Raw genomic sequence first — 144,179 nt, 5'->3', positions numbered from 1 at the left:
CCATCGTAACCTTGAATTCATGAGGTCGGCAAGGTGTCTAAAACCCAGACAGGCTCGGTGGAATCATTTTCTTAATCAGCTTGATTTTATTATTTCCTATAGGCCGGGTTCTCGTAATGGGAAAGCAGATGCATTATCCAGAATTCATTCAGTTGATATAAACCCGGCTGCACCTCCAAGAACCATACTCTCGAAAGACAACTTTATAGGTCTGTTACACAATCAAGATCTATTAACAGCTATCAGGGAGGCGTACGCTGCAGACCCGTTCCTGATTCAACCGTCCAGCCAGGTAAATCTAACCTTGAAAAATAGACTTTGGTTCCAGGGACAACGCCTGTATATTCCGGAAACTGTTACATTAAGGGTGCTAAAATTAATGCATGACTCTAAGATCGCTGGTCATAGAGGAGTTCAGAAGACTCAAGAATTCTTATCTCGCTTCTTCTGGTGGCCAACTTATCGGAAAGACGTTCAGCATTACGTCTCTTCTTGTGAGGTATGTGCAAGATCAAAGGTTCCTCGCTCCTCACCTACCGGACTGTTGCAACCCCTTTCTATTCCAGCCCGTCCCTGGGGGTCTATTTCAATGGATTTTATTGTTGAGTTGCCTATGTCAAAAGGAAAGAACACTATCCTAGTAGTATTTGACCGCTTAACCAAGGCTGCTCATTTCATTCCCTGTACCGGCTTACCAACAGCGAAACAGACAGCGGATCTTATTTTGCAAGAGGTTTTTCGCCTACATGGAGTTCCTGATGAAGTGATATCAGATCGAGGAGTCCAATTTACTTCAAGATTTTGGCGAAGCTTTTGTGCAGCTCTGGACATTAAGGTAAATCTGTCATCTGCTTTTCATCCGCAGTCTAACGGTCAAACGGAACGGACAAACCAGACTTTGGAGCAGTATCTGCGTTGTTACGTGTGTCATCTGCAGGATGATTGGGTAAACTTACTTCCGATGGCCGAATTCACGTATAATAATTCACAGAGTGCGTCCACCAAACAGTCTCCGTTTTTTGCTAACAAGGGGTATCATCCCAGCATTCTTCCACGGTTTCCAACAGATACAGCCGTACCCACAGTAGCCGATCGGATTACTCTTCTTCAGCAAAATCTAGAGGTCTTAAAAGAAACACTGGCTACAGCTCAAGAAAGATATAAGAAGGCAGCAGATAAGTTCCGCAAGTCAGCACCAACATACAAGGTAGGAGACATGGTTTGGCTTTCAACAAAGAACTTAAAACTAAGAACTCCAACGTCTAAATTGGGGCAGAAGTATGTTGGGCCATACAAAATTGGTAAATTGGTAAGCCCTGTAGCCTGTCTACTCAAGTTGCCAAAATCTTTGAAAGTACACCCTGTTTTTCATGTCTCTCTGCTCAAACCGGTAGTACCAAATCCTTTTTCCGGACGCATACCTGTTCCACCCGATCCAGTTGTTATTGACGGACAAGAGGAATTCATCGTGGAGGGGATCATCGATTCTCGCATTCATAGAGGACGGCTCCAGTACCTAGTGAAATGGCAAGGCTATCCATCGGAGGAGAATTCTTGGGAACCTCGGGAGAACATCCACGCTACTCGTTTGATTAAACTGTTCCACAGCAGATATCCCAACAAACCGGCTCCAAGGTTGTCCGGAGGACACCCTTTAAGGGGGGTGTAATGTAAGGATCTGAATCATGTGTCTGTTCTGTCCGGTTTCTGCCCTTGTCCAAGATGGAGCTGTATGTACCTGTTCTGTTTGGTTCTGCCCTTGTCCAAAATGGAATTGACAGCCTCGGGGGCCATCTTGTTTCCTGTCTGATATCTCCTGCTTCCTGTGTGCTATATATATATAAAGAGACTCCGGCCAACTATACTTTGCTTGTGTATCTTGTATCTTACCTGCTGCCAAGCTTGAAGGACTTGCATCTTGCCTGTTGCTTCTCTACACTGGGATTCCCTACCTGTTAGCTGCCTGCCGTTTATCTGGACTTTCATCTGTGTGCAAAGACCCGCTCTGCATCCACCTGCAGTTCAGCCTGCTCCCTGCAAGGAGCCTGGTCCGGGCTCAGGATCCTGTGGACTGTGCACCTGGGACATCTAACGGTTTGTACTGACATCACAACCGTTTTCCATAGACTGGTTACTGATTGCTTATTGCCTATTCCTGCCTGCTATAACATATGCTTGCCTGCTGCAATATACCCTGTTAATACGATATATCGTGTTTGTCTTCATTCCGACCCACGCTATCGATCTCCATAAGTATTAAGTATATAGCTGACAGGCGGTCCTCATGTCAGCCATTTTTTTTGTAGCACTTGATGGTTTTTGCAACTGCACTTGGGGACACATTCAAAGTTTGCCCAATTTTTCGGACTGACTGACCTTCATTTCTTAAAGTAATGATGGCCACTCGTTTTTCTTTACTTATCTGCTTTTTTCTTGCCATAATACAAATTCTAACAGTCTATTCAGTAGGACTATCAGCTCTGTATCCACCTGACTTCTGCACAACACAACTGATGGTCCCAACCCCATTTATAAGGCAAGAAATCCCACTCATTAAACCTGACAGGGCACATCTGTGAAGTGAAAACCATTTCCGGTGACTACCTCTTGAAGCTTATCAAGAGAATGCCAAGAGTCATCAAAGCAAAAGGTGTCTACTTTGAAGAACCTAGAATATAAGACATATTTTCAGTTGTTTCACACTTTTTTGTTAAGTATATAATTCCACATGTGTTAATTCATAGTTTTGATGCCTTCAGTGTGAATGTACAACTTTCAAAGTCATGAAAATACAGAAAAATCTTTAAATGAGGTGTTTCCAAACTTTTGGTCTGTACTGTATATGGAAAATTTTAGAAGAAACTCAAAAGGTTTCACACGTTTGCCAGTTTTGATCAAATTAGGAAGTCGATTGATCAGAGACAACAGCACACAGCTAGTTTCTGTCAGTGTCCCAGGCTTGTCTGCTCTCAGATGCCCAGTCACAGATCTTTATTACAACCACAGAGATAAGGAAAAGGGGAATGGCTTTACCGGCTTTACATTACCTAACATAGAAACTATGCAAGTTGGGAATAACAAGGTCATAAATCATGTAAACTTAAATTCCTTGAAAGCTGGTTCTACCCAGCTTTCCTATGCCTTCTATAATAAAGAAACTTAACACAAAGACACCTCTATATCAGCCCTGTGTTATTGCATATGAATAACGCTTGTAAAGTGAATACTAAAAAACAAAATTATCAAAGATATATGAATTGTCTAAATAATAAAGCAAAATATAAATATTTACCATAACAAATGCAAAATTCTCTGGAATAATTAGCGGACGACATGTCGTGTTTGAGGGGCCCCTGATGTGCCTAAACAGTGGAAATGCCCAACAAGTGACACCATTTTTGAAACTAGACCACTCAATGAACTTATAAGATGTGTGGTGAGCACCTTCAACCCCCAGGTGCTTCACAGAAGTTTATAGCGTAGAGCCATGAAAAAAAAAAATATTTTTCCCACAAAAATGTTTTTTTATCCTCAAATTTAGCATTTTCACCACGGTAACAGGAGAAATTGCACCATAAAATTTGTTATGCAATTTCTCTTGTGTACGTCGATACCCAGAATGTGAAGGAAAATTGTGTTTGAACGCACAGCAGGGCTTGGAAGGGAAGGAGCTCCATTTGACTTTTTGAATGCAAAATTTGCTGGATTAGCGGACGCCATATAGTGTTTGGAGAGCTCCTGATGTGCCTAAACAGTGGAAAAACCCTACAAGTGACACCATTTTGGAAACTAGACCCCTCAGGTAACTTATCTAGATGTGTGGTGAGCACCGTGAACCCCCAGGTGCTTCACAGAAGTTTATAACGTAGAGCCATGAAAATAAAAAGAAATCATATTTTTACCACAAAAATGTTTTTATCCTCACAATTTGCATTTTCACAAGGGTAACAGGAGAAAATGGACCCCAAAATTTGTTATGCAATTTCTCCTTAGCACGCAGATACCACATACGTGGGGGGAAACTATTATTTGGGTGCACGGCAGGACTCAGAAAGGAAGGAGTGACATTTTGGAACGCAGACTTTAATGGAATGGTCTGTGGATGTTATATAGCGATTAGAGAGCCCCTGATGTGCCTAAACAGTGGAAAACCCCTACAAGTGACACCATTTTGGAAACTAGAACCCTCAAGGAATTTATTTAGATGTGTGGTAAGCACCTTGAATCCACAGGTGCTTCACAGAATTCTTCTCATCGTTACAGAAATGCCAAACATGTGGACGCCTGAATGTGGTTTAGACACACTGTGGGGCTCTGAAGGGAGGGGGAATTTGGATTTGTGAGCACAGAATTTGCTGAATTTCTTTTGAGGGACGAGGAGCCATAGTGCTTTTCCAGAGCCTTTGTGCTACCAGTAACGTGAAAGCCCCGATATTTGATTGACAGTTTATGGACCTGAGGGGGGGCTTACTTTTTTTGTGGATTGATTTGAAACTTTTGTTAGGGACATTTTACATAACATTTTGGATCACATTTATCCTGTGCTCTACGCTGAGGACTTATATCGGGGTAGCCATCTAAATCTCCAAGTGATGTAATTCAGATGAAACCCTCGAGGGATCCATTCACTATAATGAGGCAGCAGAGTTACTCTGGACTACGTCTGGCTTCTGATCAGCGTTGTCCTTTTCAGAAGTGCACAAAACTGTGGTCGATGGCACTTCTATGCACACCTACAAAGATGTACACTGCCGGATCACAGGTCAGACGGCATCCACTGTGCCTCCATCTGCCTTATTATTGCGAATCTTCTGCCGGGGGTTCCGCCTGATTCACGTATTTCAGAAATTTACACGGAAACCCCGGTGTAAGCGCTCAGCGCAGAGCGCAGGATAAATGTGAGCTGAGCTTTACTGTGATCTTTGGGAGGCAGAATGAATAAATCAACAGCAGGTCAAGAATTTGGTTTTATTTATTTTTTACATCATTCCTCATGTAGTATAAGTGATTAGACGACTTTATTCTTCGGGCCAGTGTGATTACAGTGATATCTGATTTATAGCAGGTTTTTATGTTTGGCTGCTGTCGCACACTAAAAGACTCTTTTTATTGCAAAAACTAGTTTTTGCATCATTCAAAGAAGGTGTTAACAAGTGGAACAGTTTTATAAGCCAGGTCGTTCCGGACACGGCAATACCAAATATGTGTACTTTTTTTGTGTTTCTTAGTTGTTTTTTTTCAGAAAAATATTTATTTATGGGAACAATATACTGTATATATATATATATATATATATATATATATATATATATATATATATATTATTTTTTTAAAATATATTTCTACAATTTTATTTTGTCCCATTATGGCACTTTCACTTTTTTCTACCTGATCGCTTATAAAGCATAGGCATGCAGCAGCAGTCCTATACCTTATAAACTGTCAGTGCAGCACTGACACACAAAGTTGCTAGATCATGCACTGCTCATGGTCTAGCAACTTTGCTAGCTCTGGTGACCCGGATGTCATTCACCATGGCAATGATCGGAGCCCCGTAATGACGTTGCATGGTCTCCGATCCAAGGGCAGAGGGGCTTTCTTCCCTCTGCCTGCATACTGAATGCTGCGATCGCAGAATTTTGCAGGTTAAAGTGCCGGGAACTATGCGGGCACTGCTCCTGGCACTGAGTCCCGAGTGTTAGCTGTCAGAATCAGATGACACCTGGCGGCGATTGCCTATGCACAGAGGGCTATGCGCGGGTGATCGCCGTAACGTATATATACTGCACTTGACGGGAAGTCCTCCCCAACAATGACGTATATATACTGCAAATGTCAGTAGAGGTTAAGTACAGGATCCTGGTTGGTCTCCATCTTGTAGATGTGTTTGGAGCCTTAGTTAGAGGATCCATTGGTTGCAGTTGATGTCACCTTGTGGATGTGAGCAGAGCCTTAGTTACAGGATCCATCGGTCGTGGTCGGTGACGTCTTGTAGATGTGATCGGAGCCTTAGTTACAGGATCCATCGGTCGTGGTCGGTGACGTCTTGTAGATGTGATTGGAGGCTTAGTTACAGGATCTATCGGTCGTGGTCGGTGACGTCTTGTAGATGTGATCGGAGCCTTAGTTAGAGGATCCATTGGTTGCAGTTGATGTCACCTTGTGGATGTGAGCAGAGCCTTAGTTACAGGATCCATCGGTTGTGGTCGGTGACGTCTTGTAGATGTGATCGGAGCCTTAGTTACAGGATCCATCGCTCGTGGTCGGTGACGTCTTGTAGATGTGATTGGAGGCTTAGTTACAGGATCCATCGCTCGTGGTTGGTGTCGTCTTGTAGATGTGATCGGAGCCAAAGTTACAGGATCCATCGGTCGTGGTTGGTGTTGTCTTGTAGATGTGATCAGAGCCTTAGTTACAGGATCTATCGGTCGTGGTCGGTGACGTCTTGTAGATGTGATCGGAGCCTTAGTTACAGGATCCATCGCTCGTGGTTGGTGTCGTCTTGTAGATGTGATCGGAGCCAAAGTTACAGGATCCATCGGTCGTGGTTGGTGTTGTCTTGTAGATGTGATCAGAGCCTTAGTTACAGGATACATCTATCGTGGTTGGTATCGTCTTGTAGATGTGATCAGAGCCTTACTTTCAGGGTCTATCAGTCGCCGTTGGTGTCAGGACTCGAACCCAGCAGCTCTGGTGCACTAGACGGCAGCTCTTCTCATTGCGCTATTCAGCTTGTTGGATAGTTCGCGGCTAACTTAGATTCTTGTATCTGTATTGATTATGAGAAGCTCTACCCTATGTTGTTTCTGATTGGCTTCATCCTGATTGAACACCGTATTTAAACCTGGCCTGGCACTTCCTTCCCTTGCGAAATTATTGAGCTCCTAGCCTCTAGTCAAACTCTCCCTTACAATAATAATAATCTTTTTATTTATATAGCGCCAACATATTCTGCAGCGCTTTACCTTTCTGCAGCTTCATACAAATTATACTGCTTACCTGTGACTGGCTTCCCTGACAATGCTACTTGCTGAACCCTTCAAGTTATACTGCTTACCTGTGCACCGATTCCTGGCTTCCCTGATGTATCACTACTCCAAACCAGGTCAGTTCCTAACAATAATCTCACACACAATATGGAGTCTGTTGCAGCCACCCTGAGACAACAAATTGCTGAACCTCAGAATTTTGGTGCTACATACCAAGAAAAAATTTCTAAGTTGCAAACACATGTGTTTGGTCAGCAAAAAAGAAATTATTGAGTTGGAGAGGCAACTTCTGGATTTGCGCTACTTAGGCTCAGAATCAAACGCACGCATGCCACTACCCGCAAAGTTTACTAGGACTCGTCATCATTACTGTGGATTTTTTAATCAATGTCGCATCGATTTCCAGATGCAACCCTCTCCGTTTACCAGTGACAGGAAAAAGGTGTTGTTCATTATTAATCTCCTAACTCATTACTCTCTTGCATGAGCCTCACCTTATGTGGAAAAGAATTTTGACCTCCTAAATGACTTAGGTTCCTTTATCACAGCTATGGATCAAGTGTTCGATGACCTGAATCGCTGTGCTACAGTGGAAACTAAGTTACATAATTTATGTCAAGGGCGGTGCTCTGTAGCTGAGTATCCCTCAGAACTCCGCCGCTGGGTGGCAGACACCACATGGAATTTAGCTGCCCAAAGGAGTCAATTTCGACGAGGATTATCAGAATTAATAAAGGATGAACTTGCAAGGGTCGAGACCCAGGACAATTTAGAGTACTTTATTGAATTGTGCTTCTGAATTGATCAGAGACTCACTGAACGAAGAAAGGAAAGACTGAGTATTTGGAAATAACCCTAACTATTCCTTTACTCAATCAACATTAAAAAATCAACAGGACATGGAAAGTGTCCCTGGACCTATGCAAATTGATATAATCCGAAAACCTCTCTCTGCAGTAGAGAAGGAGAGGCGACGTTCTGAAAATGTATGCCTTTATTGTGGGAACTAATAAAAGGACTGTAGCCATCACCAATGCCAGAACTGTAAGCAATTCAGACCTTTCAGAACAGCTAGATCCGGTTATGCAGACCATCTCATCCGTAATGCAGAATAAAGGCAAAAGGCAATCACCATCTTCTCACTTTGTCTTTCCCACACAGGTCATAATTGGGAGCCAAAAAATACAATGTTCTGCTATGTTAGATTCTGAAGCAGGAGGGAATTTCATGGCATTACAATTCACACTTGATAATAACATTGCAAGTTGGACTAAATCCATGCCAATCAATATGGAAACTGTGGATGGATCACCTTTATCTTCTGGACCTGTTACTCATGACACAATTTAACTTGAAATCTGTACCAAATCATCATGAAGCCGTTAGTTTTCATCTTATTTCCTCTCCAAATTTCCAGTTCTAGGAATTCCCTGGTTCTCAACCCATAACCCTTCTATCAACTGGGCATTGAAGACCATTACCTTTCCCTCTAAGTACTGTAAGAACAATTGCCATGCTAATTTACCTGTTCTCAAACAAATTCTAGTATCTGAGATTTCTCATCAGAATTATGATAAAACTACCACCTCAGTACCAGCAGTTCAGTGAGGTCTGCAGTAAGAAGAAAGCCGATCAACTGCCTCTTCATTGTTCTTACTACTGCCCCATTGAATTGCTTCCTGGAGCATCTATTCCGTTTGGGCAAATTTACAATCTCTCTGAACCAGAATTGAAGGTACTAAAAGAGTACATAGATGAAAACTTAGAGAAAGGCTTCATTCAACCTTCTTTTTTGCCACCTTTGTTTTTTGTAGAAAAAAGGACTCAACCTTCAGGCCCTTTATTGATTACAGAGAATTAAATAAGATTACCATCAAAAATCACTGCCCACTCCCCTTAATTCCTGAGTTGCTATAGAGACTACGTTCTGCCAAGATTTTTACCAAACTCGATCTAAGCAGGGCTTATAATCTCATACGAATTGTGAAGACCCGGGGTCTTCCGTGGGCGTAATGCTACTCAGGCAACACAGGGTGAGGGTAAAACAGCGTGGCAATACTTTATTGAACCACAAAGTGACAATAAACACACAGAACAGTCCCGGCAAATACCCAAGATGGTGGAACATGACACAGTCTCACCCTTTGATACATTCTGTTTAATTTTTTGAGAAAGTTCTATCAAGTCTCTTTCAATTAAAGACTGAAAAGTAGAAATGCATTCAGCCTTAGAATCTCTGGATAGAAAGATGGATTCAAAATACGAAAATCCTTAGTATCAACATGTATTAGATCGACTTCACCTGATTCACCTTGTAAATCCTCCAAAGCAAGCCGTGCACATTGTTCATCAAACATCAATTGTGTCAGAGTTTCACAATTATCCTCCACCTTATACAATTCCCCAGGGACATTGAGATCATTGTAAAAATGCTTTTTACTGTCAATAATCTGGTTAGTTTATTTACATCTAGAATCGTTTGGAATAGATCAAAATCCTGATTCGGAACAAAATTAGTTCCTTTACTTAAGATAGTGATCTCATGTTCAGAGAGAATTGTAGGGGTAAGCACGATAACACTAGACCATAGGTTGTCTACTTTCTCTTGCCCCTCGTATTGATCTAATACATGTTGATACTAAGGATTTTCGTATTTTGAATCCATCTTTCTATCCAAAAGATTCTAAGGCTGAATGCATTTCTACTTTTCAGTCTTTAATTGAAAGAGACTTGATAGAACTTTCTCAAAAAATTAAACAGAATGTATCAAATAATAAAAAAAATAATCTAACTATAGAGGAGAAAAAAGCAATCAGCAGCTTATCTAAGAGAGATGACCTGGTGATTAACCCCTTACTTACCGGGGACGTATTAGTACGCATATCTGCGTACCGCCGGTTCAGTGAGGGCTCCGGCGCTGAGCCCTCACTGAACCGAGCACATGTCAGCTGATTCTTACAGCTGACATGTGCCCGCAACAGCCGCGGGTGGAATCGCGATCCACCCGCGGCTGTTAACCAGTTAAATGCTGCTGTCAATCTCCGACAGCAGCATTTAACGCGCGCTTCCGGGTAGCGCGTCATAAGCCCCGCCCACCGGCGACCCCGTCACGTGATCGCGGGTCGCCGATGGGCGTGCATGACAACCCAGGGTCTGCAGCAGACGCCTGTGGTTGTCATGATCTTGTCGCTATGAGCGCCACCTAGTGGTCGGCACTCATAGCACAGGACCATTTCTGCTGCATGCAGGGGATCTGCTGGTCCCCTGTATGTAGCAGAGGCGATCGGACAGTTGCTGCTTCTAGTCTCCTATGGAGACTATAGAAGCATGCAAAAAGTAAAAAAAAAAAGTTTTTAAAAATATAAAAAAAAATAAAAAAATATAAAAGTTTAAATCACCCCCCTTTCGCCCCATTCAAAATAAAATATATAAAAAAAACCCCCACATACACATATTTGGTATCGCCGCGTTCAGAATCGCCCGATCTATCAAAATAAAAAAAGAATTATTCCGATCGGTAAACGGCGTAGCGAGAAAAAAATTCTAAACGCCAGAATTACGTTTTTTGGTCGCCGCAAAATTGCAATAAAATGCAATAACGGGCGATCAAAACATCGGATCTACCCCAAATGTTATCAATAAAAACGTCAGCCCGGCGCGCAAAAAATAAGCCCTCACCCAGCCCCAGATCCCGAAAAATGGAGACGCTACAGGTCTTAGAAAATGGCGCTATTTTTTTATTTTTTTTTTTACCAAATTTTGGAATTTTTTTTCACCACTTAAATATAAAAGAACCTATACATGTTTGGTGTCTATGAACTCGTAATGACCTGTAGAATAAGATGGGCAGGTCAGTTTTAGCATTCAGTGAACATGGTAAAAAAAATAAATAAAAAACAACTGGGGTATTGCACTTTTTTTGCAATTTTACCGCACTTGGAATTTTTTTCCTGTTTTCCCGTACAGGATATGATAAAACTAGTAATGGCGTTGAAAAGTACAACTCGTCCCGCAAAAAATAAGCCCTCACATGGCCATATTGACCAAAAAATAAAAACGCTATGGCTCTGGGAACAAGGGGAGCAAAAACGAAAATGCAAAAACGAAAAATGCTCCGGGGCTTAAGGGGTTAAGAAATCCGACAAAGCAGGCTGTATTGTTGTTATGGATAAAAAACTCTATGAAAAATGTGTTTATGATATCCTGGATGATAATGAGACATATAAAAGGATACAATTTAACCCTACAGAATCATGCAGGAAAATCTTGAGTAAATTGGTTGAAGATGGAAAACAAATGGAGTTTTTTACTGAAAAAATGAGTTATAATATAATACCTGATAGTCCGATGACACCAATTTTTCATGGGCTACCTAAAACCCACAAACTAGAATTTCCTACAGCTTTACGCCCTATTATATCGAGTATTTCTTCTTTGAATGAAAATTTAAGTCGATGGGTAGATTTTTATCTACAGCCATTAATTCCCAGAGCACCGGGTTTTCTAAAAGACACGTCATCCGTGATTATGTGAAAAATGTAAAATGGTCTGAAAAATCGACATTTCTGTCTTGTGATGCGGTAAATCTGTTCTCATCTATTCCACATAATCTGGCATTAACTGCTGTGTCCCACCATTTACAAAAACACAGTGGCTATACGGATGAAACAAAAGAAATGATTATCCGGAGTATATTTATGTATAATTTTTTTTATGTTCAATGAAGAATATTATTTCCAAATCAAAGGTTGCCCAATGGGCTCATGTTTCTCCCCATCCTTAGCCATACTTTTTGTATCATGGTGGGAAGAAAGCATTATTTTTACAGCCAAAAATCCTTTCAAAAATGACATTGAACTATATGTTAGATATTTGGACGATGTTTCATTAATATGGGTAGGAGAAGTGGAAAATATCCCATACTTTTTATCTTATATCAACGCCAATGATGTAAATTTAAAATTCACTTATACTGAACCGCAGGATAAAATTAGTTTTTTGGATTTGTATCTCATGGGGGATGTAAAACAACAAAGGGTTAAATATCGCAACTATAGAAAACCTGCCAGTGGGAACACTACACTTAGAGCAGACAGCTGCCACCCGCCCATACTGTGAACTCAATCCCCTATGGGGAACTAAATAGAATCTACAGAAACAGCTCTGATATCACACTATTCAATGAGCAAGCAAAGGTACCAACATCTAGACTAATGGAAAGGGGGTATACGGAAAAACATTGATTCAGCGATAAAAAAAGTTCTTGTAAGAAATACTCATTTAAATAACAGAGATGATGGTATTAATAACAGCCAGAAATTAATAATAAAAAAATCAAATAATATGGACAAAAAAACCATCTTCAGTACCCCATATAGCTGCCAATTTCAGGAAATAAAAAATATTGTAAACAGATATGTCCCTATATTATTCCAAGACCAAGACTTAAACAAAATCCTGGAAAATGGATTAGTATGTGTGCCGAGAAAAGGGAGATCGATAGGTGCTGCTCTTTCCCCGAGTCTATACAGGCCACAAAAAAGTGATCAAAACATCTGGCTCAGTTGTAAAGGTTTTTTTAAATGTGCAAGTTCCAAATGTACGAAGTGCCAGTATACACTGCAAACTCAGAAACTGATGCAGCCAATGATATAAAAAGATGTATTAATTGCAATACTAATTATGTTGTGTGTTGCATATTTTGCAAAGAATGTAAATTAAAACACATTGGCTGCACGATACGTAAATTAAAGAAAAGGATGGCAGAACATGTCACCAACATCAAAAATAAAAACGCATCCTATCCAGGAGCTTGCAAACATTTTGTAGAGAGACATAAAGGGGAATTAAATAATTTTCCATTTTATGGGCTAGAAAAAGTGGATATTCCTATTAGAGGAGGGGATTGGAGGAGAAAACTCCTCCTAAGAGAGCTATTTTTGATTATCAAACTGGATACAAAATACCCTAATGGCATGAACTATAGGAATGATTCTCTTTATTTATATTAAATCTCAGAGAATTGAATGTCTAGGGGTTTTTTTTTTCTCTCTCTGGCTTTCTTGTGATTTAGCCTTGTGATTATGCTGATTATTCTCAAATGTGATTGATTGCCAACATATGTGTTTATTGATCAGCGGTTGGTCACTATTTGTTTTTATACCATGTATCATAAGGAATCTGTATCTCAGTGAATAAGGGCTTTTGCCAGAAACGCGTTGAGATGTATCCCCAACCTGTATGATCTTTTACTCTTTTTTCAATAAATTGAGGATTTTAATTATTCTTGGGACTCACCATAATTAATTTTCTTAAGGTAGAATAAACTTTTTCCACAAAAACTACTTTTTAGCCCCAATTTTTTTATTTTCATAAGGGTAACAGGAGAAAAAGGACCCCAATAACTGTTGATCAATTTCTCCTGAGTACGCCAATACCACATATGTGGGAAAAATACACTGGGCGCACAGCAGGGTTCAGAAGGGAAAGAACACTGTGTGACTTTTTGAATGGAAAATTGCTCGTGCATGGCAGGCAATCCTCGGAAGGCTTTTTTGGCTGTATAACAGCCGCAAAACATATGGGGTGGAGACTCGAGCATGACACTCGAGCACCCGCAATACGCGGTGCATACCCGAGCACGCGATGCAAACTCAAGAAGCGAGCACTTGCGCTCAACACTAGTCGCCATATCGTCATTATTTTTTTTCTTTACTTTTTAAAATATCCCAACCCCAACACAACCCTAACCCTAGCATAACCCTAACCCTAGCACAACCCTAAACCTAGAGTTTATTTTTTACGCTGTTCCTCGTGCAGTATAAGTGATTAGACGACTTTATTCTTCGGGTCGGTGTGATTACAACGATACTGGATTCATTTCGGGTTTTTATGTTTGGCAGCGGTCACACACTAAAAGATGCTATTTTTTGCAAAGACTAGTTTTTCCAATCATTTTTCCATATTTCGGCCATACATTTTCCATATTTTGGCCAACAGTCATGTGACAGCTTGTTTTTTGAGGGACGAGTTGACGTTTTTATCGCTACCATTTTCGGGCACACATTTTTTGATCGCTTTCTGATTTTTGGGAGGCAGAATAAACAAAAAGCAACAATTCAGGATTTTTTTTAATTTTTTTATGCTATTCCGCATGTGGTAAAATTGATAAGGCGGCTTTATCTTTCAGGTCAGTACTTTTACAGCGGTACAACATTTATATATTTTTTATGTTTTGGCACTTATACAATAAAAACTATTTTATAGAAAAAATAATTTTTTTTGCATCGCTTTATTCTGAGAGCTATAACTTTTTTATTTTTCGGCTGATGGAGCTGTATGGTGGGTTGTTTTTTTGCGGGACAAGATGACGTTTTCAGCGGTACCATTTTTATTTACATTTGTCTTTTTGATCGTGTGTTATTACATTTTCTGTTTGGCGGTATGGTGATAAAGCATCGTTTTTTGCTTCATGTTTTTTTTTTTTTTTTTACAATGTTCACTAAAGGGGTTAACCAATGGGACAGTTTTATAGCTCAGGTCGTTCTGGATGAGGCGATACCAAATATGTGTACTTTTATTTATTTTTCATAATATTTATTAGTACAGTATATATAGTTTTTTTTTGGATTATTTTTTCTTTTTTAATATTTTTTTTCACTTTCCGATACTTTCTTTTACACTTTGTCCCACTATGGGACTTTCACTTTTTGCAGGCCCATCGCTTGCGTAGCATACAGATGCAGCAGTAGCATCTCTATGCTTTTCAGGCTGTCAGCCCTGCAGACACAAGTTAAGTAGAACGTGCACTGAGCACAATCTACCTGGGTCACCATGGCATCGATCAGGACCCTGAGCACACATCACGGAGTCCCCATTCAAGGTAAGAGGGGCGTTGCTTGCTCCCAGAATGCTACGCTTGACTTCAAGTGCAGCATTTCGGGAGTTAATGTGTCGGGAGCGGTACGGGATTGCTCCTGGCATATAGCACAGTGTGTCAGCTGTGAGAATCAGCCGACAAGCGGCGGTGATCACCGCGCACAGCTTCTGTGCGGGCACGATGACATTGTGCGTAATAGTACGTACTTGGTCCATAAGGCCAAGGGCACATTGACGTACTATTACTTACAATGTCAATAAGGGTTAAACCCAGTCCTGAGCATTTTCCTGTCATGGAGAAAGACGCTGATCGGGATACATTTTTGAGAAGGTTTGTGAAATTCTCCAGACAATACGAACTACCTGATTACCAGTGAGCCCGATATGTAACTGCTACGAAGCAAAGCTCTGGATGTGTTCGCCTCTCTCCCTCGAGATCAAGACGGAGACTATGAGGCCACCAAATAGGCCCTGATAGGGAATTAACAGCTGACTCCTAAGGTGCACTGCAAAAAGTTCTGGACCCTCTAACGTGGACCTCAAGACAGCTACAGTGATGTGGTGGACGTTCTCAGAAGCAACTTCAAGAAGTGGGTCCAGGGAATATCTGTTACCCAAAGAAGAGAGGGGAATCCAGCTCAACGGACTGTGAAATGTCTTTATTCACAAAGTGCTCAGTGGAGGATAAAACAAGCCATCAGCGATACAGCTCACATGACAGGCGATATCTACCCTTAATCATGATGATCGACAACGGTGAGCAGCTGCTTATATACAGAGTTCCAGTTAACACACAGGTATCTTAATTAAATAGCAAAGTTACTCATTGAAAACAAGTGAGAACAGACATGGAACAGAAAATCCAGCTGTCACAGGTTTACCGCGACAGAGCGGGGTCAGAAGACAGCAGCATCAGAGTTCAAGTACTCCTGCATCGAAAAGAAGCACTTCTTCATATTAAACAGTTCAGGTTTTCTGTCAGCAGTGCAGGAGTTAAACTGCTCAGCTTTGAGTCTCTGTAGCTTCCTTCTTGGAGGTTCTCAGCTGTGCAGCATCAGCCACTCCCCTCTCCTATATAGTCTTTGCTCTGGCTATCTGCATTGCCAGTGTAAGTTTTGTACTGCCTGGTGAGGAGCGCAGGATTCGGTGTTCGGTAGAGGCATATGGAGTGTTGATCTTTGACTGTTGCTTGGTGTTTCCGTTGTGTGCATTGTCCTATCCTCTCCTATTTGGTTTTTCCTTCCTTTCCTCCCCGGTGTTCCTCTCTGTTGTCTGTCAGTACATATCTGTATGATTGGTATTTTTATTATCCCTGTGTATTTATATACATTATTCTCCCCCACTTCCCTGGTTGGGGGAGGGGACAGAAAAGGGTTTATTCAGGAGTACAGCAAGGTCGGTGGCCCCAGCATCTTCACCATCAGAAGTAACCTGGGGATCAGGGATGGCTAGGGTGCCCCTAGAGTTAAGACAGGGAAGGAGCCCCTGGCCCAGAGTAACCTGACAGCAGCACTAGACTAGTTGTCATTGTAAGATTACAACAGACCATTTGAGGTTAACCCATTGTGGATCATATGTAAATACTGTGACAACTAGGACGTGACAGGTTCCCTTTAAAGTCAGAGATGTCAAATTCAAATACACAGAGGCCAAAGTTCAAAGCTTGGACAAAGTCGCAGATCAACCTGGATATTTATTAAAAAATATATGTCTACAAATGAGGAAATTTTTCTTTATCAAATAAAACGATTAATTTAAAAATTATAGTGGAATATTATATGTTATGTAAAAGCAATAAAAAGCATATGGCCCAATGGCCTAATTTAAATATGTAATTTAATAGAGGATAAAAATCCTTGAATGAAATAGATAATGTAGGATGCAAACAAAAGTGCCCCCAAACACAGTATGATACCCCCACACTCATAGTATGATGACCCTACTGTACCCCTCTCCCTCAATCCCCCCAACAAAGAATGGTGACCCCATCACAGTATGATTCTCCAACTGTAATCCCCACACAGCCCTCCATACAGTATAATGGGCCCCACACAGCCCTCCATACAGTATAACGGGCCCCACAGAGCCCTCCATACAGTATAATGGGCCCCACATAGCCCTCCATACAGTACTGTATACACAGCCCCGCAAGGTGCTCCGTACTGTATACACGGCCCCGCAAGGTGCTCCGCGTATCGTATACACGGCCCCGCATGGTGCTCCGTACCGTATACACGGCCCCGCATGGTGCTCCGTACCGTATACACGGCCCCGCATGGTGTTCCGTACTGTATACACGGCCCCGCATGGTGCTCCTCCCAGTATAATGGCCCCAGATTTAAAAAAAAAATCACCTCTGCCATTCCAACGCTGATCCCTACCTATCTGTGGGCCCACAGGCCATCTCCCTTTCACTAGCGCCGTGGCCACTCTCCTCTGTGCGTGCCCTCCCGTCAGTCCACGCGATCCGATGGGAGGGCGCGTGCAGAGGACAGTCGCCGCGGCAGTATTAAGACGATGGCTGACGCCCAGGCGGCCCAAAACCTCTGCTGGAGGACGGGCCTGGGGGGCATTTGCCCCTCTGCCACCCGACCGAGCCCGTCCCTGTCTGCCCTTATCGGGGGATCTAAGGCTGCACGAAGAGCCTACAACAACCAGCAGAGGGCAGCAACACAGAGACATCGTTTGATCTTGACTATGAGACAGAGAAACACAAAGAGACAGCAGGAGAGACAGACGACGGAGGGGGGAGAGAGAGAGAGAGAGAGAGAGACGACGGAGGGGGGAGAGAGACAGACGACGGAGGGGGGAGAGAGAGAGAGACGACGGAGGGGGGAGAGAGAGAGACGACGGAGGGGGGAGAGAGAGAGACAGATGACGGAGGGGGGAGAGAGACAGACGACGGAGGGGGAGAAAGAGAGAGAGAGACAGACGACGGAGGGTGGGGAGAGAGAGACGACGGAGGGTGGGGAGAGAGAGACGACGGAAGGGGGGAGAGAGAGACGACGGAAGGGGGGAGAGAGAGACGACGGAAGGGGGGAGAGAGAGACGACGGAAGGGGGGAGAGAGAGACGACGGAAGGGGGGAGAGAGAGACGACGGAAGGGGGGAGAGAGAGACGACGGAAGGGGGGAGAGAGACAACGGAAGGGGGGAGAGAGACAACGGAAGGGGGGAGAGAGACAACGGAAGGGGGGAGAGAGACAACGGAAGGGGGGAGAGAGAGACAACGGAAGGGGGGAGAGAGAACGGAAGGGGGGAGAGAGAACGGAAGGGGGAAGAGAGAACGGAAGGGGGGAGAGAGAACGGAAGGGGGGAGAGAGAACGGAAGGGGGGAGAGAGAACGGAAGGGGGAGAGACAACGGAAGGGGGGAGAGAGACAACGGAAGGGGGGAGAGAGACAACGGAAGGGGGGAGAGAGACAACGGAAGGGGGGAGAGAGACAACGGAAGGGGAGAGAGAGACAACGGAAGGGGAGAGAGAGACGACGGAAGGGGAGAGAGAGACGACGGAAGGGGAGAGAGACGACGGAAGGGGAGAGAGACGACGGAAGGGGGAGAGAGAGACGACGGAGGGGGGAGAGAGAGACGACGGAGGGGGGAGAGAGAGACGACGGAGGGGGGAGAGAGAGACGACGGAAGGGGGGGAGAGAGACGACGGAAGGGGGGGAGAGAGACGACGGAAGGGGGGGAGAGAGACGACGGAAGGGGGGGAGAGAGACGACGGAAGGGGGAGAGAGAGACGACGGAGGGGGAGAGAGAGACGACAGAGGGGGAGAGAGAGAGACGACGGAGGGGGGAGAGAGAGAGACGACGGAGGGGGGAGAGAGAGACGACGGAGGGGGGAGAGAGAGACGACGGAGGGGGGAGAGAGAGACGACGGAGGGGGGAGAGAGAGACGACGGAGGGGGGAGAGAGAGACGACGGAGGGGGGAGAGAGAGACGACGGAGGGGAGGAGAGAGAGACGACGGAGGGGAGGAGAGAGAGACGACGGAGGGGGGGAGAGAGAGACGACGGAGGGGGGAGAGAGAGACGACGGAGGGGAGGAGAGAGAGACGACGGAGGGGGAGAGAGAGACGACGGAGGGGGGAGAGAGAGACGACGGAGGGGGGAGAGAGAGACGACGGAGGGGGGAGATAGACGACGGAGGGGGGAGAGAGAGAGACGACGGAGGGGGGAGAGAGAGAGACGACGGAGGGGGGAGAGAGAGAGACGACAGAGGGGGAAGAGAGAGAGACGACGGAGGGGGGAGAGAGAGAGACGACGGAGGGGGGAGAGAGAGAGACGACGGAGGGGGGAGAGAGAGAGACGACGGAGGGGGGAGAGAGAGAGACGACGGAGGGGGGAGAGAGAGAGACGACGGAGGGGGGAGAGAGAGAGACGACGGAGGGGGGAGAGAGAGAGAGACGACGGAGGGGGGAGAGAGAGACGACGGAGGGGGGAGAGAGAGACGACGGAGGGGGGAGAGAGAGACGACGGAGGGGGGAGAGAGAGACGACGGAGGGGGAGAGAGAGACGACGGAGGGGGAAGAGAGAGACGACGGAGGGGGAGAGAGAGACGACGGAGGGGGAAGAGAGAGACGACGGAGGGGGGGAGAGAGATGACGGAGGGGGGGAGAGAGACGACGGAGGGGGGAGAGAGGCGACGGAGGGGGGGAGAGAGACGACGGAGGGGGGAGAGAGAGACGACGGAGGGGGGAGAGAGAGACGACGGAGGGGGGAGAGAGAGACGACGGAGGGGGGAGAGAGAGACGACGGAGGGGGGAGAGAGAGACGACGGAGGGGAGGAGAGAGAGACGACGGAGGGGGGAGAGAGAGACGACGGAGGGGGGAGAGAGAGACGGCGGAGGGGGAAGAGAGAGACGACGGAGGGGGGGGAGACAACGGAGGGGGAGAGAGACGACAGAGGGGGGGGGAGACAACGGAGGGGGAGAGAGACGGCGGAGGGGGGAGAGAGAGACGACGGAGAGGGGGGGAGAGAGAGACGACAGAGGGGGGGGGACGACGGAGGGGGGAGAGACGACAGAGCATCACAACAACACAGGAAGAGGCTGCTGCACTGAGAGCGGAGGACCTGTGGTGACATCACCGTCATGTGATCAGGGGGCGGAGCTCAGGAAAGGTAGAGACTAAATCCATGTGGGCTAGAGAGACGACGGAGGGGGGAGAGAGAGACGACGGAGGGGGGAGAGAGAGACGACGGAGGGGGGAGAGAGAGACGACGGAAGGGGGGGAGAGAGACGACGGAAGGGGGGGAGAGAGACGACGGAAGGGGGGGAGAGAGACGACGGAAGGGGGGGAGAGAGACGACGGAAGGGGGAGAGAGAGACGACGGAGGGGGAGAGAGAGACGACAGAGGGGGAGAGAGAGAGACGACGGAGGGGGGAGAGAGAGAGACGACGGAGGGGGGAGAGAGAGACGACGGAGGGGGGAGAGAGAGACGACGGAGGGGGGAGAGAGAGACGACGGAGGGGGGAGAGAGAGACGACGGAGGGGGGAGAGAGAGACGACGGAGGGGAGGAGAGAGAGACGACGGAGGGGGGGAGAGAGAGACGACGGAGGGGGGAGAGAGAGACGACGGAGGGGAGGAGAGAGAGACGACGGAGGGGGGGAGAGAGACGACGGAGGGGGGAGAGAGAGACGACGGAGGGGGGAGAGAGAGACGACGGAGGGGGGAGAGAGACGACGGAGGGGGGAGAGAGAGAGACGACGGAGGGGGGAGAGAGAGAGACGACGGAGGGGGGAGAGAGAGAGACGACGGAGGGGGAAGAGAGAGAGACGACGGAGGGGGGAGAGAGAGAGACGACGGAGGGGGGAGAGAGAGAGACGACGGAGGGGGGAGAGAGAGAGACGACGGAGGGGGGAGAGAGAGAGACGACGGAGGGGGGAGAGAGAGAGACGACGGAGGGGGGAGAGAGAGAGACGACGGAGGGGGGAGAGAGAGAGAGACGACGGAGGGGGGAGAGAGAGACGACGGAGGGGGGAGAGAGAGACGACGGAGGGGGGAGAGAGAGACGACGGAGGGGGGAGAGAGAGACGACGGAGGGGGAGAGAGAGACGACGGAGGGGGAAGAGAGAGACGACGGAGGGGGAGAGAGAGACGACGGAGGGGGAAGAGAGAGACGACGGAGGGGGGGAGAGAGATGACGGAGGGGGGGAGAGAGACGACGGAGGGGGGAGAGAGGCGACGGAGGGGGGGAGAGAGACGACGGAGGGGGGAGAGAGAGACGACGGAGGGGGGAGAGAGAGACGACGGAGGGGGGAGAGAGAGACGACGGAGGGGGGAGATAGAGACGACGGAGGGGGGAGATAGAGACGACGGAGGGGGGAGAGAGAGACGACGGAGGGGAGGAGAGAGAGACGACGGAGGGGGGAGAGAGAGACGACGGAGGGGGGAGAGAGAGACGGCGGAGGGGGAAGAGAGAGACGACGGAGGGGGGGGAGACAACGGAGGGGGAGAGAGACGACAGAGGGGGGGGGAGACAACGGAGGGGGAGAGAGACGGCGGAGGGGGGAGAGAGAGACGACGGAGAGGGGGGGAGAGAGAGACGACAGAGGGGGGGGGACGACGGAGGGGGGAGAGACGACAGAGCATCACAACAACACAGGAAGAGGCTGCTGCACTGAGAGCGGAGGACCTGTGGTGACATCACCGTCATGTGATCAGGGGGCGGAGCTCAGGAAAGGTAGAGACTAAATCCATGTGGGCTAAAGGACCTGACGTCATACCCATGTGACTTGATGATGTCATTGGAAAGGGGCGGGGCCTCGCGCTCCATTGCTCTCTGCTGCTGAGGCTGTGGTGATTACTCTGAGGAGCTGAGGTGATTTGCGGGGGCAGATAAGTGGATGTTCCTGTATGGGGGCTGCACAGGGAGCAGGGGGATTCTGTAGGTGAGGAGGGGGTCCTGTTACTTGCGTGGAGTCACCCCCGTGACCGTCCCCCGCTGGCGCTGTAGTTACCACGGTGACTGTCCCCCGCTGGAGGTGTAGTTACCACGGTGACCGTCCTCCGCTGGAGGTGTAGTTACCATGGTGACTGCCCCCGCTGAAGGTGTAGTTACCACGGTGACCGTCCTCCTACGAGGCTGATAATGAGCGGTCAGGTCGGCGGAGGAGGCCGCGGTGGAGTTTGTGGCTTTTCCTCCAGATTCTTCCTGATAAATGTCGGATATTTGGGGCAGAATTCAGTGATTGTCGTTATATCGTCCCCTGTGATCTCCAGCCGCCGGCTTTCAGTCATGCAGGCGCCAACGCAGATACAGTCACCGTACGCAGCAGTGAGCGGCGTCTGTAACTGCGCCTGGGACTGAGACTGACAGCCGGCTCAGCAGTGCATCAGTACAGAGCGACCATCACTCAGTGTCGGGGCGCAGTTACAGCTGTCCCTCACAGTGCTGCCAGTGGTGACTGTAGCTACACCTTGATTCCTTGGGATTACAGTCTGGCCTATGCATTTTTTGTGAGGGTGGTAGTAGTGGCGAGGGACTGTTGTGTTCCTACACCCTGGCTCCCTGACAAAGACAAATGTCCCCATTCTCCTGTGCTGTGCGTGTGGTGCAGAACACTCACGTTTTGGTCGCAGATCTCTGCTGTCTTCAGTTTTTCCACTTTAGTAACCGCCGCACACACGATAGGGGACTTCCACTCCGTTTTATAAAAAAGAACTTTACTTAACAGTCCAACTTCAACATGAGGGAACATACAGTATTGGACACATCCTTTTCCAGGTTCACAGTTCATTGCACAGCATATGTTAATATTCACCGTCTGTTTGTCCTGAGATGTCCCTTCCATAGTCGACCTCTTTGGCCTCTGAGACGCTCGCAGTTTTAAGAGTCCCGTTCCATTTATTCTTACTCCCATGACATCACCACGAGAGAGAGGATCCACCCATCAAGGACAGGAAACCTACAGGTTAAAAAGGGCGGCACCTCTCTCCCGCTTCAGTTTAGGTTTCCTGTCCTTGATGGGAGACCTATCAGGTACATGCAGGATTAAGATCGGTCTCTTGCCCAGATGGATAGACAGGGTACCCAGAGCGGTTAAGTTCCTGCCCTAGTCGGTCCTGTTCTTTCTGGAGACGCCATGGCAGGGCTCATTGGGGCGTCTCCGTGTGCATTGCGGTCAGCGTGATATCCCCTGGGTGAAGCTGGATGGTCTGTGATGTGTGGGACCGCATGCAGGCAACCCACCCCCCGCTACACTATTCAAGAGATCTGCACGTTCCCCGCCGGCGAGGCCCTGTGACGGCTGCTCTGTGACGTATTTCCGGTGCGCTGACCTCCACCGGAAGTGGGCGCAGCTCGCACGCGGCCAGGAAGTATGGGCCGCATGCGAGCAGAGTGTGGACGCCGGAATATTGTTCACCGCAACAGGATGGGCGTCCCACCGGTACTGCTGGGAGTAGTGTTCTGCCCACCCCGGGTGGGGGGGGGGAGGCCCCCCCTTTCTACACAGGTACCTGTATGGCCAGTATTGAAATAGACTTGGTTACATACGGAGGTGCTTCCCAGCCCCTTGTTTTTTCGTTGGCAATTGGAGATACACAGGAGCTATCACCTCAGCAAGAACAACTGCAGCAGGAGCAGCCCTCTGGGGAGCCCTCACAACAGGCGGTGCAACGTCGTTCCCGATCCGGGTCCAGTCGTTCAACTACGAAATTCACCACAAAAAGCAGGAAGGAAGGTCCTGTCGTTCAGAGAGATCCTCCGCCGGTTAAGAAGGATTCCTCTGCTTCTACGGTACTGCATATGCCAGGGTGTAAGTGGAATCTTCGTGAAAGTTCTACTAATTTTTTCTTCTACTTCTCTGTCTATAAAATGTTTTCAGAGCCAGAAATGTCCATTTAAATCAAAGCATAAGGAATGTGCCCTATGCAGCAGCCCGCTCCCTGATGCATATATTACGAAGTTGTGCCAGCCTTGTAATGACAAGGTGATGACGGAAGAAACCCTAGGGTTTTCTTTGGGTCTAAAAACTCTAATTAAAAAAGAAGTAGGCAAGGCTTTGCGAGGGAATTCTGAGGCCAGACATTCTCCTCAGGACCCTCGACCAGGCTCAAACTCCTATATCTCAGATATTTCTTCCTCTTCCCTCTATTCCTCAGATAACGAATCTGAGAGACAATGTTTTCCTCTAAATGAGGTGGATGCCTTGGTGAAAGCTGTCCGTTCTACCATGGGCATTGTGGACACTAGACCAGAGAAGTCTTTAGAGGATGTAATGTTTGGAGGATTAGGTCAAAAAAAGAAAAGATGCTTCCCCATCAATACAAAAATTAAGGATCTCATTGATAGAGAGTGGCAAAAGCCAGACAGGAAGGGCAGCATCCCTCCCTCTTTCAAAAGGAGGTATCCATTTGATGATACCGCATGCTCCTCCTGGTCAAAGGCACCAAGGCTTGATTTTGCCATTGCTAAGGCATCAAAAAAGCCTTCTCTCCCCTTCGACGACATGGGAGCTTTAAGAGACCACCTGGACAGACGAGCAGATACCTTTTTTAAAGGTGCTTGGGAGACAGCTACAGGAGCCCTGAAACCAGTAGTACTGCCACCTGCACTTCCAGAGCCCTGATGGTCTGGCTGGAACAGCTAGACAACCAACTAAAGGAGGGTGTCTCCAGGAAGGAGATTATTTCTTCTCTCCCCCTAGTCCAGGGTGCAGCGGCCTTTCTTGCTGATGCATCTGCGGACTCAGTTAGACTAGCAGTGAAATCGTCAGCTCTTTCAAATGCTGCTCGGCGAGCCCTTTGGCTTAAGTGCTGGCCTGGAGATGTACAAACGAAATCTAGACTTTGTACAATTCCTTGTGAGGGTGAATATCTTTTCGGCCAAACCATGGATGATCTGTTGGAGAAAGCTGGAGATCCTAAGAGGGCTTTCCGTCTGTACCTCTACCCTCTTTTAAGAAATCTTTTCGGAAAAAGAAGTTTGTCCGAAGAAGATTCTTTAGAGAACAAGAGAAATTCGAGGAAAGAAGTCGCAAAGGTAGAGGCCTACTCTTTGGTTCTTCCTCCAGAGATGAGCAGAAACCAGGGGAATCACAATCGGCCCAGGTGGGAGTGAGATTGTTGTTCTTTTTTCCGGCTTGGGAACGTATTTCACATAGCAATTGGATTTTGAGCCTGATTAGATTTGGTCTTAAATTCCAATTTCAAGCCATTCCTTACAGAAGATTCGTAATTATTCCCTCTAGTTCCTCCCCAGAGCGGCAAACTGCCCTCATATCGGAAATTCAAGACCTAATCAAGAAAAACGTCCTGATTGAGGTTCCGAAAACAGAAGAGGGACACGGATTCTACTCCACGCTCTTCTTGGTCCCCAAACCAAATGGGTGTTTCAGGACCATTATAAATTCAAAATGCTTAAATAGGTTTCTTAAAATAGACACCTTTAAGATGGAATCATTAAAAACAATAATAAAATTGCTTTTTCCCCACTGCTATATGGTAGTCCTAGACCTTAAAGACGCTTATTACTATGTTCCCATTTATAAGGATTATCAAAAGTATTTAAGATTGGCCATCAAAATAAAAGGGGTAGTAAAACACTTCCAGTATACCGCTCTTCCCTTTGGGTTGGCTATAGCCCCGAGAGTTTTTACCAAACTGGTGGCAGAAGTTATGGCCCATATAAGAGAAAAGGATATTTTAATAATCCCTTACCTCGATGATTTCCTGATAGTGGGGAATTCCTTTGTACAATGCGAGGCCCATCTTCAGGTAACAATTTCTGTCCTACAAGGCCTAGGTTGGTTTCTAAATCTGGAAAAATCTAGGTTGACCCCTCAAAAAGCCCAACAGTTCCTGGGGGTCATTTTAGATTCAGAAAGACAGTTATGCCATTTATCAGATGAGAAGATTGCAAAAATCCAGGGACTAGTGAGACATTGTATGGATAGACCCTCTATGACACTTCGTAAAGCCATGTCATTATTAAGTACCCTGGCCTCAAGTTTTACTATGGTGCTTTGGTCCCAATTTCACTCAAGGGCTCTTCAATGGGATGTATTATATAATGACTCAATTCTAGATGGATATCTAGACCAGGAGTTTACTTTGGCCCCTCATTCCTTACAATCCCTTCGTTGGTGGTTGGTATACACTAATCTTTCTAGGGGAGTCCCTTGGGAAAGTAAACCTACTGCAGTTTTGACTACAGATGCAAGTGCTACAGGTTGGGGAGCTCATTTTGGAAATAACTTAATTCAGGGAACCTGGTCAGAAAATGAGGTACAGTTTTCCTCGAATGTTAAGGAACTTTTGGCGGTTGATTATGCGCTCAATGGGTTCCTTGTATATTTACAGGGCCAGGATGTCCGTATACTCTCGGACAATCAAGTCTCAGTAGCATATATAAATCATCAAGGGGGAACCCGTTCAAAAGACTTAATGAGAGTAGCAGACAGACTTCTTCAGAAGGCAGAAGATCATTTTCTCTCCCTTTCTGTGGTTCATCTAAAAGGAAAAGAAAACATCAGAGCAGATTTTCTCAGCCGCAATTCCCTAAAAGAAGGAGAATGGTCCTTGAACCCTCAAATATTCTCCAAGATTGTGGCAATGTGGGGTCTTCCAGCAGTGGACTTTTTCGCGACGAAATCCAATCGGAAGTTGGCAACGTTTTGTTCTCTAAACCCCAGAGAAAAGCCCCTGGCAGTGGATGCCTTTATGATTCCCTGGGCGTTTCCTTTGGCGTGCATATTCCATCCTATGGTCCTGCTTCCGTCAGTCCTAAGGAAGATCAGAGCAGACAGAGCCAGAATGATCCTCTTTTGGCCCAAGAAGCCATGGTTCTCTTGTCTCCGCAGAATGTCAGTATCAGACCCCTGGGTCCTTCCGGAATTTCCGGACCTTCTTACTCAGGGTCCGGTTTCCTATCCTCCAGCCTCAAATCTCCATTTAACGGCATGGAATTTGAAAGGGCACTGTTAACCAGCAAAGGGTTTTCCACGAATTTAGTAAACACTCTCCTATCTAGCAGAAAGCCCGCATCTATGCTAGAACTTCTTGAAAGTTCCTGTCCTTTGCAGAATTCAAACTAGAGGATGGGATCCCTATTGGGAAGATAATAGAGTTTCTACAGCGGGGTTTAGAACAGAGCCTAACCACTAGTACTTTGAAGGTACAAGTTTCGGCTTTAGGAGCCTTATTTGCTTTTGATATAGCAGCTAATTATTGGGTAGCACGGTTTATAAAAGCCTCTTTCAGATGTAGACCTATTATTAAATCCAGACCCTCTCCCTGGGATTTAAACCTGGTCTTAAATGCCTTGACTAAACCCCCCTTCAAACCTCTAGATTCAGCCACCCATAAGATTATTCTTCTTAAAACAGCCCTGTTAGTGGCCCTAACTTCGGCCAGAAGAGTAAGTGACATACAGGCCTTTTCTATATCCTCACCATTTACTCAAATTATGGATGATAGAATTGTACTAAAGCCTGACCCAGATTTTCTTCCAAAAGTAGTCTCACGTTTTCATAGAACTCAAGAGGTAAATCTTCCAACTTTTTGTTTTCCCCTTAAAAGTCAGAAAGAGGAGAAACTACATACATTAGATGTTAGAAGGTACGTGCTTAAATATCTGGAGGTTTCACAGAGTTTTAGGAAAGATAGTTCCCTATTTATATGCCATCAGGGGGCTAGGAAGGGTTGTAAAGCTTCAAAATCTACAATTGTGAGGTGGATTAGAGAGGCCATCACCCTCGCCTACTCCTCGGGGGATAAGGAAGTACCGGAAGGGTTGAGGGCACATTCCACCAGAGCAGTAGCAACTTCCTGGGCCGAGAAGACGGGGGTTTCCATTGAAGACATATGTAAGGCTGCCACCTGGTCTTCTCCCTCCACCTTCTATAGGCATTATAGATTGGATTTAGGTGACTCTTCTGATCTCACCTTCGGGAGAAGGGTGCTTCAAGCCGTGGTCCCTCCCTAATCTCCTTTCGTCTCTGTAATTCTCTCGTGGTGCTGTTATGGAAGTACGAATAAAGCCTTAGTTACTTACCGTTAACAGGATTTTTCGGAGCCCATGACAGCACCCTTATATTCCCTCCCTACACTGGTGTTTTTTTTGCACTCCCATAGAGTTATTTTCCTTTTTTGCACCTTCAGGGGAAGTTAGTTAAAGTAATTGGCTTAAAATGAATTTGTTTTGTTGTAATTAACCTTGGCGGTCCTCTCATGCTCTGTTAACTAAACTGAAGCGGGAGAGAGGTGCTGCCCTTTTTAACCTGTAGGTTTCCTGTCCTTGATGGGCGGATCCTCTCTCTCGTGGTGCTGTCGTGGGCTCCGAAAATTCCCGGTACCGGTAAGTAACTAAGGCTTTCCTCTGTACTATTCCCCGTCCGACTTCCCCTTCTGGGAAGATTTTAAGACAAGCTACTCTGCTGACTCCTGTGGACCGTAGGCCCCGAACATTAAGGGAAAGTGGTTTTAGAGTTCCTGACTAACGTTCCTCTGCTGCTGGTCGGACCGGGTTTCTGTGCCCCCTGGACCTCCAGCTACTGCTCTCTCACATCCCTCCCTCAGAACTAACTGACAGGAAAAACCAATGCTCTGCCCTGGCCTAATCTCCTCCCCTTTTGACTGGGCCAATCACCAATCCTCCTTCGGTTGCTGGGCAGACTTCCCCGTTACTCCCCTGCTGCAGTCACTAAACCTCCTGGTAACTACCCCGGCTCCTCCTGCTCTGCAGCTATTGCTGAACACAGTAACTGTTTCTATCCTAAACTATTGCGTTCACCACTACACTGTACCCAATTCCTAATAATAATATTTTTTATTTATATAGCGCCAACATATTCCGCAGCACTTTACAATTAAGCGGGGACATGTACAGACAATAAATTCAATACAAGGTAAGGTTGTTTAAACAGTTACATTAGGAGCGAGGGTCCGGCCGCTCGCATGCTTACAATCTACAAGGGAATGGGGGGACACAGTAGGTGAAAAGTGCTTGTTATTTCAGGTCTGACAATTATAATAAATAGGGATTTTCATATAAAGCTGCATGATCCGGTCATCAGCCCGTATGTATAAGTGCAATAATCAAGTATCGAGTGCAGTTATCTTGTGCATGGAGGGTGTGGAGACAAATGAAGAGTAGGGAACAGATTCTGAATAATATTTAGGAGGGGACAGGGGAAAGTTAGTTTACTGAGTAGTTGAGGTGGTCGGCTTGTTTAAAGAGATGGGTTTTTAAAGCGCGCTTGAAGACATGGGGGCTAGGCATCAGTCAGATCGCCTGGGGTAAAGCATTCCAGAGAACTGGCGCAGCATGAGAGAAGTCTTGGAGACGGAGGTGCGAGGTTCGGATTATGAGGGATGTTAGGCTTAGGTCATTTGTAGAACGGAGGGCACGTGTAGGGCGATGGGCAGAGATGAGAGAGGAGATATAAGGCGGTGCAGAACTGTGGAGAGCTTTGTGGGTGAGAGCAATGAGTTTATATTGGACCCTGTAGCGAATGGGTAACCAGTGTAATGACTGGCACAAGATGGAGGCATCGGTGAAGCGGCTGGACAGAAATACATCCCTGGCTGCCGTATTCAGGATGGATTGGAGAGGAGAAAGTTTGGTAAGAGGGACACTGATCAGAAGAGAGTTGCAGTAGTCCAGACGAGAGTGAATAAGAGCAACAGTAAGAGTTTTAGCAGTTTCAAAGGTGAGAAAAGGTCGGATTCTGGAGATGGTTTTTAAGATGCAGGTGACAAGAGCGGGTGAGTGATCGGATATAGGGAGTAAAAGAAAGGTTAGTGTCGAATATGACCCCAACGCAGCGGCCGTGCTGCTTGAGAGTTATGGTTGAACCCTCCAAGGTAATTTCGATGTTAGGTAGAGTTAGGTTAGTAGAGGGGAGAAACACAAGAAGTTCAGTTTTGGAGAGATTCAGTTTAAGATAGAGGGAGGACATGATGTTAGAGACAGCAGACAGACAATCCTTGGTATTTTCTATTAGGGTAGGGGTGATGTCAGGTGAAGAGGTGTATTATTTGTCGTCAACATAGAGATGATACTGAAACCCAAATCTGCTGATTGTTTGTCCAATAGGGGCAGTGTATAGAGAGAAGAGGAGGGGGCCTAGAACTGAACCCTGCGGGACCCCGATAGTAAGGGAACGAGGAGAGGAAGAGGAGCCGGCAAAAGATACAGTGAAGGAGCAGTCAGAGATGTAGGAGAACCAGGAGAGAACGGTTTCCTTGAGGCCTATAGAGCGGAGCATAGTAAGGATTTGCTGGTGATCCACAGTGTCAAATGCAGCAGAGAGATCCAGGAGAATCAGCAGGGAGCAGTGACCTTTGGATTTAGCTGTTCGTAGATCATTAGAGACTTTAGTGAGGGCAGTTTCAGTGGAGTGTAAGGAGTGGAAACCAGATTGTAGAGGGTTGAGAGATAGCGGATTAGACGGGCGTGGACCAAGCGTTCCAGGAGTTTAGAGATGTAAGGAAGGTTAGAGACAGGTCTGTAGTTAGCAGTGCAGTTCTGGACCAGGGATGGCTTTTTAAGTAAAGGGGTTATGATGGCATGTTTAAATGACGGAAAGATACCCGAAGAAAGAGAGAGGTTAAATATTTTAGTCAGGTGAGTGGTGACCACCGGTGAGAGAGACTGCAGATGTGAAGGAATGGGGTCACTGTTGCAGGTTGTAGGTCGAGAAGAAATGAGAAGCTGGGTAACTTCTTCTGTAACAGGCTCAAAGATGGCTAGTGAGCTTGAAATGCGGCAGGGAAGGGGATCCAGGCACTGAGGAGATTGGGCTGAGATGTCCTGATGGATGTGGTTGATTTTTTTCTAGGAAATAAGTGGCCAGATCCTCACCGCTGAGGTTGGTGATGGGGGCCTGTGCGTTAGGTTTCAGGAGGGAGTTTAAGGTTTCAAACAGTCATTTTGGATTGTTGGACAGTGAAGTGATGAGGGTGGTGAAGTAGGATTGTTTGGCCAGATGAAGGGCAGAGTTATATGTTTTGAGCATGAATTCATAGTGGATGAAGTCCTCTGCTAAAAGAGATTTTCTCCACTGACGCTCAGCACATCTTGAGCAACGCTGAAAAAAACGTATTTCCATTGAGTGCCAGGGCTGCCGTTGTCTGTGTCGGGTCTTTCTGCATGTAGAAGGTGCTACTTCATCTAGGGCGCTCTTCAGTGTATTATTGTAGTGTGACAATGCGAAGTCTGGACAGGAGAGGGAGAAGATGGGGGCTGAAGACGTGTGGAGATTGTCCATAAGCTGCTGGGTATTAATGGTACATGTATTCCTATAAGTGTGGTCAGGGGGGTGTCCCGGGGGAGGAGACAGTTCTTGACAGAGAAGAAAACAAGGTTGTGGTCCGAGAGAGGGAGAGGGTAGTTAGTAAAGTCATGCAGCGAGCATAGACGGGAGAAAACCAGGTCCAGAGTATTCCCATCTTCATGTGTAGGAGAATTAGTGACCTGTGAGAGGCCGAATGAGGGGGTTAGAGAAAGTAGATGAGAGGCAGATTGGGAGAGGGGATCATTGATGGGGATATTAAAGTCTCCCATGATGAGGGTGGGGATGTTACAGGATAGAAAGTGAGGAAGCCAGGTGGCAAAGTGATCCAGGAACTGGCTGGAGGAGCCTGGAGGGTGGTACACAGTACGGATTCACTCGTACCCTTACCCGAGGCTCGGTGACAGTGTCATGTCGGATCACAGATGCATAGCCAGAAAGTAGTGAGAATACGTCTGTATTCTGCTGCATCAAATTCCGAGCCTCCCATCGCTGCTGTTTAGTGAGAGCATCACTTATTTTAACCTCACACCCGACCTCATCCCTGGCTGGTGTCAGAGGGTTCCCAGACGGTACGACAGGCGTCTCATCCATAATCAAACATTCCCGGACTTTCCAGGCTTTTAGCAGGTTCACATGATACAGTTGTTCCGGTTTTCTCTTTCCGAGCTGGTACACTCGGTAATTCACCTCCCCCACCTTTTCCCGGACTTCATTTGGCCCTTGCCACTTGATCTCCTTGGGTAGCCCAAGGCGGCAGAACATGGCAAACAGCTCGCAGGGGATACGTATTGCCTCCGGGTAACGGGTGGCATAATCTACTACCACCAAAATATGTTGGTGGCCACGGGCAGATTTTACTATAGGCCCCACCATATTCATCGCAATCCGCTGAAAAGGTACCTCCTATAATGGGTAGAGGTACCAATGGAGTCTGGAAATTTGCAGTGGGTGTGGTAAGTTGACACTTGGGACACGACTCACAATACCTCTGTACCTCGGCATAAATCCCGGGCCAAAAGCATCACTGCAAAATACGTTCTTGTGTTTTTTTTTTATCCCTAGGTGTCCACCCAGCGTGTGTGTGTGTGTGTGTGTGTGTGTGAGAGCGTGAGCCATCTCTAGCAGCGCCCGGCGGTACGACTGCCAGCTGTTCCACCACTTCATCCCGGATTTTATCAACTCTATATAATAGATCCTGGTTGACAGCCATGTATGGGAAAACCGCCTCTGCACCCGGTTGCTGAGGCACCCCATTTATTTCTACCACCCTTTCTCATGCGCAGGCTAGAGTTGGATCCTGCAGCTGAGTTGTCCCAAAAGTACCAGGGGACACTTCCAGCTCTGGGATCGATGGGGTCTCCTCAACCTCTCCTGCCAATACCTCTAGGTTAACCTATCTGGGTTACACTAGGTCGGCGACCCCTACGGCAGGTATCCATGACTCGGAATCTTTGGGTTCCATGCCGGGACATTTACCCTGGGAGGGTTAATTTTGTTCTCCCACAGGGACCAGTATAGGGGCAAGTATCTTCCCAAAACAGTCCCATCAGGTAGGGTCTTCACCACTCCCACCACATGTTTCATCTACCCACACGGGATGGAAAAAGTAACCTCTGCTGTCGGGTACTCTCGGAGGTCCCCATGTATGCAAACAACCCCGACTTTCCATCCACTGGGGTTCTCCTTGGCAACCAGTGACCCATGGACCAGAGTCACTAGGCTCCCTGAGTCCAAGAGAGCCTCCTTCTGGTTGACGAGTACCTGGCACAATTGGGGTTCGCTGCCCGCAGCGTCTGCAGTCACGGTGCAGACTGTCTGGGCATACATCGAGACTCTGCGTGTGAACCCACAGTCCATGGGTTCAACAGTCAGAGGGCAGTTGTCAGCCACATGTCCTGGCCCTTGGCGCTGCCAGCACCTGATAGTGGAGGCACCATTAGTCTTTGAGACCTTTTTAGGGGACACTGGTCTGCCTCCCTCACTCCAGGGTACCCCCTCATTATGGGCTCGGTACTGACCCCAGCAGAGGGACGTGACCCTTTCACCGGCTCCTGGGCTTGCAGGGTCCGGCGTGATAGTCGCAGTGGGGCAGAGTCCCGTATGAAGTCCTGAGTGGCCGTGTACCGCCCGATCAGGCTAACCACCTGGTCTAAAGTGCCTGGGTCCCCTTGCCGCACCCAACTCTGTATAGCTGCTGGCAGAGTTCTCTCTAGCCGATCGACCACCACCCTCTCCACCATCTGGGCCAGAGTCAAAGTCTCAGGCTGGAGCCACCTTTTAACTAGCTGCAGCAAGTCATATGCCTGAGACCTGGCGGTCCCGGCCTCCACAAAGGTCCATGAAAACACCCTTTGGGTTCTCAAATATGTATTAGCTCCCAGTAGGGCAAGGATCTCACCTTTCAGCTTCCCATAGTCCTGGTCATCATCTCAACTGAGGCCAAAGTAGGCCTTCTGCACGTCGCCCATCAGAAACTGAGCCACCACGTCAGCCCACTGGGAAGTTGGCAGGTTCTCCCACTCCGTGGTGTGTATGTAGATGGTGAGGAAGGCTTCTACATCATCCTCCGGACTAGGCTTCCTCAAGACTGAACGGACCTTGTCCCGGGCCTCAGGAGTTTCTGGGGTCGGTGCTGGTGGCTTCTCTCGCAGAGCCGCAATCTGTTCCACAATCAAGTCATTAGTGCTCTGCTGGTGCTGCTCCTGCTGTTGCCTCTGGAGATGTTGGTGCTGCTGGGTGAGTACTAACTGCTTTAGTAGCCCCTCCATATCAGCAGGCTTGAGCTGTAGCTTTGCAGACTTGATCACAGACATGCAGCTTTTGGGGTATGCCTCAGTTCACACTGCCCGCATTCTCCACCATATTGTAATGGGGCAGTGACCCAAGGAAAGTTCAACTTTAAATATCTTTATTTGCACAATGTCCTCTGGATCGCAGCCGGGTGATCCAAACAGTCCGTGTAAACCTGCCGCCTTTTCACTCGGGTGCGCCAGTTACGTTGCCTTCACCAGCCTTTGTTGTACCTTCACCCAGGCTTGCATTGTACAGCGCCTCCTGCTCTGCAGCTTAGCAAATAAACCACTGACACACCCAAACCTTTGCTGAAGGTTTATTAATGGATTCTGATGTTGTCCTCTCTTTTCATCTTCTCCTTTTATTGTACAGACGCCCTCCAGCTGATCCAGTGTTCATCCCTCCTTCTACTGAATGACCTTCTGAGGATGGACGAGGACGAGACCACCAGAAGATTATTACACTTCACCCTGGAGATCATCTCCCTGCTGAGCGGAGAGGTAACTCCTCTACATTTCTATCAGCTTTATTGTGTTATGTAACAAGTCCGACATCGGGAAGAGGAAATCCAGAAGAGGAAGAGAAGGATTCTTTACTGTAAGAGCAGTGATTGTGTGCAGCTCTCTGCCAGGAGGAGTTGTCATGGGGATTCCCTATAAGAGCTGTAGAGGGGCCTGGATGTCTGTCCTGAGTGTAATAATATTCCAGGTTATGGCCCCAGATTACTGGAGACGGTTATTGATCCCGGGATTTCTACTGATTGTCAGATCTGGAGTCGGGAAGGAATTCTTCTCCCTAAGTGTCTCTCTCCATACACAGGATTACACAATAGTGAGGAAGACACCGGGGGAGGGTGTGACTCCCATCATCCATCTCCAGGAGTCAGGAGGGCGGAGCTCGGGCCCCATCACAGAGCCTCCCCCGCACCCCCCGATACATGAGAGGAAGAGGAAGAAGATCCTAGAGCTCAGCAACAAGATGATTGAGCTGCTGAGCGGAGAGGTGACTGCTGGGACATTATACAGGACGGCACTGGAGGATTCTGGGTGATGACCGGAGAGGTGACTGCTGGGACATTATACAGGACAGCACTGGAGGATTCTGGGTGATGACCGGAGAGGTGACTGCTGGGACATTATACAGGACGGCACTGGAGGATTCTGGGTGATGACCGGAGAGGTGACTGCTGGGACATTATACAGGACAGCACTGGAGGATTCTGGGTGATGACTAGAGAGGTGACTGCTGGGACATTATGCAATACAGCACTGGAGGATTCTGGGTGATGACTGGAGGTGACTGCTGGTACATTATGCAATACAGCACTGGAGGATTCTGGGTGATGACTGGAGAGGTGACTGCTGGGACATTATACAGGACAGCACTGGAGGATTCTGGGTGATGAGCGGAGAGGTGACTGCTGGGACATTATACAGGGCAGCACTGGAGTATTCTGGGTGATGACGGTGTCGTTGTTGTCAGGTTCCTATAAGGTGTCAGGACGTCGCTGTCTATCTCTCCATGGAGGAGTGGGAGTATCTAGAAGGACACCAGGATCGGTACCAGGAGGTGATGATGGAGGAGCTCCAGCCTCTGACATCACAAAACCAGGGGAGGAGTCCTGAGGAGATAATTTGCATATTCCCACTGCATTTTGGGGTAAGTGAAGAGTCTCCGTGAGCTCAAAGAACACTGGATTTTGGCTGTTGGAGCTGAAAAGAGGACATCGGTAAACCAGGGGAGGAGTCCTGAGGAGATAATTTGCATATTCCCACTGCATTTTAGGGTAAGTGAAGATTCTCCGTGAGCTCAAAGAACACTGGATTTTGGCTGTTGGAGCTGAAAAGAGGACATCGGTAAACCGCGCGCCGGCATTTTGAAGCTTTTTTTTTTTTGAAGCTTTTTTCACTGTTTTCAGAACATTAACAGTAAGAACATGGAAGAGTCCATGAGCCATTTGGTGAGCTGCATATCCTGCTACATGTTCACAGACTTGCCAGTGGAAAAGCCAAACTTCACATGCCAGAAATGCAAGCTTGTGTCCCTGTTGGAGGAAAAGTTGCGAAATCTAGAAGAGAGGTTAACTACCTTGAAAATCATTAAGGAAGGTGAAGAGTTCTTAGACAGAGCAGAATTATCTCTTCATGATTCAGAAAGAGAAGAAATTCGAACTGCACCTGAGGAAACAGAGGAATGGAAGCATGTGACCCAAAGAAGCAGGAGGATCGAGAGGCAGTCAGCACCCATACTGCTCAGGAACCAGTACCAGGCTCTCACGCAGGAGAACCATGAAGAAATACAGCAAAATAAGACTTTGCCAGCAATGAATAACCTTGTAAGCCCTCAGAATCCTCCTGGATGGAGAAAGAAGAATGTTGTGAAGAAAAAAACGGAGAGTGGTGGTCATGGGGGATTCCCTGTTAAGAGGAACAGAGGCTGCTATCTGCAGACCAGACATAACCTCAAGAGAAATGTGCTGTCTTCCAGGAGCAAAAATTAAAGATGTGTCTGACAGGATATCAAGACTCTTCAGACCTACAGATCACTACCCATTCCTGCTAATACATGTGGGGACAAATGACACCGCAAGAAAGGACCTGGAAACCATCTGCAGTGACTTTGAAGACTTAGGCAAGAAAGTGAAAGAATTGGGAGCGCAGGTGGTCTTCTCATCCATCCTCCCAGTGGATGGCCATGGAACAATGAGGTGGAATAAGATTCTACAGGTGAACAACTGGCTACGTCGATGGTGCCGTCAACAAGGATTTGGATTTCTGGATCACGGAATGAATTACCTATACGATGGACTACTTGCTAGAGATGGGGTGCACCTTACGAAGACTGGAAAACATGTATTTGGAAATTGCCTTGCTGCACTCATCAGGAGAGCTTTAAACTAGAACAATGTGGGAAGGGAAGCAAAAGGCCAGAAAAAGCCATACAGCTGACAAATACTATTGAGATCTCTGCTACTGGAAGTGGAAAGGAAGAACAAAGACAAAACAATTTAAATAATAAAAATATGGGAGGAAGAGAAACCAATCACAAACTAAAATGTTTTTATACAAATGCACAAAGCATGGGCAACAAACAAGGAGAATTAGAACTACTAACGCAGGAAAAGAAATATGATGTCATTGGAATCACTGAAACTTGGTGGGACGATACACATGATTGGAATAAAAGGCTAAAAGGATACAACTTATTTGCAAGAAACAGACTTGATAAACGAGGAGGAGGTGTCGCATTGTATGTTAGAAAAGCGTATATCTGCACAGAGATTGAAGCTTCAGAGACTGGGAGTTCTGTGGAAACTGTTTGGGTAAGAATACAAGGAGAGAATAACGGAAAGGACACCATTGTAGGCATTTACTACAGGCCACCTGGGCAAGCTGAAGATATGGATGAACTCTTTATGTATCAAATGACCAAGTTCTCAAAAAAATATGACGTAGTGGTCATGGGAGATTTCAACTATCCAGACATTTGTTGGGAATCTCTCTCAAGTAAAACTAACAGGTCAAGCAAATTCTTATCCTCTCTTGCTGACAACTTTATCTTCCAAAAGGTAGGGGAGAAAACAAGGGGATCTGCTACTTTGGATCTAATCCTTATAAACAAGGAGGAAATGGTTGAGGAGGTAAAAGTGGCTGGGACCCTAGGAGGCAGCGATCATGCTATTATAGAATTTTGGATAACTAGAGGAGGAAGACATGTGAAGACTCAAACTTCAAGGTTAGATTTTAGAAAGGCAGATTTTAAGAGACTCAGAAAGAGAATAGGAGGGATCCAATGGCTGGATGTCCTTAAGGACAAAAATGTCCAGGAAGGATGGGAAATTTTTAAAAATGAGATTCTCAAAGCACAATCATTAACAATCCCGAAAAGTAGGAAGAATGGGAAGCATTTAAGGAAACCAGGATGGATGAACACAGAACTTAAACACATGCTAAAAAGAAAGAAAGAAATGTTTATTAAATGGAAAGAGGGAGGCATATCTAAAGAAGATTATAATGCAGTCTGCAGATCCTGCAGGGCATGTATCAGGTTAGCTAAAGCTGACAATGAATTAAGGCTTGCAAGAGATGTCAAAAGCAATAAAAAAGGATTTTGGGGGTATGTCAAAAGTAAAAGAAAAGTCAAAGATGCTATAGGATTTTTACAGGATGAAAATGGAGAAATGGTAAGAGAGGATGTTGAGAAGGCCAAACTTTTTAATTCCTATTTTGCATCTGTTTTCTCTCAGAAAGAAAATGTAACATCAACTGATCTTCACTGTCCTTTTAAAGGAATAGAAGAATCCAAGTTATCTGTAAACAGAAAGATTGTGAGGGAATATTTAGCTAACATAAATGAGTTCAAGTCTCCAGGTCCAGATGAATTACACCCCAGAGTACTGAAGGAGATCGTAGAAGAAATTTTAGAACCACTCTCCATAATCTTTGAAAATTCTTGGAGAACAGGAGAAGTCCCAGAAGACTGGAGAAGAGCAAATGTTGTTCCTATCTTCAAAAAGGGGAAGAAGGTGGACCCAGGGAACTATAGGCCGGTGAGTCTGACTTCTATACCAGGAAAGATCTTTGAACAAATTATTAAACAACATGTATGTAAGTACCTGGATAAGAATGAAGTGATTAACCAGAGTCAGCATGGGTTTATAACTAACAAGTCATGTCAGACTAACTTAATTTCCTTCTATGACAGAATCACTGACTGGGTGGATCAGGGAAATGCTGTAGATATAGTATATCTTGACTTCAGCAAAGCATTTGACAAAGTATCTCACACCATCCTTATTGAAAAAATGACCAAGTATGCAATGGACCAGGCAACTGTTAGGTGGATTCATAACTGGCTTAGTGATCGGACTCAAAGGGTGATTGTAAATGGCTTCACATCCAGCTGGATGAATGTCTCAAGTGGGGTACCACAGGGCTCCGTCCTGGGACCTGTATTGTTCAACATCTTTATCAATGATTTAGATGAAGGAATTGAGGGTAAACTGATTAAATTTGCTGATGACACAAAGCTAGGAGGGATAGCTAATACTAGAGAAGAGAGAGAGAGGATTCAAAAAGACCTAAATAAACTGGAGCAGTGGGCAGCAACCAACAGAATGGTTTTTAACAGGGAAAAATGCAAAGTACTACATCTGGGCAATAAAAATGAAAAAAGCATATACAGAATGGGAGGAATAGAGCTAAGCAACAGTACATGTGAAAAAGACTTAGGTATACTAATAGATCATAGACTGAACATGAGTCAACAGTGTGATGCAGCAGCAAAAAAGGCAAATACAATTCTGGGATGTATTAACAGAAGCATACAGTCTAGATCACGTGAAGTCATTATTGGTCTTTACTCCTCTTTGGTCAGACCTCATCTGGAATACTGTGTACAGTTTTGGGCACCACATTTTAAAAAAGACATAGACAAACTGGAGCAAGTTCAGAGAAGAGCGACCAGAATGGTGACTGGTCTGCAAACCATGTCCTATGAGGAACGGTTGCAGGATTTGGGAATGTTTAGCTTGCAAAAAAGAAGACTGAGAGGAGACTTAATAGCTGTCTACAAATATGTCAAGGGCTGTCACATTGTAGAAGGATCATCTTTATTCTCATTTGCACAAGGAAAGACTAGAAGCAATGGGATGAAACTAAATGGGAGGAGACACAGATTAGATATTAGAAAAAACTTTTTGACAGTTAGGGTGATTAATGAGTGGAACAGGCTGCCACGAGAGGTGGTGAGTTCCCCTTCAATGGACGTCTTCAAACAGAGGCTGGACAGACATCTGTCTGAGATGATTTAGTGAATCCTGCTTTGAGCAGGGGGTTGGACCAGATGACCCAGGAGGTCCCTTCCAACTCTACCATTCTATGATTCTATGATTCTATGATTCACCAGGTGAGAGGAGACTCTTGTTGGCTCCGGTGGATGTGATGACGTCTCTCGGCCTCGTCCTATAATAGATGATTTTTCTCCAGACTTGCTCTGGTTTTCTCTACATTTTCTCACAGCTTTCATTCCCTGATTATTCTCTTCTGATCTGTGAGTCGTGGTTTCTCCGCTGTCGTCTTCATCAGTCTTGAGTCTTCGTCCTCGGCGGCTTCTTTCAGAAACTTTCACCTTCCTTAGAGCATCGTTCACATTTTGTCTGCAGATGTCCCAACTCTTCTGTTCGTTCTCTCCTATGATTTCTTTCGGTACCGGAGTCTGATCGTTACTCAGCAGAGTCGGGGTTAATTTACTAATGATTTTCCACCTAATCTGCTGTCGCTTGTCCATACCTCTGAACTCTGTGTGGCATTGACCTGGTCGCTAATCTGAGCTGCTGATAACCTGCGATTTCTGAGGCTGGTGACTCGGATAAACTTATCCTCAGAAGCAGAGGTGACTCTTGGTCTTCCTTTCCTGGGGCAGTCCTCATGTGAGCCAGTTTCTTTGTAGCACTTTCAAAGTTTTCCCAATTTTTCGGACAGACTGACCTTCATTTCTTAAAGTAATGATGGCCACTCATTTTTCTTTACTTAGCTGATTTTTTCTTGCCATAATACAAATTCTAACAGTCTATTCAGTAGGACTATCAGCTGTGTGTCCACCTGACTTCTGCACAACACAACTGATGGTCCCAACCCCATTTATAAGGCAAGAAATCCCACTTATTAAAACTGACAGGGCACACCTGTGAAGTGAAGACCATTTCCGGTGGCTACCTCTTGAAGCTCATCATCCAATTCATCCAATTTTAATGTGGATATCCTCAAATGAAAGCTGAAAGTCTGAACTTCAACTGCATCTGAATTTTTGTTTAAAAGTCATTGTGGTAATGTCTAGAACCAAAATTAGAAAAATGTTGTCTCTGTCCAAATATATATGGACCTAACCATATCTATCTATCTATCTATCTATCTATCTATCTATCTATCTATCTATCTATCTATCTATCTATCTATATATATATATATATATATATATATATATATATAATATATATATATATATATATATACATACATACATACATAAAAAAGTCCAAAAGTAGGTGGACAGAAAGTGTAATAAGGTTATGAAGGGGGAGATTTATCAAACACTAAATTGCAGCCGCCTGTCTGGATCATCCTCCAATAACTCATGAATTAGACGTGGACGATAAGCTTTCCACCCAATAGATTTCAGGATTCGCATGATAGAAGCTCCTGAAATTCCCAATTCCAAAGAGGCTCTTCTGGTGGACTTTTTTGGACTCTGAACAAATGTTTCAGCAGCAAGTTGTTTATTATCTTCTGTACAGACTGTTTTGGGTCGACCAGTTTTTGGAGCATTAAGGATTGAGCCAGTGGCATTGAATGCGGTAAATGGTTTGTCTCTTTGGGTCTTGAGTACCAAATGTTTCAACCCAATTTGCTCTAACGGTTTCAGCATTTTGAGATTTCCAATACTCTGTTAAAATCCATTTTCTTTGATCTGTATTTAAATTATTTGCCATTATGTGTTATCTGAATTTTCTGAATTATCTGAAAAGAAAACAGATTTGGGGGAGATCTATCTGTGAAAACTAGATCTGTGAAACTGGCTCAGTTGCCCTTAGCAACCAATCAGATTCCACCTTTCATTTTCCAAAGAGTCTGTGAGGAATGAAAAGTGGAATCTGATTGGTTGCTAAGGGCAACTGAGCCAGTTTCAATTTACACCATGTCTGATAAATCTCCCCTTCATAACCTTATAACACTTTCTGTCCACCTACTTTTGGACCACCCTGTATATATATATATATATTTGTTCTCATTTTGGAAGACAAAGCAAAAATGATGGGGACTTCAATCTGAGATCCTGGTCTGGTGGTAATAATAATTGTAAGTCTCCCTTAAAGGGATGTTTGTTCAGAAGAATATGTATTATGGAGCTTTTCTGTGGAGTCTTACCAGACAATCTCTCCTTGGCTCCCCGTGTGCATCAGTAAGCGCCCATGACCCCGGTGCCTGCTCTCTAGTTGTCCTTTCTACACATTGATGGGTACTAACCGCTGCGTACCGGGTGCTCCCCACAACACCGTCCTTCCGGGTTCTGTGACTTCGTACGTTAGTCGTACATGTGCCCTTTTTTCCTCCTTTAGAGACAAACGCAGAACTTGCTGCTTATTTTAGTGTTTATACCGAGGCGGATGTTGAGATTTATCTCTATTTAAAGAAGAAGAAAAACACGGTAACTCGTCTTTTAATAGAACGGAAGGTTCTCTCCTCTTAGTGATCCCAGAGGATCCTGTCCAGGAGGGAGGCCGTGTCCTCATGGTGACATCATGAGCTCTCAAAATGCAATCACTGGTAAATGGTCACCGTCCTTCCCCCAATCTCCATACAGTGAATTAGGAGAGAAGAAACCAATGGATGGAAATGTGGAGCTTTCTCCAGCTCCTCTGTGGTTCCATCCCTGGTGGAGACGAAACTTGGAGAAGTTGTGTTTTTAGTACGGCTCCTTCACTGACTGACGAGGGTCTTCTCTGTCCCTCTCCTCGGGGTCTTCATCCTCCGAGTGCAGAGCATTAGGCTTTGGCCTCGCTGATTATCACTTCATACTTGAGGCCACAATGTGCTGGGTCCTTGGTATCGGGGGTGAGGACCACAACAATGTAATTTATTCCCTGATACATAAACATAGAATTACTGGTTCTGAGAGACGAGTCTCATATATAGACAGATACACGGCAGGTCATGTATTCAGTCTGTGTGTCTCCACAGATGGATCCAGGAGGAGAAATCCACCAGAGAGATGTCCCCGTCCTCTGTATCCCCAGGACTGTCCAGAGGAGAATCGCAACATCCCGGAGGATCATCAGGTAGACGACACTGAAGTCCCCACAATATCTGACCATGAAGTGATTATACCTGAGCTCATCTTACATTTTTTCTTTTTTAGGGTGAAGATCTGATTGATATTAAGGTTGAGGTTATACATGGAGCACAAGAGGCGACCGCAATATGGGCCGATCAGCAGGGTGAGGAGGGCAGACTGTCATGTCGGTTCTGTGGCCATCTACTACTACTCCCATCATCTCATGATCACATGACACAATCTACAGTGGCATGTAAAAGTTTGGGCACCCCTGGTCAAAATTACTGTTATTGTGACCAGTTAAGCAAGTTGAAGATGAAATGATCTCTAAAAGACCTAAAGTTAAAGATGACACATTTCCTTTGTATTACGCTTGGACATTTGTGTGCTCAGATAACTTTGACCAATGATTCAGACCTTACTTAGCCTGTTAGGGTAAGGGCTCGTTCACTATCATCGTTAGGAAAGGCCAGTGTTATAAAAACCCAGCCTACTCTAACAATGTGCCAAATAAACAGCAGCCATGGCTTCTTCTAATCCGCTGTCTAGCACTCTGAAAATGATGGAGGCCCACAAAGCAGGAGAAGGCTATGAGCAAAGCGTTTTCAAGTTGCCTTTTGCTCGGTTCAAAATGTAATAAAGAAATGGCAGTTAACAGAAACAGTGGAGGTCAAGATAAGGTTTGGAAGACCAAGCAAATTTTCAGTAGGATTGCTAGAGAGGCAAATCAGAACCCCCGCCTGACTGCAAAAGACCTTCAGAAAGATTTAGCAGACTCTGGAGTTGTGGTACATTGTTGTACTCTTCAGAGACACCTGCAAAAATATGGACTTCATGGAAGAGTCATCAGAAGAAAACCTCTCCTGCGACCTCACCATGAAATTCAGCGTCAGAAGTATGCAAAAGTACATCTAAGAAGGTCTGATGCATTTTGGAAACAAGTCTTGTGGACCGATGAGGTTAAAATAGAGCAATGATCAAAGTTATGTGGAGAAAAAAGGGCACAGAATTTTAGGAAAAGAACATCTCGCCAACCATTAAGCATGGTGGTGGATCAATCCTGTTTTGGGGTTGTGTTGCAGCCAATGGCACAGGGAACGGGTAGAGGGAAGAATGGATTCCATGAAATTTCAGCAAATTCTTGATGCAAACATAACATCATCTGCAAAAAAGCTGAAGGTGAAAAGAGGATGACAAATGATAATGGTACTAAACACACGTCAAAAGGCGCAAGCTGAAGGTTTTACAATGGCCCTCATAGTCCCCTGATTTGAACTTCATTGAAAATCTGTGGCTAGACCTCAAAATAGCAGAGGATGCAAGACGACCCAAGAATCTCACAGAACTGGAAGAATTCTCCAAAGAAGAATGAATGAAAATCCCTCAAAAAAAATTTTAAAGACTATTGTCTGGCTACAAAAAGCATTTACAAGCTGTGATACTTTCAAAAGGGGGCGCTACTAGCTACTAACCTTGCTGGGTGCCAAAACTTTTGCATTTGCTCATTTTCCCTTATTGAATTTTTTTTTAAATGTAAAAGATGAAAATATATATAATTTATTATTTATTGTTTTGCCTAAAATACAAAGGAAATGTCATCTGTAACTTTAGGCCGTTTAGAGATTATTTCATCTTCAACTTAACTGTTCACAATAACAGTAATTTTGACCATTGGTGCCCAAACTTTTACATGTCACTGTATTCTGTCACTATGTGTTTCCTACAGATGGACTCATGGAAAGAAATCCACCAGAGAGATGTCCCCGTCCTCTGTATCCCCAGGACTGTCCAGAGGAGAATCCCAACATCCCGGAGGATCATCAGGTAGACGGTGCTGAGCCCTGTACCGGATCTGTATATGGGGACATTTCTGATCGAGGTCATAGATGTCACAGATTTTGGTGGCTTCTTGTATTGCGCTGATTGTTACATCTGATATATCAGGAGGAAGATCCGACTAAGAATAAAGAGGAGGACGAGACAGAAGAAGAAGCGATGACGAGGGGGGATCAGCCGTGTGTGAGTGACGGGAAGGAGGAGATTCCTGTAGATGTTTCCACAGGTGTGTAATAATGACCGGCGTGTGATGATGATGATGATGACCGGCGTATGATGATGATGATGATTGGCATGTGACTATGATTAGCGGCGTGTGATGATGATGACTGGCGTATGACGATGATGATTGGCATGTGACTATGATTAGCGGCGTATGACGATGATGACCGGCGTGTGATGATGATGACTGGCGTATGACGATGATGATTGGCATGTGACTATGATTAGTGGCGTATGATGATGATGATGATTGGCATGTGACTATGATTAGCGGCGTGTGATGATGATGACCGGCGTATGATGATGATGATGATTGGCATGTGACTATGATTAGCGGCGTGTGATGATGATGACTGGCGTATGACGATGATGATTGGCATGTGACTATGATTAGTGGCGTGTGATGATGATGACTGGCTTATGACGATGATGACTATGATTAGCGGCGTGTGATGATGATGACTGGCGTATGACGATGATGATTGTCATGTGACTATGATTAGCGGCGTATGACGATGATGACCGGCGTGTGATGATGATGACTGGCGTATGACGATGATGATTGGCATGTGACTATGATTAGTGGCGTGTGATGATGATTACCGGCGTGTGATGATGATGACTGGCGTATGATGATGATGATTGGCATGTGACTATGATTAGCGGCGTGTGATGATGATGACTGGCGTATGACGATGATGATTGGCATGTGACTATGATTAGTGACGTGTGATGATGATGACTGGCGTATGACGATGATGATTGGCATGTGACTATGATTAGTGGCGTGTGATGATGATTACCGGCGTGTGATGGTGATGACTGGCGTATGATGATGATGATTGGCATGTGACTATGATTAGCGGCGTGTGATGATGATGACTGGCGTATGACGATGATGATTGGCATGTGACTATGATTAGTGACGTGTGACGATGATGATGACCGGCGTATGACTATGATGATTGGCATGTGACTATGATTAGTGACGTGTGACGATGATGATTGGCGTATGACGATGATGATTGGCATGTGACTATGATTAGTGACGTGTGACGATGATGATGACCGGCGTATGACTATGATGATTGGCATGTGACTATGATTAGTGACGTGTGATGATGATGACTGGCGTATGACGATGATGATTGGCATGTGACTATGATTAGTGGCGTGTGATGATGATGACTGGCGTATGATGATGATGATTGGCATGTGACTATGATTAGTGGCGTGTGACGATGATGATGACTGGCGTATGACTATGATGATTGGCATGTGACTATGATTAGTGGCGTGTGATGATGATGACTGGCGTATCATGATGATGATTGGCATGTGACTATGATTAGTGACGTGTGACGATGATGATTGGCGTATGATGATGATGATTGGCATGTGACTATGATTAGTGGCGTGTGATGATGATGACTGGCGTATGATGATGATGATTGGCATGTGACTATGATTAGTGGCGTGTGATGATGATGACTGGCGTATGACGATGATGATTGGCATGTGAGTATGATTATCGGCGTGTGATGATGATGACTGGCGTATGACGATGATGATTGGCATGTGACTATGATTAGCGGCGTATGACGATGATGATTGGCATGTGACTATGATTAGCGGCGTGTGACGATGACCGGTGTGTGATATTGTATGAAGTCTCCGGTGCAGTGAAGCTTTATCCGCCGTCCACATCACAGCAGAAGCGTCCGGTGATGGCGCGGCTGCTCTTGTACAGAGTCCGGTTGCGCACCGATGAATAACTGGGCTGCATTCACACCCCTTCTTAATGATTTAAGAAGCACATTTTTAATTTTCCTAATTGTGTTTTTTAATATTACTTCCATCTTTTATTTTCATATTATTCTTACACAAGTCTCATGCTGCCATATAAATGACTGAGCTTGCGATTCGGACAGAACCCCGGGGGAAGATTCCGTATAATGAGGCGCTGTGGACGCCGTCTGGCCTATGATCCAGTGATGTCCATCTTTTTCAGCGTGCATAAAAGCGCAGTCGACCAGAGGCTAGACGGAGTCCGGTGTAACTCTGCTGCCTCATTATTCTGAATGGATCCCTCGGGGGTGTCATCTGAATCATGTATTTTGTAGATTTAGATGGAAACCCCGATGTACAGTGGGTACGGAAAGTATTCAGACCCCTTTACATTTTTCACTATTTGTTTTATTGCAGCTATTCGGTAAGTTCTAAAAAGTTATTTTTTTTTCTCATTAAAGTCCACTCTGCACCCCATCTTGACTGAAAAAAAATACTGAAGACATTTTTGAAAATCTATTAAAAAAGAAGAACTGAAATATCACATGGTCATAAGTATTCAGACCCTTTGCTTAGTATTGAGAAGAAGCCCCCTTTGGAGCTAGTACAGCCATGAGTCTTCTTGGGAATGATGCAACAAGTTTTTTACACCTGGATTTGGGGATCCTCTGCCATTCTTCCATGCAGATCTTCTCCAGTTCCATCAGGTTGGATTGTGAACGTTAGTGGACAGCCATTTTCAGGTCTCTCCAGAGATGCTCAATTGGGTTTAGGTCAGGGCTCTGGCTGGGCCAGTCAAGAATGGCCACAGAGTTGTTCTGAAGCCACTCCTCTGTCATTTTAGCTGTGTGCTTAGGGTTATTGTCTTGTTGGAAGGTGAACCTTCTTCCAAGTCTGAGGTCCAGAGCACTTTGGAAGAGGTTTTCATCCAGAATATCTCTGTACTTGGCTGCATTCATGTTTCCTTCAGTTGCAATCAGTCATCATGTCCCTGCAGCTGAAAAATACCCCCATAGCATGATGCTGCCTCCACCATGTTTCACTGTTGGGATTGTATTGGGCAGGTGATGAGCAGTGCCAGGTTTTCTCCACACATACCGCTTAGAATTATCACCAAAAAGTTCTATCTTCGTCTCATCAGACCAGAGAATCTTATTTCTCATAGTCTGTGAGTCCTTCATGTGTTTTGAGAAAACTCTATGCGGGCTTTCATATGTCTTGCACTGAGGAGAGGCTTCCATCTAGCCACTCTGCCATAAAGGCCCGACTGGTGGAGGGCTGCAGTGATCGTTGACTTTGTGGAACTTTCTCCCATCTCCCTACTGCATCTCTGGAGCTCAGCCACAGTGATCTTGGGGTTTTTCTTTACCTCTCCTACCAAGGCTCTTCTCCCACGATTGCTCAGTTTGGCTGGACGGCCAGGTCTAGGAAGACTTCTGGTGGTCCCAAACTTCTTCCATTTAAGGATTATGGAGACCACTGTGCTCTTAGGAACCTTGAGTAATGCAGAAATTCTTTTGTAACCTTGGCCAGATCTGTGCCTTGCCACAATTCTGTCTCTGAGCTCCTTAGGAAGTTCCTTTGAGCTCATGATTCTCATTTGGTCTGACATGCACTGTGAGCTGTAAGGTCTTATATAGACAGGTGTGTGTCTTTCCAAATCAAGTCCTATGAGTTTCATTAAACACAGCTGGACTCCAATGAAGGAGTAGAACCATCTCAAGGAGGATCACAAGGAAATGGACAGCATGTGACTAAAATATAAGTGCCTGAGCGAAGGGTCTGAATACTTATGACCATGTGATATTTCAGTTTTTCTTTTTTAATAAATTTGCAAAATTGTCTGCATTTCTGCTTTTTTTCAGTCAAGATGGGGTGCAGAGTGTACTTTAATGAGAAAAATAAATGAACTTTTTAGAATTTACCAAATGGCTGCAATGAAACAGAGTGAAAAATTTAAAGGGGTCTGAATACTTCCCGTACCCACTGTAAGTGTTCAGCGTACAGCACAGGATAAATATGATCCAAAATGTTCTGTACCCCAAAATGCCACCATTAAGAGCTTCTACTCAACCCACAAAAAACAAGTCCCCACTCAGGTTCATCATCTGTAAACAGTAATATAGGGGGTGTCCATATTACTGGTAGCACAAAGGTTCTGGAAAAGTGACTTGGCTCCCATTTAAAGAAATCCAGTGACATGTGCGCTCCCAAATCCAAATGCCCCCTCCTCCTGGGCCCCACCGTGGGCAGTTAGCATCCACATGTTTGGCATTACTGTAGCAGGGAGAGCCAATTTATTTCTCCAGAAAGCACTAGCTGGGAATCATGTACTGGGCGCTACAACGTAAGGGCACTACAATGTACCGGACACTACAATGTACTGGCCACTATAATGAAATATTTGCATTTTCACTTCGCAACATCCATTACTGCTCGTTTCTGGAAAGCGCCCATGGAGTCAAATTCATCACTACACCTGTATATAAATTTCCATAGGGGTGTAATTTCCAAACTGGTGTCACTTGAGGGGGGATTCTGCTCTTTTGCCACTTCGGGGCTCTGTATATGGAGTCTGCAAACTGTTCTACTAAAGTTTGTTCTCCAAGAGTCAAATATTGCTCCTTCCCTCCCGAGTCTCGCCATGTGGCTAAGCAGTACTGTACAGACACATATGGGGTATTGCCCCGTTCAGCAGAAATTGTGTAACAAATTATGTGGTCATCTTTACCCATTTTCCCTTGTGAAAATGTAAAATCTGGGGCTAAAATAACATTATAGCGGTAAAAATGTAATTTTGTTTTTCTTCACCGTTCAATTGTATAACATTTTGTGAATCACAATTACCTTGTATTCATTGGGAAAGTGCGCGGTGGATTCTGGATGTGACGCTCGGGGAAACCCCACCCACAGCCCGGCATCCACCGCGGGGATCGCATCACCGAGTCACGCCTCACTTGACGCGACATCAGGGGAAACAAGAGCCGGCTGCAGCCGGGGGTCGCGTGATGCCGGTGAGTGGCCAGCGATAGCGCCGCTCACAGGTAATAAAGACAAAGCAAGATAATTAAAAAAAATCTTCTCTCAACGGGTTAATTACATTGGGGGCATTTTTAACCGCTTCGCGACGGCCCACTGTAGATAAATGTTGGCGCTTGCTGGGCTCTGTGCAGCGCCAACGTTTAAAAACGGTGGGTGGTCTCGCAGCGCTCAGGACCCCCAGGGTCCTGCAAGTGCTGCGATTCCGGTGCAGAGCGTTAGCTGTGACAGGGGACATCATCGGGACCTGATTGAATCAGGTCCCAATGATGTTAACCCTTTGCTATGTTCTATATGCCGCTTTCTATAGTGATCGCGGCATATAGAAGATAGACAGAGGAGAGGGAGTCGTCTTACTTACCTCTCCGACAGACCGCTGATACCTTCCAGGACCTGGCGTTGCTATGGCAGCTGGAGGTCACATGACCGCCTCCAGATCTGCCATATATGGTGTCCTGCCAGGCTCAGCCTGCAGCTGAAGCCTGGCAGGACACACTGACTGTGAAACAGTCAGCAAAGATCTCATGTAATATAATATATGTCTATTACATTGCATGACATCAGTGATCAGAAAAATAAAAATTAATGTCCCATACAGGGACTAAGTAAAAATGTAAAAAAAAAAAATGTTTTTAAACTGTTAAAAAAAAAATCACTAAATAAATAAAATATTACACCAATAAATCCGTATATTTATGCAAAACCAAAAAAGTACACATATTTGGTATCGCCGCGTCCAAAACAACCCGATCTATAAAACTGTCACACTAATTAACTCCTTCTGTGCACACCGTAATAAAAATAAATAAAAAACGGAGCAAAAAACTATGCTTTTTCATCATATTGCCAAACAAAAAGTGGAAAAAAATGCGATAAAAAAGCAAAATGGAAATAAAAATGGTACCGCTGAAAACGTCATCTTGTTCCGCAAAAAAAAATCCGCCAATACAGCTCCATCAGCCGAAAAATAAAAAAGTTATAGCGCTCAGAATAAAGCGATCCAAAAAAAATATTTTTTCTATAAAATTGTTTTATTGTGTAAAAAGGCAAAACAAAAAAAAAATACAGTAAGTGTAGTATCGCTGTAAACGTACTGACCCAAAGAATAACACTGCCTGATCACTTTTACCACACGCAGAACGGCATAAAAAAAACCCTCAAAAAACAATTCCTGAATTGTTGGTTTTTGTTAATTTTACCTCCCATAAAACGGAATAGAAAGCGATCAAAAAATGTCATGTACACAAAAATGGTACCAATAAAAATGTCAACTCGTCCTGCAAAAAACAAGCCGTCACATGACTCTGTCGGCCGAAATATGGAAAAACTATAGCTCTCAAAATATGGCGATGCAAAAACTAGATTTTGCAAAAAAAAAGCGTCTCTTAGTGTGTGACAGCTGTCAGTCATAAAAACCCGATATAAATCTGGTATCTCTGTAATCGCACCGACCCGAAGAATAAAGTAATCTAATCAGTTATATCACACGAGGAACGGCGTAAAAAATAAAAACAATTCTTCACCTGCTACTGATTTGTTTATTATGTCTCCCAAAGATCGCAGTAAGGCTCTGCTCACATTTATCCTGCGCTCTGCGCTGAGCGCTCACACCAGAGTTTCCGTGTAAATCTCTGAAATACGTGATTCAGACGGAATCCATGACGGAAGATTCCCTGTAATGAGTCAGATATAGGCCACTGTGGACGCCGTCTGGCTTGTGATCCCACGGTGTCATTTGTTTTAGGCGTGCATAAAAGTGCGGTTGGCCACAGTTTTGTGCACTTCAGAAAAAAAGGACACTGCTAAACAGAGGCCAGACGGAGTCCAGAGTAACTCTGCTGCCTCATTACAGTGAATGGATCCCGCAGGGGTTTCATCTGAATTACATCACTTGGAAATTTAGATGGAAACCCCGATGTAAGTGCTCAGCCTAGAGCGCCGGATAAATGTTACGTAAAATGTTCCCAATAAAAGCTTCAACTCAGTCCTCAAAAAAAGCTAGTCCCCACTCAGGTCCGTCATCTGTTAAAAATATTCCAAGTTACTGGTACCAGAAAGGCTCTGGAAAAGCGAAATGGCCCTTGCCCCCCAAAAGAAATTCAGAAAATTTTGTGCTCCCAAATCCAAATGCCTATTCTACAATAATTTGTTCTCCAATTGTCAAATAGCACTCCGTCCCCCCCAGATCTCGCCGTATGGCTGAGCGGTACGATACAGCCACATATGGGGTATTGCCACTTTTAGAAGAAATTGTGTGACACATTTCGGCACCATTTTTACCCATTGCCATGTGTGAAAATGTAAAATCTGAGGGTAAAACATTTTTTTTGTGGTAAAAACATAATTATGCTTTTTTCACTGCCTAATGGTATAAATTTAAAAATTAAAAAATACTCACTACTTCCCTAGATGAATTCCTTGAGAGGTGTAGTTTACAAAATGGGGTCACTTGTGGGGGTTTCTGCTGTTTCGGCATGTCAGCGACTCTTCAAATGTGACATGGTGTCTGCAACCTATCCCAGCCAACATAGCGCTCCTTTCTCTTCCGAACCCTGCCGTACACCAAAGCAGTGGTTTTCCCCCACATATGGGGTATCAGCGTACTCAGGAGAAATTGCACAACAAATTTCATAGTGTAATTTCTCCTGTTACCCTTATGATAATGCAAAATTAAGGGATGAAAAACGTTTTTGTGGGAAAAATGTGAAAATTTTATTTTTACAACTCAATATTATAAACTTCTGTGAAGCACCTGGGGGTGCAAGGTGCTCACCACACATCTAGATAAGTTCCCTAAGGGGTCTAGTTTCTAAAATGGTGTCACTTGTGGGGGGTTTCCACTGTTTAGGCACATTAGGGGCTCCCCAAATGCAACATGGCGTCCGCTAATTATTCAAACAAATTTTACATTCAAAAAGTCAAATGACGCTCCTTCCCTTCTGAACCCTGCCGAGCGCCCAAACAGTGGTTTTCCCTCACATATGGGGTATCAGCGCGCTCAAGAGAAATTGCACAAAAAATTTTGGGGTCCATTTTTCCTGTTACCCCTGTGAAAATAAAAAAAATTGGGTCTAAAGTAACATTTTTGTGAAAAAAGTTAAATGTTCATTTTTTTCTTCCACATTCCAAAAATTCCTGTGAAGCACCTGAAGGGTTAATAAAGTTCTTGAATGTGGTTTTGAGCACCTTGAGGGGTGCAGTTTTTAGAATGGTGTCACTTTTGGGCATTTTCTGTCATACAGACCCCTCAAAGTGACTTTAAATATGATGTGGTCCCTAATAAAATGTTTTTGTAAATTTTGTTGGAAAAATGAGAAATCACTGGTCAACTTTTAACCCTTATAGCTCCCTAACAAAAAAAAATTTGGTTCCAAAAGTGTGCTGATGTAAAGTAGACATGTGGGAAATGTTATTTATTAACTATTTTGTGTGACATATCGCTCTGATTTAAGGGCATGAAAATTCAAAGTTTGAAAATTGCAAAATTTTTGCCAAATTTCCAATTTTTTCACAAATAAACGCAAGTGATATCGAAGAAATTTTACCACTATCATGAAGTACAATATGTCACGAAAAAACAATCTCAGAATCAGGGGGATCCGTTGAAGCGTTCCAGAGTAATTACTTCATAAAGTGACAGTGGTCAGAGATGAAAAAATTGGCCCGGTCACGAAGGCAAAAACAGGCTCTGGTGCGAAGTGGTTAATAGTAGTGGACAACTTCTTTAATTACGTGGACACTTTTCTATACTAAGGCCAAGATACGAAGCTTGAGAGAGTGAAATGGCACTGGAGGTACATTAAGGGAACCTGTCATCAGTAATTACCACTTAAAGAACTATTTGCTGTCTAATCTCTGCCACCCCTGACTTGTGCCAATGTCACCAGTTTATAAGTGTCATTCACTTTACCCGTCATTGTGTTAATGTTATGGCATGTAGTTGTCCTCCTTATTACCTGTACTTTCACTGACGAGGGTCTTCATTGTGAGATCCAGAAAATACATTCAGAAATCTCTTTTGTGCTGAAGGAAAAACTCACATCTAATTTATCTTTCATCCTTATAGGAAATCCTTGTGAGAATAACGGTTCATCACTAAACTGTAAAAAGGAAGATATCAGGAAGCACTCTAATGGAGAAAACCTCATCACCCTTCCTGCACCTCCTGGACTTCACAGCGCTTCACTTTCTTATAATCCTCCTAATCATGAGGAATCATCTCCTGAGCAATCTCACATTATTACCAAAAGTCCAGGTGGCAAAGTGGATTCAAGATTTCAGTGTGACAAGCAATTTACTAAAAGCTCAGATTTTTTAACACACAGAAAAAACAAAGGAAAAAAGCCATACTCCTGTTCAGAATGTGGGAAATTCTTTACATATAAATCACAATTTGTTAGACATGAGAGAATTCACACAGGAGAAAAGCCGTATTCATGTTCAAAATGTGGAAAGTCCTTCACCGGTAAAGGAAGTCTTATTATACATCAGAGAATTCACACAGGAGAGAAGCCATATTCATGTTCAGAATGTGGGAAGTCCTTCACAAATAAAGGGAATCTTATTACACATCAGAGAAATCACACAGGAGAAAAACCATTTTCATGTTCACTATGTGGGAAGACCTTCACAGCTAAATGGCATCTTAGTAGACATCAGAGCATTCATACTGGAAAGTCGCCATATTCATGCTCAGAATGTGGGAAGTGTTTTAGTTATAAATCAGATCTTGTTAAACATCACAGAATTCACATGGGAGAAAAACCGTATTCATGTTCAGAATGTGGTAAATCTTTTATACATAAATCAATTCTTGCTGCACATAACAGAATTCATACAGGAGAAAAGCCGTATTCATGTTCAGAATGCGGGAAATCTTTTATTCGTAAATCAATTCTTGCTGCACATAACAGAATTCATACAGGAGAAAAGCCGTTTTCTTGTTCAGAATGTGGGAAATGTTTTAGATATAAATCGCATCTTGTTAAACATCAAAGAATTCACACAAGAGAAAAACTTTTTTCATGTTTAGCATGTGGAAGATGCTTTGCAAATAAATCAGAGCTTGTTATACATCAAAGAATTCACACAGCAGAGAAGCCGTATTCATGTTCATTCTGTGAGAAATGCTTTACAAAACAAAATTATCTTGTGCAGCATGAGAGAAGTCACACAGGAGAGAAGCCGTATTCATGTTCAGAATGTGGGAAATCTTTTATACATAAATCATACCTTGTAAAACATGAAAGAAGTCATACAGGAGAAAAGCCGTATTCATGTTCAGAATGCGGGAAATCTTTTATTCATAAATCAATTCTTGCTGCACATAACAGAATTCATACAGGAGAAAAGCCATTTTCTTGTTCAGAATGTGGGAAATGTTTTAGATATAAATCGCATCTTGTTAAACATCAAAGAATTCACACAAGAGAAAAACTTTTTTCATGTTTAGCATGTGGAAAATGCTTTGCAAATAAATCAGAGCTCGTTATACATCAAAGAATTCACACAGGAGAGAAGCCGTATTCATGTTCATTCTGTGGGAAATGCTTTACAAAACAAAATTATCTTGTGCAGCATGAGAGAAGTCACACAGGAGAGAAGCCGTATTCATGTTCAGAATGTGGGAAATCTTTTATACATAAATCATACCTTGTAAAACATGAGAGAAGACATACGGGAAAGAAAGTGTAATTATGTTCACTATGTTTTATAAAGTTTAATAAACATTGTTCAGCATAAATGAGTACACCCCCTTTGATGAGTAAGATTTTATTTAATAGCTCACTGAACACAAGATCAATTTTGCCAACACTAAGTTTCATAGAACATTTTTTTGTAATCAAAACATGAAAGTAATAATATAACTCTCATTACAAAATCTCAAAAGCTACTACATCTATTATTTTGTATGGCCTCCATAATTTTAAAGGACAGCACCAAGTTTTCTAGAATCACTGTCACCCTGTTCTTCAGAAATGTAACAGTGGCCTACCAAGGGAACAGAGTGATGGCAGCATCTTTTCTGTCACTATAGAGCAGAACATCTGTGAATTCACGATACCATCAATGAAATGTAGCTCCTCATGCAGCCCCACATAAGGACACGGCCACCACCAGGTCTCACTGTAGACACCATGCATTCTCATTGTATTCCTCACCTCTTCAATGTCATACAGTTTTGAAGCCATCAGTTCCAAAAAAAAACATTTATCTTGGTCTCATCACTCCAGAGTATAAAGTCCCAGATTGTAGGGCGGCTTTTTTGTGCATGGGATTTAGGAGAGGCTTTCTATGTGGACAACACCCATGTCTGCCATTCCTCTATAGAAAAAATTGTCTGCTTTCAGCTCATCTCTCAATGCTTGGATGAAAAATCACAGTTGGGAAGGAATGGACGGGACAAAGAAAGTTACTGATAATCCGGCACTTGTTTTCCAGTGTGAATATTTTTTTTTATTGAAACATCCAAATTAAAATCATAGAAACATTAAAAAACAGGACATCCTGGAATAGTAGCAAAAAATCTACGCGTTTTGAACCGGCAATTGTGTTCGGTCCTTATTAATGTCATAATAAATAACCAGTAACCGGCTTCTTATACACATCATAGTGTGTAATGCACAGCGGAGACCCCCAGCCCCAAATGGACATGTGCAAGTATGTCTACATTACCCCTATGGATGATCATATGTCCACAACAAAAAGCATCCGTGCAATACAAGAATGAAGTGTCTGCATCTATAATGTGTATATTATGTATAATTACTATAAAAGAGGAAAAAACACAATTCAGTAAATGGATACAAGGTCTGAACGAAGCTTCATATCACTGGGGAATCTGGAGTCCAATTCCAGAATCCACAAGGCTTCTCTGGGGTGTACTTTTTATACCAATCTCCCCCCTTAGCTGGTCTGGTGACATATTCAATACCCACAACTGTAAAGTGATTAATCCCTATTGTGTTGTATGAGATGTTGTGATGCTGCAGATGTATTACGTGTTGTGGGGCCAAGAACGTCCCTAACGTGTCCCCCAATGCGGTGACATAAGGGTCTGACCATGGCCCCCACATATTGCAGCAGACAAGCTTCACATTGTATGGTGTCAATGACGTGTGGAGCTACAACTAATGAGATGTTGGATATTATAGGGTTTATTATGGTTAGTAGATGCAGACATTTTTGCTTTGTGCACAGACTTGCACAAACCACATTTATTTCTCCCACATTCAATGAAACCTTTGGTGTTTGTCCTCCACGTGTCAGTTGTCTTTCTTGTTGCTGGATCCTTGTCAGTGTATAACATAGGTAAATGTTTTCTGGTAATATTCACTATATTATAGGAATCTTCTCTGCAGCCAGTATTGAATGTAACTCTAGACTGATGGATGTTTCCTTCTTTGTGCGTTTTCGGTAATGTATGAAATATTGGACATTGTGGGTGATTTTCTTTAATCGTTCTGTTTGGCATTAAGTACAGCCGATACCAAACCCTCCTCCAAAAGACAATGTAAGGGGGTATTGTATGAATTAGTAGGATCTCCATCTAGAGTGCGGCATATATTAGTATCGTCATCCATGTACATAACCTCCGGCTCATACAACCCACTATCCAGAGCTGTGATCGAGCCCCCTTTATCTGCAGCTCTAATGACTTTATTAGGGCTGTGCTCAGGGCCGTATCTGGCATTCATGCTGCCCTAGGCACTTTAAGTGGTCACGCCCCCTACTGGTAACTCTTACTAGAAGTGCTCATACCCTTTAGGCCCCCTTCACACGTACCGGAGACACACACGTACACCATTATAATCTATAGGCTGCGCACATGTTCACACGGACCGGACATGTCCGTTTTTTGCCGGCAGCTCGGACGTCAGTACGTCCTGCACACAGATGACATAAAGTGTGACATCCGCACACACGTCTGTGTGACACGTGCCGGAAGAGAGCGCAGAATAGAAATGACAGATATTTAGGTGTTAGATGTGCAAAGATCGAGATAGATGATAGATATCCGTGAGATATATAATTACTGCCCTGTGTGTGGAGTTTACTGTACTTGTGTTTAGCTAATAAATGAAAAAAGAGATGTGGAGTCCTCCCTATTTTTGATAACCAGCAAAAACAAATAAATGACATCACAATGAAATAAAAAATGAAGAAAACTACAAACATTCATATAATCATATTAGTCTCATTATATAAAATATACACTGCTCAAAAAAATAAAGGGAACACTTACACAACAGAATATAACTCCAAGTGAATCAAACTTCTGTGAAATCAAACTGTCCACTTAGGAAGCAACACTGATTGACAATCAATTTCACATGCTGCTGTGCAAATGGAATAGACAATAGATGGAGATTATTGGCAATTATCAAGATACCCTCAATAAAGGAGTGGTTCTGCAGGTGGGGACCACAGACCACATCTCAGTACCAATGCTTTCTGGCTGTTCAGGTCACTTTTGAATGTTGGTTGTGCTTTCACACTCATGGTAGCATGAGATGGACTCTACAACCCACAGAAGTTGCTCAGGTAGTGCAGCTCATCCAGGATGGCACATCAATGCGAGCTGTGGCAAGAAGGTTTGCTGTGTCTGTCAGCGTAGTGTCCAGAGGGTGGAGGCGCGACCAGGAGACATGCCAGTACACCAGGAGACGTGGAGTGGGCCGTAGGAGGGCAGCAACCCAGCAGCAAGACCGCTACCTCCGCCTTTGTGCAAGGAGGAACAGGAGGAGCACTGCCGGTGGCCTGCAAAATGACCTCCAGCAGGCCACAAATGTGCATGTGTCTGCACAAACGGTTAGAATCCGACTCCCATGAGGGTGGTATGAGGGCCCGACATCCACAGATGGGGGTTGTGCTCACAGCCCAACACCGTGCAGGACGCTTGGCATTTGCCACAGAACACCAGGATTGGCAAAGTCGACACTGGCGCCCTGTGCTCTTCACAGATGAAAGCAGGTTCACACTGAGCACATGTGACAGACGTGACAGAGTCTGGAGACGCTGTGGAGCGATCTGCTGCCTGCAACATCCTTCAGCATGACCAGTTTAGCATTGGGTCAGTAATGGTGTGGGGTGGCATTCCTTTGGAGGGCCACACAGCCCTCCATGTGCTCGCCAGAGGTAGCCTGACTGCCATTAGGTACCGAGATGAGATCCTCAAACCCCTTGAGAGACCATATGCTGGTGTGGTTGGCCCTGGGTTCCTCCTAATGCAGGACAATGCAAGACCTCATGTGGCTGGAGTGTGGCAGCAGTTCCTGCAAGATGAAAGCATTAAAGCTATGGACTGGCCCGCCCGTTCCCCAGACCTGAATCCGATTGAGCACATCTGGGACATCATGTCTCGCTCCATCCACCAACGTCACGTTGCACCACAGACTGTCCACGAGTTGGCGGATGCTTTAGTCCAGGTCTGGGAGGAGATCCCACAGGAGACCATCCCCAACCTCATCAGGAGCATGCCCAGGTGTTGTAGGGAGGTCATACAGGCATGTGGAGGCCACACACAATACTGAGCCTCATCAGGAGCATGCCCAGGCATTGTAGGGAGGTCATACAGGCACGTGGAGGCCACATACAATACTCAGCCTCATCAGGAGCATGCCCAGGTGTTGTAGGGAGGTCATACAGGCATGTGGAGGCCACTCACAATACTGAACCTCATTTTGACTTGTTTTAAGGACATTACATCAAAGTTGGATCAGCCTGTCGTGTGTTTTCCACTTTAATTTTGGAGGTGACTCCAAATCCAGACCTCCATTGGTTAGTAAATGTGATTTCCATTGATGATTTTTGTGTGATTTTGTTGTCAGCACATTCAACTTTGAACAGAACAAAGTATTCAACGAGAATATTTCATTCATTCAGATCTTGGATGGGTTATTTCAGTGTTCCCTTTATTTTTTTGAGCAGTGTATATACACAAAAATTAAAAAACGTCCATAAAAAAATATATTGACTATCAAATAAAATACTTCATTTTACACCAATGCACATTGCCACAAATATATATAGGCGTATATAGGAAATGCAAAAAAAACCCCATATTGTTTTATTTATATAGTGCCAACATATTCCGCAGCACTTTACAATTAAGCGGGGACATGTACAGACGATAAATTCAATACAAGGTAAGACAGTTTAAACAGTTACATTAGGAGCGAGGGTCCGGCCTCTCGCACGCTTACATTCTGCAAGGGAATGGGGGGACACAGTAGGTGCAAAGTGCTTGTTATTTCAGGTCTGACAAGTATAATAAATAGGGATTTTCATATAAAGCTGTATGATCCGGTCATCAGCCCGTATGTATAAGTGCAATAATCAAGTATCGAGTGCAGTTATCGTGTGCATGGAGGGTGTGGAGACAGATGAATAGTAGGGAGCAGATTCTGAATAATGTTTAGAATGAGGGGACAGGGGAAAGTTAATTTACTGAGTAGTTGAGGTGGTCGGCTTGTTTAAAGAGATGGGTTTTCAAAGCGCGCTTGAAGACATGGGGGCTAGGCATCAGTCGGATTGTCTGGGGTAAAGCATTCCAGAGAACTGGTGCCGCACGAGAGAAGTTTTGGAGAAGGAGGTGCGAGGTTCGGATTATGAGGGATGTTAGTCTTAGGTCATTTGTGGAACGGAGGGCACGTGTAGGGCAATAGAGAAGAGAGAGGAGATATAAGGCGGCGCAGAACTGTGGAGAGCTTTGTGGGTGAGTGCGATGAGTTTATAATGGATCCTGAGGCAGACCGGCAACCAGTGTAAAGACTGGCACAAGATGGAGGCATCGGTGAAGAGGCTGGACAGAAATACGACCCTGGCTGCAGCATTCAGGACGGATTGAAGAGGAGAAAGTTTGGTAAGAAGGAGACCGATCAGAAGAGAGTTGCAGTAGTCCAGACGAGAGTGCATAAGAGCGACAGTAAGAGCTTTCGCAGTTTCAAAGGTGAGAAAAGGTCGGATTCTGGAGAAGTTTTTAAGATGCAGGTGACAAGAAAGGGTGAGTGATCGGATATAGGCAGTAAAGGAAAGGTTAGTGTCAAATATGACCCCAAGGCAGCGGCCGTGCTGCTGGGAGTTATGGTTGAACCCTCCAAGGTAATTTCGATGTTAGGTAGAGTTGGGTTAGTAGAGGGGAGAAACACAAGAAGTTCAGTTTTGGAGAGATTCAGTTTAAGATAGAGGGAGGACATGATGTTAGAGACAGTGGACAGACAATCCTTGGTATTTTCTATTAGGTTAGGGGTGATGTCAGGTGAAGAGGTGTATAGTTGGGTGTCGTCAGCATAGACATGATACTGAAACCCAAATCTGCTGATTGTCCAATAGGGGCAGTGTATAGAGAGAAGAGGAGGGGGCCTAGGACTGAGCCCTGCGGGACCGCGATAGTAAGGGGAAATGGAGAGGAAGAGGAGCCGGCAAAAGATACAATGAAGGAGCGGTCAGAGAGGTAGGAGAACCAGGAGAGAACGGTTTCCTTGAACCCGAAAGAGCGGAGCATAGTGAGGAGGAGCTGGTGATCCACAGTGTCAAATGCGTCAGAGAGATCCAGGAGAATCAGCAGGGAGTAGTGACTTTTGGATTTAGCTGTTAGAAGATCATTAGAGACTTTAGTGAGGGCAGTTTCAGTGGAGTGTAAGGAGCGGAAACCAGATTGTAGAGGGTCAAGAAGAGAATTATCTGAGAGATAGCGGATTCGACGGGAGTGGACCAGGTGTTCCAGGAGTTTAGAGATGAAAGGAAGGTTAGAGACAGGTCTGTTCTGGTCCAGGGATGGCTTTTTAAGTAAAAGGGTTATGATGGCATGTTTAAATGAGGAAGGAAAGATACCTGAAGAAAGAGAGAGGTTAAATATTAGTCAGGTGAGTGGTGACCACCGGTGAAAGAGACTGCAGGAGATGTGAAGGAATGGGGTCACTGTTGCAGGTTATAGGTCGAGAAGAAGTGAGGAGCTGGGTAACTTCTTCTTCTGTAACAGGCTCAAAGATGGCTAGTGAGCTTGAAGTGCGGCAGGGAAGGGTATCCAGGCACTGAGGAGATTGGGCTGAGATGTCCTGATGGATGTGGTTGATTTTTTCTAGGAAATAAGTGGCCAAATCCTCACCGCTAAGGTTGGTGGTGGGGGCCTGTGCATTAGGTTTCAGGAGGGAGTTTAAGGTTTCAAAAAGTCATTTTGGATTGTTGGACAGTGAAGTGATGAGGGTGGTGAAGTAGGATTGTTTGGCCAGATGAAGGGCAGAGTTATAGGTTTTGAGCATGAATTCATAGTGGATGAAGTCCTCTGCTAAAACAGATTTTCTCCACTGATGCTCAGCACACCTTGAGCAACGCTGAAGAAAACATATTTGCTTTGTGTGCCAGGGCTGCCGTTGTCTGTGTCGGGTCTTTCTGCGTGTAGACGGTGCTGCTTCATCTAGGGCGCTCTTCAGTGTATTAATGTAGTGTGACAATGCCAAGTCTGGACAAGAGAGGGAGGAGATGAGGGATAAAGATGTGTGGAGATTGTCCATAAGCTGCTGGGTATTAATGGTACGTGTATTCCTAGAAGTGAGGTAATTGGGGGTGTCCCGGGTGAGGAGACAGTTCTTGACAGAGAAGGAAAGAAGGTTGTGGTCTGAGAGCAGGAGAGGGGAGTTAGTAAAGTCATGCAGCGAGCAGAGACGGGAGAAGACCAGGTCCAGAGTATTCCCGTCTTCATTTGTAGGAGAATTAGTAACCTGTGAGAGGCTGAATGAGGAGGTTAGAGAAAGTAGATGAGAGGCAGATTGGAAGAGGGGATCATCGATGGGGATGTTAAAGTCTCCTGTGATGAGCGTGGGGATGTCACAGGATAGAAAGTGAAGAAGCCAGTTGGCAAAGTGATCCAGGAACTGGTGGGAGGAGCCTGGAGGGCGATACACAACCGCCACTCACAGGGAGAAGGGTTTGAAGAGTCTGATGGTGTGGACTTCAAAGGAAGGAAACATAAGTGAGGGAACTGGGGGGATGACCTGGAAAGCACATTGTGGTGAAAGGAGAAAACCAACATCTCCACCTTGTCTGTTCTCAGGTCTGGCGGTATGCAAAAATTTGAGCCCACTAAACGAGAGAGCAGCAGCTGCAGTGGTGTCTGAATGCTGTAATAGCCAAAAAGTTAAGGGAATTAGAGAGGAAAAAATCGTGAATGTAAGATAGTTTGTTACACACAGACCGTGCGTTCCAGAGAGCATAGTGGAAAGCAATAGGAGAGGGCATGAACTGAATGTTAATAAGATTAGCAGGGTTTCTATATGCAGCTGGAGGAGAGTGGGGTATGCTAGTGGAGGGAGGCCCAGGGTTGGGGGAGATGTCGCAAGCGACTAGGAGAAGGAGAAAAAAGAGAAAGAGCAGGTGGTGCAATGATTTGTATGAACATTTTGAGTGCTGTATGGAGGTAGTGGATGGTTTGGAGTGGGTGAGAAATATCAGTAGAGCCTCAGAGTTATACATGAGAGAGGCGTGAAGGGAGGGGTGGATATGGAGAGAGTGCACAGAATGTGCTAAAGGGCAGGCGAGATGTGAGAAAGCAGAAGTTAAAACAAGTAAGATAATAATCATCGTACCATTTAACAGTGATCAGGTCATAGAAGGGTTATGGATTTAGAATTGCTTTCATTTGTCATTGGGTGAATACTTTAATATTTGAATGGATGACCAAATTATGAGCAATAGAAAATTTAAAGAAAAAATTTTAATATTAAAAAAAAGGAGAAAAAAAAAAATTAAAAATTCGCCAGACCCTCATCACAAAATGGCGCCGAAAACTCTACACAACATGGAGAGGAGGAGATGGCGCGGGAGGATGCTGAGGGTGAGTCGCACCCGGGAGAACCTGAGCCTACGTAAAGACAGGTATCTGTACAACTCTGCTATGCAAGACACAAAAATATCTCTTAGGCCAGGGTCCCACTAGCGTACGGTATGCGATGCGAGAGCACCCGATGCGATATGCTAATGACACTCGGCTGCTGCTCTGCTGTGAGTGGGAGCTGAATATCAGTGCTCCATGCTCTGATCCTGTCGCATGTGATGCGCCCCCGGGCCCTGGGGAACTCGGCAGTCGGGCCTCTGGTTGCTTGGGGGATATCACGGTAGCTGGCCCGGTCCGTGACCCTGGGCGGTCAGTAAAAAGGGGAACAGATTTATAGGGGATTTGGAAAGTCCGTGATGTCACCTGTGAAATGCGGCTAAGGGGAGCCGCCGCTGCGGAGCAGTCTTCTGAAGCTGGTGATAGAGCAAAAGGGATGGTGTGGCTCTCCACAGGTAGAGCTAGCTCCAGGGCAGCGTGGGGTGTAATGGATGGTGGTGCAGGGGAGAGACGGCAGGACGGTCCCGGAGCAAAGACGGACACTAACACGGGGATAAGCTTCAGTACCTTTACTGGTGATATTGCAGGCACGATCCAGGGTACTCCGGACGAAAGGCGCACTTTTGGACTCTCTCCAGTGAGCGGGTATAGGGCCTCCTGATCCGTGGCTTCACTCTCTAAGCTTCTGGCCAGCCTGGAACTAGACCTAGCTTGGTTACTGTCTCTTCTTGCACTTGCTGACCTGGTGGTAGGGCATTCTCTTTGGAGATCACTCTCCCTGGACGCTGGGGCCTCCGTGACTCTAGCCCTGGTACTGCAATCAGCATTTGGTGAACCTGGGACCTGTAGTCCTCCAGGGTTTCCGGTGGTTCCTGCTGGGTATTAAGAGTCCCTGTAGGCGCGGACCAGGTGTACGGTATATATCTCGGGGTGAGCCTGGTATGCTCCTCTGCCCCCTCACTACTTCTTCCTTCTCCTCTTACCTTCGGCCTCACTAGGCCTTCACACGTGCTGTAGACCTTGGCTCGCCTAAGCACAGCAGCCAGCTTGCTGCCTCTTCACTGCTCTCTGAGAGTCAGCACGCTCTCAGTCTGACTGATCTCTAAACAACTCTGAACTAACTGAGCTGCCTGGCTCCATCCTCTCTATATATATGTCCCTAACGGGCTCCCTCTGCTTGTCTAAGGTGGTAAAGTGGAGGTGTGTGAATGTGTGAGGGCCTCTTGTGGAGAAGTCCTTCCATGCACCCTTCTGGGTTCTGTGGCACCAATGCGCAGCAGGGCGCCACATCCCCCCCTAATAAAACTCAGTACTCCTGGACTGAAGCATTTTTGCAAAAACAGGTTAAACAATAACATTTCTTCCCTTTATGGGAGGCACTTTTCTTGAACATTACAGGTAACATTATAATACAATAATAACATTAATACATTTTCTTATATACAACACACTCTTCTTAAAGTCTCAGTGAGATCCACTAACTGGTGTCCATCTCACTGGTGAAGGTGAGCAGCATGAGGGAACCGCCTGAAAACCCTCAACGTAGGCCCTGGGCGTGGCTACAGGGCATAAGTGATCCAGGGTCAGACTACGTCTTCTGCCACGCCAAACGGGTTTTTGTTCAGTGGTCACCTAAGGGGCACTCCAGGGAGTGCAACTATGTACATGTACAGTTTTTGGGCTGCTCACAGTCCTCAGCCACCGAGTCCTTTATATATATATATATATATACCCTTACGGGTAACTATTTATACTGCAGGTGTTTTTCTATTTACTCCTTATACCTGACAGGGGTTTGGCCTTTTGTGCTACGCGATGACCTACGTAGTACGGGGATGCGTGTAGTGTGGATGCTTGTACTATTTTCCGCTCTATGTGTTGGTGGACTACAAGACAGTCTTAACCTCTCTATGGGACTGGCAAGTACACTGTTTACTGGGCCTACTGGCTCTGCTTCTGCCGGTGATCCTTCCTGAGCAGGCTCTTCTGGGGCACTTACAGGTCTTACTTGCAGTGGAGAGTCTTATGGCTGTTGGTAGAAGTGTAGCACAGGTATTATTACCGCTCCATCCAGTTGAGGCCAATCTGCCGGGGAAATCTCCTAAGTCAGTATGGAGTACTTCTTCTTTAGGCTCCTCCGATACGGTGAGAGGCACTTCCTCCTGGGGCTTCAGCGGACTTGGACACAACTTCAGATGGTCTCTTGATACCGTTGCAGTTGTTCTTCCTCCATCTTTGCTAATTAGACAGGTTTGCCTATTGTCAAATCTGGAGTTCAACACAGTGTAAGGTTCCCTTTCCCACTGGTCGTCAAGCTTGTGGCTTCTTCTCTTGCGTTTCAGCACAACTTCTCCAGGTGTCAAGGGTTCGGCTGGTGCACTATTGTTGTACGGTGCTTCCTGCTTATCTCTCACTCTACTTAGACTGTCTTCGACACAGGCCTGTACTCTCTTGTACTGCTCCTGTCGGGTCGTATCCCAGTCTTCAGTGGACATATCTGCTTCTGGCTCGACCACTCCAAGCTCCAGGTCCATGGGCAACTTTCTGGGTCTTGCTCTCATGAGGAACGCTGGAGTACAATTGGTGGAACTCATAGGTATGTGATTGTACAGATCTACCAGGTCAGGTAGTTTTGTCTGGCCACTGGTTTCTTTCTTCTAGAGGTAAGGTCTTCAACAGGTCGATGACTATGTTATTCATCTTTTCACATAACCCATTGGTTTGGGAGTGGTACGGTGTAGTCCGGATCTTCTTACACCCATACAGATGGCAAAACTCTTTGAACAGCTCGGCTTCAAAGGCAGGGCCTTGATCCGTCAGCACCTTTTCCGGGTATCCATGGGGCCTGCAGAAGTATTCTTGAAATGTCCTTGCTGCAGTTTCTGCCGTCAGATCCTTGACGGGGCAACCGCCAGGAACCGGGAGTAGTGATCTACCATGGTCAGGGCATACGAGTAGCCTGACCTGCTAGGTGACAGCTTGACATGGTCCAGAGCGACGATCTCCAGGGGCTGGGTTGTCTTGATGGACTGCAGGGGTGCTTTCTGCCTGCTGTAGTCTTTTCTTCTGAGGCTACAGGGTCCACAATCCCGGCACCACCTCTCTATGGAACTCCGCATTCCAACCCAATAAAACCGACTCTTCAGGAGGGTTTCCAGCTTCTTCCAGCCAAAGTGCCCTGCTTGATCGTGGTAGGCCTCCAATACCATCTGGATGTCTGTCCTGGGCACTACGATCTGCCATACTATCTCATTGGTCCTAGGGTTAACATACCTTCGGCACAGCTTCTCTCTATAGATGAACAGCCGGCTTCTCTCATTCCACAGTTGCTTGGCTTGTGTAGAAGTGTCCTTCTCCAGGGAGGAACCTTCCTGGGTTATCAGTTCTTTGATACGGCTGACAACCGGGTCGCTGTCCTGGGTCTCCTTCCAATTGTGATGAGGTAAAGGGTTTAGTGTCTTACCACCATACCTCCTGGAGGTGCGCTGCTCGTGGACCATCCCATTTCTGTGGAAAGCAGGTAGCTCAATCTCCTCCAGGTCATCCACTTCTTCTTCAGTGTCCGACTGGTGAGGCATTCTGGATAGGGCATCGGCGTTGGCGTTCTTGTGGCCTGCCCGGTACTTGATGGTGAACTGATAGTTTGACAGCCGGGCCATCCAACGTTGCTCCATGGCTCCCAACTTGGCTGTCTCTAGATGTGTCAGGGGGTTGTTGTCAGTGTACTGACTTACTGGAGGCCAGGTAGTGCTTGAATAGTTCAGTGATGGCCCAGACCAAGGCTAGGAACTCCAACCTGAAGGAGCTATAGTTCTCTGGGTTCCTCTCTGTCGGGTGGAGCTTCCTGCTTGCATAGACGATCACCTTCTCCCGGCCATTCTGCTTCTGACTCAACACAGCTCCTAATCCCTCGTTGCTGGCATCAGTGTACAGCAGGAACGGTTGGCTGTAGTCAGGGTAGGCCAGGATCTCTTCACCAGTCAGGATCTCTTCACCAGTCAGGATCTCTTCACCAGTCAGGATCTCTTCCCCAGTCAGGATCTCTTCCCCGGTCAGGATCTCTTCCCCAGTCAGGATCTCTTCACCAGTCAGGATCTCTTCACCAGTCAGGATCTCTTCCCCAGTCAGGATCTCTTCACCAGTCAGGATCTCTTCACCAGTCAGGATCCCCTTCATCACCTTAAAGGACTCAGCTTGCTCCTTACCCCACTGGAACGGGGGGTTCCTGCCTCTGCGATGGTAGATTATATGGGTGCGTGCGATCCGATCGGAGCTGGAAAACAAAACGCCGCTGAGCAGAGAATCCGAGGATTACTGGGTACAGACGCAGTCTGGGGTTTTATCAGATTGAAGTGAGAGCGAGCCCTGACTGGGGAAACAGGTGAACTTACTATAGATGTGGACCTGATGAGACTACTGGACTTACAGAACCTCCGGGAGCAGAGAAATCCTCATCACTGGAGAAAGCGGCCACTATGTGACGTCAGAGGGAGGAGGAGCCGGAGGAGCGACTGCGCCGGGATCACCTGCAGATCTGGGCGGGGCAATGGCCCCTGAGGGGGAGGAGCTGCGGTGACGTCATCACTGTCACATGACCGCAGCCTCATCACAGCTCCTTCACCATTATAATAACTTTATAGTTTATAGAATCATTACAGTCTGTGAGGAAACACTGCGGAGCCAATCACCACCCGAAGCCCCGCCCCCTGATCACATGGCGGTGACGTCACCACAGGTCCTTCACCACCTCCCTCCTGAGCTCCGCCCCCTGATCACATGGCGGTGACGTCACCACAGATCCTTCACTACCTCTCCTGAGCTCCGCCACCTGAGCACATGGCCGTGACGTCACCACAGGTCCTTCACTTCTCTCCTGAGCCCCCGCCCCCTGATCACATGGCGATGACGTCACCACAGGTCCTTCACCACCTCTCTCCTGAGCTCCGCCCCCTGATCACATGGCGGTGACGTCACCACAGGTCCTTCACACCTCCTGAGCTCCGACCCCTGATCACATGGCGGTGACGTGACCACAGGACCTTCACCACTTCTCTCCTGAGCTCCGCCCCCTGATCACATGACAGTGACGTCCCCACAGGTCCTTCACCACTACCCTCCTGAGCTCCGCCCCCTGATCACATGGCGGTGACGTCACCACAGGTCCTTCACCACCTCTCTCCTGAGCTCCGCCCCCTGATCACATGGCGGTGACGTCACCACAGGTCCTTCACCACTTCTCTCCTGAGCCCCGCCCCCTGATCACATGGCGGTGACGTCACCACAGGTCCTCCCGCTCTCAGTGCAGCAGCTCCGTCCTGGCTGTGCGCAGCTCTTGCTCTCTGGTATCAGCCAGCAGCAGGTTTCCGCTTCCCGCCATTCCGGTGAGATTACAGGGAGGGTTTGTGGTGAATCTGTGAGAGGAGAGTGTGGGGTGAGATCAGAGCTGTTCCTGTGGAGGCTCCTGCTCCATGTGACTGCGGCTCCTCAGTGTTGTATGGGGGATGTGCAGCGGCTCCTCCTCACCTCACCGCCCCCGCTGGAGGTGGAGTTACCACGGTGACCGTCCTCCGCTGGAGGTGGAGTTACCACGGTGACCGTCCCCTGCTGGAGGTGGAGTTACCACGGTGACCGTCCCCCGCTGGAGGTGGAGTTACCACGGTGACCGTCCCCTGCTGGAGGTGGAGTTACCACGGTGACCGCCCCCGCTGGAGGTGGAGTTCCCACGGTGACCGCCCCCGCTGGAGGTGGAGTTACCACGGTGACCGTCCCCCGCTGGAGGTGGAGTTACCACGGTGACCGTCCCCCGCTGGAGGTGGAGTTACCACGGTGACCGTCCCCCGCTGGAGGTGGAGTTACCACGGTGACCGTCCCCCGCTGGAGGTGGAGTTACCACGGTGACCGCCCCCGCTGGAGGTGGAGTTACCACGGTGACCGTCCCCCGCTGGAGGTGGAGTTACCACGGTGACCGACCCCGCTGGAGGTGGAGTTACCACGGTGACCGCCCACCGCTGGAGGTGTAGTTACCACGGTGACCGTCCTTCGCTGGAGGTGTAGTTGCCACGGTGATCGTCCCCCGCTGGAGGTGGAGTTACCACGGTGACCGCCCCCCGCTGGAGGTGGAGTTACCACGGTGACCGTCCCCCGCTGGAGGTGGAGTTACCACGGTGACCGTCCCCCGCTGGAGGTGTAGTTACCACGGTGACCGTCCCCGCTGGAGGTGTAGTTACCACAGTGACTGCCCCCCCCGCTGGAGGTGGAGTTACCACGGTGACCGTCCCCCGCTGGAGGTGGAGTTACCACGGTGACCGTCCTCTGCTGGAGGTGGAGTTACCACGGTGACCGTCCCCCGCTGGAGGTGTAGTTACCACGGTGACCGTCCCCGCTGGAGGTGGAGTTACCACGGTGACCGTCCCCCGCTGGAGGTGGAGTTACCACGGTGACCGACCCCGCTGGAGGTGGAGTTACCACGGTGACCGCCCACCGCTGGAGGTGTAGTTACCACGGTGACCGTCCTCCACTGGAGGTGGAGTTACCACGGTGACCGCCCCCGCTGGAGGTGGAGTTACCACAGTGACCGACCCCGCTGGAGGTGGAGTTACCATGGTGACCGCCCCCCGCTGGAGGTGTAGTTACCACGGTGACCGTCCTCCACTGGAGGTGGAGTTACCACGGTGACCGCCCCCGCTGGAGGTGGAGTTACCATTATGACCATCCCTCGCTGGAGGTGGAGTTACCACGGTGACCGTCCTCCGCTGGAGGTGGAGTTACCACGGTGACCGACCCCCGCTGGAGGTGAAGTTACCACGGTGACCGTCCCCCGCTGGAGGTGGAGTTACCACGGTGACCGCCCCCGCTGGAGGTGGAGTTACCACGATCACCATCCCTCGCTGGAGGTGTAGTTACCACGGTGACCGTCCTCCGCTGGAGGTGGAGTTACCACGGTGACCGACCCCCGCTGGAGGTGTAGTTACCACGGTGACCGTCCTTCCCTGGAGGTGTAGTTACCACGGTGACCGTCCTTCGCTGCAGGTGTAGTTACCACGGTGACCGTCCCCCGCTGGAGGTGGAGTTACCATGGTGACGGTCCCCCGCTGGAGGTGGAGTTCCCATGGTGACCGACCTCCGCTGGCGGTGTAGTTACCATTATGACCATCCCTCGCTGGAGGTGGAGTTACCACGGTGACCGCCCCCGCTGGAGGTGGAGTTACCATTATGACCATCCCTCGCTGAAGGTGGAGTTACCACGCTGACCGTCCTCCGCTGGAGGTGGAGTTACCACGGTGACCGACCCCCGCTGGAGGTGAAGTTACCACGGTGACCGTCCCCCGCTGGAGGTGGAGTTACCATGGTGAACGTCCCCCGCTGGAGCTGGAGTTCCCATGGTGACCGACCTCCGCTGGTGGTGTAGTTACCACGGTGACCGTCCTTCGCTGGAGGTGTAGTTGCCACGGTGACTGTCCCCCGCTGGAGGTGTAGTTACCACGGTGACCGTCCTTCCCTGGAGGTGTAGTTACCACAGTGACCATCCTCCACTGGCGGTGTAGTTACCACGGTGACCGTCCTTCGCTGGAGGTGTAGTTACCACGGTGACCGTCCCCCGCTGGAGGTGGAGTTACCATGGTGACGGTCCCCCGCTGGAGGTGGAGTTCCCATGGTGACCGACCTCCGCTGGCGGTGTAGTTACCACGGTGACCGTCCTTCGCTGGAGGTGTAGTTGCCACGGTGACCGTCCCCCGCTGGAGGTATAGTTACCACGGTGACCGTCCTTCGCTGGAGGTGTAGTTACCACGGTGACCGTCCTCCGCTGGAGGTGGAGTTACCACTGTGACCGTCCTCCGCTGGAGGTGTAGTTACCACGGTGACCGTCCTCTGCTGGAGGTGGAGTTACCGCGGTGACCGTCCTCTGCTGGAGGTGGAGTTACCACAGTGACCGCCCCCCGCTGGAGGTGTAGTTACCACGGTGACCGCCCCCCGCTGGAGGTGTAATTACCACGGTGACCGTCCCCCGCTTTAGGTGTAGTTACCATGGTGACCGTCCCCCGCTGGAGGTGTAGTTACCACAGTGACCGTCCTTCGCTGGAGGTGTAGTTGCCATGGTGACCGTCCCCCGCTGGAGGTGTAGTTACCACGGTGACCGTCCTTCCCTGGAGGTGTAGTTACCACGGTGACCATCCTCCACTGGCGGTGTAGTTACCACAGTGACCGTCCTTCGCTGGAGGTGTAGTTGCCATGGTGACCGTCCCCCGCTGGAGGTGTAGTTACCACCCTTCGCTGGAGGTGTAGTTACCACGGTGACCGTCCTTCGCTGGAGGTGGAGTTCCCACAGTGACCGTCCCCCGCTGGAGGTGGAGTTCCCACGGTGACCGTCCCCCGCTGGAGGTGGAGTTACCACGGTGACCGTCCTTCGCTGGAGGTGTAGTTGCCACGGTGACCGTCCCCCGCTGGCGGTGTAGTTACCACGGTGACCGTCCCTCGCTGGCGGTGTAGTTACCACGGTCACCGTCCCCCGCTGGCGGTGTAGTTACCACGGTGACCGCCCCCCGCTTGCGGTGTAGTTACCACGGTGACCGTCGTCCATTAGAGATGTAGTTACCACGGTGACCGTCGTTCATTATAGATGTGGTTACCACGGTGACCATCCCCCGCTGGCAGTGTAGTTACCACGGGGACCGTCGTCTACTAGAGATATACTTACCACGGTGACCATCCCCCGCTGGCGGTATAGTTACCACAGTGACCATCCCCTCCCCGGCAGTGTAGTTACTACGGTGACCGTTCCCCGCTAAAGGTGTAGTTACCACGGTGACCGTCCCCCGCTGGAGGTGGAGTTACCACGGTGACCGCCCCCCGCTGGAGGTGTAGTTACCACGGTGACCGTCCCCCGCTGGAGGTGGAGTTACCATGGTGACTGTCCCCCGCTGGAGGTGGAGTTCCCATGGTGACCGACCTCCGCGGGCGGTGTAGTTACCACGGTGACCGTCCTTCGCTGGAGGTGTAGTTGCCACGGTGATCGTCCCCCGCTGGAGGTGGAGTTGCCACGGTGATCGTCCCCCGCTGGAGGTGGAGTTGCCACGGTGATCGTCCCCCGCTGGAGGTGGAGTTACCACGGTGACCGTCCCCCGCTGGAGGTGTAGTTACCACGGTGACCGTCCTCCACTGGAGGTGGAGTTACCACGGTGACCGCCCCCGCTGGAGGTGGAGTTACCACAGTGACCGACCCCGCTGGAGGTGGAGTTACCATGGTGACCGCCCCCCGCTGGAGGTGTAGTTACCACGGTGACCGTCCTCCACTGGAGGTGGAGTTACCACGGTGACCGCCCCCGCTGGAGGTGGAGTTACCATTATGACCATCCCTCGCTGGAGGTGGAGTTACCACGGTGACCGTCCTCCGCTGGAGGTGGAGTTACCACGGTGACCGACCCCCGCTGGAGGTGAAGTTACCACGGTGACCGTCCCCCGCTGGAGGTGGAGTTACCACGGTGACCGCCCCCGCTGGAGGTGGAGTTACCACGATCACCATCCCTCGCTGGAGGTGTAGTTACCACGGTGACCGTCCCCCGCTGGAGGTGGAGTTACCATGGTGAACGTCCCCCGCTGGAGCTGGAGTTCCCATGGTGACCGACCTCCGCTGGTGGTGTAGTTACCACGGTGACCGTCCTTCGCTGGAGGTGTAGTTGCCACGGTGACCGTCCCCCGCTGGAGGTGTAGTTACCACGGTGACCGTCCTTCCCTGGAGGTGTAGTTACCACGGTGACCATCCTCCACTGGCGGTGTAGTTACCACGGTGACCGTCCTTCGCTGGAGGTGTAGTTACCACGGTGACCGTTCCCCGCTGGAGGTGGAGTTACCATGGTGACGGTCCCCCGCTGGAGGTGGAGTTCCCATGGTGACCGACCTCCGCTGGCGGTGTAGTTACCACGGTGACCGTCCTTCGCTGGAGGTGTAGTTGCCACGGTGACCGTCCCCCGCTGGAGGTGTAGTTACCACGGTGACCGTCCTTCGCTGGAGGTGTAGTTACCACGGTGACCGTCCTCCGCTGGAGGTGGAGTTACCACTGTGACCGTCCTCTGCTGGAGGTGTAGTTACCACGGTGACCGTCCTCTGCTGGAGGTGGAGTTACCACTGTGACCGTCCTCTGCTGGAGGTGTAGTTACCACGGTGACCGTCCTCTGCTGGAGGTGGAGTTACCGCGGTGACCGTCCTCTGCTGGAGGTGGAGTTACCACAGTGACCGCCCCCCGCTGGAGGTGTAATTACCACGGTGACCGTCCCCCGCTTTAGGTGTAGTTACCATGGTGACCGTCCCCTGCTGGAGGTGGAGTTCCCATGGTGACCGACCTCCACTGGCGGTGTAGTTACCACAGTGACCGTCCTTCGCTGGAGGTGTAGTTGCCATGGTGACCGTCCCCCGCTGGAGGTGTAGTTACCACGGTGACCATCCTTCGCTGGAGGTGGAGTTACCACGGTGACCGTCCTTCGCTGGAGGTGGAGTTCCCACGGTGACCGTCCTTCGCTGGAGGTGGAGTTCCCACGGTGACCGTCCCCCGCTGGAGGTGGAGTTCCCACGGTGACCGTCCCCCGCTGGAGGTGGAGTTCCCACGGTGACCGTCCCCCGCTGGAGGTGGCGTTCCCACGGTGACCGTCCCCCGCTGGAGGTGGAGTTACCACGGTGACCGTCCTTCGCTGGAGGTTTAGTTGCCACGGTGACCGTCCCCCGCTGGCGGTGTAGTTACCACGGTGACCGTCCCTCGCTGGCGGTGTAGTTACCACGGTCACCGTCCCCCGCTGGCGGTGTAGTTACCACGGTGACCGCCCCCCGCTTGCGGTGTAGTTACCACGGTGACCGTCGTCCATTAGAGATGTAGTTACCACGGTGACCGTCGTTCATTATAGATGTGGTTACCACGGTGACCATCCCCCGCTGGCGGTGTAGTTACCACGATGACCATCCCACCCCCGGCAGTGTAGTTACCACGGGGACCGTCGTCTACTAGAGATATATTTACCACGGTGACCATCCCCCGCTGGCGGTATAGTTACCACAGTGACCATCCCCTCCCCGGCAGTGTAGTTACTACGGTGACCGTCCCCCGCTAAAGGTGTAGTTACCACGGTGACCGTCCCCCGCTGGAGGTGGAGTTACCACGGTGACCGCCCCCCGCTGGAGGTGTAGTTACCACGGTGACCGTCCCCCGCTGGAGGTGGAGTTACCATGGTGACTGTCCCCCGCTGGAGGTGGAGTTCCCATGGTGACCGACCTCCGCGGGCGGTGTAGTTACCACGGTGACCGTCCTTCGCTGGAGGTGTAGTTGCCACGGTGATCGTCCCCCGCTGGAGTTGGAGTTACCACGGTGACCGTCCTTCGCTGGAGGTGTAGTTACCACGGTGACCGTCCTCCGCTGGAGGTGTAGTTACCACTGTGACCGTCCTCCGCTGGAGTTGTAGTTACCACGGTGACCGTCTTCCGCTGGAGGTGTAGTTACCACGGTGACCGACCTCCGCTGGCGGTGGAGTTACCGCGGTGACCGTCCTCTGCTGGAGGTGTAGTTACCACGGTGACCGCCCCCCGCTGGAGGTGTAGTTACCACGGTGACCGTCCCCCGCTGGAGGTGTAGTTACCACGATGACCGTCCCCCGCTGGAGGTGTAGTTACCATACCACGGTGACCGTCCCCCGCTGGAGGTGTAGTTACCACGATGACCGTTCCCCGCTGGAGGTGTAGTTACCATACCACGGTGACCGTCCCCCGCTGGAGGTGGAGTTACCACGGTGACCGCCCCCGCTGGAGGTGGAGTTACCACGTTGACCGTCCCCCGCTGTAGGTGGAGTTACCATGGTGACCGTCCCCCGCTGGAGGTGGAGTTCCCATGGTGACCGACCTCCGCTGGCGGTGTAGTTACCACGGTGAACGTCCTTCGCTGGAGGTGTAGTTGCCACATTGACCGTCCCCCGCTGGAGGTGTAGTTCCCACGGTGACCGTCCTTCGCTGGAGGTGGAGTTCCCATGGTGACCGTCCCCCGCTGGAGGTGGAGTTCCCATGGTGACCGTCCCCCGCTGGAGGTGGAGTTACCACGGTGACCGTCCTTCGCTGGAGGTGTAGTTGCCACGGTGACCGTCCCCCGCTGGAGGTGGAGTTACCACGGTGACCGTCCCCCGCTGGCGGTGTAGTTACCACGGTGACCGTCCCCCGCTGGCGGTGTAGTTACCACGGTGACCGTCCCCCTCTGGTGGTGTAGTTACCACGGTGACCGTCGTCCATTAGAGATGTAGTTACCACGTTGATCGTCGTTCATTATAGATGTGGTTACCACGGTGACCATCCCCCGCTGGCGGTGTAGTCACCACAATGACCATCCCACCCCCGGCAGTGTAGTTACCACTGGGACCGTCCTCCTACGAGGCTCATAATGAGCGGTCAGATCGGTGGAGGAGGCCGCGGTGGAGTTTGTGGCTTTTCCTCCAGATTCTTCCTGATAAATGTCGGATATTTGGGGCAGAATTCAGTGATTGTCGTTATATCGTCCCCTGTGATCTCCATCTTCTCCTTTATCATGAAGACGCCGGCAGGACGAGATCCCTCCAGCTGATCCAGTGTTCATCCCTCCTTCTCCTGAATGACCCCGAGGATGGACGAGGACGAGACCACCAGAAGATTATTACACTTCACCCTGGAGATCATCTCCCTGCTGAGCGGAGAGGTAACTCCTCTACATTTCTATCAGCTTTATTGTGTTATGTAACAAGTCCGACATCGGGAAGAGGAAATCCAGAAGAGGAAGAGAAGGATTCTTTACTGTAAGAGCAGTGATTGTGTGCAGCTCTCTGCCAGGAGGAGTTGTCATGGGGATTCCCTATAAGAGCTGTAGAGGGGCCTGGATGTCTGTCCTGAGTGTAATAATATTCCAGGTTATGGCCCCAGATTACTGGAGACGGTTATTGATCCCGGGATTTCTACTGATTGTCAGATCTGGAGTCGGGAAGGAATTCTTCTCCCTAAGTGTCTCTCTCCATACACAGGATTACACAATAGTGAGGAAGACACCAGGGGAGGGTGTGACTCCCATCATCCATCTCCAGGAGTCAGGAGGGCGGAGCCCGGGCCCCATCACAGAGCCTCCCCCGCACCCCCCGATACATGAGAGGAAGAAGAAGAAGAGGATCCTAGAGCTCAGCAACAAGATGATTGAGCTGCTGAGCGGAGAGGTGACTGCTGGGACATTATACAGGACCGCACTGGAGGATTCTGGGTGATGACTGGAGAGGTGACTGCTGGGACATTATACAGGACAGTACTGGAGGATTCTGAGTGATGACTGGAGAGGTGACTGCTGGGACATTATACAGGACAGTACTGGAGGATTCTGGGTGATGAGCGGAGAGGTGACTGCTGGGACATTATACAGGACAGCACTGGAGGATTCTGGGTGATGACCGTAGAGGTGACTGCTGGGACATTATACAGGACAGCACTGGAGGATTCTGGGTGATGAGCGGAGAGGTGACTGCTGGGACATTATACAGGACGGCACTGGAGGATTCTGGGTGATGAGCGGAGAGGTGACTGCTGGGACATTATGCAGGACAGCACTGGAGGATTCTGGGTGATGAGCGGAGAGGTGACTGCTGGGACATTATACAGGACAGCACTGGAGGATTCTGGGTGATGAGCGCAGAGGTGACTGCTCGGACATTATACAGGACGGCACTGGAGGATTCTGGATGATGACCGGAGAGGTGACTGCTGGGACATTATACAGAACGGCACTGGAGGATTGTGGGTGATGACCGGAGAGTTGACTGCTGGGACATTATACAGGACGGCACTGGAGGATTCTGGGTGATGACCGCAGAGGTGACTGCTGGGACATTATACAGGACGGCACTGGAGGATTCTGGGTGATGACCGGAGAGATGACTGCTGGGACATTATACAGGACGGCATTGGCGGATTCTGGGTGATGACCGGAGAGGTGACTGCTGGGACATTATACAGGACGGCACTGGAGGATTCTGGGTGATGACCGGAGAGGTGACTGCTGGGACATTATACAGGACGGCACTGGAGGATTCTGGGTGATGACCGGAGAGGTGACTGCTGGGACATTATACAGGACAGCACTGGAGGATTCTGGGTGATGACCGCAGAGGTCACTGTTGGGACATTATACAGGACAGCACTGGAGGATTCTGGGTGATGACCGCAGAGGTGACTGCTGGAACATTATACAGGACAGCACTGGAGGATTCTGGGTGATGACCGCAGAGGTGACTGCTGGCACATTATACAGGACAACACTGAGGGATTCTGGGTGATGACCGGAGAGGTGACTGCTGGGACATTATACAGGACAGCACTGGAGGATTCTGGGTGATGAGCGGAGAGGTGACTGCTGGGACATTATACAGTACCGCACTGGAGGATTCTGGGTGATGACCGGAGAGGTGACTACTGGGACATTATACAGGACAACACTGGGGGATTCTGGGTGATGACCGGAGAGGTGACTGCTGGGACATTATACAGGACAGCACTGGAGGATTCTGGGTGATGAGCGGAGAGGTGACTGCTGGGACATTATACAGGACAGCACTGGAGGATTCTGGGTGATGACCGGAGAGGTGACTGATGGGACATTATACAGGACAGCACTGGAGGATTCTGGGTGATGACCGGAGAGGTGACTGCTGGGAGATTATACAGGACAGCACTGGAGGATTCTGGTGACGACCGGAGAGGTGACTGCTGGGACATTATACAGGACAGCACTGGAGGATTCTGGGTGATGAGCGCAGAGGTGACTGCTCGGACATTATACAGGACGGCACTGGAGGATTCTGGGTGATGACCGGAGAGGTGACTGCTGGGACATTATACAGAACGGCACTGGAGGATTCTGGGTGATGACCGGAGAGTTGACTGCTGGGACATTATACAGGACGGCACTGGAGGATTCTGGGTGATGAGAGGAGAGGTGACTGCTGGGACATTATACAGGACGGCACTGGAGGATTCTGGGTGATGACCGGAGAGATGACTGCTGGGACATTATACAGGACGGCACTGGAGGATTCTGGGTGATGACCGGAGAGGTGACTGCTGGGACATTATACAGGACAGCACTGGAGGATTCTGGGTGATGACCGGAGAGGTGACTGCTGGGACATTATACAGGACGGCACTGGAGGATTCTGGGTGATGACCGGAGAGATGACTGCTGGGACATTATACAGGACGGCATTGGCGGATTCTGGGTGATGACCGGAGAGGTGACTGCTGGGACATTATACAGGACGGCACTGGAGGATTCTGGGTGATGACTGGAGAGGTGACTGCTGGGACATTATACAGGACAGCACTGGAGAATTCTGGGTGATGACCGCAGAGGTCACTGCTGGGACATTATACAGGACAGAACTGGAGGATTCTGGGTGATGACCGCAGAGGTGACTGCTGGGACATTATACAGGACAGCACTGGAGGATTCTGGGTGATGACCGCAGAGGTGACTGCTGGGACATTATACAGGACAACACTGAGGGATTCTGGGTGATGACCGGAGAGGTGACTGCTGGGACATTATACAGGACAGCACTGGAGGATTCTGGGTGATGAGCGGAGAGGTGACTGCTGGGACATTATACAGTACCGCACTGGAGGATTCTGGGTGATGACCGGAGAGGTGACTGCTGGGACATTATACAGAACAGCACTGGAGGATTCTGGGTGATGTCCGGAGAGGTGACTGCTGGGACATTATACAGGACAGCACTGGAGGATTCTGGGTGATGACCGGAGAGGTGACTGCTGGAACATTATACAGGACAGCACTGGAGGATTCTGGGTGATGACCGGAGAGGTGACTGCTGGGACATTATACAGGACAACACTGGGGGATTCTGGGTGATGACCGGAGAGGTGACTGCTGGGACATTATACAGGACAGCACTGGAGGATTCTGGGTGATGAGCGCAGAGGTGACTGCTGGGACATTATACTGGACAGCACTGGAGGATTCTGGGTGATGACTGGAGAGGTGACTGCTGGGACATTATAGAGCTCAGCAACAAGATAATTGAGCTGCTGAGCGGAGAGGTGACTGCTGGGACATTATACAGGACAGTACTGGAGGATTCTGGGTGATGAGCGGAGAGGTGACTGCTGGGACATTATACAGGACAGCACTGGAGGATTCTGGGTGATGACCGGAGAGGTGACTGCTGGGACATTATACAGGACAGCACTGGAGGATTCTGGGTGATGAGCGGAGAGGTGACTGCTGGGACATTATACAGGACGACACTGGAGGATTCTGGGTGATGAGCGGAGAGGTGACTGCTGGGACATCATGCAGGACAGCACTGGAGGATTCTGGGTGATGAGCGGAGAGGTGACTGCTGGGACATTATACAGGACAGCACTGGAGGATTCTGGGTGATGACCAGAGAGGTGACTGCTGGGACATTGTACAGGACAGCACTAGAGGATTCTGGGTGATGACAGGAGAGGTGACTGCTGGGACATTATACAGGACAGCACTGGAGGATTCTGGGTGATGTCCGGAGAGGTGACTGCTGGGACATTATACAGGACAGCACTGGAGGATTCTGGGTGATGAACGGAGAGGTGACTGCTGGATCATTATACAGGACAGCACTGGAGGATTCTGGGTGATGACCGGAGAGGTGACTGCTGGGACATTATACAGGACAACACTGGGGGATTCTGGGTGATGACCGGAGAGGTGACTGCTGGGACATTATACAGGACAGCACTGGAGGATTCTGGGTGATGAGCGCAGAGGTGACTGCTGGGACATTATACAGGACGGCACTGGAGGATTCTGGGTGATGACCGGAGAGGTGACTGCTGGGACATTATACAGGACGGCACTGGAGGATTCTGGGTGATGACCGGAGAGATGACTGCTGGGACATTATACAGGACGGCATTGGCGGATTCTGGGTGATGACCGGAGAGGTGACTGCTGGGACATTATACAGGACGGCACTGGAGGATTCTGGGTGATGACCGGAGAGGTGACTGCTGGGACATTATACAGGACAGCACTGGAGGATTTTGGGTGATGACCGGAGAGGTGACTGCTCGGACATTATACAGGACATCACTGGAGGATTCTGGGTGATGAGCGGAGAGGTGACTGCTGGGACATTATACAGGACGGCACTGGAGGATTCTGGGTGATGACCGGAGAGGTGACTGCTGTGACATTATACAGGACGGCACTGGAGGATTCTGGGTGATGACCGGAGAGGTGACTGCTGGGACATTATACAGGACTGCACTGGAGGATTCTGGGTGATGACCGGAGAGGTGACTGCTGGGACATTATACAGGACAGCACTGGAGGATTCTGGGTGATGACCGGAGAGGTGACTGCTGGGACATTATACAGGACGGCACTGGAGGATTCTGGGTGATGAGCGGAGAGGTGACTGCTGGGACATTATACAGGACGGCACTGGAGGATTCTGGATGATGACCGGAGAGGTGACTGCTGGGACATTATACAGGACAGCACTGGAGGATTCTGGGTGATGACCGGAGAGGTGACTGCTGGGACTTTATACAGGACAGCACTGGAGGATTCTGGGTGATGACCGGAGAGGTGACTGCTGGGACATTATACAGGACAGCACTGGAGGTTTCTGGGTGATGAGCGGAGAGGTGACTGCTGGGACATTATACAGGACAGCACTGGAGGATTCTGGGTGATGACCGAAGAGGTGACTGATGGGACATTATACAGGACAGCACTGGAGGATTCTGAGTGATGACCGGAGAGGTGACTGCTGGGAGATTATACAGGACAGCACTGCAGGATTCTGGTGATGACCGGAGAGTTGACTGCTGGGACATTATACAGGACAGCACTGGAGGATTCTGGGTGATAAGCGGAGAGGTGACTGCTGGGACATTATACAGGACAGCACTGGAGGATTCTGGGTGATGACCGCAGAGATGACTGCTGTGACATTATACAGGACAGCACAGGAGGATTCTGGGTGATGACCGGAGAGGTGACTGCTGGGACATTATACAGGACGGCACTGGAGGATTCTGGGTGATGACCGGAGAGATGACTGCTGGGACATTATACAGGACGGCACTGGAGGATTCTGGGTGATGACCGGAGAGGTGACTGCTGGGACATTTTACAGGACAGCACTGGAGGATTTTGGGTGATGACCGGAGAGGTGACTGCTCGGACATTATACAGGACGGCACTGGAGGATTCTGGGTGATGACCGGAGAGGTGACTGCTGGGACATTATACAGGACAGCACTGGAGGATTCTGGGTGATGACCGGAGAGGTGACTGTTGGGACTTTATACAGGACAGCACTGGAGGATTCTGGGTGATGACCGGAGAGGTGACTGCTGGGACATTATACAGGACAGCACTGGAGGATTCTGGGTGATGAGCGGAGAGGTGACTGCTGGGACATTATACAGGACAGCACTGGAGGATTCTGGGTGATGACCAGAGAGGTGACTGATGGGACATTATACAGGACAGCACTGGAGGATTCTGGGTGATGAGTGGAAAGGTGACTGCTGAGACATTATACAGGATGGCACTGGAGGATTCTGGGTGATGACCGGAGAGGTGACTGCTGGGACATTATACAGGACAGCACTGGAGGATTCTGGGTGATGAGCGCAGAGGTGACTGCTCGGACATTATACAGGACTGCACTGGAGGATTCTGGGTGATGAGCGGAGAGGTGACTGCTGGGACATTATACAGGACAGCACTGGAGGATTCTGGGTGATGAGTGGAGAGGTGACTGCTGAGACATTATACAGGATGGCACTGGAGGATTCTGGGTGATGACCGGAGAGGTGACTGCTGGGACTTTTTACAGGACGGCACTGGAGGATTCTGGGTGATGACCGCAGAGGTGACAGCTGGGACATTATACAGGACAGCACTGGAGGATTCTGGGTGATGACCGCAGAGGTGACTCTTGGGACATTATACAGGACAGCACTGGAGGATTCTGGGTGATGACCGCAGAGGTGACTGCTGGGACATTATACAGGACAACACTGGGGGATTCTGGGTGATGACCGGAGAGGTGACTGCTGGGACATTATACAGGACAGCACTGGAGGATTCTGGGTGATGAGCGGAGAGGTGACTGCTGGGACATTATACAGTACCGCACTGGAGGATTCTGGGTGATGACCGGAGAGGTGACTGCTGGGACATTATACAGGACAGCACTGGAGGATTCTGGGTGATGACCGGAGAGGTGACTGCTGGGACATTATACAGGACAGCACTGGAGGATTCTGGGTGATGACCGGAGAGGTCACTACTGGGACATTATACAGGACAGCACTGGAGGATTCTGGGTGATGAGTGGAGAGGTGACTGCTGAGACATTATACAGGACGGCACTGGAGGATTCTGGGTGATGACCGGAGAGGTGACTGCTGGGACTTTATACAGGACAGCACTGGAGGATTCTGGGTGATGACCGGAGAGGTGACTGCTGGGACATTATACAGGACAGCACTGGAGGATTCTGAGTGATGACCGGAGAGGTGACTGCTGGGACATTATACAGGACAGCACTGGAGGATTCTGGGTGATGACCGGAGAGGTGACTGCTGGAAGATTATACAGGACAGCACTGGAGGATTCTGGGTGATGACCTGAGAGGTGACTGCTGGGACATTATACAGGACAGCACTGGAGGATTCTGGGTGAAGACCGGAGAGGTGACTGCTGGGACATTATACAGGACAGCACTGGAGGATTCTGGGTGATGAGCGCAGAGGTGACTGCTCGGACATTATACAGGACGGCACTGGAGGATTCTGGGTGATGAGCGGAGAGTTGACTGCTGGGACATTATACAGGACAGCACTGGAGGATTCTGGGTGATGACCGGAGAGGTGACTGCTGTGACATTATACAGGACGGCACTGGAGGATTCTGGGTGATGAGCGGAGAGGTGACTGCTGGGACATTATACAGGACAGCACTGGAGGATTCTGGGTGATGACCGGAGAGGTGACTGCTGGGACATTGTACAGGACAGCACTAGAGGATTCTGGGTGATGACCGGAGAGGTGACTGCTGGGACATTATACAGGACAGCACTGGAGGATTCTGGGTGATGTCCGGAGAGGTGACTGCTGGGACATTATACAGGACAGCACTGGAGGATTCTGGGTGATGACCGGAGAGGTGACTGCTGGATCATTATACAGGACAGCACTGGAGGATTCTGGGTGATGACCGGAGAGGTGACTGCTGGGACATTATACAGGACAACACTGGGGGATTCTGGGTGATGACCGGAGAGGTGACTGCTGGGACATTATACAGGACAGCACTGGAGGATTCTGGGTGATGAGCGCAGAGGTGACTGCTGGGACATTATACAGGACGGCACTGGAGGATTCTGGGTGATGACCGGAGAGGTGACTGCTGGGACATTATACAGGACGGCACTGGAGGATTCTGGGTGATGACCGGAGAGATGACTGCTGGGACCTTATACAGGACGGCATTGGCGGATTCTGGGTGATGACCGGAGAGGTGACTGCTGGGACATTATACAGGACGGCACTGGAGGATTCTGGGTGATGACCGGAGAGGTGACTGCTGGGACATTATACAGGACAGCACTGGAGGATTTTGGGTGATGACCGGAGAGGTGACTGCTCGGACATTATACAGGACATCACTGGAGGATTCTGGGTGATGAGCGGAGAGGTGACTGCTGGGACATTATACAGGACGGCACTGGAGGATTCTGGGTGATGACCGGAGAGGTGACTGCTGTGACATTATACAGGACGGCACTGGAGGATTCTGGGTGATGACCGGAGAGGTGACTGCTGGGACATTATACAGGACTGCACTGGAGGATTCTGGGTGATGACCGGAGAGGTGACTGCTGGGACATTATACAGGACAGCACTGGAGGATTCTGGGTGATGACCGGAGAGGTGACTGCTGGGACATTATACAGGACGGCACTGGAGGATTCTGGGTGATGAGCGGAGAGGTGACTGCTGGGACATTATACAGGACGGCACTGGAGGATTCTGGGTGATGACCGGAGAGGTGACTGCTGGGACATTATACAGGACAGCACTGGAGGATTCTGGGTGATGACCGGAGAGGTGACTGCTGGGACTTTATACAGGACAGCACTGGAGGATTCTGGGTGATGACCGGAGAGGTGACTGCTGGGACATTATACAGGACAGCACTGGAGGATTCTGGGTGATGAGCGGAGAGGTGACTGCTGGGACATTATACAGGACAGCACTGGAGGATTCTGGGTGATGACCGAAGAGGTGACTGATGGGACATTATACAGGACAGCACTGGAGGATTCTGGGTGATGACCGGAGAGGTGACTGCTGGGAGATTATACAGGACAGCACTGCAGGATTCTGGTGATGACCGGAGAGTTGACTGCTGGGACATTATACAGGACAGCACTGGAGGATTCTGGGTGATAAGCGGAGAGGTGACTGCTGGGACATTATACAGGACAGCACTGGAGGATTCTGGGTGATGACCGCAGAGATGACTGCTGTGACATTATACAGGACAGCACTGGAGGATTCTGGGTGATGACCGGAGAGGTGACTGCTTGGACATTATACAGGACGGCACTGGAGGATTCTGGGTGATGACCGGAGAGATGACTGCTGGGACATTATACAGGACGGCACTGGAGGATTCTGGGTGATGACCGGAGAGGTGACTGCTGGGACATTTTACAGGACAGCACTGGAGGATTTTGGGTGATGACCGGAGAGGTGACTGCTCGGACATTATACAGGACGGCACTGGAGGATTCTGGGTGATGACCGGAGAGGTGACTGCTGGGACATTATACAGGACAGCACTGGAGGATTCTGGGTGATGACCGGAGAGGTGACTGCTGGGACTTTATACAGGACAGCACTGGAGGATTCTGGGTGATGACCGGAGAGGTGACTGCTGGGACATTATACAGGACAGCACTGGAGGATTCTGGGTGATGAGCGGAGAGGTGACTGCTGGGACATTATACAGGACAGCACTGGAGGATTCTGGGTGATGACCAGAGAGGTGACTGATGGGACATTATACAGGACAGCACTGGAGGATTCTGGGTGATGAGTGGAAAGGTGACTGCTGAGACATTATACAGGATGGCACTGGAGGATTCTGGGTGATGACCGGAGAGGTGACTGCTGGGACATTATAGAGGACAGCACTGGAGGATTCTGGGTGATGAGCGCAGAGGTGACTGCTCGGACATTATACAGGACTGCACTGGAGGATTCTGGGTGATGAGCGGAGAGGTGACTGCTGGGACATTATACAGGACAGCACTGGAGGATTCTGGGTGATGAGTGGAGAGGTGACTGCTGGGACTTTTTACAGGACGGCACTGGAGGATTCTGGGTGATGACCGCAGAGGTGACAGCTGGGACATTATACAGGACAGCACTGGAGGATTCTGGGTGATGACCGCAGAGGTGACTCTTGGGACATTATACAGGACAGCACTGGAGGATTCTGGGTGATGACCGCAGAGGTGACTGCTGGGACATTATACAGGACAACACTGGGGGATTCTGGGTGATGACCGGAGAGGTGACTGCTGGGACATTATACAGGACAGCACTGGAGGATTCTGGGTGATGAGCGGAGAGGTGACTGCTGGGACATTATACAGTACCGCACTGGAGGATTCTGGGTGATGACCGGAGAGGTGACTGCTGGGACATTATACAGGACAGCACTGGAGGATTCTGGGTGATGACCGGAGAGGTGACTGCTGGGACATTATACAGGATGGCACTGGAGGATTCTGGGTGATGACCGGAGAGGTGACTGCTGGGACTTTTTACAGGACGGCACTGGAGGATTCTGGGTGATGACCGCAGAGGTGACAGCTGGGACATTATACAGGACAGCACTGGAGGATTCTGGGTGATGACCGCAGAGGTGACTCTTGGGACATTATACAGGACAGCACTGGAGGATTCTGGGTGATGACCGCAGAGGTGACTGCTGGGACATTATACAGGACAACACTGGGGGATTCTGGGTGATGACCGGAGAGGTGACTGCTGGGACATTATACAGGACAGCACTGGAGGATTCTGGGTGATGAGCGGAGAGGTGACTGCTGGGACATTATACAGTACCGCACTGGAGGATTCTGGGTGATGAGTGGAGAGGTGACTGCTGGGACATTATACAGGACGGCACTGGAGGATTCTGGGTGATGACCGGAGAGGTGACTGCTGGGACTTTATACAGGACAGCACTGGAGGATTCTGGGTGATGACCGGAGAGGTGACTCCTGGGACATTATACAGGACAGCACTGGAGGATTCTGAGTGATGACCGGAGAGGTGACTGCTGGGACATTATACAGGACAGCACTGGAGGATTCTGGGTGATGACCGGAGAGGTGACTGCTGGAAGATTATACAGGACAGCACTGGAGGATTCTGGGTTTTGACCTGAGAGGTGACTGCTGGGACATTATACAGGACAGCACTGGAGGATTCTGGGTGAAGACCGGAGAGGTGACTGCTGGGACATTATACAGGACAGCACTGGAGGATTCTGGGTGATGAGCGCAGAGGTGACTGCTCGGACATTATACAGGACGGCACTGGAGGATTCTGGGTGATGAGCGGAGAGTTGACTGCTGGGACATTATACAGGACAGCACTGGAGGATTCTGGGTGATGACCGGAGAGGTGACTGCTGGGACATTATACAGGACAGCACTGGAGGATTCTGGGTGATGAGCGCAGAGGTGACTGCTCGGACATTATACAGGACGGCAATGGAGGATTCTGGGTGATGACCGGAGAGGTGACTGCAGGGACATTATACATAACCGCACTGGAGGATTCTGGGTGATGACCGGAGAGGTGACTGCTGGGACATTATACACGACGGCACTGGAGGATTCTGGGTGATGACCGGAGAGGTGACTGCTGGGACATTATACAGGACAGCACTGGAGGTTTCTGGGTGATGACCGGAGAGTTGACTGCTGGGACATTATACAGGACAGCACTGGAGAATTCTGGGTGATGACCGCAGAGGTGACTGCTGGGACATTATCCAGGACGCCACTGGAGGATTCTGGGTGATGACCGCAGAGATGACTGCTGTGACATTATACAGGACGGCACTGGAGGATTCTGGGTGATGACCGCATTGATGACTGCTGTGACATTATACAGGACGGCACTGGAGGATTCTGGGTGATGAGTGGAGAGGTGACTGCTGGGACATTATACCGGACAGCACTGGAGGATTCTGGGTGATGACCGGAGAGGTGACTGCTGGGACATTATACAGGACGGCACTGGAGGATTCTATGTGATGACCGGAGAGGTGACTGCTGGGACATTATACAGGACGGCACTGGAGGATTCTGGGTGATGACCGGAGAGGTGACTGCTGGGAGATTATACTGGACAGCACTGGAGGATTCTGGGTGATGAGCGCAGAGGTGACTGCTGGGACATTATACAGGACGGCACTGGAGGATTCTGGGTGATGAGCGCAGAGGTGACTGCTGGGACATTATACAGGACGGCACTGGAGGATTCTGGCTAATGACCGGAGAGGTGATTGCTGGGACATTATACAGGACGGCACTGGAGGATTCTGGGTGATGAGCGCAGAGATGACTGCTGGGACATTATACAGAGCAGCACTGGAGGATTCTGGGTGATGAGCGCAGAGGTGACTGCTGGGACATTATGCAGGACGGCACTGGAGGATTCTGGGTGATGACTGGAGAGGTGACTTCTGGGACATTATACAGGACGGCACTGTTGGATTCTGGGTTATGAGCGCAGAGGTGACTGCTGGGACATTATACAGGACGGCACTGGAGGATTCTGGGTGATGACCAGAGAGGTGACTGCTGGGACATTATACAGGACGGCACTGGAGGATTCTGGGTGATGACCGGAGAGGTGACTGCTGGGACATTATGCAGGGCGGCACTGTTGGATTCTGGGTTATGAGCGCAGAGGTGACTGCTGGGACATTATACAGGACGGCACTGGAGGGTTCTGGGTGATGACCAGAGAGGTGACTGCTGGGACATTATACAGGACGGCACTGGAGGATTCTGGGTGATGACCGGAGAGGTGACTGCTGGGACATTATACAGGACGGCATTGGAGGATTCTGGGTGATGACCGGATAGGTGACTGCTGGGACATTATACAGGACGGCACTGGAGGATTCTGGGTGATGAGCGGAGAGGTGACTGCTGGGACATTATACAGGACGGCACTGGAGGATTCTGGGTGATGACTGGAGAGGTGACTACAGGGACATTATACAGGACGGCACTGGAGGATTCTGGGTGATGACCGGAGAGGTGACTGCTGGGACATTATACAGGACGGCATTGGCGGATTCTGGGTGATGACCGGAGAGGTGACTGCTGGGACATTATACAGGACGGCACTGGAGGATTCTGGGTGATGACCGGAGAGGTGACTGCTGGGACATTATACAGGACAGCACTGGAGGATTTTGGGTGATGACCGGAGAGGTGACTGCTCGGACATTATACAGTACATCACTGGAGGATTCTGGGTGATGAGCGGAGAGGTGACTGCTGGGACATTATACAGGACGGCACTGGAGGATTCTGGGTGATGACCGGAGAGGTGACTGCTGTGACATTATACAGGACGGCACTGGAGGATTCTGGGTGATGACCGGAGAGGTGACTGCTGGGACATTATACAGGACTGCACTGGAGGATTCTGGGTGATGACCGGAGAGGTGACTGCTGGGACATTATACAGGACAGCACTGGAGGATTCTGGGTGATGACCGGAGAGGTGACTGCTGGGACATTATACAGGACGGCACTGGAGGATTCTGGGTGATGAGCGGAGAGGTGACTGCTGGGACATTATACAGGACGGCACTGGAGGATTCTGGGTGATGACCGGAGAGGTGACTGCTGGGACATTATACAGCACAGCACTGGAGGATTCTGGGTGATGACCGGAGAGGTGACTGCTGGGACTTTATACAGGACAGCACTGGAGGATTCTGGGTGATGACCGGAGAGGTGACTGCTGGGACATTATACAGGACAGCACTGGAGGATTCTGGGTGATGAGCGGAGAGGTGACTGCTGGGACATTATACAGGACAGCACTGGAGGATTCTGGGTGATGACCGGAGAGGTGACTGCTGGGACATTATACAGGACAGCACTGGAGGATTCTGGGTGATGACCGGAGAGGTGACTGATGGGACATTATACAGGACAGCACTGGAGGATTCTGGGTGATGACCGGAGAGGTGACTGCTGGGAGATTATACAGGACAGCACTGCAGGATTCTGGTGATGACCGGAGAGTTGACTGCTGGGACATTATACAGGGCAGCACTGGAGGATTCTGGGTGATAAGCGGAGAGGTGACTGCTGGGACATTATACAGGACAGCACTGGAGGATTCTGGGTGATGACCGCAGAGGTGACTGCTGTGACATTATACAGGACAGCACTGGAGGATTCTGGGTGATGACCGGAGAGGTGACTGCTGGGACATTATACAGGACGGCACTGGAGGATTCTGGGTGATGACCGGAGAGATGACTGCTGGGACATTATACAGGACGGCACTGGAGGATTCTGGGTGATGACCGGAGAGGTGACTGCTGGGACATTTTACAGGACAGCACTGGAGGATTTTGGGTGATGACCGGAGAGGTGACTGCTCGGACATTATACAGGACGGCACTGGAGGATTCTGGGTGATGACCGGAGAGGTGACTGCTGGGACATTATACAGGACAGCACTGGAGGATTCTGGGTGATGACCGGAGAGGTGACTGCTGGGACTTTATACAGGACAGCACTGGAGGATTCTGGGTGATGACCGGAGAGGTGACTGCTGGGACATTATACAGGACAGCACTGGAGGATTCTGGGTGATGAGCGGAGAGGTGACTGCTGGGACATTATACAGGACAGCACTGGAGGATTCTGGGTGATGACCGGAGAGGTGACTGATGGGACATTATACAGGACAGCACTGGAGGATTCTGGGTGATGAGTGGAAAGGTGACTGCTGAGACATTATACAGGATGGCACTGGAGGATTCTGGGTGATGACCGGAGAGGTGACTGCTGGGACATTATACAGGACAGCACTGGAGGATTCTGGGTGATGAGCGCAGAGGTGACTGCTCGGACATTATACAAGACTGCACTGGAGGATTCTGGGTGATGAGCGGAGAGGTGACTGCTGGGACATTATACAGGACAGCACTGGAGGATTCTGGGTGATGACCGGAGAAGTGACTGCTGGGACATTATACAGGACAGCACTGGAGGATTCTAAGTGATGACCGGAGAGGTGACTGCTGGGACATTATACAGGACAGCACTGGAGGATTCTGGGTGATGACCGGAGAGGTGACTGCTGGAAGATTATACAGGACAGCACTGGAGGATTCTGGGTGATGACCTGAGAGGTGACTGCTGGGACATTATACAGGACAGCACTGGAGGATTCTGGGTGAAGACCGGAGAGGTGACTGCTGGGACATTATACAGGACAGCACTGGAGGATTCTGGGTGATGAGCGCAGAGGTGACTGCTCTGACATTATACAGGACGGCACTGGAGGATTCTGGGTGATGACCGGAGAGGTGACTGCTGGGACATTATACAGGACGGCACTGGAGGATTCTGGGTGATGAGCGGAGAGTTGACTGCTGGGACATTATACAGGACAGCACTGGAGGATTCTGGGTGATGACCGGAGAGGTGACTGCTGGGACATTATACAGGACAGCACTGGAGGATTCTGGGTGGTGAGCGCAGAGGTGACTGCTCGGACATTATACAGGACGGCAATGGAGGATTCTGGGTGATGACCGGAGAGGTGACTGCAGGGACATTATACATAACCGCACTGGAGGATTCTGGGTGATGACCGGAGAGGTGACTGCTGGGACATTATACACGACGGCACTGGAGGATTCTGGGTGATGACCGGAGAGGTGACTGCTGGGACATTATACAGGACAGCACTGGAGGTTTCTGGGTGATGACCGGAGAGTTGACTGCTGGGACATTATACAGGACAGCACTGGAGGATTCTGGGTGATGACCGCAGAGGTGACTGCTGGGACATTATCCAGGATGCCACTGGAGGATTCTGGGTGATGACCGCAGAGATGACTGCTGTGACATTATACAGGACGGCACTGGAGGATTCTCGGTGATGACCGCATTGATGACTGCTGTGACATTATACAGGACGGCACTGGAGGATTCTGGGTGATGAGTGGAGAGGTGACTGCTGGGACATTATACCGGACAGCACTGGAGGATTCTGGGTGATGACCGGAGAGGTGACTGCTGGGACATTATACAGGACAGCACTGGAGGATTCTAGGTGATGACCGGAGAGGTGACTGCTGGGACATTATACAGGACGGCACTGGAGGATTCTGGGTGATGACCGGAGAGGTGACTGCTGGGAGATTATACTGGACAGCACTGGAGGATTCTGGGTGATGAGCGCAGATGTGACTGCTCGGACATTATACAGGACTGCACTGGAGGATTCTGGGTGATGAGCGGAGAGGTGACTGCTGGGACATTATACAGGACATCACTGGAGGATTCTGGGTGATGACCGGAGAGGTGACTGCTGGGACATTATACAGGACAGCACTGGAGGATTCTGAGTGATGACCGGAGAGGTGACTGCTGGGACATTATACAGGACAGCACTGGAGGATTCTGGGTGATTACCGGAGAGGTGACTGCTGGAAGATTATACAGGACAGCACTGGAGGATTCTGGGTGATGACCTGAGAGGTGACTGCTGGGACATTATACAGGACAGCACTGGAGGATTCTGGGTGAAGACCGGAGAGGTGACTGCTGGGACATTATACAGGACAGCACTGGAGGATTCTGGGTGATGAGCGCAGAGGTGACTGCTCGGACATTATACAGGACGGCACTGGAGGATTCTGGGTGATGAGCGGAGAGTTGACTGCTGGGACATTATACAGGACAGCACTGGAGGATTCTGGGTGATGACCGGAGAGGTGACTGCTGGGACATTATACAGGACAGCACTGGAGGATTCTGGGTGATGAGCGCAGAGGTGACTGCTCGGACATTATACAGGACGGCAATGGAGGATTCTGGGTGATGACCGGAGAGGTGGCTGCAGGGACATTATACATAACCGCACTGGAGGATTCTGGGTGATGACCGGAGAGGTGACTGCTGGGACATTATACACGACGGCACTGGAGGATTCTGGGTGATGACCGGAGAGGTGACTGCTGGGACATTATACAGGACAGCACTGGAGGTTTCTGGGTGATGACCGGAGAGTTGACTGCTGGGACATTATACAGGACAGCACTGGAGGATTCTGGGTGATGACCGCAGAGGTGACTGCTGGGACATTATCCAGGACGGCACTGGAGGATTCTGGGTGATGACCGCATTGATGACTGCTGTGACATTATACAGGACGGCACTGGAGGATTCTGGGTGATGAGTGGAGAGGTGACTGCTGGGACATTATACCGGACAGCACTGGAGGATTCTGGGTGATGACCGGAGAGGTGACTGCTGGGACATTATACAGGACGGCACTGGAGGATTCTAGGTGATGACCGGAGAGGTGACTGCTGGGACATTATACAGGACGGCACTGGAGGATTCTGGGTGATGACCAGAGAGGTGACTGCTGGGACATTATACAGGACGGCACTGGAGGATTCTGGGTGATGACCGGAGAGGTGACTGCTGGGACATTATGCGGGGCGGCACTGTTGGATTCTGGGTTATGAGCGCAGAGGTGACTGCTGGGACATTATACAGGACGGCACTGGAGGGTTCTGGGTGATGACCAGAGAGGTGACTGCTGGGACATTATACAGGACGGCACTGGAGGATTCTGGGTGATGACCGGAGAGGTGACTGCTGGGACATTATACAGGATGGCATTGGAGGATTCTGGGTGATGACCGGATAGGTGACTGCTGGGACATTATACAGGACGGCACTGGAGGATTCTGGGTGATGAGCGGAGAGGTGACTGCTGGGACATTATACAGGACGGCACTGGAGGATTCTGGGTGATGACTGGAGAGGTGACTACAGGGACATTATACAGGACGGCACTGGAGGATTCTGGGTGATGACCGGAGAGGTGACTGCTGGGACATTATACAGGACGGCATTGGCGGATTCTGGGTGATGACCGGAGAGGTGACTGCTGGGACATTATACAGGACGGCACTGGAGGATTCTGGGTGATGACCGGAGAGGTGACTGCTGGGACATTATACAGGACAGCACTGGAGGATTTTGGGTGATGACCGGAGAGGTGACTGCTCGGACATTATACAGGACATCACTGGAGGATTCTGGGTGATGAGCGGAGAGGTGACTGCTGGGACATTATACAGGACGGCACTGGAGGATTCTGGGTGATGAGCGGAGAGTTGACTGCTGGGACATTATACAGGACAGCACTGGAGGATTCTGGGTGATGACCGGAGAGGTGACTGCTGGGACATTATACAGGACAGCACTGGAGGATTCTGGGTGATGAGCGCAGAGGTGACTGCTCGGACATTATACAGGACGGCAATGGAGGATTCTGGGTGATGACCGGAGAGGTGACTGCAGGGACATTATACATAACCGCACTGGAGGATTCTGGGTGATGACCGGAGAGGTGACTGCTGGGACATTATACACGACGGCACTGGAGGATTCTGGGTGATGACCGGAGAGGTGACTGCTGGGACATTATACAGGACAGCACTGGAGGTTTCTGGGTGATGACCGGAGAGTTGACTGCTGGAACATTATACAGGACAGCACTGGAGGATTCTGGGTGATGACCGCAGAGGTGACTGCTGGGACATTATCCAGGACGCCACTGGAGGATTCTGGGTGATGACCGCAGAGATGACTGCTGTGACATTATACAGGACGGCACTGGAGGATTCTGGGTGATGACCGCATTGATGACTGCTGTGACATTATACAGGACGGCACTGGAGGATTCTGGGTGATGAGTGGAGAGGTGACTGCTGGGACATTATACCGGACAGCACTGGAGGATTCTGGGTGATGACCGGAGAGGTGACTGCTGGGACATTATACAGGACGTCACTGGAGGATTCTAGGTGATGACCGGAGAGGTGACTGCTGGGACATTATACAGGACGGCACTGGAGGATTCTGGGTGATGACCGGAGAGGTGACTGCTGGGAGATTATACTGGACAGCACTGGAGGATTCTGGGTGATGAGCGCAGAGGTGACTGCTCGGACATTATACAGGACTGCACTGGAGGACTCTGGGTGATGAGCGGAGAGGTGACTGCTGGGACATTATACAGGACAGCACTGGAGGATTCTGGGTGATGACCGGAGAGGTGACTGTTGGGACATTATACAGGACAGCACTGGAGGATTCTGAGTGATGACCGGAGAGGTGACTGCTGGTACATTATACAGGACAGCACTGGAGGATTCTGGGTGATGACCGGAGAGGTGACTGCTGGAAGATTATACAGGACAGCACTGGAGGATTCTGGGTGATGACCTGAGAGGTGACTGCTGGGACATTATACAGGACAGCACTGGAGGATTCTGGGTGAAGACCGAAGAGGTGACTGCTGGGACATTATACAGGACAGCACTGGAGGATTCTGGGTGATGAGCGCAGAGGTGACTGCTCGGACATTATACAGGACGGCACTTGAGGATTCTGGGTGATGAGCGGAGAGTTGACTGCTGGGACATTATACAGGACAGCACTGGAGGATTCTGGGTGATGACCGGAGAGGTGACTGCTGGGACATTATACAGGACAGCACTGGAGGATTCTGGGTGATGAGCGCAGAGGTGACTGCTCGGACATTATACAGGACAGCACTGGAGGTTTCTGGGTGATGACCGGAGAGTTGACTGCTGGGACATTATACAGGACAGCACTGGAGGATTCTGGGTGATGACCGCAGAGGTGACTGCTGGGACATTATCCAGGACGCCACTGGAGGATTCTGGGTGATGACCGCAGAGATGACTGCTGTGACATTATACAGGACGGCACTGGAGGATTCTGGGTGATGACCGCATTGATGACTGCTGTGACATTATACAGGACGGCACTGGAGGATTCTGGGTGATGAGTGGAGAGGTGACTGCTGGGACATTATACCGGACAGCACTGGAGGATTCTGGGTGATGACCGGAGAGGTGACTGCTGGGACATTATACAGGACGGCACTGGAGGATTCTAGGTGATGACCGGAGAGGTGACTGCTGGGACATTATACAGGACGGCACTGGAGGATTCTGGGTGATGACCAGAGAGGTGACTGCTGGGACATTATACAGGACGGCACTGGAGGATTCTGGGTGATGACCGGAGAGGTGACTGCTGGGACATTATGCAGGGCGGCACTGTTGGATTCTGGGTTATGAGCGCAGAGGTGACTGCTGGGACATTATACAGGACGGCACTGGAGGGTTCTGGGTGATGACCAGAGAGGTGACTGCTGGGACATTATACAGGACGGCACTGGAGGATTCTGGGTGATGACCGGAGAGGTGACTGCTGGGATATTATACAGGATGGCATTGGAGGATTCTGGGTGATGACCGGATAGGTGACTGCTGGGACATTATACAGGACGGCACTGGAGGATTCTGGGTGATGAGCGGAGAGGTGACTGCTGGGACATTATACAGGACGGCACTGGAGGATTCTGGGTGATGACTGGAGAGGTGACTACAGGGACATTATACAGGACGGCACTGGAGGATTCTGGGTGATGACCGGAGAGGTGACTGCTGGGACATTATACAGGACGGCATTGGCGGATTCTGGGTGATGACCGGAGAGGTGACTGCTGGGACATTATACAGGACGGCACTGGAGGATTCTGGGTGATGACCGGAGAGGTGACTGCTGGGACATTATACAGGACAGCACTGGAGGATTTTGGGTGATGACCGGAGATGTGACTGCTCGGACATTATACAGGACATCACTGGAGGATTCTGGGTGATGAGCGGAGAGGTGACTGCTGGGACATTATACAGGACGGCACTGGAGGATTCTGGGTGATGACCGGAGAGGTGACTGCTGTGACATTATACAGGACGGCACTGGAGGATTCTGGGTGATGACCGGAGAGGTGACTGCTGGGACATTATACAGGACTGCACTGGAGGATTCTGGGTGATGACCGGAGAGGTGACTGCTGGGACATTATACAGGACAGCACTGGAGGATTCTGGGTGATGACCGGAGAGGTGACTGCTGGGACATTATACAGGACGGCACTGGAGGATTCTGGGTGATGAGCGGAGAGGTGACTGCTGGGACATTATACAGGACGGCACTGGAGGATTCTGGGTGATGACCGGAGAGGTGACTGCTGGGACATTATACAGGACGGCACTGGAGGATTCTGGGTGATGACCGGAGAGGTGACTGCTGGGACTTTATACAGGACAGCACTGGAGGATTCTGGGTGATGACCGGAGAGGTGACTGCTGGGACATTATACAGGACGGCACTGGAGGATTCTGGGTGATGAGCGGAGAGTTGACTGCTGGGACATTATACAGGACAGCACTGGAGGATTCTGGGTGATGACCGGAGAGGTGACTGCTGGGACATTATACAGGACAGCACTGGAGGATTCTGGGTGATGAGCGCAGAGGTGACTGCTCGGACATTATACAGGACGGCAATGGAGGATTCTGGGTGATGACCGGAGAGGTGGCTGCAGGGACATTATACATAACCGCACTGGAGGATTCTGGGTGATGACCGGAGAGGTGACTGCTGGGACATTATACACGACGGCACTGGAGGATTCTGGGTGATGACCGGAGAGGTGACTGCTGGGACATTATACAGGACAGCACTGGAGGTTTCTGGGTGATGACCGGAGAGTTGACTGCTGGGACATTATACAGGACAGCACTGGAGGATTCTGGGTGATGACCGCAGAGGTGACTGCTGGGACATTATCCAGGACGCCACTGGAGGATTCTGGGTGATGACCGCAGAGATGACTGCTGTGACATTATACAGGACGGCACTGGAGGATTCTGGGTGATGACCGCATTGATGACTGCTGTGACATTATACAGGACGGCACTGGAGGATTCTGGGTGATGAGTGGAGAGGTGACTGCTGGGACATTATACCGGACAGCACTGGAGGATTCTGGGTGATGACCGGAGAGGTGACTGCTGGGACATTATACAGGACGGCACTGGAGGATTCTAGGTGATGACCGGAGAGGTGACTGCTGGGACATTATACAGGACGGCACTGGAGGATTCTGGGTGATGACCAGAGAGGTGACTGCTGGGACATTATACAGGACGGCACTGGAGGATTCTGGGTGATGACCGCAGAGGTGACTGCTGGGACATTATACAGGACGGCACTGGAGGATTCTGGGTGATGAGCGCAGAGGTGACTGCTGGGACATTATACAGGACGGCACTGGAGGATTCTGGGTAATGACCGGAGAGGTGACTGCTGGGACATTATACAGGACGGCACTGGAGGATTCTGGGTGATGAGCGCAGAGATGACTGCTGGGACATTATACAGAGCAGCACTGGAGGATTCTGGGTGATGAGCGCAGAGGTGACTGCTGGGACATTATGCAGGACGGCACTGGAGGATTCTGGGTGATGACTGGAGAGGTGACTTCTGGGACATTATACAAGACGGCACTGTTGGATTCTGGGTTATGAGCGCAGAGGTGACTGCTGGGACATTATACAGGACGGCACTGGAGGATTCTGGGTGATGACCAGAGAGGTGACTGCTGGGACATTATACAGGACGGCACTGGAGGATTCTGGGTGATGACCGGAGAGGTGACTGCTGGGACATTATGCAGGGCGGCACTGTTGGATTCTGGGTTATGAGCGCAGAGGTGACTGCTGGGACATTATACAGGACGGCACTGGAGGGTTCTGGGTGATGACCAGAGAGGTGACTGCTGGGACATTATACAGGACGGCACTGGAGGATTCTGGGTGATGACCGGAGAGGTGACTGCTGGGACATTATACAGGACGGCACTGGAGGATTCTGGGTGATGACCGGATAGGTGACTGCTGGGACATTATACAGGACGGCACTGGAGGATTCTGGGTGATGAGCGGAGAGGTGACTGCTGGGACATTATACAGGACGGCACTGGAGGATTCTGGGTGATGACTGGAGAGGTGACTACAGGGACATTATACAGGACGGCACTGGAGGATTCTGGGTGATGACCGGAGAGGTGACTGCTGGGACATTATACAGGACGGCACTGGAGGATTCTGGGTGATGACCAGAGAGGTGACTGCTGGGACATTATACAGGACGGCACTGGAGGATTCTGGGTGATGACCGGAGAGGTGACTGCTAGGACATTATACAGGACAGCACTGGAGGATTCTGGGTGATGACCGGAGAGGTGACTGCTGGGACATTATACAGGACAGCACTGGAGGATTCTGGGTGATGAGCGGAGAGGTGACTGCTGAGACATTATACAGGACGGCACTGGAGGATTCTGGGTGATGACCGGAGAGGTGACTGCTGGGACTTTATACAGGACAGCACTGGAGGATTCTGGGTGATGACCGGAGAGGTGACTGCTGGTACATTATACAGGACAGCACTGGAGGATTCTGGGTGATGACCGGAGAGGTGACTGCTGGGACATTATACAGGACAGCACTGGAGGATTCTGGGTGATGACCGGAGAGGTGACTGCTGGGAGATTATACAGGACAGCACTGGAGGATTCTGGTGATGACCGAAGAGGTGACTGCTGGGACATTATACAGGACAGCACTGGAGGATTCTGGGTGATGAGCGCAGAGGTGACTGCTCGGACATTATACAGGACAGCACTGGAGGATTCTGGGTGATGAGCGGAGAGGTGACTGCTGGGACATTATACAGAACGGCACTGGAGGATTCTGGGTGATGACCGGAGAGGTGACTGCTGGGACATTATACAGAACGGCACTGGAGGATTCTGGGTGATGACCGGAGAGTTGACTGCTGGGACATTATACAGGACAGCACTGGAGGATTCTGGGTGATGACCGCAGAGGTGACTGCTGGGACATTATCCAGGACGCCACTGGAGGATTCTGGGTGATGACCGCAGAGATGACTGCTGTGACATTATACAGGACGGCACTGGAGGATTCTGGGTGATGACCGGAGAGATGACTGCTGGGACATTATACAGGACGGCATTGGCGGATTCTGGGTGATGACCGGAGAGGTGACTGCTGGGACATTATACAGGACGGCACTGGAGGTTACTGGGTGATGACCGGAGAGGTGACTGCTGGGACATTATACAGGACGGCACTGGAGGATTCTGGGTGATGACCGCAGAGGTGACTACTGGGACATTATACAGGACAGCACTGGAGGATTCTGGGTGATGACCGCAGAGGTGACTGCTGGGACATTATACAGGACAGCACTGGAGGATTCTGGGTGGTGACCGGAGAGGTGACTGCTGGGACATTATACAGGACTGCACTGGAGGATTCTGGGTGATGACCGGAGAGGTGACTGCTGGGACATTATACAGGACAGCACTGGAGGATTCTGGGTGATGACCGGAGAGGTGACTGCTGGGACATTATACAGGACAGCACTGGAGGATTCTGGGTGATGACCGGAGAGGTGACTGCTGGGACATTATACAGGACAGCACTGGAGGATTCTGGGTGATGAGCGGAGAGGTGACTGCTGGGACATTATACAGGACAGCACTGGAGGATTCTGGGTGATGAGCGGAGAGGTGACTGCTGAGACATTATACAGGACGGCACTGGAGGATTCTGGGTGATGACCGGAGAGGTGACTGCTGGGACTTTATACAGGACAGCACTGGAGGATTCTGGGTGATGACCGTAGAGGTGACTGCTGGGACATTATACAGGACAGCACTGGAGGATTCTCGGTGATGACCGGAGAGGTGACTGCTGGGACATTATACAGGACAGCACTGGAGGATTCTGGGTGATGACCGGAGAGGTGACTGCTGGGAGATTATACAGGACAGCACTGGAGGATTCTGGGTGATGACCGGAGAGGTGACTGCTGGGACATTATACAGGACAGCACTGGAGGATTCTGGGTGATGACCGGAGAGGTGACTGCTGGTACATTATACAGGACAGCACTGGAGGATTCTGGGTGATGAGCGGAGAGGTGACTGCTGGGACATTATACAGAACGGCACTGGAGGATTCTGTGTGATGACCGGAGAGGTGACTGCTGGGACATTATACAGAACGGCACTGGAGGATTCTGGGTGATGACCGGAGAGTTGACTGCTGGGACATTATACAGGACAGCACTGGAGGATTCTGGGTGATGACCGCAGAGGTGACTGCTGGGACATTATCCAGGACGCTACTGGAGGATTCTGGGTGATGACCGCAGAGATGACTGCTGTGACATTATACAGGACAGCACTGGAGGATTCTGGGTGATGAGTGGAGAGGAGGCTGCTGGGACATTATACAGGACAGCACTGGAGGATTCTGGGTGATGACCGGAGAGGTGACTGCTGGGACATTATACAGGACGGCACTGGAGGATTCTGGGTGATGAGCGGAGAGGTGACTGCTGGGACATTATACAGGACAGCACTGGAGGATTCTGGGTGATGACTGGAGAGGTGACTACAGGGACATTATACAGGACGGCACTGGAGGATTCTGGGTGATGACCGGAGAGGTGACTGCTGGGACATTATACAGGACGGCACTGGAGGATTCTGGGTGATGACCGGAGAGGTGACTGCTAGGACATTATACAGGACAGCACTGGAGGATTCTGGGTGATGACCGGAGAGGTGACTGCTGGGACATTATACAGGACAGCACTGGAGGATTCTGGGTGATGAGCGGAGAGGTGACTGCTGGGACATTATACAGGACAGCAATGGAGGATTCTGGGTGATGACCGGAGAGGTGACTGCTGGGACATTATACAGGACAGCACTGGAGGATTCTGGGTGATGAGCGGAGAGGTGACTGCTGAGACATTATACAGGACGGCACTTGAGGATTCTGGGTGATGACCGGAGAGGTGAATGCTGGGACTTTATACAGGACAGCACTGGAGGATTCTGGGTGATGACCGGAGAGGTGACTGCTGGGACATTATACAGGACAGCACTGGAGGATTCTGGGTGATGATCGGAGAGGTGACTGCTGGGACATTATACAGGACAGCACTGGAGGATTCTGGGTGATGACCGGAGAGGTGACTGCTGGGAGATTATACAGGACAGCACTGGAGGATTCTGGTGATGACCGAAGAGGTGACCGCTGGGACATTATACAGGACAGCACTGGAGGATTCTGGGTGATGAGCGCAGAGGTGACTGCTCGGACATTATACAGGACAGCACTGGAGGATTCTGGGTGATGAGCGGAGAGGTGACTGCTGGGACATTATACAGAACGGCACTGGAGGATTCTGGGTGATGACCGGAGCGGTGACTGCTGGGACATTATACAGAACGGCACTGGAGGATTCTGGGTGATGACCGGAGAGTTGACTGCTGGGACATTATACAGGACAGCACTGGAGGATTCTGGGTGATGACCGCAGAGGTGACTGCTGGGACATTATCCAGGACGCCACTGGAGGATTCTGGGTGATGACCGCAGAGGTGACTGCTGGGACATTATCCAGGACGCCACTGGAGGATTCTGGGTGATGACCGCAGAGATGACTGCTGTGACATTATACAGGACGGCACTGGAGGATTCTGGGTGATGACCGGAGAGGTGACTGCTGGGACATTATACAGGACGGCACTGGAGGTTTCTGGGTGATGACCGGAGAGGTGACTGCTGGGACATTATACAGGACGGCACTGGAGGATTCTGGGTGATGACCGCAGAGGTGACTACTGGGACATTATACAGGACAGCACTGGAGGATTCTGGGTGATGACCGCAGAGGTGACTGCTGGGACATTATACAGGACAGCACTGGAGGATTCTGGGTGGTGACCGGAGAGGTGACTGCTGGGACATTATACAGGACTGCACTGGAGGATTCTGGGTGATGACCGGAGAGGTGACTGCTGGGACATTATACAGGACAGCACTGGAGGATTCTGGGTGGTGACCGGAGAGGTGTCTGCTGGGACATTATACAGGACAGCACTGGAGGATTCTGGGTGATGACCGGAGAGGTGACTGCTGGGACATTATACAGGACAGCACTGGAGGATTCTGGGTGATGAGCGGAGAGGTGACTGCTGGGACATTATACAGGACAGCACTGGAGGATTCTGGGTGATGAGCGGAGAGGTGACTGCTGAGACATTATACAGGACGGCACTGGAGGATTCTGGGTGATGACCGGAGAGGTGACTGCTGGGACTTTATACAGGACAGCACTGGAGGAATCTGGGTGATGACCGGAGAGGTGACTGCTGGGACATTATACAGGACAGCACTGGAGGATTCTGGGTGATGACCGGAGAGGTGACTGCCGGGACATTATACAGGACAGCACTGGAGGATTCTGGGTGATGACCGGAGAGGTGACTGCTGGGAGATTATACAGGACAGCACTGGAGGATTCTGGGTGATGACCGGAGAGGTGACTGCTGGGACATTATACAGGACAGCACTGGAGGATTCTGGGTGATGACCGGAGAGGTGACTGCTGGGACATTATACAGGACAGCACTGGAGGATTCTGGGTGATGAGCGGAGAGGTGACTGCTGGGACATTATACAGGACGGCACTGGAGGATTCTGTGTGATGACCGGAGAGGTGACTGCTGGGACATTATACAGAACGGCACTGGAGGATTCTGGGTGATGACCGGAGAGTTGACTGCTGGGACATTATACAGGACAGCACTGGAGGATTCTGGGTGATGACCGCAGAGGTGACTGCTGGGACATTATCCAGGACGCCACTGGAGGATTCTGGGTGATGACCGCAGAGATGACTGCTGTGACATTATACAGGACAGCACTGGAGGATTCTGGGTGATGAGTGGAGAGGTGACTGCTGGGACATTATACAGGACGGCATTGGCGGATTCTGGGTGATGACCGGAGAGGTGACTGCTGGGACATTATACAGGACGGCACTGGTGGATTCTGGGTGATGACCGGAGAGGTGACAGCTGGGACATTATACAGGACAGCACTGGAGGATTCTGGGTGATGACCGGAGAGGTGACTGCTGGGACATTATACAGGACAGCACTGGAGGATTCTGGGTGATGACCGGAGAGGTGACTGCTGGGACATTATACAGGACAGCACTGGAGGATTCTGGGTGAAGAGCGGAGAGGTGACTGCTGGGACATTATACAGGACGGCACTGGAGGATTCTGGGTGATGACCGGAGAGGTGACTGCTGGGAGATTATACAGGACAGCACTGGAGGATTCTGGGTGATGACCGGAGAGGTGACTGCTGGGACATTATACAGGACTACACTGGGGGATTCTGGGTGATGACCGGAGAGGTGACTGCTGGGACATTATACAGAACGGCACTGGAGGATTCTGGGTGATGACCGGAGAGTTGACTGCTGGGACATTATACAGGACAGCACTGGAGGATTCTGGGTGATGACCGCAGAGGTGACTGCTGGGACATTATCCAGGACGCCACTGGAGGATTCTGGGTAATGACCGCAGAGATGACTGCTGTGACATTATACAGGACAGCACTGGAGGATTCTGGGTGATGAGTGGAGAGGTGGCTGCTGGGACATTATACAGGACAGCACTGGAGGATTCTGGATGATGACCGGAGAGGTGACTGCTGGGACATTATACAGGACGGCACTGGAGGATTCTAGGTGATGACCGGAGAGGTGACTGCTGGGACATTATACAGGACAGCACTGGAGGATTCTGGGTGATGACCGGAGAGGTGACTGCTGGGAGATTATACTGGACAGCACTGGAGGATTCTGGGTGATGAGCGCAGAGTTGACTGCTGGGACATTATACAGGACGGCACTGGAGGATTCTGGGTGATGAGTGCAAAGGTGACTGCTGGGACATTATACAGGACGGCACTGGAGGATTCTGGGTAATGACCGGAGAGGTGACTGCTGGGACATTATACAGCACGGCACTGGAGGATTCTGGGTGATGAGCGCAGAGATGACTGCTGGGACATTATACAGAGCAGCCCTGGAGGATTCTGGGTGATGAGCGCAGAGGTGACTGCTGGGACATTATACAGGACGGCACTGAAGGATTCTGGGTGATGACTGGAGAGGTGACTTCTGGGACATTATACAGGACGGCACTGTTGGATTCTGGGTTATGAGCGCAGAGGTGACTGCTGGGACATTATACATGTCGGCACTGGAGGATTCTGGGTGATGACCGGAGAGGTGACTGCTGGGACATTATACAGAACGGCACTGGAGGATTCTGGGTGATGACCGGAGAGGTGACTGCTGGGACATTATGCAGGACAGCACTGGAGGATTCTGGGTGATGAGCGCAGAGGTGAATGCTGGGACATTATACAGGACGGCACTGGAGGATTCTGGGTGATGAGCGGAGAGGTGACTTCTGGGACATTATACAGGACGGCACTGGAGGATTCTGGGTGATGACCGGAGACGTGACTGCTGGGACATTATACAGGACAGCACTGGAGGATTCTGGGTGATGACCGGAGAGGTGACTGCTGGGACATTATACAGGACGGCACTGGAGGATTCTGGGTGATGACCGGAGAGGTGACTGCTGGGACATTATACAGTACAGCACTGGAGGATTCTGGGTGATGACTGGAGAGGTGACTACAGGGACATTATACAGGACGGCACTGGAGGATTCTGGGTGATGACCGGAGAGGTGACTGCTGGGACATTATACAGGACGGCACTGGAGGATTCTGGGTGATGACCGGAGAGGTGACTGCTGGGACATTATACAGGACGGCACTGGAGGATTCTGGGTGATGACTGGAGAGGTGACTGCTGGGACATTATACAGGACGGCACTGTTGGATTCTGGGTTATGAGCGCAGAGGTGACTGCTGGGACATTATACAGGACAGCACTGGAGGATTCTGGGTGATGAGCGGAGAGGTGACTGCTGGGACATTATACAGGACGGCACTGGAGGATTCTGGGTGATGAGCGGAGAGGTGACTGCTGGGACATTATACAGGACAGCACTGGAGGATTCTGGGTGATGACCGGAGAGGTGACTGCTGGGACATTATACAGGACTGCACTGGAGGATTCTGGGTGATGACCGGAGAGGTGACTGCTGGGACATTATACAGGACAGCACTGGAGGATTCTGGGTGATGAGCGGAGAGGTGACTGCTGGGACATTATACAGGACAGCACTGGAGGATTCTGGATGATGACCGGAGAGGTGACTGCTGGGACATTATACAGGACAGCACTGGAGGATTCTGGGTGATGACCGCAGAGGTGACTGCTGGGACATTATACAGGACAGCACTGGAGGATTCTGGGTGATGACCGGAGAGGTGACTGCTGGGACATTATACAGGACAGCACTGGAGGATTCTGGGTGATGAGCGGAGAGGTGACTGCAGGGACATTATACAGGACAGCACTGGAGGATTCTGGGTGATGAGCGGAGAGGTGACTGCTGGGACATTATACAGGACAGCACTGGAGGATTCTGGGTGATGATGGTGTCGTTGTTGTCAGGTTCCTATAAGGTGTCAGGACGTCGCTGTCTATCTCTCCATGGAGGAGTGGGAGTATCTAGAAGGACACCAGGATCGGTACCAGGAGGTGATGATGGAGGAGCTCCGGCCTCTTACACCAGGTTCGCTTTAGATGACGTGTAATGATGAATCTCCCATTTTCGGCTTTTCTCCTCTTTTTTGCCTTGTACATGTGACTCTTGTGCTGCTGTTCTCGCTCCCTCCCTGTCTCGTCTTCTCCGCTCCCCTCCCCCATCGCTCACACAGGAGAGTGATTGTCAGCAGCTTTTGATTTTAGATTCTGTGGATAAATCAGCAGATTTCCGATTGTGTTTGGAGGACAATGAAGCCTCATAAGGCGACAGCAGAAGAAACATTAGGAAGATTCATCGCTTCATGACATCAGTAATCAGTAATGAGGGCTATGAAGGGTCGTTCCTCCTGAGCTTTTTGGGGTCTCAGGACTTGTTCTGGTGACTGATGGTGTCCTCTGTCCCCTGATCCGACGTCCCACACTGGGCGATTACTCCGGTGATGTCCCCCCCGGTATCAGTATGGTACAATATAAGGGAGGGCCCTGCTCACAGTCTACATGTTAGAGGGGAATAGAAGGAGTTTCGTATCGGACACGACCAGAATAAGATGTTACACGTCTCTGAGGTCTCAGATTTGTAGTGATTTACATTTATTGTGTATTGTTCCTTACAGGGAACCTGTCTGGTTGGATATCGCCAGTAACATGCACATATGGGGTTAATCTGCTGGTTAATAGGATTAGGGAGGTGCCCGGCCGCTGTACTGAGTGTGCGGTACCCGGAAGCCGCCGGCTTTCAGTCATGCAGGCACCAACGCAGATACAGTCACCGTACGCAGCACTGTGCCCGGGACTGAGACTGACAGCCGGCTCAGCAGTGCATCAGTACAGAGCGATCGTCACTCAGTGTCGGGGCGCAGTTACAGCTGTCGCTCACAGTGCTGCCAGTGGTGACTGTAGCTACACCTTCTTGATTCCTTGGGATTACATCAGGCCTATGCATTTTTTGTGAGGGTGGTAGTAGTGGCGAGGGACTGTTGTGTTCCTACACCCTGGCTCCCTGACAAAGACAAATGTCCCCATTCTCCTGTGCTGTGCGTGTGGTGCAGAACACTCACGTTTTGGTCGCAGATCTCTGCCGTCTTCGGTTTTTCCACTTCAGTAACCGCCGCACACACAATAGGGGACTTCCACTCCGTTTTATAAAAAAGAACTTTACTTAACAGTCCAACTTCACCATGAGGGAACACGCAGTATTGGGCGCATCCTTTTCCAGGTGCACAGTTCATTGCGCAGCATATGTTAATATTCACCGTCTGTTTCTCCTGAGATGTCCCTTCCATAGTCGACCTCTTTGGCCTCTGAGACCCTCGCAGTTTTTAAAGTCCCCTTCCATTTCCTCTGTACTATTTCCCGTCCGACTTCCCCTTCTGGGAAGATTTTGAGACAAGTTACTCTGCTGACTCCTGTGGACCGTAGGCCCCGAACATTAAGGGAAAGTCGTTTTAGAGTTCCTGACTAACGTCCCTCTGCTGCTGGTCGGACCGGGTTTCTGTGCCCCCTGGACCTCCAGCTACTGCTCTGTCACATCCCTCCCTCAGAACTAACTGACAGGAAAAAACGTTACTCCGCCCTGGCCTAATCTCCTCCCCTTTTGACTGGGCCAATCACCAATCCTCCTTCGGTTGCTGGGCAGACTTCCCGTTACTCCCCTGCTGCAGTCACTAAACCTCCTGGTAACTACCCCGGCTCCTCCTGCTCTGCAGCTATTGCTAAACACATTAACGGTTTCTATCCTAAACTATTGCGTTCACCCCTACACTGTACCCAATTCCTAGTAATAATAATATTTTTTATTTATTTAGCGCCAACATATTCCGCAGCAGTTTACAATTAAGCGGGGACATGTACAGACAATAAATTCCATACAAGGTAAGACAGTTTAAACAGTTACATTAGGAGCGAGGGTCCGGCCGCTTATAATCTACAAGGGAATGGGGGGGACACAGTAGGTGAAAAGTGCTTGTTATTTCAGGTCTGACAATTATAATAAATAGAGATTTTCACATAAAGCTGCATGATCCGGTCATCAGCCCATATGTATAAGTGCAATAATCAAGTATCGAGTGCAGTTATCTTGTGCATGGAGGGTGTGGAGACAGATGAAGAGTAGGGAGCAGATTCTGAATAATATTTAGAAGGAGGGAACAGGGGAAAGTTGGTTTACTGAGTAGTTGAGGTGGTCGGCTTGTTTAAAGAGATTGGTTTTTAAAGCGCGCTTGAAGACATGGGGGCTAGGCATCAGTCGGATCGTCTGGGGTAGAGCATTCCAGAGAACTGGCGCAGCACGAGAGAAGTCTTGGAGATGGAGGTGCGAGGTTCAGATTATGAGGGATGTTAGTCTTGGGTCATTTGTAGAACGGAGGGCACGTGTAGGGCGATAGACAGAGATGAGAGAGGAGATATAAGGCGGTACAGAACTGTGGAGAGCTTTGTGGGTGAAAGCAATGAGTTTATATTGGACCCTGTAGCGAATGGGCAACCAGTGTAATGACTGGCACACGATGGAGGCATCGGTGAAGCGGCTGGACAGAAATACGACCCTGGCTGCCGCATTCAGGATGGATTGGAGAGGAGAAAGTTTGGTAAGAGGGAGACCAATCAGAAGAGAGTTGCAGTAGTCCAGACGAGAGTGAATAAAAGCAACAGTAAGAGTTTTAGCAGTTTCAAAGGTGAGAAAAGTGTTTTTAAGATGCAGGTGACAAGAGTGAGCGAGTGATCGGATATAGGGAGTAAAGGATGTCGAATATGACCCCAAGGCAGCGGCCGTGCTGCTGGGAGTTATGGTTGAACCATCCAAGGTAATTTCGATGTTAGGTAGAGTTGGGTTAGTAGAGGGGAGAAACACAAGAAGTTCAGTTTTGGAGAGATTCAGTTTAAGACAGAGGGAGGACATGATGTTAGAGACAGCGGACAGACAGTCCTTGGTATTTTGTATTAGGGTAGGGGTCATGTAAGGGTAAGAACTGTATAATTGGGTGTCTTCAGCATAGAGATGATACTGAAACCCAAATCTGCTGATTGTTTGTCCAATAGGGGCAATGTATAGAGAGAAGAGGAGGGGGCCTAGGACTGAGCCCTGCGGAACCCCGACTATAAGGGGACGAGGAGAGGAAGAGGAGCCGGCAAAAGATACAGTGAAGGAGCGGTCAGAGATGTAGGATAACCAGGAGAGAACAGTGTCCTTGAAGCCGATAGAGCGGAGCATAGTGAGGAGGAGCTGGTGATCCACAGTGTCAAATGCAGCAGAGAGATCCAGGAGAATCAGCAGGGAGCAGTGACCTTTGGATTTAGCTGTTCATAGATCATTAGAGACTTTAGTGAGGGCAGTTTCAGTGGAGTGTAAGGAGCGGAAACCAGATTGTGGAGGGTCAAGAAGAGAGTTATCTGAGAGATAGCAGAGTAGACGAGAGTGGACCAAGCGTTCCAGGAGTTTAGAGATGAAAGGAAGATTAGAGACAGGTCTGTAGTTAGCAGTGCAGTTCTGGACCAGGGATGGCTTTTTAAGTAAAGGGGTTATAATGGCATTTTTAAATGAGGAGGGAAAGATACCTGAAGAAAGAGAGAGGTTAAATATTTTAGTCAGGTGAGTGGTGACCACCGGTGAGAGAGACTGCAGGAGATGTGAAGGAATGGGGTCACTGTTACAGGTTGTAGGTTGAGAAGTAGTGAGGAGCTGGGTAACTTCTTCTTCTGTAACAGGCTCAAAAATGGCTAGTGAGCTTGAAGTGCGGCAGGGAAGGGGATCCAGGCACTGAGGAGATTGGGCTGAGATGTCCTGATGGATGTGGTTGATTTTTTCTAGGAAATATGTGGCCAGATCCTCCCCGCTGAGGTTGGTGGTGGGGGCCTGTGCTTTAGGTTTCAGGAGGGAGTTTAAGGTTTCAAAAAGTCGTTTTGGATTGTTGGACACTGAAGTGATGAGGGGGGTGAAGTAGGATTGTTTGGCCAGATGAAGCGCAGAGTTCTAGGTTTTGAGCATGAATTTATAGTGGATGAAGTCTTCTGCTAAAAGAGATTTTCTCCACTGACGCTCAGCACACCTTGAGCAACGCTGAAGAAAACGTGTTTGCATTGTGTGCCAGGGCTGCCGTTGTTTGCGTCGGGTCTTTCTGCGTGTAGAAGGTGCTGCTTCATCTAGGGCGCTCTTCAGTGTATTATTGTAGTGTGACAATGCCAAGTTTGGACAGGAGAGGGAGGAGATGAGGGCTAAAGATGTGTGGAGATTGTCCATAAGCTGCTGGGTATTAATGGCATGTGTATTCCTAGAAGTGTGGTAAGTGGGGGTGTCCCGGGTGAGGAGACAGTTCTTGACAGAGAAGGAAGAAGGTTGTGGTCCGAGAGCAGGAGAGGGGAGTTAGTAAAGTCATGCAGCAAGCATAGACGGGAGAAAACCAGGTCCAGAGTATTCCCGTCTTTTTGTGTAGGAGAGTTAGCAACCTGTGAGAGACGGAATGAGGAGGTTAGAGAAAGTAGATGAGAGGCAGATTGGGAGAGGAGATCATTGATGGGGATGTTAAAGTCTCCCATGATGAGGGTGGGGATGTCACAGGATAGAAAGTGAGGAAGCCAGGTGGCAAAGTGATCCAGGAACTGGCGGGAGGGGCCTGGAGGGCGATACACAACCACCACTCACAGGGAGAAGGGTTTGAAGAGTCTGATGGTGTGGACTTCAAAGGAAGGAAACATAAGTGAGAGAACCGGGGTGGGGGGTGACCTGAAAAGCACATTGTGGTGAAAGGAGCAAACCAACACCTCCACCCTGTCTATTCTCAGGTCTGGCCGTATGTGAAAATTTCAGCCCACCAAATAAGAGAGCAGCAGCTGCGGTGGTGTCTGAATGCTGGGTCCAGATTTTTGTAATAGCCAGAAAATGAAAGGAATTGCTGAGGAAAAAATTATGAATGTAAGTTAGTTTGTTACACACAGACCATCCGTTCCAGAGAGCACAATGAAAGCAATAGGAGAGGGCAAGCACTGAATGTTACTAAGATTAGCAGGGTTTCTATATGCAGCTGGAGGAGAGTATATGCTAGTGCAGGGAGGCCCAGGGTTGGGGGAGCTGTCGCCAGCGACTAGGAGAAGGAGAAAAAAGAGAAAGTGCAGGTGGTGCAATGATTTGTATGAATGTTTTGAGTGCTGTATGGAGGTAGTGGATGGTTTGGAGTCGGTGAGAAATGTCAGTAGAGCCTCAGAGTTATACATGAGAGAGGGGAGAAGGGAGTGGTGGATATGGAGAGAGTGCATAGATTGTGTTAAAGGGCGGGCGAGATGTGAGAAAGCAGAAGTTAAAACAAGTAAGAGGCAGATTGCTATTACTAATGCATAATGCAATACAACTGACTAAGAAGCAGGATGTTTGTATGAATATCTTATGCACCTTACCTGTCTCCTGCCCTGTCCAACTGCCATTGTATAACTGCTTATTAAAAGCACTTTAAGCTATTGCACTTAGTCTGTTGTACGCGTGACCCAACATGCGTGCTATCCTGAGCCAGAGCTGAATGTATATGAATTGAAATGTCTGCTAACATGCAGCACCTAATCTAATACTCTATATATACTCACCCTATAACTAACACATCAGACATTAGGTCACATACATACTCATATATAAACACAGGGTACAACAATATGTGCAGAAAGAGGGAAGAGGCGCATGACCGTCCTGGTCTCCCTCTTACACATTTCCTCCCCCCGTGATATTAATATCTCACTCCTGCTACGTGTTATCTCTTCTGAAATCTGCATTGTATCTCCATGTTACTTGCAATGCTCTGCAGCTAATCACTGGTATATACACTGCTCAAAAAAATAAAGGGAACACTTACACAACAGAATATAACTCCAAGTGAATCAAACTTCTGTGAAATCAAACTGTCCACTTAGGAAGCAACACTGATTGACAATCAATTTCACATGCTGTTGTGCAAATGGAATAGACAATAGATGGAAATTATTGTCAATTATCAAGACACCCTCAATAAAGGAGTGGTTCTGCAGGTGGGGACCACAGACCACATCTCAGTACCAATGCTTTCTGGCTGATGTTTTGGTCACTTTTGAACGTGTAAACCTGCCGCCGTTTCACTCGGGTGCGCCAGTTACGTTGCCTTCACAAACCTTTGTTGCGCCTTCACCCAGGCTTGCATTGTACAGAGCCTCCTGCTCTGCAGCTTAGCAAACAAACCACTGACACACCCAAACCTTTGCTGAAGGTTTTCTAATGGATTCTGTGGCCATGAGCCACTTGTAAGACTCGGCAGGAGGGAGTGGACCGCCCCACTGCCACCTGCAGATCACTCCCAAAATAAAAGCCCACGCTGGGTTTTCTTGAATCCAACTTGGTCAAATAGTTTGACCAAGTCCAAACTTTCCTTTTATTTTGCTCTGCAGCCACAGGTGTTTCTGTGACTCCAGTGCACTCCAGCGGGTTCAATGTGTCTCTATGAGCATCCTGGGGGATACATACCGTCCCCCGCATATAATTCCCCTCACTGCCTCACGACTGTAATACAGAGATAAAAACCTGTGATCCCAATGTATTACCTGTGACAATACAGCTTTTCTTCTTAGTTATTCCAGACGATTAGATTTGTTAAATCAAGAGAAATGGCATTTATAGAAGGGCCGGATGATTTTCTCACAGTGAATGTCATTGTAGGTTAAAATAATTGAAAAAGAATGTAGAACTTGTGGAGACCGGTTGGACTTGATGGACCTGAGTCTTATTTAAACCTATATAACTATGTATTCATGGGGTTAATCGTAAAGGTCAGAGTTTAAGCACCGATCGCTGCCGTTACAGGTAGATGCTGGATATTGGGAAGGGACTAAATACTTTATAGGAAAATGTATATTTTATTAGAACAGATGTTTTTCAGTCATCCCATCTGAAAATAACTATAAAGTGAAGACCCCGATGGGCTCATACTGGGACCCCCTCACATAGACTCCTCGAGTGCTATTATTTTCAACAATAAAGAGGTTAAATAGCCGGAGGTTTACTTATTTCTAGTTCTCAGAAGGAAAAAAACTCCTCAGACGACCCCCCATGGGGAATCGGCATGTGTCCCTTATTCATTATCCTGTGACTATGACATAAATCTGTGTTGGGAGTCCTCCTATAATCCATGTGGTGACGGCTCGGAGGACCTGCTTCTCCCGCTGCTCAGTGACTGGGCTTCTGTGCACTGCTGATCACCATTACTGGCATCCCTTCATTTTTTTCATGGCCTGTACAATATCTTCAGAAATAATGAAAGTTACAGTATATCCTTAGGATTTTTTTAATTGGTGGTCCAAAGTAATACAACAATAGAACATTGTTTAACCTCCTTGTGGCAATTTCAAAGATGAAACCGAATAAACAGCATGTGCAGCAATAAAGGCCCCCCTAAACCCCTAATTAATACTTGGCAGAAAAACAAGAACCTCCTCCAGCGGTAGCCAAAAATATAAAAAGCGAAGTTTATTGATCACATTAGAAACTGTAGTAGCAAGTCACCAAAAGAGATCCATAGATATTCTATTCTATTTTCTGCTGTTTGTCTCCACGTCTGAGACTGGGACGGCTCCGCGCGCTGCCTTACAGATGAAGACTGCTAATCAACGTTGGGTGAGCGGACTATTCCTTTACCCCATTCCCCTCTGTTCTTCAAGTAATTAATACTTGGTTGCCCACCCTTTGGCATTGCTGACGGCCTCCAAACATTTCTTGTAGCCATCTATAAGCTTCTTGCTCTTCTCAGCTGGGATTTTCTCCCGCTCTTCCTTTGCAGTTTGTTCGAGCTCTTGAATGTTTGCAGGTTCTTTTTCCCAACGGCAGATTTCAGCTCACCCCAAAGATTTTCAGTGGGATTGAGGTCTGGACTCATTGCTGGTCATTATAAAACAGTCCATGTTTTTCTTTTTCAACCATTCCTGTGTACTTTTGGATGTGTGCTTTGGGTCATTGTCTTGCTGGAGGACCCATGATCTTTGACTCAAACTACATTTTCTTTCACTGGGTAGGACATTTCGCGTTGTGGATACTCCACCATGCTTAAGTGTTGGTAAGGTTTTCTTTCCTTATATAACCTTCATTGCGTCGTCTGTAAACAAACTGTTGCTTTGCATTGCCAAAAAGCTCTATTTTTGTTTCATCTGTCCACAGAACATTTTCCCAGAAGGATTGAGGCTTGTCAAGGTACTCTTTGGCAAAGATCAGTCGTTCCTTTTTATGTCTTTTATTCAGCAATGGTTTCTTCCTTGGCCTTCGCCAATAAAGCTATGCTTGGTTTAGTGTGCGGCGTATGGTACTTGTTGAAACCATGATCCCAGACTATTCCAGGTTGGCCTTCAGGTCTTTGGATGTTTGACGTGATGTTTTTTTTACACAAGAACCAAAAGACGGATTTCATCAACCAAGGTATCCGCTGTCTAGCACTGTGAAAATGGTGGAGGCCCACAAAGCAGGAGAAGGCTATGAGCAAAGCGTTTTCAAGTTGCCCTTTCCTCGGTTCAAAATGTAATAAAGAAATGGCAGTTAACAGAAACAGAGGAGGTCAAGATAAGGTCTGGAAGACCAAGCAAATTTTCAGTAGGATTGCTAGGGAGGAAAATCAGAACCCCCGCCTGACTGCAAAAGACCTTCAGAAAGATTTAGCAGACTCTGGAGTTGTGGTACATTATTATACTCTTAGAGACACCTGCACAAATATGGCCTTCATGGAAGAGTCATCAGAAGAAAACCTCTCCTGCGACCTCACCATGAAATTCAGCGTCAGAAGTATGCAAAAGTACATCTAAGAAGGTCTGATGCATTTTGGAAAATATATATAATTTATTATTTATTGTTTTGCCTAAAATACAAAGGAAATGTCATCTTTAACTTTAGGCTGTTTAGAGATTATTTCATCTTCAACTTAACTGTTCACAATAACAGTAATTTTGACCATTGGTGCCCAAACTTTTACATGTCACTGTATTCTGTCACTATGTGTCTCCTACAGATGGACTCATGGAAAGAAATCCACCAGAGAGATGTCCCCGTCCTCTGTATTCCCAGGACTGTCCAGAGGAGAATCCCAACATCCCGGAGGATCATCAGGTAGACGGCGCTGAGCCCTGTACCGGATCTGTGTATGGGGGGACATTTCTGATCGAGGTCATAGATGTCACAGATTTTGGTGGTTTCTTGTATTGTGCTGACTGTTACATCTGATATATCAGGAGGAAGATCCGACTAAGAATAAAGTGAAGGACGAGACAGAAGAAGAAGCGATGACAAGGGGGGATCAGCCGTGTGTGAGTGACGGGAAGGAGGAGATTCCTGTAGATGTTTCCACAGGTGTGTAATAATGACCGGCGTGTGATGATTATGATGATGACCTGCGTGTGATGATGATGATTGGCATGTTACTATGATGATTGGCATGTGACTATGATTAGCGGCGTGTGATGATGATGACTGGCGTATGATGATGATGATTGGCAATTGGCATGTGACTATGATTAGCGGCGTGTGATGATGATGACCGGCGTATGACGATGATGATTGGCATGTGACTATGATTAGCGGCGCCTGACGATGACCGGCGTGTGATATTGTATGAAGTCTCCGGTGCAGTGAAGCTTTATCCGCTGTTCACATCACAGCAGAAGCGTCTGGTGATGGAGCGGCTGCTCTTGTACAGAGTCCGGTTGCGCACCGATGAATAGCTGGGCCGCCTTCACACCTCTTCTTAATGAATAAGCACATTTTTAATTTTCCTAATTGTGTTTTTTAATAAAAAATATGCAAATTTATTAAAAAAGAAAAACTGAAATCTCACATGGTCATAAGTCTTCAGACCCTTTGCTCAGTATTGAGTAGATGCACCTTTGGAGCTAGTACAGCCATGAGTCTTCTTTTGAATGATGCAACAAGTTTTTCACACCTGGATTTGGGGATCCTCGGCCATTCTTGCAGATCCTCTCCAGTTCCGTCAGGTTGGATGGTGAACGTTGGTGGACAGCCATTTTCAGGTCTCTCCAGAGATGCTCAATTGGGTTTAGGTCAGGGCTCTGGTTGGGCCAGTCAAGAATGGTCACAGAGTTGTTCTGAAGCCACTCCTTTGTCATTTTAGCTGTGTGGTTAGGGTCCTTGTCTTGTTGGAAGATGAACCTTCGGCCAAGTCTGAGGTCCAGAGCACTCTGGAAGAGGTTTTCATCCAGGATATCTCTGTACTTGGCTGTATTCATGTTTCCTTCAATTGCAACTAGACATCCTGTCCCTGCAGCTGAAAAATACCCCCATAGCATGATGCTGCCACCACCATGTTTCACTGTAGGGATTGTATTGGGCAGGTCATGAGCAGTGCCAGGTTTTCTCCACACATACCGCTTAGAATTATCACCAAAAAGTTCTATCTTCGTCTCATCAGACCAGAGAATCTTATTTCTCACAGTCTGTGAGTCCTTCATGTGTTTTTGAGCAAACTCTATGCAGGCTTTCATGTGTCTTGCATTGAGGAGAGGCTTCCATCTGGCCACTCTGCCATAAAGGCCCAACTGTTGGAGAGCTCCAGTGATCGTTGACTTTGTGGAGCTTTCTCCAATCTCCCTACTTCATCTCTGGAGCTGAGCCACAGTGATCTTGGGGCTCTTCTTTACCTCTCTCACCAAGGCTCTTCTCCCACGATTGCTCAGTTTGGCTGGACGGCCAGGTCTAGGAAGACTTCTGGTGGTCCCAAACTTCTTCCATTTAAGGATTATGAAGGCCACTGTGCTCTTAGGAACCTTGAGTAATGCAGAAATTCTTTTGTAATCTTGGCCAGATCTGTGCCTTGCCACAATTCTGTCTCTGAGCTCCTTGGGCAGTTCCTTTGAGCTCATGATTCTCATTTGGTCTGACATGCACTGTGAGCCATGAGGTCTTATATAGACAGGTGTGTGCCTTTCCAAATCAAGTCCTATCAGTTTAATTAAACACAGCTGGACTCCAATGAAGGAGTAGAACCATCTCAAGGAGGATCACAAGGAAATGGACAGCATGTGAATTAAATATCAGTGTCTGAGCGAAGGATTTGAATACTTATGCCCATGTGATATTTCAGTTTTTCTTTTTTAATAAATCTGCAAAATTGTCTGCATTTCTGCTTTTTTCCAGTCAAGATGGGGTGCAGAGTGTACTTTAATGAGAAAAATAAATGAACTTTTTAGAATTTACCAAATGGCTGCAATGAAACAAAGAGTGAAAAATTTAAAGGGGTCTGAATACCTCCCGTACCCACTGTAAGTGTTCAGCGTACAGCACAGGATAAATATGCTCCAAAATGTTCTGTACCCCAAAATGCCACCATTAAGAGCTTCTACTCAACCCACAAAAAACAAGTCCCCACTCAGGTTCATCATCTGTAAACAGTAATATAGGGGGTGTCCATATTACTAGTAGCACAAAGGCTCCGGAAAAGTGACTTGGCTCCCACTTAAAGAAATCCAGTGACATCTGCGCTCCCAAATCCAAATGCCCCCTCCTCCTGGGCCCCACCGTATGCAGTTAGCATCCACATGTTTGGCATTACTGTAGCGGGGAGAGCCAATTTATTTCTCCAGAAAGCACTAGCTGGGAATCATGTACTGGGCGCTACAACGTAAGGGCACTACAATGTATCGGACACTACAATGTACTGGCCACTATAAGGGAATATTTGCATTTTCACTTCGCAACATCCATTACTGCTCGTTTCTGGAAAGCACCCATGGAGTCAAATTCATCACTACACCTGTAGATACATTTCCATAGGGGTGTAATTTCCAAACTGGTGTCACTTGAGGGGGGATTCTGCTCTTTTGCCACTTTGGGGCTCTGTATATGGAGCCTGCAAACTGTTCTACTAAAGTTTGTTCTCCAAGAGTCAAATAGCGCTCCTTCCCTCCCGAGTCTCGCCATATGGCTAAGCAGTACAGTACAGACACATATGGGGTATTGCCCTGGTCAGCAGAAATTGTATAAAATTATGTGGTCATTTTTACCCATTTTCCCTTGTGAAAATGTAAAATCTGGGGCTAAAATAATATTATAGTGGTAAAAATGTAATTTTTTTTTCTTCACCGTTCAATTGTATAACATTTTGTGAATCACAATTACCTTGCATTCATTGGGAAAGTGCGCGGTGGATGCTGGGTGTGACGCTCGGTGAAACCCCACCCACAGCCCGGTGTCCACCGCGGGGATCGCATCACCGAGTCACGCCTCACTTGACGTGACATCAGGGGAAGCAAGAGCCGGCTGAGGCCGGGGGTCGCGTGATGCCTGTGAGTGGCCAGCGATAGCGCCGCTCACAGGCAATAAAGACAAATCTAGGTAATTAAAAGAAATCTCTCAATGGGTTAATTACATTGGGGGAATTTTTAATAGTAGTTGACATCTTCTTCAATTGCGTGGACACTTTTCTATACTAAGGGCAAGATACGAAGCTTGAGAGAGTGAAATGGCACTGGAGGTACATTAAGGGAACCTGTCATCAGTAATTACCACTTAAAGAACTATTTGCTGTCTAGTCTCTGCCACCCCTGACTTGTGCCAATGTCACCAGTTTATAAGTGTCATTCACTTTACCCGTCATTGTGTTAATGTTATGGCATGTAGTTGTCCTCCTTATTACCGGTACTTTCACTGACGAGGGTCTTCATTGTGAGATCCAGAAAATACATTCAGAAATCTCTTTTGTGTTGAAGAAAAACCTCACATCTAATTTATCTTTCATCCTAATAGGAAATCCTTGTGAGAATAACGGTTCATCACTAAATTGTAAAAAAGAAGATATCTGGGAGCACTCTAATGGAGAAAACCTCATCACCCTTCCTGCACCTCCTGGACTTCACAGCACTTCACTTTCTTATAATCCTCCTAATCATGAGGAATCATCTCCTGAGCAATCTCACATTATTACCAAAAGTCGAGGTGGCAAAGTGGATTCAAGATTTCAGTGTGACAAGCAATTTACAAAAAGCTCAGATTTTTTAACACACAGAAAACACAAAGGTAAAAAGCCATACTCCTGTTCAGAATGTGAGAAATGTTTTACATATAAATCACAATTTGTTATACATGAGAGAATTCACACAGGAGAAAAAACATTTTCATGTTCGGAATGTGGGAAGTCCTTTAAACATAAAGGGGATCTTATTACACATCAGAGAATTCATACAGGAGAGAAGCCATATTCATGTTCAGAATGTGGGAAATGTTGTAGAAGTAAATCAGACTTTGTTAAACATCAAAGAATTCACACAGGGGAAAAACCTTTTTCATGTTTACAATGTAGAAGGTGCTTTACAGATAAATCACAGCTTGTTATACATCAGAGAACTCACACAGGAGAGAAGCCGTATTCATGTTCAGAATGTGGGAAATCTTTTATGTGTAAATCAATTCTTTCTGCTCATAACAGAATTCACACAGGAGAAAAGCCGTATTCATGTTCAAAATGTGGAAAGTCCTTCACAGGTAAAGGAAGTCTTATTATACATCAGAGAATTCACACAGGAGAGAAGCCATATTCATGTTTAGAATGTGGGAAATGCTTTACATTTAAAAGCAGTCTTATTCCACATCAGCGAATTCACACAGGAGAGAAGCCATATTCATGTTCAGAATGTGGTAAGTGCTTTACAAATAAAGGGAATCTTTTTACACATCAGAGAAATCATACAGGAGAAAAAACATTTTCATGTTCGGAATGTGAGAAGTCCTTCACAAATAAAGGGAGTCTTATAACACATCAGAGAATTCACACAGGAGAAAAAACATTTTTGTGTTCACTATGTGGGAAGACCTTCACAGTTAAAGGGCATCTTAGTAGACATCAAAACATTCATACTGGAAAGTCGCCATATTCATGTTCAGAATGTGGGAAGTGTTTTAGTTATAAATCAGATCTTGTTAAACATCACAGAATTCACACAGGAGAAAAGCCGTATTCATGTCCAGAATGTGGGAAATGCTTTACAGAGAAATCAAAACTTGTGATACACGAGAAAATTCACACAGGAGAGAAGCCGTATTCATGTTCAGAATGTGGGAAATCTTTTATGCGTAAATCAAATCTTTCTGCTCATAAGAGAATTCATACAGGAGAAACACCATTTTCTTGTTCAGAATGTGGGAAATGTTTTAAAAGTAAATCAGGGCTGGTTTTACATCAAAGAATTCACACCGGGGAGAAACCGTTTTCATGTTTACAATGTGGAAAATGCTTTACAGGTAAATCACAGCTTGTTAGACATCAGAGAACTCACACAGGAGAGAAGCCGTATTCATGTTCAGAATGTGGGAAATCTTTTATGTGTAAATCAATTCTTTCTGCTCATAATAGAATTCATACAGGAGAAAAGCCATTTTCTTGTTCAGAATGTGGGAAATGTTTTATATATAAATCAGATCTTGTTAAACATCAAAGAATTCACACAGGAGAAAAACTTTTTTCATGTTTAGCATGTGGAAGATGCTTTGCAAATAAATCACAGCTTGTTATACATCAAAGAATTCATACAGGAGAGAAGCCGTATTCATGTTCAGAATGTGGGAAATCTTTTATACAAAAATCACACCTTGTAAAACATGAGAGAAGTCATATGGGAAAGAAAGTGTAATTATGTTCACTGTGTTTTATAAAGTTTAATAAACATTGTTCAGCATAAATGAGTACACCCCCTTTGATGAGTAAGATTTTATTTAATAGCTCACTGAACACAAGATCAATTTCTACAATTTTGCCAACACTAAGTTTCATAGAACATTTTTTTGTAATCAAAACATGAAAGTAAGGGTAATAATATAACTCTCATTACAAAATCTTCAGTTTTACTCAAAATAGTTGATGCAAAAATGAGTACACCCCACATCAAAAGCTACTACATCTATTATTTTGTATGGCCTCCATAATTTTAAAGGACGGCACTAAATTTTCTAGGCCTGGAATGAACTAATTAGTGACAATACTATATCTATCTTTTATCTCTCTTTCGATAACGAGCTCTTAGAGCCTGGATGCTGGATGTAGCGATGACAACTTGTCTCTTCAGAATTCCCCATAGGTGTTTGGTTGGGTTCTGATCCGGAGACACTTGGCCACTGAATCACTGTCACCCTGTTCTTCAGAAATGTAACAGTGGCCTACCAAGGGAACAGAGTGATGGCAGCATCTTTTCTGTCACTATAGAGCAGAACATCTGTGAATTCAAGATACCATCAATGAAATGTAGCTCCTCATGCAGCCGCACATAAGGACACGGCCACCACCAGGTCTCACTGTAGACACCATGCATTCTCATTGTATTCCTCACCTCTTCAATGTCATACAGTTTTGAAGCCATCAGTTCCAAAAAAAAACATTTATCTTGGTCTCATCACTCCAGAGTATAAAGTCCCAGGAGTCTTCATATGTTTCCGCATGTGTCCTGGCAGATTGTAGGGCGGCTTTTTTGTGTATGGGATTTAGGAGAGGCTTTCTATGTGGACAACACCCATGTCTGCCATTCCTCTATAGAAAAATATGTCTGCTTTCAGCTCATCTCTCAATGCTTGGATGAAAAATCACAGTTGGGAAGGAATGGACGGGACAAAGAAAGTTACTGATAATCCAGCACTTGTTTTCCAGTGTGAATAAAACCAAAAACTTTTATTGAAAAATCCAAATTAAAATCATAGAAACATTAAAAAACAGATAGGAGCGAAACATCTCTGCGTTTCTACCTGGTATTTGTGTTCAGTTCTTCTTCATGACATAATAAATCACCAGTAACCGGCTTCTTATACACATCATAGGGTCTAATGCACAGCGGAGACCCCCAGCCCCAAATGGACATGTGCAAGTATGTCTACATTACCCCTATGGACGATCATATGTCCACAACAAAAAGCATCCGTGCAATAGAAGAATGAAGTGTCTGCATCTATAATGTGTATATTATATATAATTACTATAAAAGAGGAAAAAACACAATTCAGTAAATGGATACAAGGTCTGAAGGAAGATTCATATTACTGGGGAATCTGGAGTCCAATTCCAGAATCCACAAGGCTTCTCGGGGGTGTACTTTTTATATCAATCTCCCCCCTTAGCTGGTCTGGTGACATATTCAATACCCACAACTGTAAAGTGATTAATCCCTATTGTGTTGTATGAGATGTTGTGATGCTGGAGATGTATTACGTGTTGTGGGGCCAAGAACGTCCCTAACGTGACCCCCAATGCGGTGACGTAAGGGTCTGACCGTGCCCCCCCCCTATTGCAGCAGACAAGCTTCACAGTGTATGGTGTCAATGACGTGTGGAGCTACAACTAATGAGATGTCGGATATTATAGGGTTTATTATGGTTAGTAGATGCAGACATTTTTGCTTTGTGCACAGACTTGCACAAACCACATTTATTTCTCCCACATTCAATGAAACCTTTGGTGTTTGTCCTCCACGTGTCAGTTGTCTTTCTTGTTGCTGGATCCTTGTCGGTGTATAACATAGGTAAATGTTTTCTGGTAATATTCACTATATTATAGGAATCTTCTCTGCAGCCAGTATTGAATGTATCTCTAGACTGATGGATGTTTCCTTCTTTGTGGGTTTTCGGTAATGTATGAAATATTGGACATTGTGGGTGATTTTCCTTTAATCGTTCTATTTGTTTGGCATTAAGTACAGCCGATACCAAACCCTCCTCCAAAAGACAATGTAAGGGGGTATTGTATGAATTAGTAGGATCTCCATCTAGAGTGCGGCATATATTAGTATCGTCATCCATGTTCATAACCTCCGGCTCATACAACCCACTATCCAGAGCTGTGATCGAGCCCCCTTTATCTGCAGCTCTAATGACTTTATTAGGGCTGTGCTCAGGGCCGTATCTGGCATTCATGCTGCCCTAGGCACTTTAAGTGGTCACGCCCCCTACTGGTAATTCATACTAAAAGTGCTCACACCCTTTAGGCCCCCTTCACACGTACCGGAGACACACACGTACACCCATTATAATCTATAGGCTGCGCACATGTTCACACGGACCGGACATGTCCGTTTTTTGCCGGCAGCTCGGACGTCAGTACGTCCTGCACACAGATGACATAAAGTGTGACATCCGCACACACGTCTGTGTGACACGTGCCGGAAGAGAGCGCAGAATAGAAATGACAGATATTTAGGTGTTAGATATCCGTGAGATATATAATTACTGCCCTGTGTGTGGAGTTTACTGTACTTGTGTTTAGCTAATAAATGAAAAAAGCGATGTGGAGTCCTCCCTATTTTTGATAACCAGCAAAGGTAAAGCAGACAGCTGTGAGCGGATATTATCAGGGTGGGAAGGTCCTCGGTTACTGGGCCCTTCCCAGCCTAAAAATACCAGCCCTCAGCCGCCTCAGAAATGGCGCACCAATTCAGGTGCTTTGCACGGCTCTTCACGATTGCCCTGGTGCGGTGGCGATCGGGGTAATGGTGGTTAGGGTTGATGACAGCTGTGATTTGTCATAAAACACCGCTGTCTTCAAGCCCTCAGGTTAGTAATGGAGAGGGAAAGGAAAGAGATCCCAGCACTCACCTGTAGTCTATCAATCATTTATTCCACATCCACAAATCTGCAAAACGTTTCAGCTCCTCCAGAGCTTTTGTCAATTGTGGCCAATCACATAGAAATACAACATTTATATAGAAAAAAAAACAAGGAAATGACATCACAATGAAATAAAAAATGAAGAAAACCACAAACATTCATATAATCATATTAGTCTCATTATATAAAATACCGTATTTTTCGGACCATAAGACGCACTTTTTTCCTCCAAAATTTTGGAGGAAAATGGGGCGTGCGTCTTATAGTCCGAATGTTGGGGGGTGTGTATATTTATGTGGGGTGTGGGAGGAGCGGTATCGGTGGAGGAGTGGGCACAGGAGGCAGCGGCCGCCCGCTGCAGCCTACACTGTCCCCGCTGCTAAAGAAAATGAATATTCACTGCTCCCCACGACCATGAGGCGTGGGGAGCACTGAATATTCATGCTCCTTAATAGCGGTATACAGTGTAGCCGCGCTGCGGCTGCTGCTGGCTATCTCCTGTGCCCGCTGTTAAAGGGCATGAATATTCAACCTCTCCCCATGCCCATGGGCGTGGGGAGGGGGTGAATATTCATGCCCTTTAATGAGCATCACGGCTCCGCTGTGTGTCGGCTATGAAGGAGAGTGAAGTCACTGCTCCTCGCACACACAAACCCGGCATGGGGAGCAGTGACTTCCGGCAGCTGATCTCTCCTTGTGAGCCGCGCATGGCAGTGACGTCATGCTCGGCTCACATGGAGAGATCAGTGCAGGCAGACAGGACGCAGCGCTGGAGGAGAGAGAAGAGAGGTGAGTAGGAGTGTTTATTTTTTATGTGCAGCCTGATGGGGATTAGGGGGACCATGCATACTAGGACAGAGATTAGGGGTGCCATGCATACCAGGACAGGGATGAGGGGTGCCATGCATACCAGGACAGGGATGAGGGGTGCCATGCGTACCAGGATAGGGATTAGGGGTGCCTGCATACCAGGACAGGGATGAGGGGTGCCTTGCATACCAGGACAGGGATGAGGGGTGCCTTGCATACCAGGACAGGGATGAGGGGTGCCATGCATACCAGGACAGGGATGAGGGGTGCCATGCATACCAGGATAGGGATCAGGGGTGCCATGCATACCAGGACAGGGATGAGGGGTGCCATGCATACCAGGACAGGGATGAGGGGTGCCATGCATACCAGGACAGGGATGAGGGGTGCCATGCATACCAGGACAGGGATGAGGGGTGCCATGTATACCAGTACAGGGATGAGAGGTGCCATGCATACCAGGACAGGGATTAGGGGTGCCATGCATACCAGGACAGGGATGAGGGGTGCCATGCATACCAGGACAGGGACTAGGGGTGCCATGCATACCAGGATAGGGATTAGGGGTGCCATGCATACTATGATTGGGGATGAGTGGTGCCATGCATACCAGGATAAGGATGAGGGAGCCATGCATATCAGGATAGGTATGAAGGGTGCCATGCATACCAGGATGGGGATGGAGACCACATATAAAAGGAAGGGGGATGGCATATATACCAGGATGGGGGATATTGGCAGAATTGGGGGGCATTACCCCTATACCAGTGTCAGCAGAAGACCCCCTCTCCCTTTAAAGTGCATCATGACCACATTTTTTGCTTAAATTTTTATTTTTTTATTTTCCTCCTCTAAAACCTAGGTGCGTCTTATGGTCTGAAAAATATGGTATACACTGCTCAAAAAAATAAAGAGAGCACTTAAACAACAGAATATAACTCCAAGTCAATCAAACTTCTGTGAAATCAAACTGTCCACTTAGGAAGCAACACTGATTGACAATCAATTTCACATGCTGTTGTGCAAATGGAATAGACAATAGATGGAAATTATTGGCAATTATCAAGACACCCTCAATAAAGGAGTGGTTCTGCAGTTGGGGACCACAAACCATATCTCAGTACCAATGCTTTCTGGCTGATGTTTTGGTCACTTTTGAATGTTGGTTGTGCTTTCACACTCGTGGTAGCATGAGACCGACTCTACAACCCACAGAAGTTGCTCAGGTAATGCAGCTCATCCAGGATGGCACATCAATGCGAGCTGTGGCAAGAAGGTTTGCTGTGTCTGTCAGCTTAGTGTCCAGAGGCTGGAGGCGCTACCAGGAGACAGGCCAGTACACCAGGAGACGTGGAGGGGGCCATAGGAGGGCAACAACCCAGCCGCAGGACCGCTACCTCCTCGTTTGTGCAAGTAGGAACAGGAGGAGCACTGCCAGAGCCCTGCAAAATGACCTCCAGCAGGCCACAAATGTGCATGTGTCTGCACAAAAGGTTAGAAACCGACTCCATGAGGGCCCGACGTCCACAGATGGGGGTTGTGCTCACAGCCCAACACCGTGCAGGACGCTTGGCATTTGCCACAGAACACCAGGATTGGCAAAGTCGCCACTGGCGCCCTGTGCTCTTCACAGATGAAAGCAGGTTAACACTGAGCACATGTGACAGAGTCTGGAGACGCCGTGGAGAGCGATCTGCTGCCTGCAACATCCTTCCGCATGACCGGTTTGGCAGTGGGTCAGTAATGGGGTGGGGTGGCATTTCTTTGGAGGGCCGCACAATCCTCCATGTGCTCGCCAGAGGTAGCCTGACTGCCATTAGGTACAGAGATGAGATCCTCAGACCCCGTGTGAGACCATATGCTGGTGTGTTTGGCCCTGGGTTCCTCCTAATGCAGGACAATGCCAGACCTCATGTGGCTGGAGTGTGTCAGCAGTTCCTGCAAGATGAAGGCATTGAAGCTATGGACTGGCCGCCCGTTCCCCAGACCTGAATCCGATTGAGCACATCTGGGACATCATATCTCGCGCCATCCACCAACGTCACGTTACACAACAGACTGTCCAGGAATTGGCGGATGCTTTAGTCCAGGTCTGGGAGGAGATCCCACAGGAGACCATCCGCAACCTCATCAGGAGCATGCCCAGGCGTTGTAGGGAGGTCATACAGGCACGTGGAGGCCACACACAATACTCAGCCTCATCAGGAGCATGCCCAGGCGTTGTAGGGAGGTCATACAGGCACGTGAAGGCCACACACAATACTCAGCCTCATCAGGAGCATGCTCAGGCGTTGTAGGGAGGTCATACAGGCACGTGGAGGCCACACACAATACTCAGCCTCATCAGGAGCATGCCCAGGCGTTGTAGGGAGGTCATACAGGCACGTGGAGGCCACATACAATACTCAGCCTCATCAGGAGCATGCCCAGGCGTTGTAGGGAGGTCATACAGGCACGTGAAGGCCACACACAATACTCAGCCTCATCAGGAGCATGCTCAGGCGTTGTAGGGAGGTCATACAGGCACGTGGAGGCCACACACAATACTCAGCCTCATCAGGAGCATGCCCAGGCGTTGTAGGGAGGTCATACAGGCACGTGGAGGCCACACACAATACTGTACCTCATTTTGACATGTTTTAAGGACATTACATCAAAGTTGTATCAGCCTGTAGTGTGTTTTTCCACTTTAATTTTGTAGGTGACTCCAAATCCAGGCCTCCATTGGTTAATAAATGTGATTTCCATTGATGATTTTTGTGTGATTTTGTTGTCAGCACATTCAACTTTCTACAGAACAAAAGTATTCAATGAGAAGATTTCATTCATTCAGATCTAGGATGGGTTATTTCAGTGTTCCCTTTATTTTTTGAGCAGTGTATATACACAAAGATGAAAAAACGTCCATAACAAAGTATAATAACTATCAAATAAAATATTTAATTTTACACCAATACACATTGCCACAAATATATATATAGGCGTATATAGGAAATGCAAAAAAAACATACTAATTTTTATTTGCGCTATATAAACATATTCCGCAGCACTTTACAATTAAGCGGGGACATGTACAGACAATAAATTCAATACAAGGTAAGACAGTTTAAACAGTTACATTAGGAGCGAGGGTCCGGCCGCTTACAATCTACAAGGGAATGGGGGGACACAGTAGGTGAAAAGTGCTTGTTATTTCAGGTCTGACAATTATAATAAATAGGGATTTTCATATAAAGCTGCATGATCCGGTCATCAGCCCGTATGTATAAGTGCAATAATCTAGTATCGAGTTCAGTTATCTTGTGCATGGAGGGTGTGGAGACAAATGAAGAGTAGGGAGCAGATTCTGAATAATATTTAGAAGGAGGGAACAGGGGAAAGTTAATTTACTGAGTAGTTGAGGTGGTCGGCTTGTTTAAAGAGATGGGTTTTTAAAGCGCGTTTGAAGACATGGGGGCTAGGCATCAGTCGGATCGTCTGGGGTAGAGCATTCGAGAGAACTGGCGCAGCACGAGAGAAGTCTTGGAGACGGAGGTGCAAGGTTCAGATTATGAGGGATGTTAGTCTTAGGTCATTTGTAGAACGGAGGGCACGTGTAGGGCGATAGAGATGAGAGAGGAGATATAAGGCGGTGCAGAACTGTGGAGAGCTTTGTGGGTGAGTGCGATGAGTTTATATTGGACCCTGTAGCAAATGGGCAACCAGTGCAATGACTGGCACAAGATGGAGGCATCCGTGAAGCGGCTGGACAGAAATACGACCCTGGCTGCCGCATTCAGGACGGATTGGAGAGGAGAAAGTTTGGTAAGAGGGAGACCGATCAGAAGAGAGTTGCAGTAGTCCGGACGAGAGTGAATAAGAGCGACAGTAAGAGTTTTAGCAGTTTCAAAGGTGAGAAAAGGTCGGATTCTGGAGATGTTTTTAAGATGCAGGTGACAAGAGCGGGTGAGTGATCGGATATAGGGAGTAAAGGAAAGGTTAGTGTCGAATATGACCCCAAGGCAGCGGCCGTGCTGCTGGGAGTTATGGTTGAATCCTCCAAGGTAATTTCAATGTCAGGTAGAGTTGGGTTAGTAGAGGGGAGAAACACGAGAAGTTCAGTTTTGGAGAGATTCAGTTTAAGATAGAGGGAGGACATGATGTTAGAGACAGCGGACAGACAATCCTTGGTATTTTGTATTAGGGTAGGGGTGATGTCATGGGAAGAGGTGTATAATTGGGTGTCGTCAGCATAGAGATGATGCTGGAACCCAAATCTGCTGATTGTTTGTCCAATAGGGGCAGTGTATAGAGAGAAGAGGAGGGGGCCTAGGACTGATCCCTGCGGAACCCCGATAGTAGGGGACGAGGAGAGGAAGAGGAGCCAGAAAAAGATACAGTGAAGGAGCGGTCAGAGAGGTAGGAGGAGAACCAGGAGAGAACGGTGTAATTGAAGCCGATAGAGAGGAGCATAGTGAGGAGGAGCTGGTGATCCACAGTGTCAAATGCAGCAGAGAGATCCAGCAGATCAGCAGGGAGCAGTGACCTTTGGATTTAGCTGTTAGTAGATCATTAGAGACTTTAGTGAGGGCAGTTTCAGTGGAGTGTAAGGAGCGGAAACCTGATTGTAGAGGGTCGAGGAGAGAGTTATCTGGGAGATAGCGGATTAGACGGGAGTGGACCAAGCGTTCCAGGAGTTTAGAGATGAAAGGAAGATTAGAGACAGGTCTGTAGTTAGCAGTGCAGTTCTGGTCCAGGGATGGCTTTTTAAGTAAAGGGGTTATGATGGCATGTTTAAATGAGGAGGGAAAGATACCTGAAGAAAGAGAGAGGTTAAATATTTTAGTCAGGTGAGTGGTGACCACCGGTGAGAGAGACTGCTGGAGATGTGAAGGTTGTAGGTCGAGAAGAAATGAGAAGCTGGGTAACTTCTTCTTCTGTAACAGGCTCAAAGATGGCTAGTGAGCTTGAAGTGCGGCAGGGAAGGGGATCCAGGCACTGAGGAGATTGGGCTGAGATGTCCTGATGGATGTGGTTGATTTTTTCTAGGAAATAAGTGGCCAGATCCTCACCGCTGAGGTTGGTGATGGGGGCCTGTGCATTAGGTTTCAGGAGGGAGTTTAAGGTTTCAAAAAGTCGTTTTGGATTGTTGGACAGTGAAGTGATGAGGGGGGTGAAGTAGGATTGTTTGGCCAGATGAAGGGCAGAGTTATAGGTTTTGAGCATGAATTTATAGTGGATGAAATCCTCTGCTAAAAGAGATTTTCTCCACTGACGCTCAGCACACCTAGAGCAACGCTGAAGAAAACGTGTTTGCATCGTGTGCCAGGGCTGCCGTTGTCTGTGTCGGATCTTTCTGCGAGTAGAAGTAGCCGCTTCATCTAGGGCGCTCTTCACTCTATTATTGTAGTGTGACAATGCTAAGTCTGGACAGGAGAAGGAGGGAGGAGATGGGGGCTGAAGATGTGTGGAGATTGTCCATAAGCTGCTGGGTATTAATGGTACCTGTATTCCTAGAAGTGTGGTAAGTGGGGGTGTCCCGGGTGAGGAGACAATTCTTGACAGAGAAGGAAAGAAGGTTGTGGTCCGAGAGCAGGAGAGGGGAGTTAGTAAAGTCATGCAGCGAGCATAGACGGGAGAAAACCAGGTCGAGAGTATTCCCGTCTTCATGTGTAGGAGAGTTAGTAACTATAATATAATAATAATCTTTATTTTTATATAGCGCTAACATATTCCGCAGCGCTTTACATACATTATCTAGTGTTGAGCGAATATGTTCTCTTCCGAGTATGCATGATTTGCAACTGTTTGACAGCTTTATTACATGTGAGGAATGTGTTAGAAATAGACATTCCTTACATATAATAAAGCTGTCAAACAGTTGCAAATCATGCACACGGGAGCGATTCAAACATATCACTGAGCAGCTGTAAATACTCGGAGCTCGGCCCGAGCATACTTGCTGAAAGGGTTAACAGAACATACTCGCTCAACACTATTAGTAACCTGTGAGAAACCGAATGAGGGGGTTAGAGAAAGTAGATGAGAGGCAGATTGGGAGAGGAGATCATTGATGGGGATGTTAAAGTCTCCCATGATGAGGGTGGGGATGTCACAGGATAGAAAGTGAGGAAGCCAGTTGGCAATGTGATCCAGGAACTGGCGGCAGGAGCCTGGAGGGCGATACACAACTGCCACTCACAGGGAGAAGGGTTTGAAGAGTCTGACGATGTGGACTTCAAAGGAAGGAAACATAAGTTAGGGAACTGGGAGGATGACCTGGAAAGCACATTGTGGTGAAAGGAGCAAACCAACACCTCCACCTTGTGTATTCTCAGGTCTGGTTGTATGTGAAAATTTCAGCCCACCAAATGAGAGAGCAGCAGCTGCGGTGGTGTCTGAATGCTGGATCCAGATTTTTGTAATAGCCAGAAGGTTAAGGGAATTAGAGAGGAAAAAATCGTGAGTGTAAGTTAGTTTGTTACACACAGACCGTGCGTTCCAGAGGGCACAATAGAAAGCAATAAGAGAGGGCATGCACTGAATGTTACTAAGATTAGCAGGGTTTCTATATGCAGCTGGAGAAGAGTGGTGTATGCTAGTGCAGGGAGGCCCAGTGTTGGGGGAATGTGTTAAAGGGCGGACGAGATGTGAGAAAGCAGAAGTTAAAACAAGTAAGATAATAATCATCGTACCATTTAACTATACGCACCAAAGTCTAAAAAACATATATCATAATTCACCCACAACACATTCTAATTCTCCTCTGTATATCATAAATGGGAAGGAAAAATTATTGACCTACTTTATATATTATTTATTTTAAATTTTTTGCAATCTCCACTTTTAAATCTGTATCTGCCGCCTGCAGTCTATCAGCAGTCAACAAGATTAAATCCAGGGAACACTTATTAATCTGCTCGAATTGATCGCAGAAAGTCCCATCCTCTGAAAACAGAGTGGGGCGCAGATGGACTCGCAGTCCTCGCGATAGGCGTTTTTCTCCACAGTATTCCATTACAGTTGCAGCATGAAGTTCATAGGAGACTCACCTTTTGGTTTCTTTTCCCAGTCACGTCTCCTGAATTCACTTGTGGATATTTTGAGAAAGTCCGTAGATATCGTTGTCTGAGACAGAATACCAGGTGATAGAACAAGTGAGTGCTCCTAGGAGAGGAGGCGGTATTAAGAGAAGGTTATTAAGGAGGGAAGCCTTCTGGATATTGACTGTAAATCGTCTGTCTCCTAAAGGCCTGAATCTAGAGTATAATGTGAGTCCGTCAGTAGAGCTGGGGGACAAATGTCCCCTTTCTCTTCTTTCTTCTTGCAGACAGTACAGACACGGTGGTCTCGCTGGAGCACAGATACCGCATTGTGCAGTAACACATCTATGGTTATAGAAATGATCGGGGTCAGGAATGAAGTTGAGATTTGATGAAGGTTTTTTATGGATAGAGCAACATTGGATTCCGGGGAAGAAGCTTTCACATTACTATTTGTGGCTTCGGTTCTTATGTTGTGATAATGTCGGTATACTCATTGGTTTTTCAGTATGTAGACAGTGATCAGGTCATAGAAGGGTTATGGGTTTAGAATTGCTTTCATTTCTCATTGGGTGAATATTTTAATATCTGAACGGACGACTAAATTATCAGCATTAGAACATTTTAATAAAAAAAATAGGAGAAAAAAAGAATAATTAAAATATTAAAAATTCTCCAGACCCTGATCACAAGATGGCGCCGAGAACTCTGCACAACAACATGGAGAGGAGGAGATGGCGCGGGAGGATGCTGAGGCAGAGTCGCACCCGGAGGAACCTGAGCCTACGTAAAGACAGGTATCTGTACTACTCCGCTCTGCTATACAAGACACAGACGTATCTCTTAGGCCGGGGTCCCACTAGCGTACGGTATGCGATGCGAGACCCCCCGATGCGATATGCTAATGACACTCGCTGCTGCTCTGCTGCGAGCGGGAGCCGAATGTCAGTGCTCCATGCTCTGATCCTCTCGCACGGCTGCGGAGGGGACGGGGAAATCACTATCTCCATCTCCTCTGCTGCTGGCATTGGCGGGAATCGCACTGCACTCGGGTGGTATCTGAGTGCAGTGCGATGTTTCACACGCACCTGTAGATTATATGGGTGCGTGCGATCCGATCGGAGCTGGAAAACAAAACGCCGCTGAGCAGAGAATCCGAGGATTACTGGGTCCGGACGCAGTCTGGGGTTTTATCGGATTGAAGTGAGAGCGAGCCCTGACTGGGGAAACAGGTGAACTTACTATAGATGTGGACCTGATGAGACTACTGGACTTACAGAACCTCCGGGAGCAGAGAAATCCTCATCACTGGAGAAAGCGGCCACTATGTGACGTCAGAGGGAGGAGGAGCCGGAGGAGCGACTGCGCCGGGATCATCTGCAGATCTGGGCGGGGCAATGGCCCCTGAGGGGGAGGAGCTGCGGTGACGTCATCACTGTCACATGACCGCAGCCTCATCACAGCTCCTTCACCATTATAATAACTTTATAGTTTATAGAATCATTACAGTCTGTGAGGAAACACTGCGGAGCCAATCAGAGCAGAGACAACAGGCCGGGACAGATAGCTTCTGCGCGCTGCCTCCAACAACCAGCAGAGGGCAGCAACACAGAGACAGCGTGTGATCCTGACTATGAGACAGAGAGACGGCGGAGGAGGGGGAGAGACACCACAGGAAGAGGCTGCTGCACTGAGAGCGGAGGACCTGTGGTGACGTCACCGTCATGTGATCAGGGGCGGAGCTCAGGAAAGGCAGAGACTACATACACCTGGGCTAAATGACGTCATACCCATGTGACTTGATGATGTCACCGGAAGGGGCGGGGCTCTGCTCTCCATTGCTCTCTGCTGCTGAGGCTGTGGTGATTACTCTGAGGAGCTGAGGTGATTTGGGGGCGCAGATAAGTGGATGTTCCTGTATGGGGGCTGCACAGGGAGCGGGGGGGATTCTGAAGGTGTGAGACTGCGTGGGTGAGGAGGGGGTCCTGTTACTTGCATGGAATCTCCCTGACCCCCTGCTGGAGGTGTAGTTACCACCGTGACCGTCCCCCTGCTGGCGGTGTAGTTACCATGGTGACCATCCCCCCCCCCCTTGCTGGCGGTGTAGTTACCATGGTGACCATCCCCCCGCTGGCGGTGTAGTTACCATGGTGACCATCCCCCCGCTGGCGGTGTGGTTACCACGGTGACCGTCCTCCTACGAGGCTGATAATGAGCGGTCAGATCGGTGGAGGAGGCCGCGGTGGAGTTTGTGGCTTTTCCTCCAGATTCTTCCTGATAAATGTCGGATATTTGGGGCAGAATTCAGTGATTGTCGTTATATCGTCCCCTGTGATCTCCATCTTCTCCTTTATCATGAAGACGCCGGCAGGACGAGATCCCTCCAGCTGATCCAGTGTTCATCCCTCCTTCTCCTGAATGACCCCGAGGATGGACGAGGACGAGACCACCAGAAGATTATTACACTTCACCCTGGAGATCATCTCCCTGCTGAGCGGAGAGGTAACTCCTCTACATTTCTATCAGCTTTATTGTGTTATGGAACAAGTCCGACATCAGGAAGAGGAAATCCAGAAGAGGAAGAGAAGGATTCTTTACTGTAAGAGCAGTGATTGTGTGCAGCTCTCTGCCAGGAGGAGTTGTCATGGGGATTCCCTATAAGAGCTGTAGAGGGGCCTGGATGTCTGTCCTGAGTGTAATAATATTCCAGGTTATGGCCCCAGATTACTGGAGACGGTTATTGATCCCGGGATTTCTACTGATTGTCAGATCTGGAGTCGGGAAGGAATTCTTCTCCCTAAGTGTCTCTCTCCATACACAGGATTACACAATAGTGAGGAAGACACCGGGGGAGGGTGTGACTCCCATCATCCATCTCCAGGAGTCAGGAGGGCGGAGCCCGGGCCCCATCACAGAGCCTCCCCCGCACCCCCCGATACATGAGAGGAAGAAGAAGAAGATCCTAGAGCTCAGCAACAAGATGATTGAGCTGCTGAGCGGAGAGGTGACTGCTGGGACATTATACAGGACAGCACTGGAGGATTCTGAGTGATGACCGGAGAGGTGACTGCTGGGACATTATACAGGACCGCACTGGAGGATTCTGGGTGATGAACGGAGAGGTGACTGCTGGGACATTATACAGAACAGCACTGGAGGATTCTGGGTGATGACCGGAGAGGTGACTGCTGGGACATTATACAGGACAGCACTGGAGGATTCTGGGTGATGACCGGAGAGGTGATTGCTGGGACATTATACAGAACAGCACTGGAGGATTCTGGGTGATGACCGGAGAGGTGACTGCTGGGACATTATACAGGACAGCACTGGAGGATTCTGGGTGATGACCGGAGAGGTGATTGCTGGGACATTATACAGGGCAGCACTGGAGGATTCTGGGCGATGACCGGAGAGGTGACTGCTGGGACATTATACAGGACAGCACTGGAGGATTCTGGGTGATGAGCAGAGAGGTGACTGCTGGGACATTATACAGGAGAGCACTGGAGGATTCTGGGTGATGACCGGAGAGGTGACTGCTGGGACATTATACAGGACAGCACTGGAGGATTCTGGGTGATGAGCAGAGAGGTGACTGCTGGGACATTATACAGGACAGCACTGGAGGATTCTGGGTGATGAGCAGAGAGGTGACTGCTGGGACATTATACAGGAGAGCACTGGAGGATTCTGGGTGATGAGCAGAGAGGTGACTGCTGGGACATTATACAGGACAGCACTGGAGGATTCTGGGTGATGTCCGGAGAGGTGACTGCTGGGACATTATACAGGACGGCACTGGAGGATTCTGGGTGATGTCCGGAGAGGTGACTGCTGGGACATTATACAGGACGGCACTGGAGGATTCTGGGTGATGTCCGGAGAGGTGACTGCTGGGACATTATACAGGGCGGCACTGGAGGATTCTGGGTGATGAGCAGAGAAGTGACTGCTGGGACATTATACAGGACAGCACTGGAGGATTCTGGGTGATGACGGTTTCGTTGTTGTCAGGTTCCTATAAGGTGTCAGGACGTCGCTGTCTATCTCTCCATGGAGGAGTGGGAGTATCTAGAAGGACACCAGGATCGGTACCAGGAGGTGATGATGGAGGAGCTCCGGCCTCTTAAACCAGGTTCGCTGTAGATGACGTGTAATGATGAATCTACCATTTTCGGCTTTTCTCCTCTTTTTTTGCCTTGCACATGTGACTCTTGCGCTGATGTTCTCGCTCCCTCCCTGTCTCGTCTTCTCCTCTCCCCTCCCCCATTGCTCACACAGGAGAGTGATTGTCAGCAGCGTTTGATTTTAGATTCTGTGGATATATCAGCAGATTTCCGATTGTGTTTGGAGGACAATGAAGCCTCATAAGGCGACAGCAGAAGAAATATTAGGAAGATTCATCTCTTCATGACATAGTGGCCGATTAGTAATGAGGACTATGAAGGGTCGTTCCTCCTGAGCTTGTTGGGGTCTCAGGACTCCTGTTCTGGTGACTGATGGGGTCCTTTGTCCCCTGATCCGACGTCCCACACTGGGCGGTTACTCTGGTGACGTCCCTCCCCCGGTATCAGTATGGTACAATATAAGGGAGGGCCCTGCTCACAGTCTACATGTTAGGGGGGAATAGAAGGAGTTTTTTTATCGGACACGACCAGAATAAGATGTTACACGTCTCTGAGGTCTCAGATTTGTAGTGATTTACATTTATTGTGCATTGTTCCTTACAGGGAACCTGTCTGGTTGGATATCGCCAATAACATGCACATATGGGGTTAATCTGCTGGTTAATAGCATTAGGGAGGTGCCCGGCCGCTGTACTCAGTGTGCGGCACCCGGAAGCCGCCGGCTTTCAGTCATGCAGGCGCCAACGCACCTACTGTCACCGTACGCAGCACTGAGCGGCGTCTGTAACTGCGCCCGGGACTGAGACTGGCAGCCGGCTCAGCAGTGCATCAGTACAGAGCGACCGTCACTCAGTGTCGGGGCACAGTTACAGCTGTCGCTCACAGTGGTGACTGTAGCTACACCTTCTTGATTCCTTGGGATTACAGTCTGGCCTATGCATTTTTTGTGAGGGTGGTAGTAGTGGCGAGGGACTGTTGTGTTCCTACACCCTGGCTCCCTGACAAAGACAAATGACCCAATTCTCCTGTGCTGTGCGTGTGGTGCAGAACACTCACGTGTTGGTCGCAGATCTCTGCCGTCTTCGGTTTTCCTCTTCAGTAACCGCCGCACACACGATAGGGGACTTCCACTCCGTTTTATAAAAAAGAACTTTACTTAACAGTCCAACTTCACCATGAGGGAACACGCAGTATTGGGCGCATCCTTTTCCAGGTGCACAGTTCATTGCACAGCATATGTTAATATTCACCGTCTGTTTCTCCTGAGATGTCCCTTCCATAGTGCACCTCTTTGGCCTCTGAGACCCTCGCAGTTTTTAGAGTCCCGTTCCATTTCCTCTGTACTATTCCCCGTCTGACTTCCCCTTCTGGGAAGATTTTGAGACAAGTTACTCTGCTGACTCCTGTGGACCGTAGGCCCCGAACATTAAGGGAAAGTCGTTTTAGAGTTCCTAACGTTCCTCTGCTGCTGGTCGGACCGGGTTTCTGTGCCCCCTGGACCTCCAGCTACTGCTCTGTCACATCCCTCCCTCACAACTAACTGACAGGAAAAACCGTTACTCCGCCCTCGCCTAATCTCCTCCCCTTTTGACTGGGCCAATCACCAATCCTCCTTCGGTTGCTGGGCAGACTTCCCCGTTACTCCCCTGCTGCAGTCACTAAACCTCCTGGTAACTACCCCGGCTCCTCCTGCTCTGCAGCTATTGCTAAACACAGTAACTGTTTCTATCCTAAACTATTGCGTTCACCACTACACTGTACCCAATTCCTAATAATAATAATACGTTTCATTTATATAGTGCCAACATATTCCGCAGCACTTTACAATTAAGCGGGGACATGTACAGACAATAAATTCAATACAAGGTAAGACAGTTTAAACAGTTACATTAGGAGTGAGGGTCCGGCCGCTCGCACGCTTACATTCTACAAGGGAATGGGGGGACACAGTAGGTGCAAAGTGCTTGTTATTTCAGGTCTGACAATTATAATAAATAGGGATTTTCATATAAAGCTGCATGATCCGGTCATCAGCCCGTATGTATAAGTGCAATAATCAAGTATCGAGTGCAGTTATCTTGTGCATGGAGGGTGTGGAGACAGATGAATAGTAGGGAGCAGATTCTGAATAATATTTAGAAGGAGGGGACAAGGGAAAGTTGGTTTACTGAGTTGTTGAGGTGGTCGGCTTGTTTAAAGAGATGGGTTTTTAAAGCGTACTTGAAGACATGGGGGCTAGGCATCAGTCAGATCGTCAGGGGTAGAGCATTCCAGAGAACTGGCGCAGCACAAGAGAAGTCTTGGAGACGGAGGTGCGAGGTTCAGATTATGAGGGATGTTAGTCTTAGGTTATTTGTAGAACGGAGGGCACGTGTAGGGCGATAGGCAGAGATGAGAGAAGAGATGTAAGGCGGTACAGAACTGTGGAGAACTTTGTGGGTGAGAGCGATGAGTTTATATTGGACCCTGTAGCGAATGGGCAACCAGTGTAATGACTGGCACAAGATGGAAGCATCGGTGAAGCGGCTGGACAGAAATACGACCCTGGCTGCCACAGTCAGGACGGATTGGAGAGGAGAAAGTTTGGTAAGCGGAAGACCAATCAGAAGAGAGTTGCAGTAGTCCAAACGAGAGTAAATAAGAGCGACAGTAAGAATTTTAGCAGTTTCAAAGGTGAGAATAGGTCGGATTCTGGAGATGTTTTTAAGATGCAGGTGACAAGAGCGAGCGAGTGATCGGATATAGGGAGTAAAGAAAAGGTTAGTGTCGAATATGACCCCAAGGCAGCGGCCGTGCTGCTTGGGAGTTATGGTTGAACCCTCCAAGGTAATTTTGATGTTAGGCAGAGTTGGGTTAGTAAAGGGCAGAAACACGAGGAGTTCAGTTTTGGAGAGATTCAGTTTAAGATAGAGGGAGGACATGATGTTAGAGACAGCAGACAGACAGTCCTTGGTATTTTGTATTAGGGTAGGGGTGATGTCAGGGGAAGAACTGTATAATTGGGTGTCTTCAGCATAGAGATGACACTGAAACCCAAGTCTGCTGATTGTTTGTCCAAAAGGGGCAGTGTATAGAGAGAAGAGGAGGGGGCCTAGGACTGAGCCCTGCGGAACTCCTACTATAAGGGGATGAGGAGAGGAAGAGGAGCCGGCAAAAGATACAGTGAAGGAGGGTCAGAGAGGTAGCAGAACCAGGAGAGAATGGTTTCCTTGAGGCCTATAGAGTGGAGCATAGTGAGGAGGAGCTGGTGATCCACAGTGTCAAATGTGGCAGAGAGATCCAGGAGAATCAGCAGGGAGCAGTGACCTTTGGATTTAGCTGTTAGTAGATCATTAGAGACTTTAGTGAGGGCAGTTTCAGTGGAGTGTAAGGAGCGGAAATCAGATTGTAGAGGGTCGAGGAGTTATCTGAGAGATAGCGGATTAGACGGGAGTGGACCAAGCATTCCAGGAGTTTAGAGATGTAAGGAAGATTAGAGACAGGTCTGTAGTTAGCAGTGCAGTTCTGGTCCAGGGATGGCTATTTAAGTAAAGGGGTTATGATGGCATGTTTAAATGAGGGAAAGATACCTGAAGAAAGAGAGAGGTTAAATATTTTAGTCAGGTGAGTGGTGATCACCGGTGAGAGAGACTGCAGCAGATGTGAAGGAATGGGGTCACTGTTGCTGGTTGTAGGTCGAGAAGAAATGAGAAGCTGGGTAACTTCTTCTTCTGTGACAGGCTCAAAGATGGCTAGTGAGCTTGAAGTGCAGCAGGGAAGGGGATCCAGGCACTGAGGAGATTGGGCTGAGATGTCCTGATGGATGTTGTTGATTTTTTCTAGGAAATAAGTGGCCAGATCCTCACCGCTGAGGCTGGTGGTAGCAGCCTGTGCATTAGGTTTTAGGAGGCAGTTTAAGGTTTCAAAAAGTCATTTTGGATTGTTGGATAGTGAAGTGATGAGGGGGGTGAAGTAGGATTGTTTGGCCATATGAAGGGCAGAGTTATAGGTTTTGAGCATGAATTTATAGTGGATGAAGTCCTCTGCTAAAAGAGATTTTCTTCACTGCCGCTCAGCACACCTAGAGCAACGCTGAAGAAAACGTATTTGCATTGTGTGCCAGGGCTGCCGTTGTCTGTGTCGGGTCTTTCTGCGTGTAGAAGGTGCTGCTTCATCTAGGGTACTCTTCACTGTATTATTGTAGTGTGACAATGGCAAGTCTAGACAGGAGATGGGGGCTGAAGATGTGTGGAGATTGTCCATAAGCTGCTGGGTATTAATGGCACGTGTTTTCCTATAAGTGTGGTAAGTGGGGGGTGTCCCGGGTGAGGAGACAGTTCTTGACAGAGAAGGAAAGAAGGTTGTGGTCTGAGAGCAGGAGAGGGGAGTTAGTAAAGTCATGCAGCGAGCATAGACGGAAGAAAACCAAGTCCAGAGTATTCCCATCTTCATGTGTAGGAGAGTTAGTAACCTATGAGAGGCAGATTGGGAGAGGAGATCATTGATGGGGATGTTAAAGTCTCCCATGATGAGGGTGGGGATGTCACAGGATAGAAAGTGAGGAAGCCAGGTGGCAAAGTGATCCAGGAACTGGCGGGAGGGGCCTGGAGGGCGATACACAACCACCACTCACAGGGAGAAGGGTTTGAAGAGTCTGACGGTGTGGACTTCAAAGGAAGGAAACATAAGTGAGTGAACCGGGGTGGGGGTGACCTGGAAAGCATATTGTGGTGAAAGGAGCAAACCAACACCTCCACCCTGTCTATTCTCAGGTCTGGCCATATGTGAAAATTTCAATCCACCAAATGAGAGAGCAGCAGCTGCGGTGGTGTCTGAATGCTGGATCCAGATTTTTGTAATAGCCAGAAGGTGAAGGGAATTGCTGAGGAAAAAATCGTGAATGTAAGTTAGTTTGTTACACACAGACCGTGCGTTCCAGAGAGCACAATGAAAGCAATAGGAGAGGGAAAGCACTGAATGTTACTAAGATTAGCAGGGTTTCTATATGCAGCTGGAGGAGAGTATATGCTAGTGCAGGGAGGCCCAGGGTTGGGGGAGATGTCGCCAGCAACTAGGAGAAGGAGAGAAAAAGAGAGAGAGCAGGTGGTGCAATGATTTGTATGAACGTTTTGAGTGCTGTATGGAGGTAGTGGATGGTTTGGAGTGGGTGAGAAATGTCAGTAGAGCCTCAGAGTTATACATGAGAGAGGGGAGAAGGGAGGGGTGGATATGGAGAGAGTGCATAGAATGTGTTAAAAGGCGGACGAGATGTGAGAAAGCAGAAGTTAAAACAAGTAAGAGGCAGATTGCTATGACTAATGCATAATGCAATACAACTGACTAAGAAGCAGCATGTTTGTATGAATATCTTATGCACCTTACCTGTCTCCTGCCCTGTCCAACTGCCTTGGTATAACTGCTTAATAAAAGCACTTTAAGCTATTGCACTTAGTCTGTTGCACGCGTGACCCAACATGCGTGCTATCCTGAGCCAGAGCTGAATATATATGAATTGAAATGTCTGCTAACATGCAGCACCTAATCTAATACTCTATCTATATATACTCACCCTATAACTAACACATCAGACATTAGGTCACATACATACTCATATATAAACACAGGGTACAGCAATATGTGCAGAAAGAGGGAAGAGGCGCATGACCGTCCTGGTCACCCTCTTACACATTTCCTCCCCCGTGATATTAATATCTCACTCCTCTGCTACGTGTTATCTCTTCTGAAATCTGCATTGTATTTCCATGTTACTTGCAATGCTCTGCAGCTAATCACTGGTATATACACTGCTCAAAAAAATAAAGGGAGCACTTAACAGAATATAACTCCAAGTGAATGAAACTTCTGTGAAATCAAACTGTCCACTTAGGAAGCAACACTGATTGACAATCAATTTCACATGCTGTTGTGCAAATTGAATAGACAATAGATGGAAATTATTGGCAATTATCAAGACACCCTCAATAAAGGAGTGGTTCTGCAGGTGGGGACCACAGACCACATCTCAGTACCAATGCTTTCTGGCTGATGTTTTGGTCACTTTTGAACATGTAAACCTGCCACCGTTTCACTCAGGTGCGCCAGTTACGTTGCCTTCAAAAGCCTTTGTTGCGCCTTCACCCAGGCTTGCATTGTACAGAGCCTCCTGCTCTGCCGCTTAGCAAACAAACCACTGACGCACCCAAACCTTTGCTGAAGGTTTATTAATGGATTCTGTGGCCATGAGCCACTTGTAAGACTCGGCTGGAGGGAGTGGACCGCCCCACTGCCACCTGCAGATCACTCCCAAAATAAAAGCCCACGCTGGGTTTTCTTAAGTCCAAACTTTACTTTTATTTTGCTCTGCAACCACAGGTGTTTCTGTGATTCCAGTGCACTCCAGCGGGTTCAATGTGCCTCTATGCGCATCCTAGGGTATACATACCGTCCCTCGCATATAATTCCCCTCACTGCCTCACGACTGTAGTAAATAGATAAAAACTGTTACGGGTGCGGGTGGTGGAACCTCTGTGCCGCAGTGCAAGGAGGGACCCAGAGGGGCGTAACTAAGTATCAACCCGAACCGACCCTGGTCGGATGGCGGCTAACAACTCCGTGACCAGGGAGGATCCGGGCAGAGGGACCAGGTGCTACTCTGGGGACGACCTTGTAAGAGATCAGGTGGCTCCCACGGGTCAGATGGCTAGGACTGACCGGTATGATGGATGGATACAGCAATCAGGCTGAAGTCTCTGGTATAGCTGACAGGTGGTCACGGTACGTGACAGCAGAGCAGGTAGTAGTCTCTAAGTTTACCAGGCGGGTGGTCACGGCAAGTGACGGCAGGAGCCTCCAGGTAGGCTATCAGGTGGTCACGGCAAGTGACGGCCAAGCAGGGTAAAGTCTCTAGGCTAGCAGGCAGGTGGTCATCACGGCAAGTGATGGCAGAGCCTCCAGGTAGGCTAGCAGGTAACAGATGGGTAACAGGCGAGCACTCCCAGGTGAGCGGGTTAGCAAGCACGGCAGGTAGCAGGCAGGTGACAGGCAGGTGCTTCCTGGTAAGCAGGTGGACTTGCCCATAGACAGACTGGCGGATGACCGGAGACAGACTGTCGGGCTGGAGAGTAGACAAGCTGGCAGACAGGACTGGTAGTCAGGCTGGCAACGGGACCTGAGGGCTGAAGCAGAGGTAAGTATACTTGTGCAACAACTTTTGCTCGGACACCTCCATTTTGGAGGAGGTGCCTTATATATGGGAGGTCCTCCGGCAATTGGCCGGGGACTCCTTAGGACGGCGCACGCGGCCCCTGTAAGAGAGAGGGAGCGCGCGCCCTAAGCACAGTGCCCGGGAAGGAGCGCGCGCCGGCCGCTGCAGGAAGAGGAGCGCTGGAGGACGCCGCACGGGGAGGTGAGAGGGACGGCGTCTCTGCCTGGCAGGAGGCAGAGACGCCGATGCTACAAAAACCTGTGATCCCAATGTATTACCTGTGACAATACAGCTTTTCTTCTCAGTTATTCCAGACGATTAGATTTGTTCAATCAAGAGGAATGGCATTTATAGAAGGGCCGGATGATTTTCTCACAGTGAATGTCATTGTAGGTTAAAATAATTGATAAAGAATGTAGAACTTGTGGAGACCGGTTGGACTTGATGGACCTGAGTCTTATTTAAACCTATATAACTATGTATTCAAGGTCAGAGTTTAAGCGCCGATCGCTGCAGGTACAGGTAGATGCTGGATATTGGGAAGGGATTAAATACTTTATAGGAAAATAAAAAAAAAGATCTTCAGCTCACCTGGCCCAGCTTGCCCAGTCCTCCTTTCCATGATCTCGGTGCTCGGAATTAGTCCATCCCCATCTGGGAGAAAAATCTTCAGTGAAAGCAAAAAATAGTATTCCAGCACACGATGTAGAAAAATGAAAAAAAGCCTTTATTTAATCCATCGTTAAAAAATACAATTCCAACAGAAATAAAAGCGTGTGTAGGCTTACGCGTTTCGGTTCATATTTGACCCTTAGTCATAGCATAAAGTACTGAATAAATGTTGCACTTTTCAAGGAAAAACTGTCAAGGGAAGCTGCCAAGGGTAAAGGCCCCGTCACACTAAGCGATGCAGCAGCGATCCCGACAACGATACGACCTGTCAGGGATCGTTGCTGCATCGCTAATACATCGCTGGTGAGCTGTCAAACAGGCAGGCTCACTAGCGATCAGGGGAGCAGCGATATCGTGGAAAGAATCGTTCCACGATGTCCTGCTCCCGTTACCAGCCTGCTGCTGAAGCAGGAGCAGGCTGG

The 144,179-nt window shown here is 48.5% G+C and overlaps 1 protein-coding gene across 1 annotated transcript; it reads left to right on the top strand.

Annotated features, from left to right (window-relative positions):
• Positions 1 to 43,925: 43,925 nt before the first annotated feature.
• LOC141201503 (uncharacterized) lies at positions 43,926 to 121,002 on the top strand. The gene is made up of 3 exons (XM_073663511.1): positions 43,926 to 43,941; positions 53,687 to 55,302; positions 119,125 to 121,002. The coding sequence occupies exons 1-3, from the start codon at positions 43,926 to 43,928 to the stop codon at positions 120,985 to 120,987; spliced, it is 3,495 nt and encodes a 1,164-aa protein (XP_073519612.1). The 3' UTR covers positions 120,988 to 121,002.
• Positions 121,003 to 144,179: the final 23,177 nt, after the last annotated feature.

The sequence above is a fragment of the Phyllobates terribilis genome, unplaced genomic scaffold, assembly GCF_046119375.1.
Source record: "Phyllobates terribilis strain yellow unplaced genomic scaffold, ASM4611937v1 Scaffold_117__1_contigs__length_5270597, whole genome shotgun sequence".
Lineage (NCBI taxonomy): Eukaryota > Metazoa > Chordata > Amphibia > Anura > Dendrobatidae > Phyllobates > Phyllobates terribilis.
This window is presented reverse-complemented; position numbering and strand designations above follow the sequence as displayed.

Coding starts and splice junctions, on each gene's coding strand:
- LOC141201503 (XM_073663511.1), top strand. Junction 55,303..119,124: donor ATGAGAGAAGACATACGGGA/AAGAAAGTGTAA, acceptor CCTTGTGAGAAT/AACGGTTCATCACTAAATTG.